General features: G+C 31.3%; 2 protein-coding genes and 1 long non-coding RNA gene across 7 annotated transcripts; 2 read left to right on the plus strand and 1 right to left on the minus strand.

Annotated features, from left to right (window-relative positions):
* Positions 1-304: 304 nt before the first annotated feature.
* On the minus strand, positions 305-65,709 carry LOC126741903 (A-kinase anchor protein 1, mitochondrial). 3 transcript variants are annotated; one of them, XM_050448368.1, is made up of 11 exons: positions 65,543-65,709; positions 35,912-36,180; positions 33,028-33,201; positions 27,815-28,171; positions 20,390-20,593; positions 15,583-15,801; positions 14,465-14,620; positions 10,212-10,389; positions 6,462-6,677; positions 6,094-6,230; positions 305-2,163 (listed from the first exon to the last, which is right to left on the minus strand). In XM_050448368.1, exons 2-11 carry the CDS (start codon positions 36,131-36,133, stop codon positions 2,035-2,037), a joined length of 1,992 nt encoding a protein of 663 aa, XP_050304325.1. In that variant the 5' UTR covers positions 36,134-36,180; positions 65,543-65,709; the 3' UTR covers positions 305-2,034. The 3 variants fall into 3 exon arrangements, with proteins under 3 accessions (XP_050304325.1, XP_050304324.1, XP_050304326.1); XM_050448367.1 differs by lacking the exon at positions 65,543-65,709 and adding an exon at positions 46,742-47,072; XM_050448369.1 differs by lacking the exons at positions 35,912-36,180; positions 65,543-65,709 and adding an exon at positions 33,417-33,568.
* Positions 41,862-42,443, plus strand: LOC126741904 (uncharacterized). Its single transcript, XR_007662430.1, has 2 exons — positions 41,862-41,971; positions 42,177-42,443. It is a non-coding gene; the product is annotated as an uncharacterized LOC126741904 (long non-coding RNA).
* A 10,746-nt stretch (positions 65,710-76,455) lies between the features above and the next one.
* Positions 76,456-111,563, plus strand: LOC126742281 (histone H2A deubiquitinase MYSM1-like). Of its 3 annotated transcripts, none has more exons than XM_050448910.1 (11): positions 76,456-76,633; positions 76,695-76,894; positions 86,864-87,480; positions 87,544-87,882; positions 95,034-95,190; positions 98,370-98,506; positions 99,816-99,968; positions 100,024-100,267; positions 100,326-100,539; positions 103,259-103,415; positions 111,344-111,563. In XM_050448910.1, the coding sequence occupies exons 1-11, from the start codon at positions 76,575-76,577 to the stop codon at positions 111,440-111,442; spliced, it is 2,376 nt and encodes a 791-aa protein (XP_050304867.1). In that variant the 5' UTR covers positions 76,456-76,574; the 3' UTR covers positions 111,443-111,563. The 3 variants fall into 3 exon arrangements, with proteins under 3 accessions (XP_050304867.1, XP_050304868.1, XP_050304869.1); XM_050448911.1 differs by having other exon boundaries at positions 98,373-98,506; XM_050448912.1 differs by lacking the exon at positions 111,344-111,563 and having other exon boundaries at positions 100,326-100,432; positions 100,486-100,539; positions 103,259-103,408.
* The last annotated feature ends 4,921 nt before the right edge of the window (positions 111,564-116,484 follow it).

A 116,484-nucleotide genomic window follows, 5' to 3' on the forward strand; every position in this document is an offset into this window, starting at 1 on the left:
ATTTGTCATAGTTGGATCGAATGGGACTTTTAGTATGTTATTCTAGAGGCCTTTACCTACACATTAAAAAAAAATTAACTTGTCTCTAATTTGTTCTACCTCGACACCTATACTGCCTGTACTAATAGCTGCCGAGATCCCCATGATAGACATCCTTATCTTGGACACACTGTATAGTAGTGTATAGTGTCTCTCTACTAACCACAAACAAAACCCGATACACAGTTCTTAAAGGCGCTGCGAAAAGGATAAAAATCGGATCTAAATATCTACTACCCGAACCATTACAACTAAAATCAAAACCTTCTTGCTTTTTAAAAATACATTTTTATTAATATATCATTAAAGACAAAATCCAAAAGAATATATTACATGAAATTCTTAATATATACAAAACATCTACGATAACATAATATGTAAATCAATTTAACGCAAATACTAACAGAAACTAACCCAAGGAAACGTAAAATTGTATGTTTATTAAAAAACACAGAACGGTTTAAGTTCAAATGATTAGGGCAAAAATCAGTCTCCAATTCGACCTGAGGAAGAGCATATAACCATAATAGTTAAAACGTACGTGAATTTATAAATTTTAATTTCTATTTTATCTTCATACCATTCTGTGTCAATCCATCGAAACGTGTACAACCGTACCCTCCCTGAAATTAATATGTACAAAAATCGATATAGAAAAAAAAACAATTTTTATCCTACGAAACAAAAAAAAAGATGCTGCTTGCCGCAAAAAATATATCTCCGACTATTTACATAATAAAAATAACTTAAAACATTAATTCACAAAGCCATATCAAAGGAAATAAAATTAAAAAAAATCATTCTCATATCAGGCAATGAGTTTGTGTGTACACACGTTGTTCACCAAACCAAATCCTAAACTACAAAAAATTCTTGTCGGTTTAATTGGCAAATGAGCGCGGGTCTATAGACAGAATTTTGAACGAAATACCCTGAACATACTAGAAAAACGTTTTATTTAAAGGGGCCTGAAATGGAATGAAAGGGATTTATTTCAAGATATGAGTGATTTAAAAGCAGATTACTCTAAAAAAAAATACATAGTTCAATAAATTTTATTTGGCTTTATTTAGAAGCAATCCCTTAAAGATATCAAAGAACTTTTATAGATTATTCTAATTTTTATTATTTCAGCCCATTGTACCCTTTAAATGTTACTCTTGAGTGTTTTGCCTCCAACGACAGATTTTCCCATTTAAACCTAAACTTGTCTTATTTACGTTTTAGCCAAAAAGTTTTAATAAATGTCACTACTAAAATGATCATACCCTTATGATCATTTCAAGTTGAAACTAACACAAATATGTACAAAAGGGGTCCCGAGAAAATTCACCAAAAGACGGAACTGGGGTTATTAGAATATTAGTAAGGAGTAGGTTGTATTAAGTTTTTAGTGGGTCATTATTTCGGGTCAGTTATTACGGTTATTAGGTCGGAAGGAATGGATACTTTGAATAGATCCCCTTAGGATATTATGTACCTGAATGTTAAATTTAAATAAATGCCAATTATTGGATATGAGAAAGTTTTCCTTTCGCTTAAACCGTTAAGCATTGCAGGTTATATTATAATAAAACAATTACTAGCTAAAACCGTTAAAAACCGGTTTAAACGCAATTTACAGAGCATCCCAAAGTTAGAACTATTACATATGATTTATGTATATCTCGAACTTTAGGACAGTCTGTGTACCAAACTAATAATATAAATATGCATAATCATCAGTCGTTAAACTAAAACCTAGAGATTATTAAAATATAAAAATGACTCAACGCTAATTATCGATAAAAAACAGTAGAAATACTGCTTAAAATATGCTTTCCTAAGTATATCTCTACAGCCCCTAATAGTGAATTTCGCTCCTTTACTTCAAACACGACCTTAGAACCTCCTAAATTAGACCTTAAGGTCTTAAATCACGATACTATGATTACACAAAAAGCGCAATAAATAACAAAAAAAGGAAAAAAAATCAAAACTTTTACGAAAAGTGGATTACGCGACCATTGTCGACGCGGGTTCTTCCGATTGTTGTGTTTGCGTGGACGTTGTCGGTGTGTCCTCGAAAGGTACCCAATCTGCGTAACCTTCGTCTACTAGTTTTTGGTTTAGGAATATGTAGTCCTGAAAAAAAAAGGCAAATGTAAGAATTTCTCGAGTTTTTTTTTAGTCTGAAAACATAAGTTAGTCTTAAGATATCTCTAGATAGATTATAGTTTTATAGCTGTGCTCTTTAAAACAGTTTTTTGATATAACAGACATACCTAAAATGTAGCCTGTGACGTGTCCTCCTTTGTTTCTGACGATCAGTTATTGGCATTTTTAATATTATTATTTTATTAGATAAAAGCCAAGAATTCACATTCTGTATAGCTCTATGAACTAAGTAGGCATTACAATATATTTCAATAAATCTTCAAATGTCAGCTTTCAAATTTAAACACTAAACAAGTCCAATTTATCCAGACGATTCTTAAAACAGTTTACAGTAGAAGCAGTTATGACATCTACGGGTAACGAATTCCAAACATCAAACACTCTATTAGGTAAAAACATTTGACGTGTTTTTGTTTTATACATTAGTTTTTTTAATTTTAAAGTGTGACCGCGAAGTCTAATTCTCGATTTCTACCAAATAGTTCGTTTAGATCACAGTCCAAATAATTATACAGGATTCTGAATGTAAAAATTAAATCACCACGAAGCTTTCGTTTATCAAAAGTTAGCAAGTTTGCCCGTGAAAGTCTCTCGCTGTAGGTAGGTTTCGGCATACGCAGACCATACATAGATCGTGTAGCCCGTCGCTGCAACAATTCAAGTAAATTTTTGTCGCGCACCAGACGGGACCTGCATATTCAATAATAGGCCGGACAAACGTGGTATACAATTTCATAAAATTGTGGAATGGAATTTTAACAAAAGTCTTTTGTAGCAGATACAACATAGAATTTGCACGTTTCACAATTGAGGCAATATGCTGGAACTAAGAGAGATAGATCCTAAGTTACTATTATTCCGAGATCACAATAAGATTCGACTTTTCGGTTTGCAATTGTTGATGAGAAGTTAGGGGAACTGCATATATTTTTGTGTCGTCAGCAAACATTGATATGGTGCCCCCCACCCTCATACTAAACTTTCTATTTTTTAAAAAGTCTTCAATCCAATTTAACAATTCTCCTTTAATGCCAAGATGTTCTAGCTTATGCAACAATCGTTTCGTGGGAACTCTATCAAATGCCTTAGCAAAGTCGAGGTAGATGACATCTATTGGTTGATTTTTATCTAAGGCTGTTATCCACTGGTTAAGGCATTGAAGAAGGTTAGTAATCGTAGAGCGACCCCTTACAAATCCGTGTTGGATATTGGGTATTACGTAATTTTCAGTAAAGAATGTTTGCACTTCATCTCGAACAATGGACTCCATAATTTTGCAAACAATCGATACTAGGCTTATCGGCCTATAGTTGCCTGTTGATAACTTGTCGCCTTTTTTAAAAATTGGCGTGACCGATGCGACTTTCCGCTGTTCGGGTACAGAGTTTCATCATTGAGTATTTCATAACTTTTGTAAGAGGCGCAGCTATCACTTCACTGCATTTTTTTAGAATAGTTGCCGTTAATTTGTCCAAACCTGCAGACGAATCGTTTTTTAATTTTTTAATTTTTTGTTTAATTTTTTCCTCATTTATATTTATTGTTCTTATTGAGTTTAAGATACGAGGACAGTGTGGGGTAGGTAATACATCTTGTTCAGGCTCTTTAGTGAATGCCTGTTCGAATGTTCTCGCCAACTCTTCCGCGACTTGCACTTCATTTTCACACATGCTGTTGTTGCCCTTTTTTAGTAACGGTATTGAAATCCTTGATTTAATTGAATAGCGAATGTATTTAAATAGTTTTTTGGGGTTTTTGTCGTTTGCTAAATTAATTTCAAAATTTTGGCGGGAATTTTTTATAAGCATTTTCAGGCGTTTGTAAGCATTTTCGAAAAACTACGATGATTCGTCAGGTCAATATTATTTCTTGAACGCTTATATTTTGTCCAGAGATGTTTCTTCCTTTTAACCATGTTAAAAAGATTTTTATTTAAACAAGGTTTCTTTGCTTTCTGTCGCATTGGTTTTTCTTGAGAATTTAAAGTAATAGAGTCGCAAAGAATATTATAAAAAAACTGACCACATTTCAGATGAGGATTCACAGGATATAAACATTTGGTCCCAGTCCAACTTTCCTAGATCATTACAGACACGTTCGAAATTTGTCACCAAGTATTTATTTTGACTAGTGCTCTGTTTTCCATTGTAGGACTTTGTAGAAAATTGAAGTTCTGCATTGATTATATTATGATCTGATTTTCCAGTAGGGTCCTCGATTTTAATATTGCACACAAGAGATTCTTCGTTTGTTAGTAATAAGTCGAGGGTCGATGGTTCCTGGTTTTGTCTGCATCTGGTTGGTTCAGTGATGAGTTGGGACAGATTACTATTTAATATTAAGTCACTGAAATAAGTTTCAGAATTGTATGGTTCAGGAAATAACGTAAGCGGCCATTTTAAACTAGGAAAATTAAAGTCACCGACTATTACTAAAATTTTCACATGTCCTTGACAAGTCTTGTATCTTTTCAAAAAGCTTTTTGTTGTTTTCTAAACTGGTATCATTTGCGGAGGGCCGATAGATACACATAAAAGTAAAAGAAATATTTTGCTATTTTTAATATTAGGGTGCCTATGTTCTCAGAAGAAAATGGTAACTTTTGTGAAGAAAAATCAATTAAAATTTGATTGCTTACATAGGCGCAAACTCCGCCCCCAGGTTTATTTGTTCTATCTGTTGTAAATATAGCATACCCGGGTAAGTCAACCAACGAGTCAGGTATTTTATTTGAAAGCCATGTTTCGGTTATAAAAATAAAATTTGGGTTTGTTAGTTGAATTTTGTAGACAAACTCGCTGTATTTAGCCAATAAACTGCCTAGGTTTGTATATAAGATTTTCCATTGGAGAAAAGATGTATCTAATCGTTTATTGTGTCAACAGACACAATTTGTGGTACCCCTTTTATGTACTTGATGCTAAGGTTATCTTCACCACTAGCATTTTTACGTTTAAGTTCTTCTCGTAATTGGATTAAATAGTTAAGTTGATTTTTGGTTTTGTCATCTGATATTCTCTTATATTTGATATTCTCTCTTATCTGATATATATTACTTTGTTATATTCATATGAAACAAAATATATAATGTAGTATAGTTCTAATTCAAACTTTATTTAACTCTAATTATTCTCTTAATGTAATATGTATTGTATTAAGGCAAAATACGAACGAACTTCATAATACACATTACGGTGACAATAAACCTTTACTTAAATCAAAGTGTTTTGAATAAAAAATTTTCATCTTTCAAAGGTGCCATTTCAATATTATGTTAATCAGAGTGACAGTGCTTTGTGCTTTAAATTATCCATAATGAACTAAACTGTCCTGTTTAGTTCATTAGTTTTTTTTCTCAGTTTTAGTCATAACCTATGGGTTAATTAAAAATTAGACAAGATATGATCATTAAAAAAGCAGGTATGTCAGAATAAAATCAATTAAGATAAGGATAGGCCCTTTTCTACCTTACATATAATATTACATATAATTATTACACTAGTGAAGTTCTTTTGAATTTTTTTTCTAATGTGTATTTAGAATTTGTATGTAAATGTAAAAGAAACAATGCACATTTAAAGAGTGTATGTATATTCACTGGCAGTTAACATCTTAAAACTTTTAGAGCCATTGAGCATTCTATTACCTTAATGTTTAAAAATTCTTCTTGCGAAGGAAAAATGTATTGTTTACTATAACCTTATAATGTAATGCTTGTATTCTCAACTTTCGGCACAGATAAAACCATATTAAAGGCATTTATCTGTTTCCTAGCGGGACTTTCTCATTTGTTTACCCCATTTTCAGTAAATTTCTGGCACTCATAGTAGACATAAAAGTTCAACTAGAGCGTGGCGTCGGGGAACGTGATTATTAATCAATTAATTTTATACTTACGGTAGGACTTGTTATGATAAAACATAAGACTACAGGTACTCCATCTGGGGTATAGTCTGCTACCTGCGTATAGATAATGGAACCTTTGGTTAATTCTGCTATTAGGTTGTATGCGCCCTCGGGCCAACTACCATCCTCTGAAAAGATAAATTCATTAGTAATTGTCGATTTTTAAATATAGGTAGTAATGTATCCTCAACTTTCGGCACAGGTCAAAGCATAAAAAACCGTTAACCTGTTTCCTAGCGGGATTCTCTTCACTATGCCCCTTTTTTCAGTATAATTCTGGCACTCTTAATAAGCATACAGGCATTACTAGAGCGTGGCGTAGGGGAACATTATAACAAAAAACATAAAATAAAACTTACCATTTTTAGATTTCACATTAGCTAAAAAGCACTCGGCTGCTTGGAATGGCAACATAATGAAATCTTGCCTTATCTGTCGTAATTTATCATTTTCGACATAAGCATAACCCCCGTAGTCTAAAAATTTTACGTAGGAGGTCTCAGTTTCTTCATCTGTGGATAATACAATCGCCCTGTACCAGGAGTCTATTGAGTAAGCGACACACACTGTGTTTTCTGCAAAAAGAGAATAATAATTAATTGCTAGCAAAGGATTAAATAGCTTGAGGCTACTTAAGAATGAATAAATATGTATCCACAACTTTCGGCACAGACAAACGTATTAAAGATCATTTATCTGTTTCCTAGCGGGATTTTTTTACTTTTCCCCTGTATATAAATATTTCTGGCACTCTTAGTGGATACAAAAAAACTACTAGAGCGTGGCGTAGGGGAGAAACGGCAAAAGTTTCATTCATTTTTAAAAAGTCAACCTCAAATTAATTATATAAATTAGAATCAATTCAATTATCATTTCTAATCCTAAACTCGACCATAAATAACTGTAATAGAAAATCTCCGAAAGTGTCATCATTTTAGAAAATCTGCTTTCAGGATACTTAATTTTGTTTGAAAATGTCATTCCATTGGATGAATTTAGTAGTCATTTGGAATTATGCATTATAAAGCATTTAGCATCGATGCAAAGATTTATATACAATTCAATGGAATACAAAAAAAAATATTTAAACAATGTTTAATGGATAATTTTAACTTGCTTTAACATTATTTTGGTATAATTCGTACAGGCTGTCCCAACGAAAAGGTGGAACCCCTATTTGTGACTCCTAGCATATTTTCAGATGCTTCTTTAAATTTCCACATGAACACCCATTTTTTTTATTTATAAATTCTTCGCGAAGTTTTCAGTAACGTTTGTTTAATAAAGTGTATACTTATCTCAAAATCGCTTTGAAGATATTTCGGTTAGTATAATTCGACTAATTTAATTTTATACTGATAATATTAAATTGCAAAAATAAATAATCTTAGCCGGCCCCGGCAGCGCGGTGGGTATATACCTGCCTAGCAGTCGTGTGGCCCTGGTTTCTAGTCCCAGACTTGGCATGGTCGTTTGTGATGTCCGATTTAGTTTAAGTACTAAAAAATTATATATAGAGGTTTTTCGTGACTAAATGTGCTCAGCAACAAGGTCAATAAATGAATTAAAAAAAAAAAAAAATAATCTTAGGTACCATTAGTGAAAATTCATTGTGGTGAAAGTCACCCGTGGATCGGCAGACGAGTCGCCGCCGAGATATCCAGACCCATTAGATTGCTTTCTTTAGAGGCATTTAAAAAAAATAAGTTTTTAGTACCAAACCAGAGTCAGAACTTTTTAGTAGTAAAAAAATATATATAATCATTATTTTAATTTTGTAACTCTCAGTTCGATATGGGATCAAAAAAAACTCCAAGCCTCTTTAAATTTGTATGATGCCGACATTTCGGACTATATTAGGAATTAACTAATTTTTGTCGCCCTAAAGAACGTTGAAGAACCATTAGCATCATACGAATTTAAAAAGCATGAGTTTTATTTGAACCCATATTAACCTGAAACTTACAAAAATTAAATTAAGTCATTAAAATAACATATTAAGTAAAATTATTTATTTTGTAATTTTTGAAGGGGGTTTACGCGCTAAACATATCTAAACAGCGCCATAAAAGGATTATAATGTAGATAGTGCATTTCATATTATATAATTAAATTAATATACAGTATTGTGCATAAATATATGTTTTCAAAAATATTATTTGCTCCTTTATTTATTCCATATGATTTCTTTACTTTTAAGTACACGCCTCTGTATTATTTAAAAATATACCGAGATATCATAAGAAAGCCAATGCAGAGTAAGGAACGTCATGTTTGTTTATTTAGACAATGTGCATAAATATAGCAACATTCTTGTTTCGCATTTATTTTATCAGTTAAATATCGATTTACCTGCTGTAAAGTTGTTATTTTTGAATCTCAGAATTAACTTAAATGGGTCGCTCAAAATCCGTCTCTGGTGATGTAAGAAAAATTATTGTGGAGCATTACGAAAATGGTGTTAGGCAGAGTGACATTGCAAGAAGCTTACGGCTTCACAGGTCAGTCGTATCCAGAGTTTGCGAAAAATTTCGCCTTACTGGAACAGCTGCACACAGATGGATAGGCAGCTGCTACGAATTTCCAAAGAAAATCCTTTTTTGTCTTCTTCCCAAATTTTGGCAAAATTAAAAGAAGGTGGAGGAGTAAACCTCAGTTCCAGTACCGTAAGGAGATTACTTGATGCCAACTTACCTGCTCGTCGCCCCGTCAAAAAACCGTTACTCTCAAAGAAGAACGTCAAGGCTCGTTTTCACTTTGCCCAATCTCATGTCCACTGGTCTGTAGCTGATTGGAAGAAAGTCGTATTTAGTGATGAATCTAAATATAATTTATTCAGGACTGATGGAGTGATGTTCGTTAGACGCCCCAGTGAACAAAGATTAAACAAAAAGTACATTTGCCCCACAGTTAAACATGGAGGGGGAAATATTCTTGTATGGGGATGTTTCTCGGCTCGTGGCACGGGACCCATAGTAAGAATAGTGGGCAAAATGGATCGTTTCATGTACAAAGACATTCTGCAAACACATTTAGTGCCATATATGGATGAAGTCATGCCAGTAACATCCATATTTCAGCATGACAGCGATCCAAAACATGCTTCTCAATTTGTTAAGAGGTGGCTATCCGATGAAAAAATAAATGTAATGGTCTGGCCATCTCAATCGCTAGACCTAAACCCTATAGAGAATTTATGGCATTACATTGACACCAAAATCAGGCACCTAACATGCTCTAATACAAATATTCTCTTTGAAATAGTGGAAAAGGCTTAAGTGAACAATGACTATATTATGAAATTAGAGTCCATGCCGAGACCATGTGCAGATGTTAAGGAGAAGGGAAAAATAAATATAAAGAGAAAAATAAATAAATACACGAAATATTGAATTGATTTTAATTTAGTTAGGTTATATTTTTTTTTAGAATCAAGACTATTTTTCCTTGCTATATTTTTGAATAATAAATTTGCATAAAACAATTTGGCGTTTTATTTATTAGGATACAGAAAATATGATAATATGAAAATATAAACAGGCTCTAACTATTCTTGTAAATAATACATAAACCTTACTTATAAAATAGATACTAAAAGATATATAACAGGAAAGTTCAATGTTGCTATCTTTTTGCACAATACTGTATAAATGCACATTTATTCAAATATTAAAAATATTGTAATAATGGAATAAATCAGTGAATAATAAATATTTCTTAATAACGATTTTTGAATAATATCCATTTCATTCAAGGGTATACGTTTTTTCCGACTCAATATAATTTTTATGAACTTTACTATATCATGCTTTCATTTAGCATTTTGGAATTAGAAACTGAAATTTTCTTTTGTATTTACTTTTTTGCAATTTTTTTTAAATTTAAAGAAAACTCATTTAATGAACGTTATGTACTCGAGCTGTTTTTGTAATTATCTAAAGAGAAAAAAGGATCAATATAATGCACAATTTTTAGAATGCTGTATTAGCGATATACACAGTTGTATAATAATGTTGAAGCATCAGAAAAACTTTAATTATTCCATGTTACACAAATGAAGTTAATTTGACTGGACTAAAAACTTAAACCATTTTAAAAATTCTTCTTACCTGGAATAGGTGAGGGTAACAGAGGTGAATTAGTATCGGCATAACATTGATTCATACAATTTTTCAACAAACTCAAACTTGGGAAAGACGGGTGCGTCGGTTGCTGCATAAACAGATGATCCGGGGCCACCATACAGCTTAGGATTGTGTCGTTATTTATGCCGTCTACTAATTTTAACTGTAAAATAGACAAAATTCATTACAGACAATGTCGAAACATTGCGACGACTATATAAAATTGAAGGTTTAAAAATGTACCCTCAACTTTCGGCACAGGCAAATGTATAAAATGACCATTCATCTGTTTCCTAGCGGGGCTATTTGATTTTTCCCCCTTTCAGTCATTTCTGGCACTCGTATTAGACATAAGTACTAACAGAGCGTGGCGTAGGGAATTAAAAATATATACAGGCTGATTCAAAAGTAAGCATAAGCCCTTAAAGAGCTTAATCCATGCATAATATATAATGATCAAGGTATGTATTATAGTGCACTATTAAGTAATAACTGCCACAAAAATAATAAAATATCTAGGAATAATTAATTATAGATATGTTTTGTATCATAATATCATAAGATTAATAATTAACTAAAATCATAGTTGTATTTTTATTATTTCAAATATATCAATTTATAAAAGTAGAATGATAGACTTGCACATTCATTGTTTTGAAGTGATTCAAAAATTGGTACTAAAAATTATATTTACTAAACATAAACTCTTTCCATGAGACAAACTAAATAATGGACATATCTTATGGATATTATGCATCTTTTCAGTAGAAGAATAATTTGAGGATCATTTTAAAAACCTCAAGAAAGTATAACTTCTAGGGAGATAAAATAAAATTAGAGTACCAAAATATTTTTAAAAATATGCGGACAGAATATACCAATATCTTCTTGCCTCAAGATTATATAATATCATTCTAAATGACTAAATGATATTTAATGTCCTAATTATTTTAAAATATAAGAGAAGTGTCAGACCAGCTGTTAGACATTTACTCTCATGACCACATTAATAGTTTCGAATAAAAAGGCAATGTAGATGTTAATTACATGAATGGGTACAGATGCTGATTACTTAAATGTAGCAGCTTATAGACATTTAGTATAAAGAATTACCATTGCTTTCTTATTATCTAATATGGTCTTCTGACCATCATATGAATCTTAATCTTGGTAATCTTGATCCTGCTGTCTAAACTAATGGTTTTTGGTTTTAAATCTATAGCCATTTTTTTCATTTCAACAAACTTAGACATTTTAATTGATAATATCTGACATAAGTTATTGACTTTGCCAAGAATATACGAGATATTTTGAATTAAAACATAAGGTTTTACAAACATTTCAAGTAAGTAACGCAAAATTTATATGCTTTGAAAAGAAATGCTGGCTGAATCCAAATCCATGATGTCTAATTTAAACTGCTGTGATGTAATTTATGGCTATATTCAAGTAAACGGATCAACAAATAAAACAACAAATTTATGAAAACAACTAAAGATCCTTTTTTTATGTAAAAAAATACGAAATTTTATTAATTTGGTACTAAAAACCTAATAAAATAAATCATTAAGAAAATATCATTTAAACTCTTAGCCCTACAAGTAAGAGACGCCCCTTACTTTTATTGGCCTTTATAAAAAATCCAGGGTTATAGTTACATCATAAGGAAAAAAAGATCGAGCCTAAGTTAGCTATAAAATATAAACTTCTTGTAAATATGAAATTGAAGACATAAAACTTATATAATTAGATTAAATACTGTACAATAAATGATCAGAAAGGTTTGCAGTGGATTTCAAGAATGTTACTTTTTTAATTTTTTTTTAATAGCTATGGAAATGCTTAAAATAGAAGACAAACTTTCAACCTCCTATACATACAGTACCGAGCAAAAGTAAAGAAACTTTTTTTTTTATTTTTAAATTTATTTTATTAAAGTTAACTAAAATTTTTTTATCCTATAATACTACACCAAACTAGATAATAAAAATAAAACATAAACAATATAATTCTACTTATTATAAAGCCATATGTAAATTAATTAAAAAAAAACAGGGAGCGAAAATAGAGAAACACATATTTAAAGAAAATATATAATAGCAACAAATTAATATTTAGTTGTATATCCCTTATTTTTAATAACTGCAAGGCATCTCCTTTTCATAGATCCTATCAGATTCCCTAAGGTCTCCTTGGGTACAGAATGCCATCCAGCATCAACTGCTTCAAACAACTCGTCTCCATTTTTAAATTTTTCGGGATGTTCCTTACGAATTTTTTTGTCTACTAAACCCCATAGATTCTCTATGGGATTAAGGTCAGAACTCTGAGCTGGCCACTTAACAAGTTATTTTTTTGTCTCAAAAATTTTTTTTATAATTTTAGCTGTATGCTTCGAATCATTGTCTTGTTGAAACCTCCATTGCAATGGCATGTTTTCCTCTGCATATGGCAACATATTATCAGTTAATATTTCTAAATATTTAAACCGATCCATAATCCCATCAATTTTGACAATGGGGCCCATTTCCATACCAGAGAAACAACCCCACACTTGTCACATTTCCCCCTCCATGCTTAATAGTGCCCAAAGTATACTTTGGATCGACTCTTTTATTTTTAGGACGCCTGACCCATAAAATACTATCAGAAGAAAATAAATTAAACTTACTTTCATCCGAAAATAATACTGTATTCCATCTTGCTTCTTGGATGGTTTTCTTGCCGGCAAGCTACTGTCCCTTAAACGTCAGCGAACTGTATGGACACTAATATTTACATCGTCTAGTTGAGATTTTATATCCACTGCTGTGTTAAATAGATTTTTAAGAGCTAAGGATTTAATCTTCTCGTCAACTCTAGGCGTCGTTTTTCTAGGCCTACCAGTTTTAGGTGGACTTATTAATGAGTTCCTAATGCGGTGTAACTTTATGGTTTTGGAAACGACTGAGCGGTTTAATCCTAACTGCTTAGCAATGATTGCTTGCTTAACACCCGATTGATATTTTGATATTATCAACTGTTTTATATATAATGCCAAAGTAATACCTCGAGGCATATTTACAGGTTATTCTTTATTTATTAACAAAATATTATTGTGTATTGCTTTCAATAAGCAAACATAAACTAAGAACTTTAAAAATGTTTCTCTACTTTTGCTCCTTATAGAATAAAGATAAGCAAATAGATTGTTTTTGTTGCAAGAATTTATAAATACCAAATATGTTTTTGCATTCCTTTGAACCTAAAGAAATAATGTGAGTATTTGTGTATTGGCAATAGTCAATTATTCTAGCTTTATATTTATTAAATAAAATGTTTCTCCACTTTTGCTCGGTACTGTATATATACAATATATAGAGGTTATTTCCTTTTCTTTTCCTCTTTTTTTAAATTCTTTTTCCTTCCTCTCTTCTTGCTTTTTTCCATTCTTACTATTTTTGTTCATCTAATATTGTATTTTAAATTAAATTTTACACTTAATGTCCTTACACTGTATAGATTTTCAACAAGTTTACGTTTTTTAATTGTTTATACATAATATACCATATTGGTTACATTACATTAAATTAAGTTTTTAGGAAAATTTTACCGTAGGAAGCCCTTGGCTATTTTGTTCTGAGAACCCTTTTTTTATTTAGTCATAAAATTATTATCAATATGAAACCAAGCAGTGATCTAACAAATATTCTGAGATCGGTATAATCTTAATGGTTTCGAAAAAAAAATTATTTTATATTAATCCAAGTAATATCTGTAATGTATTGTACTAAATTAAATGATTAAAAGTAATAGTATAAATTTTGATTTAATTACTCTGTTGTAAATTATTGTTTAGCTTTTATTTGAGAATTACATAATCATAAAGATACAAATTTAAAGTCTATTCAAGAAGATATTAACTAGACCAAGATATATATTAGACGAAATTTCCATATTTTTTTGATAATATGTATTTTAAAATATCTATTTTTTATAAAAGTTTTGCAGAAACACCAAATTTGGGTGGCCCCTTTAAAAGTAGCATAGCTCCCTTGGAAAGCAACATTTTGTCTGATTTTGGTGCAAGAGTTACGCTATTGACGCTTACTTTCGAGTCGCCCTACATATATAATAACAAATGTAAATTTGTTTATTCAACAATTTTAAAAACCTAATACAACTAGCTATGGCATATTAAATCATGAAAATTTGAAATTTCTTAGCATATTTTAGGTAAAACAATGCTGTATACTTACATATAAGCTATCTGGAATAAGAGGAACTGTATGCACAAGTGGTGTAAGATGAACCTGCTCCAGGGTAATATCAGAGTATTTTTTCAATGGGAACTTTTCTCTGATCATTTTTAGGGCCTTGTCTATTTCTGCTTGGGTTCCTTCTATACTACATAACTAAAATTAAAAAGAAAAAGATTGCTTTAGATGTGTTTTTCTTTGTAAAATGACTGTTAATAAGTGATGAATGATTGATGGATGTTGAAGAAAAAATGTTTCTTCCCAGTAGTAACACACTTAGTATTTCGTAAGCGTGGGTTGCAAATAAGGAATATTTAATATAGCACTTAACAAGCGTAACTAGAATTCTTAGTAAAAAAATTTCTAGCTTTCGAGTCATGTGCAGGCAGTTTCTGAGTTACAAAAATCATCTGAAAGTATATTTATGTCACAAGTATGTAAAATGATTAAAAATAGAATTTGCTTTATCAACAATTCTCATGAAAAAAAAAACAGATTTTACATATGAGTTACAAAAAAATGTTTACTACCAAAGAAAAAATTTAAATAATTCCAAAAATACTAAATTATTTTAGGCACTTATATATCAAATGTGTTTTCTTTACGCACTACAAATATATTTATCTATTATAAAATTTTTAATCAAATCAAACTAAGATTCAAATAGATGGGATTCAATATTATTCACGTTTAGAACGTTAAGTCGTTTTAGAACTTTCCAATACTTGATATTTTTAAACTGTATATACAGGAAAAAGAAAGAGAACTGAGTTGGATAAAGAAAAGACTTCTTTATCCAACTCAGAAATACAGACTAAGCTCCAACCAGATATTGGTAACATCTCTATAAAGAATTAATGAAGGTATAAACTATATATTTCTACAAGATCTGTGAAAACTACACTACAAAATTTTTTAATTCTCTAAAACTCCGACAACAGAGGTTCCAGCTACCTCCGTCCCGTGAGGCGGCAATAAATGAAATGAAAATCATTTATAAACAATATTATAAAACTGAATTTAGCGTATTATATTACAAAGTTAACATAAACCCTGGAGAGTAAGTACTTTATGCTCGATAGTCGAGAAACGAAATTTTATATCATTTAATAACTTACCTTCAATCTATTATTGCTAGGGTGTCTCCTAATGTAAACTTGAGCGTTGCACCTCTCTTTGATGCTCTGTACAAAAAATCCTTGTCTGCCGATCAACTTTCCCACGAGATTTTGGGGAATCACGAATTCGTAGCTAGTCTGGGCGTTCTCAAGTTGAGGCGTTCTTGAGGGAGGGGGCGTCGCCACGTCACTGCCTCCTTTACCACTATCACTTGAACCCTGAAAAAATAATTAACGTTTAGACGTTGATTCAAAATTAGGTATAGGGATATGTGTATTATTCAAGAAATAGATAATAGTAATAATAATATTAATAAGGTTTACTTCACCTGAGGTTGCAATATATTCTAGAAAAAAAAACCATAACATTTATACAACATAAAATAGAGTTAAAACAAAGATAGAGTAAACTTAAGATCAGTTTTTCAACCTATTTAATATTAACATAAGTGTAAAGCCTATGGTACCAATGTCATTATTGGTGGGTCCCTAGCAAATTGTTAAAAAAATTAATACGCATACACTACCGCTCAAAAGTATTTGCCCACCATGTATTCTTTTTAATATTTTAAATTAGATACAAAAATCTTATCTTTATACCTCTATTTTGATTGTATCTCTTTTGTAAATTGCATATATGCTTAAACAGCATATCTATCAACTATGGTTCGTGGAAAAACACTGAGTATTTAAAAATAGTCTTGCAAATAACAAACAATATAGTGAAAATATGCACTTCTTCTAAAAAACTAATCTGTTTACAGCTCGTTTCCAATGAAATTTGAAACATTTAAAGGTGTTTAGTCTTCAAGAATTGATTTTGTGTAACACTGGTAAATAATTTCGCTTGCTTATTGACGATTGTCACTGTTTCTTTGCTGGTTTTTTAACATTCTTTAAAATGGCTAAAACAAAAGAGTTATCGGTAGAAACAAAAGGTATTATCATAGGACTTCATTAAGTGGGCCCAATCACACAAAGAATGGACCAATGATGACTGGAAGAAAGTTCTCTGGAGTGACGAGTCGAAATTCAAGGCTTTTGGCGAAGAGGCGAGTTTTTGTTCGCCGTTATGCCAATGAAAGGGTCGCTGAGAACTGTACGGTGGCCTCAGTTAAACACGGTGGTGGTTCGGTGATGGTGTGGGGTTGTTTCGGAGGATCTGCCGTCACCGATCTAATTAGAATAGAGGGAATTCTTCGAAAAGAGGGTTACAAAACAATTTTAAGTGACAATGTACTTCCTTCTGGTACTCCTAATAATTGGGGAAAACTTCATCTTTCAATGTGACAATGACCCCAAGCACACGTCGAAATTGTGCAAGTAATATTTAGGTCAATTACAAAGGCAACTTCTTCTGAAAGTTATGGTATGGCCCTCACAATCACCGGACCTCAATCCCATCGAATTACTGTGGGATGAACTGGATAGACAGGTGCGAAAATCATGTACCACATCAAAAGAAGACTTGTGGAGGATCATCCGAGAATAGTGGCACGAGATACCTCAGGAAACTTTGGACAAATTAATTAGAAGACTACCGAAACTCTGTGAAGCTGTTATTAAAAATCGAAGCGGACATGTAGATGAATCCAAAATTTGATTTTCTTAAAGTTAATTAATTGAAAAATGTATTGTTTATATTCATTTTGTTATAAATAAACCATTTCATAAGAATAACTGATGGGTTTATTATTTTTAGTTATAACTTTAAAACAGTCATATGTGGGCAAATACTTTTGAGCGGTAGCGTATAGTAAGAATTTTTCTCAGTGAGATTAAGTTGGTGCATAGGATAATTTAAATGTAGTGTTCTCGTTAGTGGTTTTTGAGCCACAAATATTTTCTGTATATCAATTTGCCTATCCCAGAAAATTATGCCATATCTCAACAAAAACTGAAAATTAGCGTAATACCCAATATTCTCTCCTTTCTGATCCATATACGTACCAACACTCTATAATTCTATCAAACCGAATTCAATTTTTTTAATAATTCATGCATATGATCAGACCAACCCAGAAATTCATCAAACGTACTCCTAAGCACATAATATTATTTATAATGTACTTATCGTTAAGTTTCAAAATGGTAGGATTTTCATTTCTACTGAGTTTCGTATGAAACAATAAAACGTTTTTTTCTTTAATAGGTGCTTATGAGTTGAAATAGCCATACAAATCCAATTTCATAAAAGGTGACTTTAAGCAAACACATGCAAATGCCCAGAGCTACTTCAATTCTTTTGAGGTGAATTAAAATTGGATTGGTAAATTGAAAAATTGCCGTCTCAGCAGATTTCACCTTTATATACCCATGTATTATTTTCAATATTTTCTGAACCTTTCCCAGGACATATTCCCGAGGTCAAAATAAGCCGATTTAAAGCAACTTACCTTAGTCCAAACTTGGTTCGTTTCTAGTTATAGGGTGTTAAATTAAAAAAATTAAAATCGATTTTTTTTAATAAAATTTTTTAAATTTTTTAGAATTAAAAAAAATATATTTTTTTTAAGTTATTAGCTTTAGTAATGAAATTCAGTCAGGAATATGTCCCAGAATTTTGTACAGACCTTTTAGAGACACCCTGTATAATGGTTTTACCAATACAATCTTCAGACGCTACGGAAAATTCCTTGTTTAAATGAGCTCTTAACTAAAATACAGGACATGACTAATACAAAGCATTATTACTTTCAGTTTATTAATGGGTTTATTCAATAAACGATTTAATTACGAATGAAGTAAACGTATTTTCACGACTAAATCTCTATGTGTGAGTGTCATTTGTTTATACATAAAAGCAGAAAAGGATTTGTTTAGTATAAGTCACAAACAATTTCTCTCACTAAGTTTGCAGGTTTTAACTCTCATAAAAATTGGTTCATATTTCGAAATTATAGCCTTTAGAATTTAAGTTCTAGATGTATTACCCAAAGATTTCCTGATATGTTAATTTTATTAAATGTTGACTATTTACTGACTTCACTGCAATTTTTAACTTGTATATTTTGTTGTCATTCATCATTTCATCAAACATCTATTTTGTATATCTTTTATGTATATTATCATCAAATAATGAAAAAATAAAATATATGGCAAAATTTTTTATAGAGAATAACAGTCGAAATTTGTTGCTCAATTAAAATTTGTTGGAGTATGTAAAAACTACGTTGAAATTGTTTTAACTAATTTAGAATGGATAATGTAATGTGACAACAGAATCCTATCATTTACCTTGCCATTAATGATAAACAGTATAATGAATAATATAAATGAATAAAATATTTTCTAAAGAAAAAAAAACATTCTAAATTTTTATTGGATATCTCAGAAAGCACTTAACTTTTTCTTTGGCAAATTATTCAGTCTTAAATTACGTACTTTGTTAACATTTCAAATGCACTCTTTTATAACTACCGGAATCATTAAATTGTTCAAATTTTTTCTTTAAGAATGTGACTGCACTGTAATGCAGGAAAAGCAAGTTTTTTTTTGCGGTTCGAAATCAGATTATAAGAAGATTAATATCGGTATATTGGTGTAAAAATCTACGAAAACGTTCTTTTTTTATTATTAGTGGCAATCAAAAATAAATATGATTGCATAGACAAAATTACAACAATCTAGGTACTAGCAAAGAACATTATTTATCTATGATAAACTTGAAAAGTTTTATAGAGTACTTATAAATCTTGTGAAATCATTATGAAAAAACATGAAATAACAAAGAAATAAAATATTTGGAATTTTTTTTGTTAATTTATTGAATAAGACAAATACCTTTGAAAAATGTTTAATACAGCTAACTATTACTGATTACATACAATCTACCACCTTTATGTGGTGTATTTATAAGTTTAGCTAATTACACTATCACACAAACATAGAGCCAATTTTATTATTAAAAAGAATATTATTTTGTATGTAGACACGATGGGCAACATTGTATTGTTTTGGCATTATTTTATTTGTACAAATGTATTTATTAATGTGAGTTAACAGCTTAGATAAGAACTAGAAATTTAATAACACTGTTTATTTAAATTTGATATCATATTATATATATATATTTAGTATAAAAACAGCATAATTAGATTGGATAATATGGACAAAAAATAGTGGTTTTTCAGAAGAAGTTTATCAAATATTAGAGGTGTAGTAATCGAGTTTAAAAACTAGATATGTAAATCACGTCCCTTTTTTTTTAAATGCCGAAAGCTTTTTACTTTTGTAAACAGAATCGTATATGATATACGTATATTCTACAGTTGATAAAAGAACTAACTATTTTCAGAAATTAGAATCTCTTGCAACAATCATCAATGAATATTTAATTATAAAATGGTCCAACAAAGTTACTTAGTCGGACAGTGTATAATTAACGGGATTTCCTGTCAACAGTGAACTTGAAATGTACCCTCAACTTTCGGCACAGATAAAAGTATATAATGACCGTTTATCTGTTTCCTAGCGGGATTTTTCTAATATTTCCCCCCATTCAGTTATTTCTGGGCACTCTTAGTAGTTATGAGATTACTACTAGAGCGTGGCGTAGGGACACTTATAAGCTAATAATGAATTAGAATAACCAAGTAAGAGACAAAATGAATTGTATGATTAAAATACAAGTACAGGTGAGTTACGAGCGCTGAGACTATTTTATTGCCAAGACAATATAATTTGTCGATACTGCTCCTGGTATATCTAAATTATTATTACAATAGTTCGGAAGCACGTTATTATTGCCCAATATTATCTATGTATGTATATTAATATATAGAGAAAATTTATTTTCTTCACTTACCTCACTATGATTGTCGGACATGCTGCTCAAGCTGGGACTGGCTAACATAACATCTGAAGGACTGTGATTGGCCGAATCGCGTCCCGAATTTTTCCTGTGAATTTCGCGGCGGCTTTTGGGGTCATCTTCTTTGGTCTCAGTTTTTGGGTTCTCTGGTTTGACGGGTGCTGATACCTTTTGAGCAGACTCGGTTTTGTTTGATATCTGAAGGATAGAGAAATGTTTGTTCATTTCAAAAGAGTTTTTAGTGAAAATTGTGCGAAATTTATGTAAAATTAATGTCTCTTCCCAGTAGTAACACACTTAGTCATTCGTAAGCATGAGTTGCAAATAAGGAATATTTAATTTAGCACTAAACTGAGTAAACTAGGATATTTTGGATTCTAGTTAGGGAGTAGTTGAATGCATATAATGACCTTAAATATTTTTTGGCTCATTCGGTCACTTTTTTACCATCTGGTTTTCATGCAAGTGAAAGTGTGGCGAAACTGTATTAAAATCAAATAATCAAAACTATAGAAAAAAACGTTCTTAAACCAATAAACACTAAACTTAAGGCCAAACACCATTACGCACAATGTAATTTTAAAGAACCAAAACAAATCATAAGGGTTATCAAAATATGGCAATAAAATATGTAATGAACATAAGCAAAAAATTAACATTGATAAAATTTACACATCCTTACTAATTTGAATTTCCCATACATACAGTAATGGCCAAAAGTAGATAGACAAATGGTTTTTTAAAAAAATCAAAGGAAATAAAAATTCTATATTAAAGATATTTAAGTATACTATGGGCAACATAAACATGTATAAAAATAATAAAACATTCTTTAGAAACAATCACCTAATTTGGTAAATAATAAGAAATAACTAAATATACACTGGACAAAAGTAGATAGACAAATTTAAAAAATAACCAATACTCTTTTTTTTTCGAAGTATTTTTTTTTTAATTACAAACTAAACCATCTACAATATTAGTATTTTGTAAAATACCCATTATTGTCTATTACAGCCTGACATCTATGTGGCATTGATTCAATAAGATTGTCTATGAGTTTAAAACCAATATTTTTCCATTTCTGTTGCAACCGTTCGAATAATTCACCTTTATTTAAATAGTTTGTATCCCTAATATCACGATCTACAATTTCCCATAAATTTTCAATGGGATTAAGATCGGGTGACTGGGATGACCATTTTAAAACTGGTATTTTTTTTTCTTTGAAAAATTGCTTCATAATTTTGGAGGAATGCTTCGGGTCATTATCTTGCTGGAATTGGAATCTCAATGGTAAATTGTCTTCGACATAGGGCAACATAACATCTCTGAGAATATCCCTCTACATTAACCTGTCCATTATGCCCTCTATGCAATGTAACGTGCCCATTCCATAACCTGAGAAGCAACCCCAAACCATCACTGATCCACCTCCATGCTTAACTGTGGGTTTTGTGTACTTGGGATTTAAACGCTGGCCAGAAGGACGTCTAACATATTGAATTCCATCGGAATTAAACAAATTAAACTTCGATTCGTCGCTCCAGCAAACACGTTTCCATTCATGCTTTGTCCAGTGTATATGCTGACGGGCAAATTCCAATCGGGCTAAGCGATTCTTTTTTGAAAGCAATGGTTTTTTGCTGGCCTACGTGCAAATAGATTCTCTTCTACCAACCTTCGTCTTACAGTCCTTGAGGACACATTACAAATCCCTAGAGCCTGTAATTCTATCTGAATTTGACGAGAAGTCATGAAAGGGTTATTCTGGCTAATTTGTTTTAATTTGCGTACAGCTCTAATGTCCATTTTTTTTGGTCGACCATATTTATTTTTTGGCTCTAATGATCCTGTCCTTTCATGTCTTTTGATAATTGCCCAAACAGCTTTTCTTTTAACATCAAATCTACGAGCAATATCAATTTGACGATCACCCGCGCGATATGCATTAATAATGCGTTGTCTTAAATCAAGAGAGAATCTAAGTCCGCGTGGCATGTTGCACCTTGAGTTAAAGAGAAGCAATACTATACTAATTTTATTAATATCTAGACAAAAAAATAATTCCAAAATTGTTTTTGTCTAGGGGACCTGTGGGTAAATCTTTAAACAATTATATGAAAATAATACTTTGTCGATCTACTTTTGGCCACTACTGTATAAAGAAAATGTGAAGTTTGAAAATTAAGTTGAATTATGGCTCGTGGCAAAATTGTGGAAACTGAAATACATTGCAAAATAGTGGAAATCCAGCAAAATTGTTTATTTGCCGGCAAGCCAAGAAACCACTGTTTTCCAAAAAAAATTAAATTGTCATTGTTCACGTTCAATGGACTATTTAACAGTTGAAAAAATGTTGTTTTTAGCGACGAGTCAGCCTTTAAACTTTTCAGAGTGACGGTATCTATCATGTGAGACGCCCCAAAGGCAAAAGATTAAATGTTAAGTACATCTGTCCAACCGTTAAGCATCGAGGAGGTTGATGTGTGGGGATATTTCTCAGGGTCATGCTATAGGTCCGCTGCACAGACAAATGGATACATTTATCTTATGTATAGGGATCTACTACAAAATACAATAGGGTTCTATTGTGAGGAATTTATGCCTATAATATTCACATTTTAGTACGATAATGACCCAAAACATTCTTCATCAGTTACTCAAAAATTGGTTGCAAAACAATAACATTAACGTTTTGTTCTGGCTCTCGCAGTCACCCGAGCTAAACCTGATTAAAAATCTTTGCAAAACTGTTAATAGAAAAATTTGTGATCAGAATTATAAAAATTTAAATGAATTGTACGATTAGAAGAAGTCGAATGGAATCACAGGAGTTTGGAGAAATATTCCGGATGAAATTATAAACAATTTAATCCAGTCAATGTCAAGCAGATGTCGAGATGTGACAAATTTATTAAAACAAAAAATATCTGTTGCTATAATTTTTTTAAGTTAATTCTTTTTTTTACTTAATTAAAAAATTAAGATTGATCATTTAACTTTGTAGCATAATTTAAAAGGTGTCAATTACATTTACCAGCAGATACCTTTTAAAAAAAAATGAGGTTAAATAAGTTTCCTAGTTCAAAAGTCAAAAACAACTAAGGTACAAATGATAAACTTAATGTAATTTTTTTGAATTTAAACTTAGCATTTCTTCTTCTTTTTAACAAAATTTGCACAGTAAGTTTTTTTATTTGACAAATCTGAAAATTAGCTTTTTTAAAATTATATCATAGAGGGCGCCACCAGAAACATTTTTTTTTAACTCCGTAACTTTTCTAGGCATGTCATAATTTATTTTTTTATTTAAAATATGCATTATGCAAATAGTTTTGCCTAAAAAAGGTATACTTTAAAAATCTCACTACGATTAACTTTTTTTATATTTAAATTTTAAGTTATCAATGCGCTCAAGATAAAATTTTATTTTCCTAGTTATTTAGGCTGTGCCTGACAAGATGAATTTTATAAATTAATTTAATTGTCATTGTTTACTTCCACATATTTAATAACGTTATACATTATCTTTTATTATGTTCTTATTGTTAGTTCTGGTAATAACTCTCAATCAATGAATCAAAATGGTTTATTTGTCAAAATTTACAGTTTTATAGGTCAATAAAAATTACAAGGAAAAAAAATACATTGACAAATAGGACTATTCTCTCGATTATAAAACCGTTTTCCCTAGTAAGCACAAGCAAAGAAGGGATGAAAAAGCCCTTTACAATTTACAAAAACAATTTTACAAAAATAAAAATAACGTTTTTATATAGGAATGCAAAGTAAGATATACAATTAATAATCTAAAATTTTAAGACAGGCAGCGGCAGTGCGACAACGGATGAGCCCAAGGAGAGAGGACAGACGAGGCAAAAAAAGACTCCAAAAAATAACCCCAAGATGCGTGCATCGGTCTAGGCTATCAAAAAATATACGTATGTATGTTACAAAAAAAGAAAGAATAAAACTAAAAACGGAATTTTAAAATATAATCTCCGATCATTCCACTGAAAATTAGCATATGATCAAATTGTACTTTAACCCATTAGATTTTTGCATATGGGGATACACGAAATTAATTGTAGGAATATTAACTGCTACTGAGTCATTTCAAAATGAGCAATTACTTTTTACAAAAAAAAATTTAAATGTACAGTGCCGGCAGTAGGTCTCGTTTGAAGCAGTTCGTTTTCGATTGTGAAGAAGCCTATTTAGTATTAAAATGCCTCGAGGCATAAATTTATCTGAACAAATAAAAAAACTTATAATTGAGAAGCACAATGCGGGAGTGAAACAAGTAACAATCGCTAGATAACTTGTTCTTCATGAAAGTGTCATTTGTAAACAAGTCAAATTGTGGCAAACTAGAGACGCTACTGCCAGCATCTCCCAGGTAGACCCAAAAAAACAACATCTGCAACTGGCAAGCTAATTAGACGATGTTCTATAAGAAATCCATTTTTATCCGACGAAGATATCAAAAAGGCATATTCCAGCATTTCTCTTTCAGTTCGATCTATTCAAAGACGTTTATGTGACGCCAACTTAAAAGCCAGGAGACTGGTAAAAAAACCTTTCATTTCAACGAAAAATAGACAAATTCGTTTAAGATTCGCAAAAGAACACTTACATTGGACCCCTAATGGAACACTTACAATGGAAAAACGTTTTATGGTCAGATGAAAGTAGGTTCAATTTATTTGGGTCAGATGGTATAAGATGGGTTAGACGTCCCGAGAATGAAAAATTCAACCCAAAGTACACTATTCCCATAATCAAAAATGGAGGCGGTAATGTGTTGGTGTGGCGATGTTTTTCCGAGCATGGCGTTGGTCCACTGGTGAGAATAAATAGATGGGATCATGATTAGCCAATATTATCTAAAAATCTTAAGGAATAATATGCTTCCCTACGCCGAGGATAATTTGCCGTTAATTTGGAAATTCCAGCATGATAACGACCCCAAGCACACTTCTAAAATTGTTAAAAATTTCCAAACCTCCCAACAAATTCAAGTTCTGAAGTGGCCAGCTCAAAGTCCAGATTTCAATCCCATCGAGAACTTGTGGGAGCACCTATGTAGACAAAAAAGTTCGACAAAAAAATCCGAATAAGTTTCGAAATAAAGACGAATTATTCTAAGTCCTAAAAGAAGCATGGAGTGAAATTTCCGGAGATATTATACACAATCTTCTTGAATCTATGCCAAGACGGTGTAGTTAAGTTGTGAAGAATAACGGTTAGCCCACAAAGTATTAGTGTGCTTTTATCCACATTTTGTATTATAACATAATTTTATTATGTCATAAAAATAAAAAGTTTTTCTATTTTTGTGCATAGAGAAAATAAATTTTGTTTGCATATTTTGTAATAAATTATTTGTTTCCAATTTTTTTTTCTAATTATTTTCGTCACTACTAGATATAACCGTAAACATTATTTACAATTACTTCAAATAAGTTTAAATAAGAAAAAAATAAAAATATTAAAAGTTTCTCCACTTTTGGCCAGCACTGTATTGAGACAAATGGCAGTCATGTCAATCATTCACTGACAAATATTCAAAATTGTAATTTATCTTTTGTATTTTTTCATTCATTGGAAGTCTAATAAAAGCAATTTAAATAGCTTATGAATGTCATTTTTGTTTGAATGTCATGTTTTTGTTTGAGTGCATTGAAAACTTTAAATGTAAATATTTTGAAAAGGATTAATCGTAGAGATATTTTTGAAGTATACCTTTTTTAAGCACAATTTAATTGCACAATGCACATTTAAAACAAAAAGTTAAACTATGCCAAGGCTCAAATTACGAGACAGTTCTACCACTAACCAAAACTCTTTATTTTTAAAATTAAAACTTTTAAAAGTTTTAATGTTCTCCCGAAGATGCTAACATCGTTAGCAAAACACGTGTCGAACTTAAAAATAAAGGGTTTTCGTTAGTGGTAAAACTGTATCGTAATTGAGCATCACACCAAGGGATTGGTGTGATGCTCAAAGGATTATTAGCCTTGGCATAGTCCTAAGGTTCCAACCATAGGACTATGCCAAGGCTAATAAAGTCACAGACTTCAAAAAAATCAAAATGTTGCTGGTGGCGTCCTCAATGACATAATTTAAAAAAAAAGGTTAATTTTATAATAAAATTTGTCATAATATGGTAAAATAAAATGTATTTTATATTATAAAAAAAATCATTGTCGCAATTTTGTTAAAAAAAAGAATAAAAGCTAAATTTATGGCCCAAATTCACAAAAATGAAAATCACCCTTGTATCACCCTGTATACTTGGGTTGTCTTTGGCTTTCAGACTAGGAAAATTTTAATTATTTCCTTAGCCCCATTTTTTTTTAAAAGCTCTTTAATCATTTACTACATTTTTGTATATTATGTCATTCCTACATGTATCACAACCTAATGTTGTTTTAATGTTAGATTATGTATAAGAAATAAAAAATAAAAATAATTTTGTTACTATAACTTTGTCGAATACTGTAAAATTTTTGAAAAAATAAATTAACAAAAAAAAGTGTTAGTGTTTCAGGATAAAAATTATTTTCTCTCTTTCAGGCAATATCACTAAGTAATAAAAATACAATTCGCGACCTGACAGGAGATAACTATGGGATCGTCATAAGCGAATGTCATTTAAAAAATTTAGATAATATTGAAAAGCAGATTTTAAAGCCGATCTTAAATAAAAACAAAACCTATTATATTCCAGTAGACCTTTTTTTAAGGAACGCAGGTGCCTTAGATTTGAAAAACCTTTATTTTTTAGATTATTGTTTTAAGATTATATTATTATTGGTTTAAAAACGTAATGGAAGCTACTAAGGGAACTAATACTTAAAAACAGAAAAAAGTAATAAAATAGTGACATTAATTATAGGAAAAATAAATAATATTAATTTTACTTCTTTATTCAAATGTTTATATTGCTTCATAGGAAGTTGCAAGAATTTTTATTGCAAGTTGACAAATAAATCCTTTTTTATTTCAACTTCTAGTTTAATTTCTTATATAAGCTATATTTAGACCTATCAGATAAATGAAGAAAAATTACTCCTCAATGAGACCAAAAAATCTTATTACATTTTATTCAAGTATGGTTTTTATTGGAAATGCGTTAATAAAATAGAAATGAACTTACGAAATTTAAAAACAAAACATTTAAAACAATTGTTTAAAAAATGTTATTTTTCTTTCCATGAAAAGGGTGAGAGACGATTATTAACTATCCATTATGACCGTATCGCGGAGATAAAATAGGATAAACAGCAGTTATCTTAATAGAAACAAAAACTTTTTCTTTATGATTATCAGTAAGATAATACTATGTTCAAACAAATGTTAAATAATAACCTAACTATGTATTAAACACCAATAAGAAAAAAATAGTCTTACCTTCATCGCAGACATTTTCTCCTCAACGGTCGCGATATCCTTCTGTGCCATCTTCTTAGCGCTGCTCTCTTTGCCTTTCTCTGGACTGCCTTTATTTTTATTCTTCGCCTTATTCTTCTTGCCACTGCCCTTATCCTTTGGCGTGTCGCTTTTACTGGTACTGCTCACAACCTGGTGTTCGAACTTTTCCTTTTTGAAAGGACTGATCAAGGGGCTAGTGTTACCGCTGTTCTGATCTCGCTGCGGAGACTCGGGGCTGGTGGGTGCGTACCCGTCAGAATTTACAGGCGAGGGTGTTTTCGATAAGTGGGCGGAAATGGCGCTAGGAGAGTTGTAATACTCTTTTGTAGATTTACACTGGAATAACAAAAATTCTCGTTAGTAATTTAAAAGTAGGATAAAAGTGATTTTAATTATTAATACTTCTTAATATTTGTAAAAAATTTACCGAAATAAAAAGAGGTCAAACTTGATTTAGTCACATTCACAACTAACATTGAAGTGAAGCGACGTAAAAGATTAGTTTCGGAAAATACCAAAAATAACCCGTTATCAATACAAAAAGCAGTATTTTTTAGACAAAAGATAATACGTATCGCAGTAGCAAAAAAAGAGTGCACACTAATTTTAAGCCTCAGAAATAAAAATGAAATCTCAAAATATGATAAGTGATTATACTCTTTTATCATATTTTATATACAATAGTGAAAAAATTTTAAAAAAAACTATTGTGGGGTTCAAATGATTTAATGCTAAACTTATCAGGCGCCTTTTAAAATTAGCTAAAATGCATGAACGTCATCCATATACATTGCCGCGATTAGCATTTAACAAGAAATGTTTGTTTTTTGTTACGCGATAACGAATTTGTGGTTAGAAATAAGTAGGGAAACTGGTTTTTTATATTCAGTTTTGGACCTATAGTACAAATATGAATCCTCCCCGGATACTTTTAATGTAATAAAAATAAACAAAAAAAGGTAGGGAAAATCGTTGATAATAAAGTTATGAAATATTTCTTAGGTGGTATGGTAACACAAATATGATAGTTGTGGTGATGTAACAAATGCGCCGATGTCAAGAAGCCGGAGGGTATCAAGAAAAAAAGGATACCGTTCTTTGGAGTGATAAAAATGAAATATTAATACAGAAGAACAGTTGGGCGTAAGATTCGATGTAAAGTATCAAATTCAAGTTAAAGGGTTCATAGAGCAGGAATATAAAGAGATTTTAAAGTCCTGTCTCAGAATAATATTTAGCATTTCAGAACAAAAAATGTATCCTATAAGTTACCCGAATTAGAGTGCTGAAAATTAGAGTTGCTGAGTTTTTCTACAAAATTATTAAATATAAGCGTCCTCGATCGTTTTATCAAATGTTTATGTCAAACTGATATACACCGGATGGCCACTTAAGCAAGGTAAGCCGCTCTATCTCAGAAACTAATAATCGTAGAACCTTCAAACAAAAAATGTTGTTATAAAGGCAGGCAAAAAAATGCTGGAAAATATTTTTAAGTTCATTGGTCGGCCGCTAGACGGCGTTACAGCTACTTCAAAATTTAAAATTCTATTTTTGCCAAAAACTTACAATAATGGGCATCCGTATTTGTATCCGCGGATTTTCGAAGAAAAACTAGTATTTTTAGTTTCTTTCTTTAAACAAATATTCATTTAAACACAAGTTTTCTCAACTCGACTAAGGCAATAGAATTTACAATTTTTGTAATTTTAATTTTTTAATAGTTAAATTTTTTTTAATAACTTTAGTTTGAGTAGGGATATCTTAATTCGATTTTCACCAAACTGTTCAGCTTTGTTCCCTGCTTTTAATAGCATAAAAATATATACCGGGTGACGCAGAAAAAAGGGAATACTAAATAACTTTGTTAATTTTCAAGATAAACAAATGAAATTTGGTATATCGATAGAATAGTTATAAGAGCATCTTTTGACATATTCTATTGTTTTCCATCACTTCCAGTTTAACAGCAAGTGAGACTAACTTTCTTACGAGAAGGAGGTGGTCGTTTCAAACAATACATGTAAAAAGTTTTGTATTAAAATGATTTATAAACTTCATATTTTTTTCTGTTTGTCACCGTTTGTGTGTACCTATGTTATGTTAAGTAAATGTTAAATAAAATATGTAGTATTAAGATATTGAAAAAAATATTATATTGAAAAATTTGTTCTTTTATTCTTAAATAGTAATATGACGTTTGCCAAAATATGATGTGTTAAGTCATTTGAAAAAAAAGTCCTTCCTGTTTGCTCATTTTTGTGAATTAGTTTTTTTTCTTATGAGCTTATTTATCAACCGATTTAAAAAACAATCATATCAAATTATTGGGAGAAAGAAACCGCATTTCAAAAGTATTTGTTCCCAATACTGTGCTATTTAAAAAAATAATGTAAATACCAAAATTAATGATTTGGACATTTTAAATAGGCGTGTAAAAGATTTAGGTCATAAAATGCAATGAAAACTATTTTTTCCGTGATTACTTGATTAAAAATTAAAACTTTCAACGCATGCATGCACCCTATTTTAAAATTTAAAAAAATGATTTTTTTCTATCAGTATAAAACAAAAAGTAGCACATAGAGTACCATTGTTTTCAGAATAGTATTTTCTATCGAAATACGTAATAATATACCAAGTGTCCCATTTAAAATAAGAAAGTTAGTGTCATTTTCTTTTAAACCGGAAGTGATGGAAAACAATAGAATGTCAAAAGATGCTCTTATAACTAACTATTCTATAATATATCAAATTTCATTTGTTTGAAAAGTAAAAAAGTTATTAAGTGTTCCCTCTTTTCTGTGTCACCCAGTATACCTTTATATTTGAGATTTCTTAAATAATTTTTTGAATAAAGTAAATCCCAAGTTAACGCCCCCTATCGGATTTTGGCAAAAGCTCACAGTAATATTTTTTTGATATAAAAATAAAGCAATAAAGAGACTTTTAACCAAAACTTATTTTAAAAGAATTGGCCCACCCAGACCCGACTTTCAGCTGTTTTCTCACTCAAGCTAAAAAGTCCCCGATAGAAATTTTTGTTTTAAACTTTTTCGTATGGAAATGTTTGGAAATTATTACAATAACATTTTAAGATGTCCGTTATTGCAAGATTTTTGAAAAAAATTGAATTTTAAAGTTTGAAGTAGCTGTAACGCCCTCTAGCGGCCGACCAATGAACTTAAAAATATTTTCCAGCATGTTTTTTGCCCGCTTTTAAAACAAAATTTTTTGTTTGAGGCTTCTACGATTATTAGTTTCTGAGATTCAGCCGCTTACCTCGATTGAGTGGCCACCCAGTACATATATTTGGTGACTGAATCTTTTAACAATATAGCCACCAGACATAATTTCTTTTGATCACCTGTCAGAAAACCTGATAAAAAATGTAAACAGTATGTGGCAACATAGTGTGACAAGTAAAAAAGCAGGTGTTTTGACAGGTGTGCACAAAAGATTATGTCTGGCAGCGACTATACCAACTATAAAACAGAAACTTTTAGAAGTAATTTTCGTATCAGATGACATTTGTACTTAATAAATACAGGTTATGCGCTTTTCCGCGACAGTAGGTTAAATTACTAATAACGTTTATAATAATATTTCCGTTATGAAATAAGGTATGTTTACATATTTATTTTCAGCTATTCCAATTGAAAATTCGGTATAATTTTATATGATTAGCAACAACTAGGTAGAACTCAATTTGTAAAATTGAGCGACTGTATCTCAGTTAAAGTTTCCTCTGGTGTCCCGCAGTGGTCTTCATTCAGAACCAATTTTATTCGCATTATTTTTGCTGGCCATTCTGATATCCATTGCGTGTAGCAAATAAATCGCTGATGAAATAAAGTTATTTTGCCCAATAGAATTAGATGGCAATTGTCTACTTTTGCACGCAGATCTAGACAGATTCCAGCAGTGGTGCATCTTAAACAGAATGGATCGGAATGTCTCCAAATGTTTTTTTTCTTTTTACAGCAAATGACTACAGGTTAAATGGCATTTCTCTCTCAAGACCAGACAAAGTTAAGGATCTCGGTATAGCTCTTGATTCCAAACTCTCTTTTACACCACATTTCCACAATATGATTATCGAGGCTATGGCAGCGTTAAGTTTTATTCATGCCTTACAGTGGGTCTTTCAGTAAATACTATAAAGATTTTGTATTGCTCTTTGATTCGCCCTATGGTAAAATATTGTTCTGTAGTGTAGTCACCATCTAATCAAGTGCAAGTCGTGTAGATTTTGTCGTGTAGACATTGTCGTGTAGATTGTCCTGAGATTCTGGGCAACATAAACTTTCATGTTGCGACCAGGCAAAATCGTCACACTTACCTTCAATAAACCCTTCCATTAAACAAATTATAGGCAAAATGAGTCCCTTATAAGAATTATGCATACAGCAAATAACTTTAGAAAATAAGTATTGCCTTTTTGATTCATCCCCTTGCCGTCTTAATTTTATGTAAAAAGATAACTTGTGATGTTTTGCATACTGTTTGATATTTATTATGTATATGTGTATTTATAATTCAGTCTAGATATAAGCTAACTTTTGATAACTTTGTATTGTAAATGGATGAACCGTAAATGAATAAATAAACACAGATAAATATGAGCCTATACTACAATAATTTGCCGAAACAAAAAGTCATCGTCAAAAAAAGTTTTCATACTTTATTCTATATCAATATAGAATTAACAAAGCCAATATTATTTCATTCGAGATAATCTTGATAAGGTATTATTTAATTTTTTTTTACTTTTGAAACAATAGCTTGATTATTTAGTTTATTGCACTTTAAACGCCCGAAAAATGTCGAAGATAATTACTTATACACGACTTTTTTTGTTTTAGTGTTATAGCCAAAAACTTATTGTTTAAAATTATATATTTTTTTGATTCGATTCTCATATATTAAAAGAGATTTAGAAAAAAAGTTATTGAACAAACTTTAATTGATAACAAAAGTAGTTTTTAAAAAATGTATCCTCAACTTTCGGCACAGACAAAAGTATTAAGAAAACCGTTTGTCTGTTTCCTAGCGGGATTTTAGTTTTATTTACCCCTGTATCAGTAAATTTCTGGCACTCTTAGAAGACAAATGTCTGACTAGAGCGTGGCGGAGGGGAAATGTAGTGTATAATACACAATGGAATGAATAACTAACTTATTATAACTTACCTTTTTAATTTCCAATTCCAAAGCTTCGTCCGTAATGATAATCGAACTTGATCTAGAAAGTTTAAGTTCTCTCGGGTAGATTATATCAATTGGAGCAGTTTCTACTCCGCTCAAAGATCGCTTCAATGATTTAGCAGGGGTCACCGTCTTGGATGGAATACTATTCGGTCTAACCTTTAAAAACAAAAAGAAACCTATTTTAGAATGCTACTGAATTAATATTTGAACGTATTGGGTAAAAACAAACAAAAAAGAAGTGAAAAAACTATATTTTTATTGAAATATTATAATATTATTCTTCCTATATTCTCCATGCAGGATAATTAAAAACTTTTAATGAAAATTAATCTTCCAGCTCATTCCTTCAATTTTATTAGAAATCAGCTTACCAATATCCACAGATTAATCCCAAGAAAATGCCATACATGATAAAAGAAACTAATGCAAAACCTCACCAGAAACCTTACCATAGTGACACAATTTAAAATGTTTTATAAATAAAAGCAACAACAATATATTTATACACCTAGTTCCATAAAATTTCTAAAACCCACTGAAAAATACGAAAGTTAAAAAACTAATAACCCATATTTTTATATCGTTTTTTTTTTCCGATAAGGTTTAAAACAACGCAACATTAATATTTTTAAATAACCACGATGTTTTTATCGAGACTTGCGAAAAAACATTTTAAAACCAATTCACATTTTAATAAATACAAGTTTATCGATTTATTACCAAAACCAGTTAATTATTACAAAATTATTATTGTATCCTCAACTTTCGGCACAGACAAGAGCATTTAAAAGGCACTTGGCTGTTTCCTAGTGGGAATTCATTTTGTTTACCCCCGCTTAAGAATTAATCTGGCACTCTTGGTAGACATATAGGCTCTACCAGAGCGTGGCGTAGGGGAAATTAAAAAAAAGCATATAAAGTATGTAATGTAAGTATGTAAATATGTGTAATATTTCTTGTACTATGAATTAATCTGTTTTAGATTCTGTATAAGGTCCTTCTAGGCCTACAAGTCCCACAGGCAAGAAACATGATCTTTCACTCTTCTAGAAAATACCTTAGAATTTTGATTGTATGCATATTTTTGTAATATTTTAATTTTTTCTAAATATTTTTTTTTATATTTAAAGTGCCACTCTTAGATATTGCTATCCAAACGCCAGTGTTCTTATCTCACGTCCACACTTGGTATTTTTAAAACTTTTCCCCTGTTTTTGTGCCTAGAATATTGTTGTTTAGTACAGCTACATCTATCATGTACATATAATGTGCTCAATGGTTATTACTTTTCCGGCATTAGTTAGGGTGAAGGTTTTAAACAAAATCTATATATTTTTGGTATTTTCATGTCTTGAATGGGCAACATAAACCCTCCCGTTTCTAAAAAACATTTGAAGATAATTCTGAAATCTCCTATGATGTTCTTTTGATAGAACAGTTTGTTTCGACCATTTTTATCAAACAGTTACTTCCATAATGTACAGTGCAGAATCTCATGAAGCTTCTCTCTTTTTTGCAAATCTACTACTATGACGTCTATTAGAATTTTAAATATTAATTTGATTTCATCAAATACCTTTTTGCCTATGAAACAATACTGATTACTTTTATCCTATAGTATTCTTCCATAGCAAACCCAACTTAAATTTAAAACAAATACTCCAAAATTACATATAATACATTAAATCTTGATTTAAGAGAAGATATAAAATCAGAGATTATCAAAGGCAGTAAATATAGCGCTATGAAACAAAATTAAGGGAATATAAAATGCATTAAACCCTTTGATACCTACCTTTTTAAAATAGCGAAATCGGATCAGTAGATTTTTTTTTCTAACTAAAATGACACCTGCTCAAAGAAATGAAATTAAAAAAATAAAAAATGTCTCAAGGAAAAACATAAAAGATAAATAAAAAATCTGCAACTCGCCCTGGGCGAGGTTAATATTTACCACAAAAATGTCAAAAAGAGAAAGGAGAATCGACTTAAATCTTATTTTAAAGATCGCTAGTCAATAGCCGGGTTTAAAGTCACTACTATAATTTTCATTCATATAACAGTTTGGCACAACCTTGGAGAAAGTATTAATTCTAATAAATAATTAATCAGTCACAAGAATTGGCTGCTTTAAACTTTAGTTTAGACCTCACAGTTTAGTTAAGAACTGTTTGGCGTTGTAAAGACTGAGTCAAAATAGAACTAAAATATTTTTGAATATTTCACTCCTTACTCTTTCTCTTTTATACAACAGTTAATACGAATTATAAAATTTAACAAACATAGGCAGATGTTTCTTCCGAACATTTGTAAAGGATATTGTTTTCTAGAAATGTGCTATTTGAAATGAGTAATTTTAGTTGGGATTCCTTTCATAACAATAACTGAAAAGTCTAAAAGGGTCTAGAGACTGAATTAAAAAGAGTCAAGAAAAATATTGTTTAGACCATGCATGAAACTTCACAATTAAAAAATAAAATACATACAATAAATGTAAGGATCTCTTAAGAACCAAATGACTTTGACACTTTGTATCTCATAAGATCAATGTAGGAAAAAACATTATAGAACTAATAGACATGATGTTAGACATGACATTTGAAGCAATAAGCATCATTTACTTCGTTATTGAAATAGATACTAAATGGATACTATCCATAATAAATCAGTTCTTTATAAATATAAACATTATTCCTTCATAGGTCATTGAAGTACACATCAGGGTACATGTATACCTCTAAAATCACCTAAGACTTGTTTTTAAAAATTTCATCTATAAATGAATATTTGTCAGAGAACAACTTATATAATAAAAAAAAAACAATAACTAACTAAGTGTACAAAATATCTTAACATTGTATCCTACCCTGTCTGATTTCTTAGATGTCACAATATCAACAGCTTCACTTTTCAAGTCTTTGTCTGCTAAGCAAGTTTGCTGTCGCTCATATGCCTCATCTATGGATTTGATGCCTCCTGTGTCACTTCGAGCTCCAATTCTCCTCTTTTTGTACCACAAATAGCTGAGCAGAACGGCAACGGAAGGCAAGCTCCACACTAATAACTGACGAACTGGAGACGGGGCCATAGCGTGAACGATCCACTTTTATTCGAACCAAAATTACCAATATACTCCTAAAATGAAAGGAATATATTAATTAGTATAAGGGATCTTACGCGTTAAATAAGTTGGTTAAATTAGGATGTGATATTTATATTATGTATTTGGCATCCGCTATGTATATTTCCGTAACACACAGAAATACTGGGTTATGTGTATATTTCCACATGTTGATCTATTTTTATTCGCCATGGATCAAGGACACAACATGCGTATGCCAAAATAATCATATCAATCAATGAAAATGTATCCACAACTTTCGGCACAGAAAAAAGTATTAAATACCCTTAGATCTGTTTCCTAGCTGGACTTTTTTATTTATTTATCCCTGAACAGTGATTTTCTGGCACTCTTGGCAAATATGAAATTATTGCTAGAGCGTGGCGTAGGGAAAATCTCATATATATTATTATACATGCATTATAATTCATTAAAACGACATTATCACAATGCATTGAATATGTAAATAAATCGATGTGGAAAATAGGTTTTTATCGAAAAAAAAAACGAGTTTTTTGCTACGACACTCGATAGGTAAATGAATGTCAAACCTTTACCGGATTTACATAACTAGCATAAAAAGTCAAAAGCCGATCCAAAAAGAGAAAAGAAGGTCGCCTGGTCGAGCTCGAATAAACTATGCGTGAGAAATGTCGTAAAGCAATAATTCTTATAATTGAACATTATTAACTTGTATAAATTCTTGTATGTTATAAAATAAAAGGTTTGGTTCATTTATTAAATTATCGAATAAAATCCTGTATTTTCAAAAACTGCTTGTAAGACCTACATTATAACGTCATCAATAAAAAATTACATAAATCGATAATTAATTCATAATAACGTGTTTGGCAATTGCTAAGTTTTACATAATATCTGCTTAAAATGTCAGTATATAGCATTTTTTCCACGAGGCTATTAAATTAAATAATAGTTTGAAGGTTGTCGAAAATCATTGAGTTATGCAGGCTACGCATTTGCATACAAATTTAGTCATTATGTCTTCTCTTCATGTCTCCTATTTGATTTTTATTATTTCCGCACTACTACTGTTGCTGACGTCGCTTCGTAGTAAAATTCAAGTCAAAATACACTGATACTCCACAACAGCATTTCGAACATCATTACACCAAAAGTCAATCATCAAAATGTGTGAAAAATTCTATTGAAATGTGTATACATAATTATCTTCAATTACTGTTAGCGATGCTAATGGTTATTTATTTAAATATTTAGGTGTAATTTATGAATTCTTAATCAACGTCCCTTAACAGATTAGTTGTGTCTAATGGCCTACGACCTTTTGTAAACATGCTTTAGGTGAAATTTTTAACATAGGAGGGTAGGTCATAAACTTAATGTGTGAAATCATTTAGTTAATAGCACAGGTTCTGGAAATGTCTACTCAATTATGGAGTACATTGATCATTCTGTTAATTTGCCACTAATAAAGCATTAGTGAGCAAAAACTTTTGCATTCTATAGAATTATACCGGTCAAGACTCTAATTGCTCTTGTAATTAGATCTAATAATTATCAATAAAGTGGTATTTTAATGATTATGACTCTTGATATGTTGTATAGTAGCATCCTCTGGATTAGGTATACATAAACAAATATTTCAAGGTATGGTTACTGAAACTAGTTTTTTGGCTCCAAGTGAAACACATGAAATTCTTCTGAAGCAAGGTTTCCAGTAAGTTTCAGCAGCGTTGAAAACATTACCACTTTGAATACTTAAGCTTCTCTTACTCTTCCTCTTCATAAATTAACCTAGGCTACAAAAAGTCATATTTATGCAGCAGATGTCTTTATGATGAATGTTTTTATGAATCACCGATATAAATTACTGGTTTACTGATTTTCCTACATCTCTCCTAAAATATGCTTTTTAAAATTGCAGAAATATATAGTTACAAAGTTATGTTCAAATATTGATTCTTAACGATTTGCAATGAATTCGCAAGGATTCTTAAATGATTCCTACAGTGATTCTCAATATTCTCTATGTATCAACTAATTCCTATGCAATTTCTTAAATAATGTAGATTTATTTAGAGAAATGGCCCAAAAATCAAATGGCCAATGTATAAAAGATGCTGCAGTTAAAAATCCATGTGTTTAGATGGGTTAATTGGTCCAACGGCTGTTCCTCTGGAAATTTCCTGCCTCACCATGACATCAATTAAATAAGGCTTACAGCAAAGTGACAATTTGGGGATGATGATGCAAACCTTTATTGTTTTGGCATAAAAAAATCCGTCGTCTGTTCAATATATTCTCTAATCTTTATGACCCAGTTCCATTCTCCCTCAAAATAAATTTTAAGCCTGAGTGTAAAACATACATATAAAATTATAAAACGGCCCAAAGCTAGAATTAGCCTAAAATTAGAAGAGATATTTCAGATAAATAACCAGAACTAAAAGTGTAGAACAAGCTAAAAACTAAAACTATACAGGGTGTCCGAAGTCTGTTCACGATTTTTTTCCTCCCCTGTATATGGATATGAAAAAAAAGTTAAGATAAGAAAGTCTTTGTTTGAAAATACTAATTTTGTTGACAGTATTGGCAAATGTACTTAGTGTCTAAAAAACGAAGTTTTTATTGCCAAGTAAGATTTTTTAAATAAAACGCCCTGTTTATTTTACCAAATTTTTACGCTTTATTTAATTCTACATCAAAAATGTATGGATACACTATACGTCAAATAATAATTAAATTATTGATTAGATTTCAACGCTGCTGGAAGAAGTTCCTCTAGCAGAACGACTTAATATGTATCAAATGTCCTTGACCATAGATTTGGAAGGTACCGGATAGGAAATAGAAAACCTGCCAAGTGGCCAGCCCGCTCACCTGACTTAACACCGCTAGATTTTTTACTGTGGCGATATTTAAAGAGACAAGTTTACAGTGAAGAGCTAAAGAATTTGGGGGATTTTAAAAACAAAATTACATAATTCCGAAAGAAGTAATAAGAAGCGGCCTGTACCACTGACCTAATAAAAAGGTACGAACTCTGTCAAACCTAGAACGGTCAGCAGTTTAACATTTACTATAAGTTTTTTTTAATTATTCTAGTTTTATAATTATTTTTAATAGTAGATTAAATAAAAAATAAATAATATCATCATAATTAGCAATTATCTCAAAAGCCATCAATATTTGACGTTGGTTACATTAGACATTTATTATGAAGAATTAATAAATAAGTTCCATTTAAGAAAACTTACTTGACCATGAACTCTGCTTTTGAGACATTCTGTACATTTACCAATACTAGCTACGTTTACAACGCGTGTACCAAATATTTAATACTTGGATCAAATGACGTCATGAGGACTATTTTTTCGGTGTAAATGACAGCTCACTAAAATTTGATCCCAAACAGGGTAGATTAAATTTAGTTTTTTTCGGTGTAAACTGACCTATTTTGAAGTACCAAAATGACAAGTTTGACATTTTATTGGATGTTAGATTAGGAGGTTTTTATTTTTGTACACAAAAATAAAGAAGAATAGGAAGAGAAGGACAAGCGTAAGCCTTAAAAAAATTATTAGTTTATTTTTAATATTTTTAGTCAACAATAACACTTTTAAATATTTAGAGGTTATGTCCTTCGTCTAAACTGATAAACTCCTTCAACTGATATTTTGATCCTAGAGATAATCCTGCACTAATTTAACCCTCAAAATCAATCCTTGTAAACAGGGATGTACTAAATAAAAATAGTCTATCATTTGATCCATGGACCTAATAGATCCGCGCGTTGTAAACGTAGCTACTGTCAACAAAATTTGTATTTCCAAACAACCATTTTTATCTTAACTTTTTCTTAAATCATATACGGGGAGGGGAGGGACAAAAAAACGTGAAACGTAAATAGAGTTGGGACACCCCGTAGAGCCGAAAATAAGAACACTTAAGAAACATATAAGACAGCTTTTATACGCCGTAAAACTTCAACTAAACCTTAAACTCCTTTTGGCTTAAAAAAAACAGGTTTCCAAAATATTAACATTTAAGCCGTAATTAGGCCTGCAAAATTAACGTACTGCTGTAATTGGAAGAGAACTGTAAGCGTTCCGTCTGCGAATTCCACACCGGTTTTTCACCCGAACGACCGGCGAGAACACGTTCTTCTTCACCCGGTCCGATGCAGATATACGACTAATTACATCACCATTATTTGTTCAAATTACCGCAGCGGTACCGTTAAGTGACTTACTAGACTGATTGCTTCATGCCACGCAAGACATAATTTTATCAGGTAAATAAGTCCCTAGATAGGCCAATATTGTAACAAGAGCCCAGGAAAATTGTGTATTATCCCATCAATGTTTTTTTTTACGGTCTGATAACTTTTAAACCAAGCCGCACTCTGCTGCATTACAAAACGACAAAGCGTTGAACCAGCTGAATGAAAATACTTCGTAACGCTGAATGAAAAGGATGTTTTTTTGTTGTAAAAGGATATACGTTGCGAACAACATATTTAGTTTCTATAACGACAGTGGTTTTATATACTGTTTACCTTGTAAATAATAATCGGTAAGATGAGAAGTAATTGAAACTATGCTGGCTATTATTTTTTACTACATTAGATTAGTTAATTAAAAGATGCACTTAAAACTGACTTCCGTTGTCGGTTTGTTTCTGAATTGAAACATGAAAAATACTATTTAATAATTGGCTCGAGACAAGGTCACCAATGATTAAAGTGTAAGGTTTTCTGGCCCGGTATTAGGTTCTGTAACCCAAGAACGAATTAAAAAAAATTATATATTCACTCCAATAACACCAAAGGTTTTTTTTTTTTAATTATGTATCTGGTCCGACTTGAAGTACAAAAAGCATTACGGTTTTGTGTGAGAACAGGTTCGGTAAATGTCAGTGGAACTTGACCCTTACTTTTGGTGAATGGGAATGTCTTTTGTGTAAAATCAAGACACATTTCATGTATCCCAGACATATGGGGATTTTCGCACCGCATGGTGATACAAGTTTTAGTAATTGACGAAAAAGTTGCGTCATTTGGATATTATCCACGTGTCTTCGAGAAACTTTTATTGGCTGCTAAGATATATTTCCCAAAATATTCTAAAGCACTACAGGACATCGTTTTTGCGAATTTAATTGGCTGCATAACAAAAGGAATAAAAAAATATGAAAAGAATTTTTCGTTTCTTTATATAAAATACAATGTAAAAAATTTGAAGATACACTTTCTTGAAACTATATTGTATTAATCATCAAGAAACACTTTTTCAACAAAAGCATGACAAAAAAATCGGACATAAAATTTTATTTCCACACAAAATCGTTTTAACTGGAACCAATTTTCGGTATAGGTTAGTATAGTTTAATGCGTTTATATTTTATTCACAGAATTTTTCAGTAATTTTAGTGGTGAATTTTCAGTAGTAAAGAAAAATATTGAGTTATTCCAAGGAACTATAACTATAATACTGATTGCCTGAAATACATTTTTTTAGTTCAAAAAATCAAAGAAGCAATTCGAGAAAAGTTTTAAATGTATCGGTAACTGCCTGATTAAAAACTATTTTAACATTGTTGAAATACTGGAAAGAATCTTGATTTTATTAAACTTTTGAAAAAATATTATAAAGATTAAACATATTTTTTTCCCCCTGTAGCTTTAATTTTTTTCACCATACAGGTTTAAATAGAAGAAATCACGATCAAACAAAAACTACCGATAAAATCCTGGAAGAAAAATGTTTATGGTCAAATTTATGGGTGCAACAAAAAAATACAAATAGGGATTGGAAGCTGATAAAGGTAAGTTTTTTTTTTGGTAAGGGTAAACATATAGTATATTAAATCTAATAGGCTATTATTTTTATACAGCTCTATTATTTTTTTAATTTGAATGAAAATTATAGAACAACATGTCATTACCATCTGTTAAAAAAAATTAATCTAAAGTTGTACAATATGTTACATATTACTTTTTTCCTAGCAGATTTTTCTTTTTAATTTCTAGGACATCAAATAACCAATGACTTTTTTTTGATTGAACATTGAAACACGCACATGGGGAAAGATTGAATAGTTAATAGAATACCATGTGAAAGGGAGAAATATGGGTAGATAGGGGCACGTTCATGTGCCCCCTCTTAGTTTGGATTATGGACATATCAAGGGAATAATAGATTTAAAATCAAACTGTAGAAATACAATTGAGAATACATTTGTGACCATATGCATTTGCCGATACTATACAGCTTTATGAATACAGCTTTATGATAGATCTGTCCATCTTTTGATTATATAAAGCCAAAGTACAGAAGACCACTGCTATTCTGGCACAAAAGGCCAAAATATGCATTTTTCTAAGTGTTACAGTTATCTAGAACAGTTATCTATTCTAAGTGTTACATATCCAAAATAATGAAATAAAATATTAATTTTCACAACTAATAGAAAATAGGCAAAAGGTTTATATAAAAGATATTTTTAACATTTTATTTGAAAGACTTTAAGATAGAACACATCGATTCATTAGAGTTATTCAGAGAATGTATTATCCAAAGACATTCCAGGAATGTTTACTACTATGGGAAATTTTCCCTGAAGACGTTACAGGATATTCCTCAAATGTTCTAAATATATGTAGATTTCCTGGAATGTTGGTTGTGGTTACAATAATGAATCCCACCTTTTCACCCCCAGGGTCAGTACAGCTTTTCCTCAAAATATATATACATAGGTATTAATTACATTTAGAAAATTAAAACTTCTCATGTAAACTGCATTCTGCAAAAATTTAAATCCTAACCAAAAGTAATGATAAACAGCCTGCGTCTAAAGAAAAGATATATTAATTATTTTCTATTTTTATATTTAGCCATTCCGTGAAAATTCCGTGAAATATGTAAGACCTTCCTAATTGCTCATGTATGAGTTTACTACACAATTTGTAAAGTGGGTTAACCCAACAAAAGCGGTCTGTTTATGCCCTAACATATAATTAAATCATTTAAATGTATATATCACGTCAATTGGCGAATTAGCTTTGATTTTGGCTAAGCAAGCCTACAACAATGGGTTAGATGTTTGACGACATTAAAATGGAAAATTTGACCTGTTTTCGACAATGTTGCGCAATAACGAAACATCTCTATTATGAAAGCGACGAATGATTCACCTCTATTATATCGTCACAAACATAATAACTTGATCGTTCTCTTAATAACATCAGTTTTGGTGAAACACAAATAAGCACTGTATTAATGATTTAGGATGTGATGTAAGGAGCTAAATAAAAAATAAAATTTTAATTTTAACGTATGTAACAGGGCTGGATTTATGATTTTCTTAAAAATTGTTAATGTGTACAAGGTTAATATCTCATTAAGTAGTTTTTAAAAAAGTTAAAAGATTTATTACAAGTATTTACTATTTATGATAAATAGGAAAAATTTGTAAACATTTTAAAAATTTAAAGAGTTATAAGTGATAAAAATTAATAAAATAAATGAGGTGATTGAGCAATTTATGACCCAATTTCAAGAGTTTTTGTATGCTTAGGTTAAATCTGTCAAATTAAAACAAACATTTTTGGATGAGCTATTTTTAAACAAAAAAAAAACGAAAATATCGCGGACTAATCTTTTTTATATAGATCTAAAATATTTTCACTTTATTCTTGTATTAAATTAAAAAAAATATAACGATTAAAAACAAAACATTTTTTTAAAGTTGTTAAACAAATTGCCTCCTTTAATTTAATATGACGTTTATAATTAACAGTCAAATTATTGACATTTGACACACAACCTATTCAGGAGAATTAAAGTAATAACTACAGCGTTGCCGGATTGTTTCAATCCTTATATATTATTTTATTACATAAACATTTCAGGTGAGAGGGATAAAATTTTATTTCTATGTCGATTTTTTTATACAAGGGCTTTATAGTAACTTGTGTCACCATCTTACATGAGCCGAAGGCGAATGCGATAAATTGAAATTATGTCATTAATAGGGTAGTGGTTTCAATTTTGATAGGGTTAGACTAGGTTGGTTTAAACACATACCAGTCCTTACACTCTTAAATTTTACATATGAAATGTAAAAAATTAATTTAAAAAATATATATTATGTATGCAAAGAGCTAGTGAACGTTAAACTAGAGTAATTATTTCAATATTTTTATATTAGTAATACAAATAGGCAAATTGCAATTGGACAATTATTTAACTCGTGAATTCGAAATCGGATTCACTCGAATTCGAATCCGAATTCGGGTTTTGCTTCGAATTTCTTTCGAAGCAATTATTATTTCCAGAAGAATTTATTATTTCCATTAATTTTGCTAATTACTGCCAACTTTTACCTGAACTTTACGGACTTTTGTCAAGTATGACAACACTGCCGTATATCCTCATCCAAAATTGACATATTGGAGAGTTTTCGCATAACAATTTTTTGAAAATTACGTCATTTAGTACGAAGAAACATCCAATTCTTTTTGGAAAATCGTTGGGTCTTAAATTGCTCAAGCACCCGCATTTGAACTAAAATCTCTGTTGAGAAAATATATTAATTTAATGTTATCCCCGCAGAAAAATATGGTAATTATTAACAAAACGGTTTTCAGCTTTTTTACCAACGGGATATTTCTGGTTTAGGCACTTTGTGTTGAGTACAAAGTTTATAGATGTGCTGAGGGAAACACGAATTCGTTTTTTTTTGTAAATGAAAGCTTGTTTAAAGCGGCATTTAAAACAAATGGCACTGTTGGGTGGCTTAAAATCAAATTTTTGGGCACTAATTCACTAAATGACGAAATTTTCTCGGTTTTTCCTAAAATGTTAGGTATTACTTTCACAAATACTCTAGAAAAATAAAAAGTTCCAATAAAATCGGCAAAAATGTGTACGTTCGTTCTGTTTCTATCGATCTCTTTTCTTTCTATAATAAAGGTGTAATTACGTATGTCTTAGATTACATGGCTAAATGATTCTAAATACTTCGTTAAAAAGCGCGGCTGCCATGTCTCTTCTGAAAGAATATTTTCTCTAGGTATATAATTAGAGTTGAGCTGATTGTTATCACATTAGAAAAAAATGCTATTAAAAAAACTCAAAATAGTAAAAAATATCTATATCTCGAAATATACAATTGCTGAGTCCTTTTCAAAACAAAAATAATGGCTTGTGCCAGTTGTACTTCTAAAATGAGGGAGTTTTTTCAATCGAGTTCCAATCGCCGAAAACTGGGGCTTAAGCCCTCCCAAGTTTGACAAGACTTTAAGTATCCAGTTTCTCCAGGTCTCTTTTTCAGTTAAAAAAAATATGAAAACAAACAAGAATTTGTAAATGATATTGCCCAATGCGTCCAATAATCCGATTGTGGAAAAATTCCGTTTGGATTTATATTGTATATTTCAATAAAATAGTTATACAAAAATTTAAACAAATATAACACAGTATTTTGCTTATTTGTATGTCAATATATCAACATCACCCTATATCAGTGAATAAGGGGAAAACAAGTTTCATTTGTTGTGGAGTTTTGGCGTTGTATTTTTTGAAAAAAAAGTGCAAGATTTTGTTTTTTTAGGGTTTTTTGGCCTTTATTTTGTTCACAAACACCCTGTAGCTGCTTTTTGTATTTAGGTATGTAGTACAGATGCTGTTTCACTCTATTTTATAGTTAATTTACCCCACCCAGCACCCCTATTCACTCATGGGTCCCGGAATCTTCTAGGGTAAAAAAAAACACTTCTTTTTAAAACAGCGCCGATAGTTTTCTATAAAGACACAAAAAAAGTCCTATATAGAAAAATGTTCTTATAGTAGTAAAATAGCAGAAAACCATTTTGTTGACTATTACCAAAAATATCCAGAGGGTGTATTTAAATAGGAGCCATTACTCGGGCATTTAAGATATAAAATCAAAATACAAATAACATTATTTATGCAATCTATGGATAACTCACTTTAATAAATTAAAATGCAAGAGAATTAAGCCATAACAAGTAATTATAATAGAAAATGGCAGCAAAAAAAAATTGTTATTCAAAAATATTTTCAACAAATGTTGAAGTCAGGATACAACCATCTTTCTTTTTGGTCAAAAATATACGGGATAGGTATTGCATAAAAAAAAACTTTCGGGAAAGTCAAAATAAAATAAACCGAGTACCTATTTAGCGTAAAAAAGCTTCTTTTTTTTATTTGACTGCCCGATAGTCAATTACAGCGTACGACTGACAAAGAATAAAAATAATTTGCTATGGTTTATCGACTTTACGATGCGCATTTGTTCTGTTGTTCTTTGGTTTGTTACAATTTTTTTCAAATTCGAATAGGCATAAAAAAAATAAAAAATAACCGCATACTTCTTTACGTTTTAACGTTCTTAAAAGATAGTGAACCTCTAATCTTGAACCAATCTTATCAAATTTCTAAGGAGGTGATAGGTAACTGCGTAATTCTGTATAGGCTTAATGGAAAGTTAAAATAGGTTTAAATATAAATTTGGAATGTATTAAGACTTATTATAAATAAATATTGTTGTAATATCCCTGTATGTACATACCATCATCAAATCCAACAAAACAACAAACATAAAAATCCCCTAACAGCTGTTGCCAAGTCAACCACGCGGTCCCGAAAATTAAAACAATTAAAATTCAATCGTTGTTTTTAAAACACCGTGTGTTCCAAAAACGTCCTCGTCAAAACTTCCTCCTCGTAAAAAATAATGAAAAACCCCAAGTCTAACCGCGTTATTGCTAAAACAAAAATTATTACGTCGACCACGTTTTTCTCTGCCCCTCGCGGATACAAACGATATAAAACGTGCGATACGATGCCGGTCTCTCGCTCGCTTTTTCGTTTTTCACCACGTGGACGCCGATGGTGCACGTCGATTTGCCCACGACGACAACGTTCTTGAAAGTTCGAAAGAACGCGCATGCGATTACCAGAACCTCAGATCAATGCCGGCCTCTCGACTTATTCATGAGGATTTTATACATAGCCGTACGTACAACATAGGCGGATGTATACAATGTGCAAGTACATAAACATAAAAGGCATATTTATTAGCTTGTTGTTGTTGTCCAGGTGGTAATTGGCGTAAAGTGGGAAGGAATTCCCCAAAATTATTTTTTCAATATTGACAAAACAGTGCGTCATCGAAGATTGAACTTAGCATGAAAGAATAATTATCAATGGAATGATTTAAGTCAACTTTTTTAGTAAATAAATAATAATAATAATATCCTTTATTTGCCAACAAAATCGTATACAAAGCAACGTCATACAAAGGAGGATCTAGCTCCCATAGGATACATTGATTTTTTTTATCTCGAATTCATAAAAGCAATAGCCATATATAAACAAAATAACAAAACTTAAAATAAATATTCTAAACATCTAACATAAGTTACAAGTATTATTTAAAAGTAAAATTATAAAAAGATTTAATCTGCAACCAGTGGTAAACAGCTTTTTTAAACTGGACTGTAGATTCAATGCTCCTAATATCAGCAGGTAGCATTCTATAAGCCCTGATAGCCATATAATGAGAACCCCTTTCTAGTAGGCTGAATTAGGCAATGGAATGCGCAGATCGTTTCTATGTCGTGTAATCATAGTCACATCCTCAGCATTGCCCTATTCCCAACAAACAAATGATTGTCTTTTCAGGAATAACACCAAGGCAGAAAAGTATAAGGACGGAAGGGTGAGTATTTTTAGTCTGCTGTAGTAAGGTCTACAGGAAGTTCTGCAGGTCAGGCCCAATAAACAACGAATGATACGCATTTGCATTCTAAATATGTATATCTACAGCTCCTCTTGCTGATCTCCAGAAACAGATACCATATTGTATTGTAAGATCGACTGTACCTGTCCGAAATAAAATAGGCGAAGACATTACATCCCTTAATCTTCTAATCAACCGCACAAGCTAGCTAATCTGGATAAATAAAAAACTGATATTACTATATTACAAATAATTTTATATGAATTACCATTTATCATCTCATTAACACATCGCGTCTAATAAATATTAGTTGAAGCTTAAAATTTTCGTACTGAGGTTATTACACTTACACTTACCATCCATAAGTTAATCTCGACCACTCTTTAACAAGACATATCTTCTATATCTACAAAATTTATGAATGGTTTATGCAAAACATCAGTTAGTTTATGTGACTATTAATCAGTTAGAATATTGAGTAGACAGGTTTAGAAAAAAATTCCTTACAAAGCCATAAAACTTATGTGATTACTTTTAAGATGTATAAAAAAACATTACCTTAGATACTACATATTATAAACCATATTATGTACATAATAATAATTTCTTTATTATAATTTATAGAGTAAATTATAAATGCCGAAGGTGAAGCATGCTATCTTAACCCTACAACTAACATAATAAGTAATAATTCTTTGCTATACGAATAAAACTATACAGTGCGACTCTTAATTGTCTCCCCTCCTCTTATTTTTTGAATGCGTTTATATAAAGATTTGAGATTTGGCACACATCATTAGCAACCTAAATACTACTTTTCGCTCATTTTGCAAAACTTCAAAATGGAGCGAGTTTGAAAAATAAAATTAAATAGAAAGAGGCGTCATGCGATACATCGTTTGAAAGCTCCCACTAAATGCTTTATCGTCCTTGAATATTAAGTCATTGCTTCTACCTATAGCAAAATGGCAGCATTTCTAAACTTATTTATCTTTATTTTCTTTACTACACCTGTTTGTAAGTGTTTGTAAGTGTGAAGAGTTTGTATTTTTTGTCAATGCCAATGTCACATTATTATGATAAAAGTTACTGTTCTACACAAAAACTTATTTGGTGGAACAAAAAAGGTTCAAATTGTCCTCTACTATAAAGATCAAGCATTTTTTTGTTAGGTTAATATATCGAAATCCATAAAAACTTTTACTTTTTTAGATTCAAGATCGCAATTACGCCCCCTAGCGGTCATTCTAGAAACTTAAAAATATTTTACAAGTTTTTTTCTTGGTCGTTTTTTTTTAAAATAAATAAGTGAATATTGTTAAAAATTACTTAAGACATGTTTTATTTCTGAATAAGTTATTAGAACAATAAAATATAACAAAACACTTTAAAGATAAATTAAATATAAAATGTTAAGTGTAAGTTAAAGTTAATAATTTATTTTATTCATATTAAACTAATTTTAAGTTCTTATTTTTCAAAACAATTAATTAATATATCTGTATTGAAAAAAAACTTTTCTTTCCTAATTTTCATTTTGGAATTGGTAATATGTATATCACAACTTCCTTCACTCTTATTATTGCAATAAATTTACTTGTCAAATAATGCTGAAATAAAGACTTATTTTATCTTGATCAATATGCATGATTCAGTGGCGGCTCGTGAGGGACGGATCCGGGACTCTCCCTCATCCCCCCAAGAATTTTCACATCCTCACACAACATATAATTTTATTATTTGAATTATATTTTTTTAAATAGGTCTACCTAAATATTTCCATGCATATTAACTCGATGCTCCAAAACACAACTATTCGGAGGTAACTCTACTCTAACCAATATTTCCTCGATGAGTGGACGCAGAAAGTAAAAATAAGCCCGATCGGCGGGTGGAACGCGGTGCGGGGAAAACGATGCTGGGGACTAAATGTGATTGAGCCCCCAGCATTGTGTAATTAAAAAAAAACGGTTTTTAGTTATATTAATAAAATTTGATTATATTAATAAAAAATTAATTATATTAATAAAATTTGTGCTTTATAAAATTATTTTAAAACTGACTAAATTCTAAGCCTAAAATCGTTCAAAATAAAATGGAAAAACATGGCTATAATATGTACATTTTAAATTTCAACATTGTTGTATATCCAATTATTATTTTTGCGCCCCCCTAAAACCAAACTCATGAGTCGCCACTGGCATCATTGCATTAATTGCGATATCTAAAGTTAACACCCAATCAAAAAAGTTACTGCTAAAAATTAAACACACTGATTTATTTAATCAGTATTACAAAAACTGAGTTAATATAACTCAGAAATCATATAAATGTGATAAATATAAATGGGCTGTCATTCATGAATGGCTCCATCATTTGCATTGACATAGTTTTTGCATAGTTTCCTAGAAAGCAGCAAAAATAGTTTCTCGTATGTATTAGTTTAAATGCTGATATACACATAGGAAGACAACTCGTCACTGTAATAGGGGCGTATCTCAAAAAAAGCCATTTTTGAGATAAGCCTCGTAAAGATTATATTTTTGAGAGTAGTATTATATGTGTCAATAAATCAGATATGGTAGTGAAAATGGGTACTGAAATAAAAATGTATTGGAAGCCGCATAAGAAATGGTATTTTGGAACAGTGATTGCGATCGAAAATAGCTTCACTAGTAGTGATAGCGACTCTGATGATATTCCATTAAATTTGTTGTCTAAAAACTCATTAGGCGATAGCGAAGAAGATCTTCCGCTTCAGAAGTTAAGAGAGAAGCTTATTGGTGCAAATAGCATTCCACTCAAAATTGCAGCTAGTGTTGAAGTGGAAAAACCTAAAGAAAATACAATACCTCTCAATAATGAGAAAGTTTTTGGTATTAGCAATGAACTGTTCTCCGACTCCGAACCGTGCGAATTTCAAGATGATTCGAATAAAGATCCGACATACATTCAGCACTGTGAAGTTCCACATTGCAGAGAATCAGATGAGGTATTTGCTGCGTGTCCAAATTGCCTGCGCTTATTGTGTTGGACTCATTTCTCCGAGGATGGTACGTGTCAGCGCATGCATGAGCTTCCTGTAGTCAACTTAATAGAAGAGATTTCAGAAGTACCAGAGGACTTCACAGTTGACGGAAATTCTAAGGAAAATGAGACAGATTTGACTGCACACAAGAAGGAAAATAAAAAAAAGTTGCTTCCCATCTTAGAAATCTTGGTGAAGCATATTTTAGTTACAATAGTAAAAAGCAAATACCTGCCATGAAGGTTTTTCGACCCAGGTGTAGTGGTTCTTTTTGTAATAAAGTAGGAAAAAAATGTTTAATAATAACACATGAAGAACGTCACAAAATTCTAAATGACTTTTATGGGACTGGAAACTTACAACTTCAGAGGGAATTTGTAGCTCGGTTTGTAAAGCGTAGAGATACCAAACAGAAAACAACAGAAAAAGGCCATGTTTCTAAACGGGAAAAAAGTAACTATTACTTTTTGCCGGGGAATTACTCAATACCAATACCTGTGTGCAAAACAATGTTTCTAATACTTTAGACATTACTGATAAATTTGTATGTAATACCTTAGCCAAATTAAAAGAAACTGTTATTATTGAAAAAGACAAACGTGGAGGTAGATGCAGTTCAAATTTAAAAAAACATGATAAATATATTCGACAGCTTATATTAGAACATATTAAAAGATTTCCTCATATGGAATCGCACTATTGCCGAAAAAACTCCAAGCGTGAATATCTTTACCCGGATCTTACAATTAAAAAAATGTATAACATGTTTACAAATGAGAATAGTGATAACAACCTTAGATATCAACTGTATCTCCAGGTGTTCAAAAGTCTTAAATTATCTTTCCATCATCTGAAAAAAGACTAGTGCGGATTAGATTTCCTACCGAGAGGGTAACGCCGACAAAAAAAGAGAGTTAGAGCAAGAGTACCAGCAGCACGTAGCCGAAAAAGAGTGTGTTCGAAGTAAGAAGCAGCAAGAAAAAAACGATCCAGACATTTCCAAAGTATGTGCTGTATTCGATCTCCAACAAGTAATTTTTTTACCTATTACCAACGAGAACAGGTTATTTTATAAACGTAGATTAGCGAACTATAACTTCACTATTTACAATATTAAATCTAAAGCGTGTCATTGTTTTTTATGGCATGAGGGGTTGAGTAAGCGGGGTTCTCGTGAAATTTCTACTTGCTTGTATATCTACCTTAACGAACTTGACCAAAAAGGCACAAAAAATGTTTCTTTGTTTCCTGATGGCTGTAGCGGCCAGAACAAAAATTCCATTGAAGCATCTATGTTATTACATATGGTGAGCTCATCAGAAAACATAGAAACCATTTCACTGCGATTTTTTCAGCCATATCCGGGTCAGAGTGAGGGTGGTTCTGCACATAGTGCGATTGATAACGCAATTAAAAAATCTGATGATTTATTTGTACCCTCACAGCTAATACCGATATTAAGATTAGCAAGGCGCCAAAATCCTTATATTGTGCATTCTCTTACATCCGATGATTTTCTAAATTTTAAAGAGCTGTCAAAAAATTTGAAGATTCTTTCAGTAAGAAAAGACGATGACGGAAATCCTATCGACTGGAAAATTATTCGCGAAATAATGTTGAAAAAAGAAACCATTGACAAAATTTATTTTAAAAGCAGTCACCTACAAATTGATTATCAATGTATCACACTAAAACGCACTGCTATGCAAGCTAAATTTGCTCCACCCCGCTTAAATCATCCCTCTGGGCCCAAAATTTCCTCTGAAAAGTTTAACGACTTAATGAGCTTATGCACTACCTCAACGCCAGTGATAAAACTTCCAGAGCATGTAAGGTTTTACAAGGAATTACTACACTAACAAACATTTATTATTAAAAGTTTAAGTCAATACTAACTTGTAAGATTTGTTGTTGTTTTTTTTTATTTTAGAATTCTTTTTATCAGTTTAGATCAATGATCTGTATTCATTCAAAGAAAAAAAAATTGTTTCCATTAACTCCCATATGTATATTATACTTTTTCTGGCATAAATTTACTCTACTAAAAAAAATGGCCTTTATAAAGGCCATTTTTATTAATATATTAATAAAACAAACTTGATGTTAACGAGAAAACATGTATTTATTTTGGGCGTATGTCATATTTTCCTTTTGAACTTAATTCTATAAAATATAACTTAGGGGCATAACTCAAGGCGTATCTCACTTTTTTTTTTAACTTAATTTTATAAAAAGACTTAGGGCGTATCTTTTTTGAAGAGGGTTTTTAACCCTTTCTGAAAAACCCAAGTAATATTCCTTTTAAACCATGAATCTACATACTTTAGTACTATTTTTTATAAGTCAAACATTTTCAACTTTCCATTTTTTTTATTTTAATAATTATTCACACAACATATTATTTTTATAAAAAGTGGCTTAACTCAAAATGCATAATTTTGATATACGCCCCTATGTCTTTACAGTGACGAACTGATCGAATGGGTGTCATTATTAAACCAGCAGGATCATAAAAGATACTTGTGACAAACAAAATAATTAAAACAAAGTGTTCAGAGAATCTAGAGTATAATAGAACAATTAGGAGAAATAACCTAATATACTTATTTATGACAGATAAGGATGTAGAAAAGCACTTCAAATGCATGATAGCAATTGCACCATTGCCTTTGATACCATTACAAAATATCTAAATACAAAAGGGTTTGTTAAGATCTATTAAAATCTTTTAGAAATAATTCATGTTAAAAAAATCAAGAGAGGTACAACTTGGATACAACAGCAGGGCTTAGCTGCCTCACTGAGGTAATACAAGACTTATATTTTGTATGAGTTAATATACATATTATTCTGGTATTAATATAATAAAAGTGCCTGGAATTAGTAAGTAGCAAAGTTTAAGTTATAGTATTTCAGGGCTCAACTTTTACAATGTAAACAAAGAAATCTTAACTTATTACTCACAAAACTGGTATATGGTAAAGAAAACTAATTCTTTTATAAAATTAATTTTTGTCACTTTAGACCAAAAATTTATTTCAGAAACTGGCAGCATTCAATTTATTGGTAATGTGATATGCTGGAATTACACAAGCTTAATTTAATCAAGATATATTGTCTTAAACCAAGTCATATACACAACATTCTTTTGGTCATTCTTGGTGTTTTGATGGACAATAAAAAAACTAGCTCTAAGGCACAAAAAAAGTAATTTGTAAATTATATGATTGAGTTACACGAGTCCGTAATTCTTAATTTTTTTAGACAAAACCACAATATAAAGCTATAAAAGAACCAATATTAAAGGAAAAATGGCAATAAATTTCTAGTATTAATTATTTTATGACTATTTATATGTCAAATATTTTAATTATAGGTTAAACTACAAATTATTAAGGTGACATGTTTCAGTAATGTCGTCCTACAACTTTAAAATCCATTACTTGTTGTAAATTGTTTTTAAATTACTTCGCATATGTATTTGCAACAAAATTTTAATGTTTTGCAAATGGCTTAATAATTTTTAATGTTTACGTTGACAACTTGAATTATTCGCAACATTTTATAAATGTTATGTGTCAATTTTATTCTTAAACTATTAAATCGATTTTGGAATAGAATTTAAGGCATAAATTTATAAATATTTGCCACAATGATTATAATGAAATGATTATACCAATATAATTTTTTTTACCCCGTCAATGAATTTTCTCTCTCATAGCATATAAGATTGGATTGAAAAGTACACAGATAAAAGATGTTATCAAGCCTTAAAAATTAAAATGTAACTAAGCACAACAGTCTCTTATCAACAGCCAATTTTAAAAACTTTTCAAGTATTTCCCCCATTTATTATGGCTGCAAGTGGAAATTGGGTCATATAAAAATCATTAAAAATTGTTATCTAGCAACAGTAAAATTGTTCACATAACTTTCATTAACACAAAATGTTCTCCTTGGATTTGTTATTTATTGAATTTAATTAGATAAAGAATTATCTTAAATAAAGATAAAAATGTAGTAGGGTCCTTGTAAACACTTAAATATATCTATACTTATATAACATATTCATACTTAAACGGATTAACTTGTAACGTTCTTTAAATCGAATTTAAGACAAATTAATAGAAAAGCAACAAAAATACTCAAAAAATAATCAGCACCAACATTTTTCAGCCTGGTTTATAAATTCAGACAAACCGTATAGCCACTATATTTCTTTAAGTAATTTAAAATCTAATGCTTTCACATTGTTCAATAAATAGCCTCGCAAATTCACGAAAGAATTTTCTGATTGGCATAACTAGGTTATTTAATGGCATATTATTTAAAACCTTTCTCAATACCAAATATTCTTGCACAAGGTGCTTTGGAGTTTTAGCGGCACACCCTACCAAGGTATTTAATAAATGATCATTTTGTGATAATTTAAATAAGAACAGTGAACAGCAGAAGACCGCAAACGTAACAGGTCATTTAAACATGCCACACAATTTGGTCAAGTGGCCTTTCTAGATCTTTCTCACTGTAAGTTTAGGGTCGCTTTTTGGAAGGAACCAGTTCACGAAAAAGTGAAAGGTGTTCGTTATAGCCGCTGCGTTCCCGAATGTTCATGCCTCATTGGACAAATATCATGCACAAAATCTATAGGTCATCTAATAGATTCTAAGGTCTAAGGACTTGCATGTTAATTGTCACCAAACAGAGTGAAAAAGTGATTCGAATAATGTGCTGAATACTGTCACAGTGAGTATACATTTGTCCAATTCATTCAACACTTGAACCTCTTCTTAAGAAAAAATACCTTTCTTCAATTTAATTCGTACACATATCTGTTCTTTAAGCTCCAAAGCAAAGAAAATAATCCAAAATCAACTCTAAGCAACTCATATATCAGAGCATGTCAGAAGAGAATGCCTTAAGAAATTCAAGTTTGATGACATCGTTCGGCCGTGGCTTTGGTGATCGTGCACGTCCTTTCTGCATTTCATTACGGTACTATTTAACATTACAAACCCGTATGCCGATTGAAGAGAATTTAAACCCGTGTGCCGGGTATGGGTAATGAAATTCCAGCTGATGACGGTATTACAGGCAGAGGAACCATCTTCAAACTTGAGGAAAATATGATTATTTAAAATGTTAAAGTGTTTACTCGATTAAAGTAAGACCAAAATATACATATAATAATATGATCCCCATGCTCAGATTTACCATGTTTTTAAGTCGAAAAATCCATATAAGCTTTTTAGATTTCTAAAGGTCTTTCAGTAGAAAGGTGTAACACAATAAATCTGACACGGCATAAATGTCTAAGAAACAGCTGTAATGTGATAAAAATATCTTTGAAATAGTAGTCTGTTGACCTCTCCAGATTACTGGAGCTCATAGTTTTTAATTTTCCCCCAACAAAATTAGTTTTCCTGCCAGCGACAGTGCGTATTTTTGCTTCGTCAACCTACCGTGTTTAGCCTCTGTATATAGTTTTGAGAATTTAAGCGAGAAAATTTCCGTTATATGCTGGATCGGTTCCAAAAATTCCTCAAACTGTAGTATTATATGAGGGGGAGACTTCTGTAAGGATCACTTTGTAATATTTAATGTTCATTGGCAAGTTAAGTTATCTATGTAATATGGGCTGTTTTGGATATATTTTGAGAAAACCATAACTGGGTATATTGTTTATATTTTGCATGAAAATTATGTTGAAAGTTGTTACTAATTATTATTTTTTTATCTTTAGGAAAGTGAGTAATATTTAAGGATACATTATAAAGTGGCAAACAAGGCTTTTAAGTTGAGCTCTATAAGGTACACCTTAGATATGATAATATGTGAACGAACCCAGTTAGAGAACCTTTAAAATCTCTCTAATAATATTCTAATTAAATATATTGCCTAATTAGGTGTGTTTAAATAATCAAAGAAAAGGTGCAATACCGTAGTTTTTCTTATTACTTTAGAATTATACCATCCCTTTATATATCAAGGCCTTGATCAAAAAGCTTCAGAAAGCGATAGAGGGGTAAGTATTAAAGAGTAATATCCCAAAATTGAATTGGGAAATTGGGGCTATTGTATTGTATTTTTAAGATGATGATGGTGAAATCAGGTAAAATTATTTCAGTCCAAAGAAAGGGCATATGCCTAACAGATGTGCAACAGAAAAAAGCATTTATCTCATGCACCTAGGGTGCTGTACATAATATGTAACTATATGAAATACGAAACCATATGCAAAGATTGTAAATTTGGAAGAATACCTTGGAATTCTCAAGAAAATCTAAACAAAGCCCTCAAGACCAACAGGACAATTTTATGAGCCAAATAGCTAAAAAAATATATATATATTTTTTATTTATTTATTTATCAATAGAATCCATTTACATTGTAATTATAAAAAATATAATAAATTACATCTAAGCTTGTGAAAAATATCACACTACATATCACTCTATATAAAAACTCAATCTCATACCACTTAAAATCACAGTAAGCAATAAATGCATCCTTTTTATTGGACAAAAAAAATTGCCGAATGAAAATTCATAATTCAAAACAAATATCCAAACTAGTTAAAATCAATACAAATTCAAAATTATATAAACTATAAAAGTTGCAACACTACAAATCATTTAGAGAAGCTGTAAGGTAGATATCACAAAATGTTTTTTAAATTTCTTTTAAAGCTTGTAAGCTTAAATTCATCTGATCAGCCAAACTATTAGCCTTAGAAACCAAACATGAAATGGGCTCATTGACCCCATAGTTAGACCGATGGAATGGAACAAAAAACTTTCCCCTTGTCTATTTCCAGAGGGTCTCTTTAGTTGAACCAGAGCCAACATTGGGGGCAGTCAATGATAGCATTGAGAACCCTATGCAAGAAACACATGTCAATTAGGAAAGTCATCCAAAGAATGTAAATTCAGACTTGATCTAACCCACTCATACTCTATATTCCTCTATCTGATAACCACACCTGAAAGCTACAATTCTTAAAAATTTATTTTGCACTCTCTCTATTTGATGGACGTAACAGTGATATGAAGGAAACCATAAACAGAACAGTATTCCTAAACGTACTAGAGAACAGTATAACCTCCTAAATGTAAATAATGAAAAATCAGTCAAAGACCTTTGGATAAATCCCAATACCTTCATTGCCTTTAAAGTAATTTGGTTTATGTGACTAGAAAAGGTAATCTTAGAATCTATTAGGACGCCAAGATCAGAGGTCTCCATTTTAACATTGAGTGGAGTACCATCCACAGAGTATACAAAGTTAATCAGATTTCTTTGTCTTGAAAATGTGACTTTATGACACTTCCTCCTGAAGGCCAATAGCATCATTAAGGGGCTTAACCTCCCTGAAAAGCTTCACATCATCAGCAAACCATAAAGAACTAATGTTTTTAATTCTCTGACTTCATCAGGAAAATGCAAAAAAGTACAGGACCACAAATAATAAATCCACTTTGCTTCCTTAAGGAAATAAAACCAATACAGGTATCTTAAATTTGTGTTTTTTGTTGAACATAGTGAAAAGAACTGGCCAATATTGTCAATTTCAAAAATGGAAAAACGGTATGTAAGTTTTAATTGATGTAATGATATAATCTAATCTCTGTTAGGTTTATCAGCAATTCCAAAGATTTAACATCTAATTTTTTGCTAAAATAAAATAGGTTAATGGCCCTGAAAAATAAAAAAACATTTTATAAATAGCATTCTGCATTAAAACCAGTCCAAAGTGAACTATCCTATTAAGTTTTTTTTTTGGAATCTCCAAAAGTATGAATAATGATTAGGTTATTGCTTAACGCAGTACCTCTTGGGTTTTACCAAAACCCCAATGGGTAGCATAATGTGTCCAACACTGTGTATACATTTTAAAGAATAAGTAATTTTTACACTCAACAAACAAAAATCTACGGAATACAATTACTTATTAATACTTATTGAAACTACCATCCTCTGTAGTAACTGCAACACAGAACCTAAATGTACATGCAAACAAGCCATTCCTAGAAATATATGAATAACACATTAATGGTACAATGTAACCACAATATAAAATTATGTTAATTTGGAAAACCCACTCTTTATTAATATTTTTTAAATGATAAATATTATATAACTTACTACAGTTTTAAAGTTATGGTCTTAACACTATAACGGCTAGTGAAATGCTACTGAACATAATTAGTGACTGGAGCCAAATGTCTGTTCACCTTTTAAAAAATGGAATTTTTTTCTATAAATGCCTGGCATCCTAACGAATCCAAATATCACTTTTGTAAAGTAGATTTCAACACTTTAAAAGAAAATAAAAATAGATTTTAATATATCAAACACAGTGAGATTTTACTGAATTTTTTAGTTTTGCTTGAAAACAATTTTTAAATAAATTTTCATGTTTCCTATTTAATTTTGTATCATAACACAACATATTTATGTATATGTTAAGCCAAACTCCAATTTTTGAATTCAAGGTATGCAACAACTTTATTACCTACTCAGGTAAAGACAACTCACCTCACCAAGAAAATGCAGTGAATACATCAATTGTGAAAAATAATGAGCTTATTGAAAAGAAGTTTACTTTATTAGATCCCAAAAGGCAAAGGTGTAAGAATATTTAATGCAGGTACAAGAGGTAAAGTATCAATAGAGACTGGTAAAGTGTTGCAAATGAATGCTATTCAACTTAACCAACTTTACATATATCTATAATTTAGACTAACCACATAGCAAAACCAAATCAAAGTTTTTAAATATTAAAAACATTATATAATAAAATAAATATATAATGATGCAAATATCATAATAATTATCTAGTGGTTACTCTTACAAGATAATCTATGGAAAATTGAAGCAGCATGCAGCAATAGTCAAGTATATTGAGTATAAAATAGCTTTGCAGTTCACATACCTACCAGTGCTTGGTTTGTAAATCAAAAAAATGTGTTTTCAGATTAAATTTAATACATAATATTATTTATATTTATAATTCTGCCCATAAAATAAATTAATGATAATGACTATGTTGAAATTACCTCTCATGCCTTAATTTGATTGTAGATAATTTTAATGATTAAATAAATATTAAAAAATAACAAGAGCTCACTTCCTTCCACCGAGAGGAAGCATAACTAAGTAACAACAGAGGCTATATTTATTATTTTGATGTTTAAACAGTAATTATGTTTTTTTAGTGTTGGTTCCTATAATTGGATGATCATAATTCATTTTATTATAAAAACTGAAATTGGAAAATGCAACAATAGCAACTATTTTGATTAATTCCCAAACTAGAAACATTATCTGTTATGCTTATAGTACCACTTCTCTGATAGACAAGAGATAAATAAAGAGAAATGATTAAATGTATATACATAACAGGTTTTTAGTTTAAATTAAATTCAGTCTAAAGGCAAGTATGCAAGTCCAGTTTTAAGTTGTTGATCTCAATACACACCTACATGTCGTTAAGTATAAAGACCAAGGATACTGAACTCTTACTGCTTTCTCATTATATTATACATATTTCACTTGAGAGAAATTATATTGTTGATCTATTAAAGTAATATGTATTTAAAATAGCACACTTATTATTAAATTAGGAATATTTTTGTTTTTTCACAAGTTATACTAATGATTTTAGTAAATATACTTTTTTAATAAATACAAATTTATAGAGAAACTTAAATTTTTTTTTTAATTTATAAAAATAGTAAAAAATAGGTGTGAAAAGAAAATTCTAGGTATACAAAAAATCTTGCTATATAAAAACCTTTTTATATAACAATTTGGACAGAATAAAATTCATACATATTGACTATTTAATATAGTTAACACAATACCTGGAAACTCCAGCAAGTGGTTAGCCTTCTAATGTTCTGTTTAATATTTGGCATATGGACAAATGAGACAAGTTATTACCTACCTTTGTTTAATGTGAAAAAAATGTATTAGGAAAATTGATTAAAAACAAAATATAATTTTCAAATTTTTTCTGTGTTTTACTTGTGCACAATTTTATAATTAGGTTTCAAAATGTGATAACTGGATGATGAATGAATTCAAAATTACATTCAAAACGCTCAGTATACATTCAAAATTTTAGTCATGTTATATTCATTCAGGATGTTTACATTTGTCAATAAAAAAATTTCCACTAATAACACATTATTTCAAACCATATCTCACTTAAGTATATATATCTATAAATAAAAATTAATATAGCCCTCCTGCTTGGTTTAATTAGATTTTAATTACAAAGCAATAAAGCTGTGTGGAGGTTCACACTAATAATAAAATAATATTAAGCACTTATTATGAGGAGAATGGCCAATATTTAAAGTGTGCAATTCAAATTGTCACATGGATTTAAACATTAGGACCACAGCATATGAATTTTTTTTTTTAAATCTTTTTACGTTTATTATCATTTAATTAATACATAATTTGTTTTATAATATAAATGCTATGATAAAAAAAATAACAAATTTCTTAGTAGCACCTAGGTGTACAAACACCTGCGTGTGCTAGAAACAAAATAATTTTTTTTTTATAGTTTATTTATTTTATGCATTGTAAGTGTATGTAATGTTGGTACATGGTATTTAAATACCTTTTTTAATTACAAAGATTATCTTATTTTTCTGTATTTATATATATTTGAAAAATATGTTCTAACCATAGGCGATAACCATTAAATTATAAGTAGATAGATAAAGTTAAATACTAATATGATTAATATCTTAAAATCTGACTAATTTTATACACCTCAGCTAGCTCTCTAGGTTCAGGAAGGGAAAGATAAACAGACAAGACCAAGGAAATGTTCTTTATTATATGCCCACTGTCTGAGACACAATTTCTTGGTGTAACATTGGACACTATATTGCAATAAGGTCCTTATAGACAGTGGCATAACAACTGTGAAATTTGCTGTGTTCGAAAAATCGTACGGGGCCCCCTCCGCCCGCTGTTTTTTCGGTCCTTGCATATCATAAGTGAAAATACAATCATTTTTCAATCTCAAAATAATTTATTGAATAAAAATATTTTTATAATGAAAATTACATAGGTTTTGTTGTATTAATCAAAAATGCCGAAGATGATTGTCTTAACCAATTAAATTTTACAGTAGGTACGCATAAACATATTCATTAAAAATGTTTTTTTTCGTGTTTTGGCTTCTGCAAATGCCTTTATCAACTGACAAATATCAAGGTTTCGTGCAGTTTTATTTTCTATTGACAGTAAACTTAATGAACTTAGTCTTTCTTGTCCCATTGTGGATCTTAGAAACTTGCAAACATTAAAATTATAAAGCATTTATAATTTTAATGTTTTTTTTAAGTTAGTTTTAATGCCCGCTCCGGGGGCCCGTGTTCCGTTCGATGGAACACAGTGGAACACCAGTAGTTATGCCACTGCTTATAGAATAAAAGTAGGTGCAAAGGTTTCTAAGAGTATATTTGCTCTCAGATGACTCTCATAGTCTATTGTATGGAATTTTCACATGAGATCATTCATTAGGGACTCCTAAATTGTTTACATTACAGAGGAGAACTATTAAGGTATTGTCTGTGTTACTCAAACTTTTTTCGTGACGGAACCCTTTAAAAAAACTAAATTTTTAACGGAACCCTAAACTCTAAACTAAAAGCAAAAGCAGTTATATGTGATTTGTTTATTAATAATCATATAAAAAAAGATAGATACAGGTCCACTTTAATACATGCAATCATTTATTATGACTGCTGGCGGAGCCCTACCAGAGCCACACAGAGTTTGAGTAAGATACGCAGTAACACTGGTCTAAGTTATAGGAATGTTTGTAGAAAAGCTTTCATGTACAATTAAATTTAAACACAACCATCTCTGTATATTCTTGAATATTGACTACTGATTAAAAAAATAACTTTTATCTAGCACATGAGAATGTACATCGACAACATAATACTACATACAAAATGCCAAAAGGTTTGAGCTATTAGATATTTAATTTTAAAGAAAAACAAATTAGCTTTAACCAAAAATGATGGCTTCTAAATGCTTTTTAAATATTGTTTTTTTTTCTCTGTATGTCTGGGTATTTAAGATTATTTTTTGCCCAAAACATTCCAGTCATTTGTTCCTTTATCACAAATTAAATTCAGTTGAATTTTTCGTTTTAATTTTCATTCTTATTTTACATTATTACAACCAATTTCTTCTTTATGTATAAAAATATTATAATTCATGTTTTATAATTAAGTATACCCATAGAACGAATTTAAGTAGGTCAACTAGACTCATATTTTTGCTTTTGATGCAATTATATTCAATTTTTTGTAAATATATATATATTCTTTGGAATAGGAATTTTTCTAATTTAGAGTTTAAAGAAATAGTCAATATTTTTCTCAAAGAGAATGGCTTAAATTAAATAAAAATATATTAAACTAATTATATTAAGCCCCTTGATGTCCTTACAAGTCTGATTTATTTTAATGCAATATGGCTAGAAATGATTAATTTATTCTCTTGATGATGATGATCATGGATGAACACTCATATGTATTCAAAAACTGAATTTCTTAATTTTTAATTATCCTGTTGTAATTTGACATTTAATTATGGAATAAATATGCTATTTTACTTTTAGTGTTAAATATTATTATGGCATTGGCACCTTTCTTTTCATGAATATTGAGCAGATTGAAAGGTATCATATAAATCTATTTAATAGTCCTATGGTCGGAACCTTTGGTATGACACTAAAAAAATTGCCAGCGAGTTTTACCACTAAATAAAACTTTATATTTTACTCAAGACACATGTTGAGAATGACTAAAAGCAAACTAAAACTTCTTACAAGTGGCCTTATATACTAAACAGATGTAACCCATAGAGAAAAAAATGCAATGAAGTTCTGAACAACTTTTCAATACTAACTAAACTGTAGTAATTGAGCTACATGAGTAACATGTACCATATGGAAGAGTTGAAAAGTCAAGTTTGACTAAACATATTTTAAATACTGGTCACTTTGGAAAAATAGGAAATTAGATGCATATGACAGCTTAGAAATTTTCAAGAATCAAGACCATTCTTAACAGGGATAAAGGTCCACTCCATTATACACATATTAATGTCAATTGTATAGTTTAGTTAGTGTTTAAGATTTTTCGGCCATGCTTCATTACATTTTTTTCTCTATTGGCTTCATCTAAGTATAAAAGACCATTTATAAGTAATTTTACTTTAGTTTTAATCTTCTCTGGAAGATGCTAACATCATTAGCGAAACACATGTCAAGAGTAAAATAAAGAATTTTGGTTAGTGGTAAAACTGTCTCATGATATAAATCTATGCTAGGCAGCTTTAAACCTAAATCTCCATACAAAGAAGAAAACAACAGGCTGTGGTATACCTATCTCTATTATATTTTAAATAATGTCAAGTATCAGGACTGCAATTTAATAAAAAATTTCAAAGTAATTTAATTAAATACATAATGGACCAAAGATTAAATCTGAGAATTCCTATTAAACAAAGATTATTTGATGTAAATCCCTCTATACTAGAGACTTCTCCTTTTAATGGAATGATAGTTGTTGCAAAGGAGATTACTAGCGAGGTCCAAACAAATATATTCTATATTATTATTAGACTTTAGGGCTGTACTTTATGTGTGTTTGTAGATTAAAGCTCTTTTAGGATTTTATATCTTAATTTTTTAGCTTGTAACTAATACATGTAGGTAATAACTCTCACTGTAAACAGTGTTTGTAAAATATTTGATATTGAACAACCAATCCATTTTGCTCTGTGATTTTTTCTTAAAGTTTCTCAAGGTCTGATGGTAAAAGAAATATCAAATTATATTATTGGTGCAGGAACTATACCTGAACAAACTAAAATATAGCAAACATTTGTTTGTCTAGTTTTAAATGAAAATCGCCATGCTTCCTTATGGAAATTACAAATGTAGGTATAATGATGATTATAAGTAAGCAAAAGCCTTGAACCTCTATTCAAATATATTACAACTATTCAAAAATGCCTACGTTGTGAAGCCAAATCTAAAACACAAATGATTTTTCAAATGATATGGCACCGTATGAGGGTCTCACTGAAAATATTGTAGTATTTTAACTGCATCAAAATAGGCGAGTCACACGGCAAATTCCGTGTGAAATGGGTCAGCGGAACTAAAAATAATTTAGCCGTAGAATAGTTGCAATTAGGCTTTTATGTTATGTTATTAGGAGAAATATCGTAACTTATGGATAAAATCCCAAAATATGATAGGTGAAATTAGGCAGACTACTTTCTCCCACGTCTTAAAAGTTTCGCATGACAGACGCCTAATTATGAAAATAATTTTAAAAATGTATAATAAAAACATTAAAAAAATAGCGGCAAAACCTCCGATAATGAATTGTAACGTTTTCATGCTAATTGTACGAAGAAAACTTAAAAATTATAAGGTAAAATAGGGACGTCTTTAGAGACCGCCACCCTAAAAATAAGATGCCGGCCAGATAGTTACCAGATTGCGATAATTGTCAAACTAAAATTGCAATTTTGCGAGTACTTACGCTTTGTTGCCTTCGGCTAAGTAGTCAGAACGGACCGCGGGTCGGCTCTTCACAAATGTTCACACAATATTCACTTTTTTCTTCCTTATTTCCACGTAAAAAATGGAAAATTTTGGAGATCAGATTCCACGTGCTCAAAATGTTGATCTAAACTTCATCGCATCATGGCGGACGTCGCTCTTGATCAGAGAGAGATAGAAGATGGGAGGCGCGCGCAGCCGTTTACCACGTTTTGTTTTGATATAAAGTAGGGTTGGTCTTGTGTTATTTAAACATTTAGTGTATGTTTTTTGTTAAAGGTACCTTTGATTTTTGAAATTTGGATAAATTTATCAGGAAAATGCCCTAAATGAGTTTTTATTCAAGAATTTAGGTAATAATATTGCATTTTTATCGTAACTTTTAAAATAGTATGCTGGCGCCGCACGCGAAACAACAGAGGACCTGATAACTAATAGGTTGATCAGCTGCCACAGAGATGGCGCTAATATAGATTTTCAAGTATTTCAACTGCTGATGCATGGCAGCATCGTCACATCTAAATACCATTATTTTAACCTAAATTAGGAATGAGAAAGACATATCAATTTTTTCAAGTACTGGTTCGATTCAGGTAAAAAACCACACTGTTGCCATTGTCAATGGTTTTTGGATTTAGCCTTGAGGGGAAAATTCAAAAATTGGCTGTTGTTAGCTGAGGTTATGTTTTAAGTTACCTTCCCTTAATATTTGGTTTTGCTTATATGCAATCATTTATCAAATTCTCTAAATAATGACCGCCATGTTTTCTACTTATTTAAGGGATAGGACCTAGAGCCGCTCGTGCGGAACTGGGTGCACTCAGGGCAAAAAGTGCCACCTTGGTGCCCTAATGGATTACACAAACCTGCACTAATTCAATGATTTGTAAATTTTGCCCTGGTTCCTGGTTCCACACTCGTGCTATATTTTATCCCCAATAGAATTCGCTATAACATAATAAAATGGACCCCACTCAAATTATGGGCAGTATGATCATTTGGCTCTAACATATGAGAGAGAGGTCCGAGAAGAGTAGGAGTTAATTTGGGCAAAAGCAGGTTAACCTTCCGGTACTAACGTGCGGACTGCGAGTTCGCATGGCCGAAAATTGGCCGGTATTTTCCGAAGAATTCCGAGTAGGCGGCTGTACCGCTCAGTACCTGTTGCGATTGAGGGCTCCAATTTAGTGTTAAGTGGTAAACAGAGGGTGCTTCGTGTTGGAGTTAGGCTCTTATGCGGACTCTCACTCCGCACGTTAGTGTTTATGCTAATTTTTTAAGGTAACAATTTTTAATTAATTTCTGCTTTTTGCAAATTAATAAACCTAAATATTGGATTACAGTAGTTAATATGAATTACGAAAGGGAACGACAATATCTTGGCCAACTCTTCGATGAGGTTGCGACTGATGAGGAGCCATTTGATGACGACTCGAGTTTGCAGGATGATGCTGAAGAGACTCAAGATCATAACACGGATGATGAGCAAGATATTGATGACCCAAACAACATCTTGGATCTTCCAGATGAAATAATGGACGAAGTGGCGCACGAAAAAGCTGCATATTACATTGGAAAAGATGGCCAAACCAAGTGGAGAAAGCATCCAGGAAATTCTCAGGTATGGACAAGCGCCCTAAATATTATCAAGTTTCTCCCTGGGGTAAAGGGAAATGCAAAAGGGTTAAAATTTGCCGCAGAGATCTGGAGTCTATTTTTTACAAATCAAATCTTGCAAGTCATTGTTGATAATGATCTACATTGGAATGTGCAATTTAAATCCAAACAACCGATCAGCAAGGCCCACAGACATTATTGAGTTGAAAGCGCTTATAGGATTGCTTTATTTATGTTCGATGTCAAAAAATAGTCGGGTAAATGCCTCCGACTTATTTAGAACAAATGGAACATCCATGGAAATATTTCGTTTGACAATGTCTCAGGAAAGATTCAGATTTTTGTTGCAGTATATTCGTTTTGATAATAAAAATACTAGAATAGAGAGACAAAAATATGACAAATTAGCACCGATCCGGGAGATCTTTGATTCATTCAATTCTAATTTGTCTAAATATTTTTGTGTGTCCGAGCTCACAACAGTGGATGAAATGTTGGTGGCATTCCAAGGGAGATGCAGGTTTCGAGTATATATGCCCAATAAACCTAACTGATATGGTATCAAAATATATTCTTTAGTGGACGCAAAATTGTTTTACACTGCGAATGGAAATATATGTTGGGCAACAACCGATTGGACCTTATAAAGTTCAAACTGATAATGTTTCCCTCCTTTCCCGTCTTTGTCACCCCATCTCAGGAAGCCGTAGAAACATTACCATGGACAATTTCTTTACCAGCATGGCTGTTGCTAACGCCCTTTCAACAAATCATAAACTCACGATTCTTGGTACTATTAGAAAGAATAAAAGAGAACTTCCACTTGAATTTGTCCAACCTGCTAAACGACCCAACCAGACAAGCATGTTTGCATTTCAAGACAATATAGTACTAACTATAGTATCGTATATTCCCAATAAAAATAAAAATGTGCTTATGTTGTCAACTATGCATCATAATGAAGACAAAATAGACCAAGAAACTGGAAAACCATAAATAATAGTTGATTACAACCAAACTAAAGGTGGGGTTGATACAGTGGACAAGATGTGTGCGGCCTATGATTGTGCCAGAGCTACTCGTCGCTGCCCAATGGTTATATTTTTTATGTAACTTAATATAGCTGGAATAAACTCCTTCGTTATTTTCAAGAGCAATTCAAAATATATGGATGATACACCTCGAAGAATATTTCTGGACAATCTTGGTATGCAGTTACTAGACGGACACATACGACAAAGAGCTACTAATAATCGGATACCACGTACCATTAGACTTCGCCTTAGATAAATTTTACATTTACCACTGCAGGAAGAGTTACCCAAACCAGAAATCGCAAACCTATTTGTTTGGAACATGGCAACTACATGTGTAGTGACTGTATGGCTGGTGAAAGTGACGAAGATTAACGATATTATTTTAGTCAGAGTTTAGGTTAAAAGTTTTATTTTTGTTTTTTGAAATGTAATCATCTTTTGTTTATGTTGAAAGTTTGTTAGAAGTTCTGTTTTTGTTTTTGATAATGATATGTTTCGATTCTGTGATTCTTACAATTTAAAAATTGTTATTTTTTATTAAAGATTTTCTGGGCTTTTGGATTTCAATAATTTACCTTTAAAATGTGTAAATCTATTTATATTTGATATGTTTATATATTTCCATCAAGTATATATGGTGTAACAAAAATGTTAAATGCCAAATTTCACTATCGTAATTAAAACTTTTAAAAAGCTTTATACTATTCTATAAAAGCATGCTTTGTAAAAAAAAATAAGGAATATCATATCCTAATAAAAAAGTATTTAATTTGTATCAGAGTATTAAAAGGATTTTCTTTACGAATAGACATTTTCAGTTAGTATTGTATGTATAAAGCTTTTTAATAACTTTTAGCATTTATTTTTCGGCAGCCTATAATAATAAAAAACCATACCTACACATTATATAAAGAAGTTTATAATAAAAACCTGTCGATAATTAAATAATGTGTTTTCTTTATGATACTTTTAATACAGGGTGTCCCGAAAGTAATGGGACATAGAACAACAGTAGATTCTTTACGTCAAAGTAATGTGATTGAGGTCAACTTGCATTATCCTAACTTTAATAGTAACTAAAATACAGGGTGTCGACATCATGATTTTCGGCTACGCGGACTAAAATTTCTTCATCCTGTTCTTGGGAAATTGTTTCGGCGGCCCAGAACAGACATTTTCGGCCGAAATTATCCAGTTTCTCCTAGTCGGCTATAAATTCTTTGGAATAATTTATGGTTTGGTTGTTGTCTATCTCGAAATATTTCCTGATACCTGCGTCTTGCATGCTGTCCATTAAAATTTACTTGCGCGTAAACACAAAGCATATTACGCATCTCCAAATTGACCACCTTTTAAAAATGAAATGTTCGCGTAAAACCTCCCCTACCCGAACATGGTTTATTGGCAAGGATTGCGCTACAGCTTGGGTACTTATGGAAAGAGATTCATCAATTTGTGATAAGATTTCGTCTTCGATGCCTGGTACATGTACTGTGCGTGGTCTTCTCCCCATACTATGGTGAAGAAGACTTTATTAACAAATCATACCCGTAATGATCTGATATTTCGCAGTCTTGATTTTAAACATGCAAATAGGCCTCTTAGTCAATAGACTTGCTAAGCGCCGCTGCGAAAAGCGTTCTTTGTGGATCCGCAACGCGCATCTCCCATTACCATCAGCAGGGCCGTAAACCATATATAGATTTGCTAACTCAGCAAATGTAAAATCCTCGATTTTAAACTTTTAAACAGTCACACTACAATTTAGATTAAGTAAGTTTTACGCATTGCCACGACGCAATAATAAATTACTAGCCTATAAGCCTACGCTATGCGAGTGTCCGGCACGCGGAGATTGGTCTCGAACGTCAAATACATTGTTAAACTTTTTTCTTGTGATATCTATTGGCTATTTGTACAGAAATAAGGCTAATGCGCCTATGAGTTAATAAGTAAAAACGTTTGTTTTAGAGAGATCTACCCACCCTTACATTTTGGCACAATTGTTTCGGAACACTTTATAAGAAAGATATATTTTAAATTAAGGAAAAAATCCATTCTGAAGTGGAGTTACTTTAACATTGAAAAGCTAGTAAGGGAAGTTTATAAATTCTATTTATTTTGTTAATTTTTCTTTTAAACGGGAACAATCAGGCAATACCTTTTTTAGACCTTTTAATTAAGAGAATAAACAACATGAAGTTCGAGTTTTAAATTGATAGAAAGCGAACGCCCACGAATAACGTTATACCTTCTGTTCAAACAATCCAGTTAATCAACAGTTTTCCGCATATTTAACTCATTTTTCCATCGGCTTTTTCATATCCCTCTATCCCAAAAACCTTTTAAAAAGAACTTAATATATTTTTTAAAATTTCTTGGAATAATGGTTATCTTGACAAAATAATAAATTCTCTTTGTTTCAAACATCTTAACAAATGAAAAAAAGCGTAAGGAGAATCGAGACGAGCACGAGAGTTAAAGAACATAGCAAAGTCATTGAAAAGAATATAAACCGATTTATAACCAATACCTCTTCTCCTTTCGCCAATCATATTATTGAGGCTGGAAATAGGTTTGAACCTGACGCGGATACCAAAGTGCCCCACGTTTGTCAGAAGGGTTTAAAGTTGGATCTTTTGGAAATCCTGGAAATAAATAAAGCCATTAAATCACCGGTGTATACTTACGTTAATAAGCAAACTAAATTTTCACTAACACTAACATTTCATTTGACTTATTAACATATTTAAAACACATGAATTTATTTATTTACACCCTATAACACTACAGTTCGATGGTTTTCTCTCACTCGCTCCCAATACTAAGTAGAAATCTGCTAATCCGAGATTGTACAATTTGTTGTAATTTTAACGGTTTCCTAGATGTTTTGCAATGTACCATTCAAGTATTATTTGTTATTGTTTATAGTTTGTGTGTATGTTAAGTAACTGTCTAGTTTTTTGCAATTTTACAATTTTAGTCTGTATTTTTTGAAATCATCTGTCAGAAAGACTTCCCCTACTAACTTTTCAATATATTTTAAATGTATAAAAGGAATTTATACTTTTTTTTATATGGGGTGGTTTTTAGTATTTGGGTTTGATTCTTTCTAGAAGAGGAAATGGTAAAGATTTTTTTATGAAAACTCTTCATTTTTATAATTTTATCATACTGAGAATTAAAACCATAGGTTAGTTTGCCTTAATCACTTGTATTTGGAGGGTTTTTCGAGATATTCGACAATTTATCTGTATTTAACAATAAAATACGATTTATTGTTAAATACACTTACAATTTAACTCTAAAAATGCGATCGTACTTAATAATGGTTTTTATTCATCTCAATATAATATTAATATAAATAATAAATAAACGGACGCTAAGATTTAATGTAAGATATCTCTATGTAACCATCTTACCTAAAACCAAACTATTAAATTAATATTACTAAATATTTACTTATCACAAGCCAAAAACATGAATTATCACTATTGCAGGTTTTCTGCTATAATATAAAGGAATGAAACTAAATGACTTACAATCGCACTAGACCGGTTAAACTGATATGCACTGCTACTACTGTTAAGACGGCCCTTAAATGTAAGGGTAAGCTTCGTGGGATGCCATACAAACTGTCTAATGACCAGACTAAGATGGAACAGGATGCATATAAGGAATCTAAGAAGTCTTTATTAGATAGAAAATCTGCTGGTGAGGAAAACCTGATTATTCAGTATCGTAGAGGTGTTCCAGTGGTTGTAGAGTCCAAACAAAAAAACTTGCTTCAACCCCATTAACTGTGTTTTACCAAAATGTTGGAGGTCTTCGTATGAAGATTCAACCATTACTCAGTAGTATTATGTCCTGTTCTTATGATATAATTATATTGGTGGAGAGCAATTTGAATGACAGTATTGTAGATGCTGAACTGACGTGCAAGGGTTTCAGGGTCTTCAGATGTGACAGAAGCTGTCGAACTAGCAGTAAGTTGAGTGGAGGTGGTATTCTGATATTTGTCAGTGATAGTATACAATCACAGTGCATTTCTATTCAAGAGAACCGTATTGAGCAAATTCTGATTCTATGCCAGTGTAATGGGACTAAGTTCATTATTGGTGGTGTTTATATACCTCCACAATCACCTCGGGATACTTATATCTGCCATTGTCAAACCATGGAATGTGTTACTACTCAATATGCCAACCTAAATGTATATCTGTTTGGAGATTACAACCTACCAAGGGCTGCATGGGGCAATGATGAGCATGGTCTCCTGGTTCAATGCCCAAGAGGTGACCCAGCTTTAGATGTTGCACAAAGATTTGGTTATTTAAAATTTTATCAATGTAACTTGATTCCTAATGATAGAGATGTATTTTTAGATTTGGTTTTTTCTAATGTTAAGGATTTAAATGTTCTTAAAGCTTCTGACCCTCTTTTCGAAGCTAATTTTCATCATATTGGATATGAGTGTCATTTGGATATTTCAACAGCAAATAACTCAATTTCTTCAAATCTAGCTTATGAAGAATTTTTTTATGATTTCCGAAGCGGTAACTACAATGAGCTTAATATCTTTCTCTCCTCAATTAATTGGAACGAGTGTTTATCTCATAGTGATCTTAACTTATCAATCAGCGTTTTTTATGAATATCTCTCTATGGGGATTGCATATTTTATTCCTTTAAAGAAATATAGAACTTCCTCATTTCCTAAGTGGTTCTCCCCTGAACTTAGAAAGTTAACTAGGAACAAAAGGAGTGCTCATTCATTATATATGAGAGATAATACAGACGAAAAGTATATAAAATTTTCTCGCCTTAGGTCTGAATGCAAACGTATGTCTGATTTGTGCTTCCGACAATATATTGAAGGGATAGATTCTGGCTTACAGAATGACCCTAAATCATTTTGGAAGTATATCAATGATAAGAGGTCCAATTATACCCTTCCCAATACGCTCTTTTATGGTGACAAGCAAGCGTCCAGTGGTTTGGATATTGCAAACATGTTTAAAGAATTTTTCCAAACTGTTTATTCTCCTGGTATTGATAATAATCAGCTGCAAAATGCTCCCGCTAATGGTTTAAATTTAAACATTACTAAGATCTTAACATATGATATATTTGAAGGTATTAGCTCACTCCCTAACAAGATTACTGCAGGCCCAGATGGGATTCCGAATTTTCTCTTGAGGAAGTGTGTATGTACTCTTGCCATTCCTTTATCTTTGTTATTTAATGCTTCCTTACAAACATCCACATTTCCAATTGCCTGGAGGGAAAGTTTTATTGTGCCGTTGTTTAAAGCTGGCCGTCGGGATGTCATAGATAATTATAGAAGTATTTGCATTCAATCTTCAATACCTAAACTTTTTGATAGCCTCATAGCTAATCAACTTTCTTGGTTATGCAAAGGCTTAATATCAGATTCACAGCATGGGTTTTGCAAGAATAAGTCTACTGCCACTAACTTGATCTGTTACCAATCTGATCTTATGAGTAAATTAGAGGATCATAAACAAATTGATTCTATATACACCGATTTTAGTAAGGCGTTTGATCGTATTGATCATCAAATTCTTCTGTCAAAACTGATCTCCGTAGGGTTTCATGTTGATTTTGTGAGTTGGATTAAGAATTCTTTAACTGGCCGTATTCAAAGGGTCAGGGTAGGTGGACATTTTTCTGATCCTATCAGCGTAACATCAGGTCTCCCTCAGGGAGGGCATACATCACCCTTATTATTTAATTTATTTATTAATGATATAGTTAACTGTTTCCTGTATAGTCAGTGTTTGATGTTTGCAGACGACTTAAAATTTTGGAGGGTGGTTGGTAGTATTGTGGATCAAGATTTACTACAAGCAGATATGGATCGCCTAAATAATTGGTGTGAACAAAACAATCTTCATTTAAATGCTAGGAAATGTTGTGTTATTAGTTTCACTCGCAGGATCAACCGGTTTCAATCCAACTACTTCATTAATAATGAGCCACTGAATTATGTTGCATCTATTAGGGATTTAGGAGTTATTTTTGATGAGAAACTCACATTTATTGATCATATTAATTCAATTTCTATAAAAGCATCAAAATTGCTAGGGTTTGTTATGAGAAACTGTTCATATTTCTCAGTCTCTTCAACAAGAAGGGTTTATTGCTCCCTAGTAAGAACTATATTGGAGTACTGCTCTGTAGTTTGGTCTCCATACCACCAGATTCATATCGATGCTTTAGAAAGAGTTCAACATAAATTCCTGAGATATTGTGCTCATAGAACTTTAACTGTCATTGAGAACCATGACTATTCTTATATTGAAAGTCAATTATCTATTCCGACACTGTCGCAACGCCGTAATATTTCTGGTGCTAGTTTTATATATAAGATCGTTAATAGGCTTATTGATTGCCCTGATCTGTTGGGTCGCATACGATTTAATGTTCCTCATCACGGGTTGCGCCATAATGTAACCTTTAACATTCCAATCCACAGAACATCCTATGGAATTAACAATCCTATGGATAGGTATATGAATTTGTTAAACAATTCGAATATTGATGTGTTTAACATAAGTTCCTTAATGCATCTAAAGAGGTCACTTACTTCATAATTGTGCATAAAGTTTTGTATTTACATTCTTGCATATAAATTATTAAGGTTGTTTCTAGTATATGTAGTATAGGTGTTTTTTACTTTAGTATTAATTTTTTAAGTAGGTTTAGATTATGAAAGTTGTTTATGTAAATATTATTGCTTTGTAAAATTTACAGTTAATGGGGTTTTCCCGTATTATGAATAAATGAAATAAATGAAATAAATGAAATGAAACTTAGTTTCAAGTAGCTGCATAGAAGAATGGATGTCATTCATAGTCACACTTGTATTTATATTCAAGATGCCGGCGATCGGATGAAGGGCGTATATGATAATAATGTCAAAGACCAGAGATACAACATAGGTGACTTGGTTTGGCTTCAAGACCCTAAGAGATGAAAGGGTTCGTCACCGAAATTTTGAACATCCTGGCCATACAAACTTCTGGAAGGCATGAACGTTGTTCTTTACAGTCTACAAGGCCGCCGCGGAGTAAATCACTAGTCATTACCTTCAACCGACTGGCTCATGATTCTGGCAACCACGAAGACGCTGATTTGAGGCAAATTCAACCAGAGCCGGATTTGAAATTTTACGAGTTAATGGCCTATCATTTTACCAGTCGAAAGAGTCAGTACGGCATAATCTGTGAAGTGTAGCAGAATCTGTTTATTGCTCCAGCTGAGTATGCTTTGGCACATTGTGTGACTAGGGATTTACAAATGTCTGGAGGAATAACTAAGGTTTTCCGCAAAAAATTTGAAAAAAATTCAAAAGGTGCGTCGGTCTCACTCCAGAGTTAGGCAAGATGACTGAGACTGGTAAAAAGATTTTCTAGCTGATTACCAAAAAACCAACCCATAAGGATGTTTCGAAGTACCCATCTGGCATGCGGACTTGATATTTTGGACTTTAACTGGAGGATGATTCGCAGTATGTTAGAAGTGACCTTCAGGTTTACAGGCATGCAAGTTCTGATATGCTGTTTTACTTCTCAGCGAATCTTTTCTTCTCTCGAAAAAAGCGTATATTCTTATTTCTACAACAGGTTCTGCTGCAACAGGGGTACCTTCTGCCGATATCCACAACCAGCTTGCTATGTACAGTATGACACTATTTTCTGAGGTTTTGTCAGAATATTCTCATACTCATACAGTCGATCTTTGAAATGTAAAAACGTCGAGTATTTTTATTCGCGAAAGCACTCTTAGTTTGACTTATTATTATTATTATTACTATTACTATATTCTTTTTGACTGTGGATATGGTTCACAAAAAATATATGGAAGTAATTACTAATACAGGAAGAGTACCATGATTGATGAAGGAGATTGCAGATATATCCAGTCTTCTTGGTGAAGTCTGTGCAAACCAAAAAATTGATTATTTCTGAAAAGATTTTAATCTCTAAAATAAAAAATAAAGGAGAGGAATGCGTTCTTTAATAGAAAGCTTCAAAAAACTGTTATTGTCCAGTGCCCAGTTTTACAATTACTCCAGTAATTAATTTTTATTCGAGTTGATAACAAAACGTACAATGCCGCAGTAAAGTAAGTGCCCCGCTTTAAATAAGATATCGCCGCGGTAAGTAAGTCCCTGCCAAAATAAAAAAAGAATGACATTTGCGGTTATCTTAACCTTCTTAACCTACAAATTCCGTTGTGTGTTGTATTTCTATCTAAATAGTGTTAATTATACTAAAAATTCTTAACTACTATTGTTTATGCCCTTCTGCTTAAATACATACCTACTTGCAGCATGGCCGACGATGACGAAGTTGATGCTTTAGACGATTTTAGCCTCTCAAACAGTGTTATGTACATAAGCTTATTAAATCTTATTAACCAATTTTTTAAAACTTATTACATTTTGTTTCAGTGTGGACAATTCGAACCTAATATCTCAAAACTCTGAATTATTGAATTGTGACTATACAATTCACCCACAGTGGCTTTTAGACCGTCCAAGCACGAACCCAGATAACTGGTATGATGAAAATGCTGGTCCTCGTAATCAGAACAATTCTGACAGTGATGTTGTCCCTGCTTCAAATGAAAACTGCATTACGGATGAAAGTGGTAAGACATACAACTTGATTTCAATGGCAATCTGAAGGATACAATTTGCAGCAAACCTGCAGATTGTGTGGTATTAAAATCAGATACATGGTCCACATGATAAAATTTAGCATTACATTTAAAGAAAAAGAAGTTCACAGATTTTTATTATATGGCTCCATATGTTTTGAAAAAATTAAAACACATACAGAGGGAAAAAAATCTAACATTAATTTAATGAAAATATTGGACAGAAATGAAATGAATGAAATATATCTTTATTAAGTAGGTACATCTAATATACATAAAAACAAAACTATACTAAATAAGTAACTTAACTAGGTGGCAAATAAATAAAAAATAATAATAAGCACAATTTCACCCTCTCGAAAGAAAAACAAACAAATAAATGAATTTCCACCAACCACATTAGTTTATTGCCCTAATTCGCCAATTTCCAAATTAATTTATATTATTCAAACTAATTTATATTATTCATATAATTCTTTAGAACAGTTTTAAACTGATCAAGAGATTGTGATTCCTTTATTTCTCGAGGAAGACTATTATATTTTTGAAAACCCTTAAAAAACAAAGAATTCATGGTACTTCTAAAATTTGTTATTGGAATAAAAATATCATCACTATTTTTTGTAGGGTAATCATGGATATTTCTATTAAAAGTAATGAACTGTTTAAAATAAGGTGGCACTAAATTATTTACAATCCTATATATAAAAATCATAGAAAGAAAGCAAAACCTTCTCTCAACAGAAAACCAATTTAGAGTGTTGAGCATAAAGGATATTGGTGTAAGGCAGTGTGCATTTAATATCACCCTCATGCCCTGATTCTGAAGTTTCTGAAGTCTGTTAGTCTGGTTTATATTAAAAAAATACTGCACTGAGGCATAAAAGTCAAAATGTGGTTGAATGATAATATTATAAACCATTAATTTAGATTGATAAGATAGACTTGTTGATATTCTACTGAAAAAGAACATTTTTTTTGCAATTTTCTTTTTAATGTAGTCGCAATGAGTTTTAAAGTAAAGAAATTGTTCAATAATGGTGCATTAGAAATATTTTAATTTATTTATTTAAGCCTTATTTCCAACAGACATCTGGCTCAATAATAAGAAATTATTTGGATGTTAACTAATAATAAAATAATTAAACTAAACTTAAATTTTTGATACATAATCAACACTTCTTAAAATATTTCAATAATTGCAGAAGAATTTACAGAGCCTTAATTTTAATGACAAGGAACTTTTAATGACAAAGAACACTTAGTTTCAAGAAAGAATTAAAAAATCAAGTAATAGGGCTAAGGAGTCCTGGAGAATCATAAATGCCTTGAGGGGTAAGGCTGGTCATTTTTCTCAGGTTTCAAGTGATTTAAAAGCTGACAATTTAAATTCATTTTACTGTACTATAGCTGATAACCTTTCAGAAAGTAGACCACAGACTAGGAGTCCCTTAAAATATTTGTCACATGTAAGTGTACCTGAATCTTTTTTTCTTGCTCCGACTGACATTTTAGAAGTGAGGAAGATTCTTTCTAGAATTAAAAATAAAATGAGTTCAGGTTGGGATAAGATATCCTTGCATATTTTTCTGGCTCTTCCTACAGAAGTGCTGGAGATACTTGTAGTTGCGATAAACACCTCTTTTGTCAGGGGTGTTCCTCTCATGCTTGAAGAAATCTGTCATTATCCCTCTTCACAAGGGTGGAGATCCTAATGATCCATCAAATTTCTGTCATGTTGCGCTTCTTCCTACATTGGCAAAGGTTCTTGCAAGACTTGTTAAGGTGAGAATTGTTTCATTTTTTAAGAGACATGATATTTTGAGTATTGAGCAGTTTGGATTTTCGACATGATGTTGGCACCAGGGACGCGATTTTCGCATGTCTTCGGGTGCTTTATGATAGGTTAAATGACGGTGATGCTGCTGCAGGGGTGTTTTTGTCAAAAGTGTTTGACTGTGTGAATCATGAAATACTGCTGGGAAAGTTAAGCAAATACGGTTTCAGGGGTGTTTGCTTAGAGTGGCTTAAGTCCTACCTGTCTGGCAGAGTCCAGGGAATACTTTTTAATGATGAAATATCAAGGGACTTGTCTGTCAATGCTGGTGTTCCCCAGGGTTCAGTTTTGGGCCCACTGTTATGTCTTCTATATGTCAATGACCTTCCCCAATTTTTTCCTGAAGGGAAGTTCACTATGTTTACAAACGATACAACTATCTTATGGCATGATGCAGATCCGTCTCAATTAAGCAAGAAAATAACTGCCGGTCTTCACAAAGTAAAAACCTGGTGTGGCTCAAATTTGTTGAGTTTTAATGTTTCAAAGACTAATATTGTCAATTTTAAAGGTTCCATTAATAATATTCTTATGGACTCTTGTTTTGTTGCAATCCAACAGTTTAATACATTTTTGGGTTTATCCATTGATGATACTTTAAAATTTGAGGAACAGATCTCTCGTGTTTGCTGTAAGGTCTTGTCTGGAAGTTATACTCTTAGAGTGATAACAAATAATTTGGATTTTGCAATATCTAAAAATGCATATGCCCTAATTGAGCCGCACCTTCGCTATGGTATCCCATTCTGGGGGTCCTATTCTCAGTATCTTTTTAATGGCTTGTTTGTTTTTCAGAAAAGAGCAGTTTGCTATTTATGTGGGGTAAGGTTTGCTAATCAGTCCTGTAATCATTTATTTGTTAAATGTAAAATTTTGACTTTATGGTGCTTCTTTGTTTTGGAAATGGTAATATTTATTTTTGAGAAATTTAGAAGGGACCTTCAGTTTGAGAGACACTATACGACCCGCCAGGTCTGTTTGCTTGGATTGCCTATTCCTCACTCTATTCTTGTTAGGAATTCATTTGTATTTGAAGGTAGAAAACTTTTTAACCATTTACCCTTAAACATAAGACAACTAAAGCGCACAAAAAAGTTTAAAAGAGCAGCAAGGACACTTTTGGTAAATAAGGGATTTTATAGCTTGGTGGAGTTTTATGCAGATAATTTGATCTGATGCTTCTTTTAATGTTTCTGTTTATCGTCATTGACGAAATTTTAATTTTATTACATTCAGGTTACTTATGTGTTATGTTGTATTAAGTATGTAATTTTAATGTATGGCTGTTCTAATTGTAATTTTTAGTGTTTCATATTTTCTCAGGTTTTTTTGTATTTTTTGTTCCTATTATAAATATTATAATTTATATCTTATATCTACATTTAAATTTTTGTTTTACCAAATAGCTTAGTCAACAACTATGTTATGATAACAAAGCTATCTTTGACTTTGACTAACCTGTCTAAAAATGGAAACAATAGAAAATAAAAAGCTCCAACAATATATTTATTCAAATTTAACTTTTAAATACAACCAACTACAATAAACCCTAATCAGAGTCACAATAATTTCTTGAACGAGCATACCGAGAGGCTTATATGCGATAGCTGCATAAGCACATGAGATATTTAGAAGTAGTTGTAAGTGGAAGGGGGAAAAACATTGCTCCGCGCACATTGAGATATAGCAAACTTTATAATTTAATAATTCTGTTTTTAATTTAAGGTAATAAACATTTTCAGATTGCACAAAGTTAAAAATCGTCAATGAATTTAAAATGGAAAATTAGATTTTTGGATGCTTCCATGGATTTCTTTGTGTAGTGTTACATATATTGACTATAGCACAACCAATTATAGAACATTTATTGGAAAAATTATGAAACACTTATATTGAACATTACATGTAACATGAGTGAGGCCTTGCAAAGAAGGTTTGTTGGTATTTAGTATTAAGCCTAGGGAGGATGAAAAAAATATGAGAAGAATAGGATTGTTTATTAAACCAATTATTATCCCATATAAATACTTGAAATGAAAAAGATACAAGAAGTATCAGATGCAATGGATGTATATTAAAGTGTGCTCATAGTTGGCAGTGGTCAAATTCTCTTACAGGATATACATAATCATCTCTATGGGCTAAGTACTTAGCAAACCTGTACTGAGCAGACTCAATAAAATTAATGTTGTTAAATTGGATAATGGATTCCACACAATGCAGTTATATTCTAATTTTGACCTGATAAAGCAGATAAAAAGTAGTTTAGTAAGATAAATTTTAGTTAAGGATTCTTGTGAAGGGCATTGTCAGTCAGTTGGTATTCTCAGGCAATAATTTTCAAACTGTGACTTTAATGTTCCTGATGCTCTTTGGGAAAATGATGAGTTTGGAACTGTTGTTAGATACCCACCTAACTCAAGTGTGCTAATACTTGGGGAATTTTATTCTTACCTTAACTTTTTTCAAAGGAATTTTCTACCAAATGATAGAAATACTTTTCTTGATTTAACTTTTACAAATAGGAATGATCTGTTTGTAGTGAGTGAAGCTATTGACTGTGTTTTTGATAAATCTGTTTATCATAAGTCATATCATTTGAATTAACTTTTAACAATGGTAAAGAAAAAACTTAATTTTGTACAGTTTTTTTATGACTTTAGAAATGCAAATTATTTGGCTGTCAATAGCTATTTGTGTGGAGTTAATTGAGACCTTAATAGTGATGATGCGGTTTCAGAGTTCTATCATATATTGAATATGGCTATAGATTTGTTTGTGCCTCTTAAGAGGTTTAAAACCTTATCATTTTCCAGTTGGTTTTCAGGGGAATTAAAGTACTTGATCCAGCAAATGAAAATCTCTCATAAGAAATATCAGTCTAGTCATATTGTTGCAGACTACAACGTCTTTTTAGATCTTAGAGCTAGGTGCAAAACTCTAACAGAGGCTTGTTACCAGGACTTTATTTCAAATTTGGACCAATTACTTTATACAAACCACAAAAGTTTTTGGTATAAGTTTAATAACAGGAGAGCAACAAATAGGCTTCCTGATTTGATGACCTATAATAATGGGGAGTTTGCTGGTTGTGAACAAATTGCAGAGGGGTTTGCCCAATTTCTTTCTACTGTCTGTAATGGAGATAATGACTTACCTTCTCGACAAGCTGATGTAAACATGACTATTCCTAAACCTAAATTATCTCTTGGATTAATTTTTGATAAGATCTTTTGATTACCCCTTAAACTTAGTGCTGGTCCTGATGGTATACCCAATTATTTTTTTAGAAAATGTGTATGTCCATCTCTTATCCCCTTGTCTTTATTTTATTCAGTATGTCCTTGGACTTGAAGACAGTTTTTCCATCCCAGTGGAAACTCAGTTTTATTATGCCTATAGTGAAATGATCAATTACAGGAGTTGTAATTTAATTAATTAAAAACTAACGCTATATCAAAAAAACTTTCGAAGACAAACCTTTAATGAAGTAAAAGTTGAGAGCAAATGTGAAAATGCTTTAGTTAGTTAATTAATCCTTGCTCTTTTTTAATATGGGTAAGTGCTAAATGTTTTTTAAAAGCTCCTTTATGGCCTATTATGACACAAACGACAAATTTTCATAAAAAGTGACTTTTTTGACGATAAAACTTTTGTGTGATATATCGTTGTAATTTGTCATTAAATAGGCTTTTAGACACAGGGTGTAGTTTTTTTTCGGTTCATATAAAAAATGAAAGTTGATGATGATAACTCAAAGACGAAACGTCGGATTTAAAATATTTATACATCAAGTGGCAATGAAAAAGTGCTTTCGGTTTTTTGGTATCTGTTAAAATAGAGCTGGTAAAAAATAAAAACAATTTTGCCAAATTTCGTTTTTTTCCCGGATATCTCCGGAAGTATTCGGAATTTTAAAATGGTTGAAACTGTATTTAATTAAGGATCGAATTGAGCAACTTTTCTCTAATTTAACCGACCTCGTATCTTCTACAGCTTCCGAGATCCTCATGCAGTTGATCCTTATCTTGGACACCCTATATATGTATAATATAGCCAAGGTGATAACATATTCTGTATTATTACTTAATTTTATATCCTCATTTTTTTCTCATGTAAAAACGAGTTGCCCTGAGTTATATTTTAATTTTTGCTATAACATTCAGTGATCAGTTATTGTTGACGATATTGGATATTAGTTATGGATTAGACGAATTAATATTAATTCTGGGAATTAATGAAAGGGTGAATAATTTAAGAATTAAATTGGATGAAAAAATTCTTAAACATGTAAATAAAGTTTTGTAGCATCTAACTAATTTAACTGATTTTAATTTTAGTCAATTAACGACTGAGAGGTCAGATGTAAAAAAACTGAAGGACCTCTGTAGTTCTGAGTTTACACCTATTACGATTAGACTCACAATTTAATTTTCAATAAACCCCATTATAAATTCTCCATTTTTCTTTTGTCTTTCTTAAGCCACTTATTTTTTGTTTATTTTTATTGTTTGTATTCTATGCTAAACACCGATGACAACCTTTGCTATGACAATCTGCCAGCCAGACTGTTAAATAAGTATGTAAATAGTTGGTAACCTTTCTGTAATTTTTAACTGTGACATGTAACAATTCAAATAACGATTTAATAAAACTTTTCAAAGAGTTACTAAATGCTTTTTTACTGGGCCATGCTCTTCTATTTTATGATTTATTATACTACTATCATCAACTTGGCACCTAACTTATAAGACATAAAAATATTAATTACCACTTATGAATGAAAATTTGGTTTGAACCAGCCGATAAGATAATCAACAACGTTTTTGCTTTACCATCGTGTCTACTGTCTTAAAAAACAGAAATGAATGACTTATTAAACTTACTCGGTACTCCTTGAAAGATAAAAAAGTAACCTGTTATTAAAAAAAATGTTTTATTCAATGTATAGCAGGCCATAGTCAACTGAAAAAACGTTTACTAAATATTAACTTGGGTAATTCTATATATTTTTACTTTGCCTTTTGTTTAGCATAATCATTACATACATTTCAAGGTATTTGTGACATATTATTATTTTAAAGGTTTACATTTTTTTTATCTCGTCTTTTTCTTGTAATTTGTTTTTATGGAAATTGTAATTTTTTTTTGTATTAGTCTTTAGTCAACTACTGTTTGGTCCTTTTGGAAAATCTTTTACATTTAATATAAAGTATGATTTAACAAAAAGTTTTATTGGTTATAATTATGAGAAAGAAAATTAACAGTTAAAAAATTATAGTAAATTAAATAACTTTCCTTGTGGTTTTACCTGAGTACCTGTAACTAGTGCTGTAAAGGGTAATATTACCGACGTAACATTACCGGTAATTTTGGTAATATTACGTAATATTACTGCAAGACCGGTAACATTGGGTTTTTTTTTCACTCTATATACTCTCATTTATTCGCTATTCGCCCAGCTCTACTTGGCTTTACTGGCGCGAGGCGCAAGGACGAAAGACGATCGTGCCGTACGGAGTGGGCTAACGCTGCGCCGCCGCTTTCTTGATGTATAGATCGGGATCGGGGAATAACCAAAATATGAGTAATAAAAATTCTGTGATTCCCCGTGGGCCGTGGCAAGCGATATTTTGTAAACAGTCTCTCTGTATTGATTATAATTAGTGGCATTATTGGTACCTACAAAAGGGTTGTTTATAGCCATTATAACTATCAGTGCAATTTTTATTAAATAACTGTAATTATTGTAGGTGATATTTAAACTGGTCTGAACATCTTCTCGAAATGCATGATGTTTATTTTGTAGTTGCGATAATATGGTTAAGCCAAAGAGTGATGTTTGGAGATACTACGATCTTAAATATAAAGACAACTATTCCTGTAAATATTGTAAAACCTCCTTTAAAAGAAATGCTGCCAGACAGTTCCAACATTTGCTTAAATGTGTCAAAATACCTGAAAATATAGTACACATTCTTAAAAAAGGGAAATTGCCTGTTAAAAATGTTTTCGGTAGTAACAATAATACCAATACCTCGCGAAGTTCACCCATGGTATTAGAAGATAGTGATACTGAAATTGCTGATTATGAAACCTCTCAGCAGGGACACGCATTTGAGACTTTAGACTCAGAAATAGCTTCACTAGTTCGGCCTGTGCCTTCCTCAGCTAGTTCTTCTTTTTCAAGTACATCTAAAGCATCACAGGGTACAATTTCTTCGTATATTGATAATATATCTTCTCAAGAAAACAACAAGTTGATGAAATACTGGCAAGGGCTATTTATGTCTCAGGAGCCCCATTAGATATGACAACAAAAAAAGTATGGTTGGATGTATTCAAAACAATGAGATGCGCATATAAACCGCCTTCTCGTTACCAGTTGTCAAATCCACTACTCGAATCCGAGTACACTAGAGTACAAGCTGCAGTTTCTTCAAAAATTAGTAAAGCACCTATCTTAAGCTTACAAATGCATGGTTGGTCAAATTGTAGAAATGACTCTATATCCAATTTTGTTATTAATACACCTCTTCCGATATTTTATAAATCAATCCATACCGAAGATAGCAGACATTTAGCAACATTTTTGGCCTTAGAAATTGAAAAAGTATTGGAAGAATTGGGAGCTTCAAATTTTTTGGCTATTGTCGCTGACAACGGAGCTAACATAAAAAAGGCGTGTGAAATAGTTAGCAGCAAGTACAATTACATAACTAATTATGGTTGTATTTGTCACGGTCTAAACCTTCTGGTTGAAGACTTCTTGAAGCTAGACCATTTTGCCAATTTTAAAAAGAACATAATTTCAATTGTATCAGAGTTGAAAAATTCGCAGATTTTACATGCAAGGTTTGAAAAAAATCCAGTTAAACAAAACGGGGCGATACATCTCTTTAAAATTGCCGGTGAAAACAAGATGGTGTTCCTTTGTTTCTTGTTTAAAAAGCTTTTTGGACACTAACCATTCATTTAAAAGTTTAGCAGTTGATGATAACCCAGATATTTCTGATGTTCTTTCAACAAATACAGTAAGATTTCTTCTTCAAAATGAATTTTGGTTACAAATTGACTTGTTCCAGCCAATCTCTAAGTGGATAACGTTTTTTAAAGCTAACGGGCCAACAATCTCAAAAGTGTTTATCAGCTTTTTTGAAATAAGATCTATATTACGTGACAAAGTATCAAATTTATCCGTTACTATGTTGGAATCCCAGAAAATATGTTCAATTCGAAAAACGAGAAAATAAATGTTTAAAAACCGTTCATCTTGCTGCTTACCTATTAGAACTAAACCAACGTGGCAACAATTTAACTGAAGCTGAAATTTTAGTTGCGACGGAGTTCATCTATGAAAGTGCAAGGCGTCATCCAAAATATTCTTCAGAAGTAGGTCTTATTATGGAAGCACTTGCACAGTACAAAATTAGAGGTGGTACTCTTTTTGCTAAGGAATTCGTTATTTTCAGCGAAAAATCTATGTCTGGGAATGTTTGGTGGGCAGGAATTTGCTCCAGTTCTATAATAAGTAGTAGTAGCCGCAACCGAAAGAACGTTTAGTACTTATGGATTTATTCATCGGCAAAGAAGAAACAGGCTTACCGTGGAAAGAGCCGGAAAACTAAGCTATATTGCCCATAATCCATAATTATAATTTACTAAACGAAGGTCATTCAAGAAGAGAAAAAGCTACTGAGGATTCTGAGGAAGAAATTGAAAAAGAAGATCTCGGTTTTGAAATTATAGACTTGACTGAATTAACCAAGGAGAAAGAAGAATCAGATGAAGAGGTTGGGGATGATGAGGATAATTTACCATTATACACTCTATTACGTAGTTCATTCTGACTCGTTTTTTACAGTTTTGATTTAAAAAAACTAAAAAGCTGTTTTTTTTTTAATAAATTACCAATATTACCGTAATATTACATAATATTACCGGTAATATTACCGATTTTTAAATTACCGGTAATTTTAAATCTATACCTGTAACCATTATTTTGTTTTCTTTAATTATTTCTCAATTTAACACGTATTTTAGGATTGTGTGAAAGTCGATACTCTTCATTTTCATTAAACTTTAACAAGTATTAATTATATAACTTTATTATATTTTTCTAGGTTGGACAGAAAAAGAAAAGGCCTTACTACAGAGAGGCATTGAGATATTTGGCAGAAGTAGCATAAGACTAGCGCAATTTGTAGGTTCTAAAACAGCTGCTGAAGTAAAATACTACTTTAAAAATTTTTATGCTGAAAACCTGGGTGCTTATCAACATGTATGTGCTGATAGTGTAGAGAACATAGAGCCGATTCCTGGTAGATCGAGTCTTGATGTACTAAATAGTAGTCAGATTCCTACAAGTGTTGAAGAAGTGATAGCTTCAGTAAGCACTGCTTTTCCGACAGTACGTCAGACTACTAGCACCGAAAGTTCTGGTAACAGACAAACTTCTAGCAGTTCTTCAACAACGTCTAGTGAAAGAATAGACAGAAAAGAGAAATACAAAAAACCAGCAATAAGGAAAAGAAAGGTTCCCAAGAAAAAACTGAAGTTGAAGTTCAATCTTAAAGAGCCCATCTTTAATAAAAAGAAAGTATCAAATTTACATAAACCTGGGACTGAACTTGTTGAAGGGGTTGAGATTGAAACAGAATCTAACGTAGATGCCACCTTCCTCCCAGATATTGATCCAAAAAAGACAGTTGTACTTCCTGTATGTGAAGGAGAAGAAATCGTAAGTAGTTAAAGAAAATATTTTACAATTCCCATGGACACGTCATCATCGCACATTTTTCAGGTAAAAATCGAACATGCTGAAGATGATTCTACAGATATGAGCATTGATATTGAAGACATAGATTACACCTCATCAGATGAACCAAAAGCCACCATTAAGAAACCAGAGGTTTCAGAGGAATCTCACGAAGTGCCTACCAATTCTAGTGAAAGCACACCTGAAAAAGAACTGATAAACAGATCTCAAGTTAGTGAAGAAGTTGCCAAGCAATTGGACAGCATGGAAGTACCATCGGAAGAAGTAGTTGTAAATGAACTCGAGATCAGTGATTTGGAAAAGTACGTGCATTCAGAATTTTTTGAGGGACGACCTACTAAAACTCCTGAAAGATATTTGAAGGTAAAAATGTTTCTATACAATTTGCTTTATAATTCTAATATTCTGAAGCAAATTTCATGTATTACAATCACAGAAAAGATACGTATTAAGTTGTAAAATTTGCTTGTGTGTTTTATAAACATTTATAGATCAATTCAAAAACATAGTTCATTATGACTATGATTTGGGAAATACTACTTTGAGTAGATTTTCTTATGTTTGGGTGGTGATTTTTCTGTTTTTCTGTGAGCTAAAGCCTGTATAGTGGGTGCATATTTACATTTTTCAAATTCAATAACCATTTATTCATCATAAAAACAAAATAACTCAAAATTTCTGTGCTAAATACGGCAGAAAATGAGGGAGTCAATCAGTGGCGTGTCCAGCCCTTAAGAAATGGGGAAGCTGTTTTATTTTTTTGCTCGATTTTTCGAAATTATCAAAAATCAAAATCAACAGAGGACGTAATTTAGCTATGTTCGGTTCAAGTACATACATTTTTTTGATAATAGAATAAAAATACGAAAATTGATATTGTTGTTTCGCATTTATTACCTTATACAGGTAGGAACAAAAAAATTACCTTAAATGTTAAAATTTATTAAGGAATTTATGTCTAAATTTATAAATATTCTCCTAGCCTTACTTAAAATGCAAATCAAAAGCTTCTTCTAAAATTGTTTTATTTTCTTTGAATTTGACAAGCTCTAGAAATTTTAGACTTGTAAAGTTATTAAATCTATCGTCCATGTGAGCCGAATTATTGTCGTTTATTTCGTAGAACAGTTTACGAGCTTCAGTTTTTTTTATCTATTTTCTGATTGTCTCTAGTATCTTCAGTTCATGTTCTTTTTCTTTCTGGTTCTCAAAATTAATTAATTTGTTCCCTTTTAGATAAAACTATTGACTTGAATTCCTGAATTTACTCATTTTGCTCTGTCTAACGTTAAATAAATTATCAGAGAATGGAAATATTTCAGCGAATATAAGTAACAGAAGATTAAAATCAGTTTCTTTTTGTAACATGTTTGTAACATCCAATGCAGTTCATCGTTTTGGAGATTAAAAAAAAAATGCTGCTAGGCGTTAACGTCTGAAAAAATATTTTGCATTGTTTTATTTAATTGAGAGATTGTTGCGTCACCAAATTTAGTCTATGTGCCATACAATGAATAAAAAGGGCTGATGGGTATACTCCTCTATCTTTGGCCTGTAAACCCCCTAATGCACCTGCCATAACTGCTGCTCCATCATAGCTTTAACCTACTAATTTTGAACCACAATCAAGATCTTCAATAGTTAATGCACAATGCCTTTCAGAGCTAAAACTGTTCGTTGCATTGAGGCATTAAAAAACCAAGAAATCTTTCTTTTATTTCGCCTTGTTTTATTACATAGCGGATGATCTTCGATAGTTGACTCGTATTAGCTATGTCAGTAATCTCGCCGAAAATAAGAACAACAAACGATGCTTCGTTTATATCATTTTTAATTTTTTTAATAACTTCCACCACATCTTTGTTGATAATTTAACATGTGCTCAATTCTTGTTTTACCGAAAGTTTTTTCTTTGATGATGGCCTGTATATGCGCTTTGCTACTGCTGTGTCTTTTAATTAATTTATGTAAATTGTTCAGATCGCCAAAAATTTTTATTCTACGAGCTCTTTTCACTAGAAAATAAAATAGACCGCCAGCAAAATAATACAGACTTCTTGTCGCAACCAGTCAACCATTCACACTTGTTATAATTTTCTTTTTGAAGATGTCTTACATATGATTTAGTTTGTTTTATTAAGTCTTTTAAAACGGTTGTTGGTCTACCTCTGAAAGTAATCTGCCTTTTTTCTTCAAAAATGTTGAAATTCTCTACTTACTAAACTACATACGATACAGTCACACGAACCCATCATGGGGAACCTGATGTACCGGCACCGTCAAGCGTGACACTACTCGAATACGCCATAATAATGGAATAATCTTCAATTTCAGTATATATTACGGTAATTAACCAATTTACAAAATAAATATAGTATATAAAATATTCAACAAAATAAGATTTTATATCGCAATAAAGTACTTGAAGTATTAGTACTATCACTAAATATCTAGCATAAATAACAGATAACAGGTAACATCAATAAAATAAAATATAAGGACAACAATGGTTTAAAATAGAGTAACTGCAATAGAAAAGAAGACATACTTTAAGCAAAGTCACGATATAAAATTATATTGCACTTAAGCAGATTTTAAAACTCGTTGAAGTGAACTCAGAGAACAATGAAACAAATCTATACTGACACTTTTTGAGTTAATCATCATTCTACATATTGCACAGTTTTCACCATACAATGTACGATGTTGTTCAAGGTAGAATAATCTAGTCTGTCTGAGCACTGTAGTAGGAGGAACATTTAAATTAAGTTGACACAACAACTCAGGAGACTGTATTACATTGTTAAGAATCTTGTATGTTGTGACAATATCGGAGTTTTTACGTCGAGTCTCTAACTTTTCAATGTTCAGCAATCTATACATTTCACTGTAATTAATATCAATAGAAGGAATATTAAGCTTGTAAGCAATGTATCTTATGATTTTACGTTGAACTTTTTCTAGACACATTATATATTTAGCATAATAAGGTGACCATATACATGAATTTGACTCAAGTTGACTGCGAACCAATGAAAAATACAGAAGTTTGATGGAATCAATACTGCTGAAATCATGAGTGTGCCTCTTAATGTCTGTCGAATTACAGCTTACCGGTTGTCGGTAAATAATCAAATATAAAGCTTTTTTAAGAGATAAAAGCACTAATTATGTCCAAATAAGAAATAATATTTTCCAAATGAAAACTAATAATAGACTAATAACTAAAAAACAAAGAAAAAAGTCTAAATTGCAGGTCCGATAAGACTGACAAGAGACGGGCCGAATTTACTACATTAATTCTAGACACGCGTACTGCAAACAAAGCTTAATCCAAAATTATGTTAGCCCTGTAAGTTCGACAGCGGCAGCGCAGCGTACGTCGTGATCGTGTATGCGCTTATACGGGCAAAAAAGTGCACTCAGCTCGATGCTCGAATTTAATAAACGGCTTGGATGTAGCGGTGTTTGGCAACATAAAATAATAGCGCTCGTATTAAAATGAGAAACTTTGATACACACTAACACAAAGGTTTCTGATAAAGATATTATTTTGAATTTTTATATTGTATATTTATTGCTAGAGAAGCGACACGCCACTGGAGTCAATTATAAAATAAGTAAAGTGTTTATAAAGACTGCAATGAGAGAGCAAACAAGACGCGGACCTACATCAAAGCTTGACTGGAAAAAAGGTCGGCATCTATTCTACTATATATGATACGGCTTAAAATCTAATAATTAAGTTATATTAATTATAACACTTTTATAACAATATGAATTTAAAATCTTATTGGAAAAAATCGCAACAAAAAAAAAGAACAAAATAGACCTGAAAAATACACTCAAAAAAAAAGAAAAAAATCTTCTTGTACATACATTCAAATATTATAAAAAACCTATAAAGGCTTTGGATGTAGGGCTTGTTTTAATGCAAGAATGAAGAAATGCAGTCTGCAGATTCCAATCTCAAAAGTCTTGAAAAATTAGTAGTTTTTCGGTTTCGTCGAATTCGTTCGAATTCGCAGTTTATATGTATGCATGGGGATATCCATGTTTTGAGATTTGAATAAAATTTGAAATTTAACAAGTGTTGACTAAACTGTCTCTTAATATTTGGGGAATTAATTGTGAACGCTTTTGACAAATCGAGATAAACTGTAATACGTTTTTGCCCTCTATCAATATTTATAGTAAAATAACTTACTAATTTCGATATAGCATCTGCTGTATAGCCTAAGCGAGAAGTGAAACCAAACAGATTTTCATGTAGATAAGATGTAATCCTATCTTTAGGACATCTTTCAGAAATGTTTCAAATTTTGATATTATACTTACCGTAAAATGGGGTGAATAGAAACTGCTGGGTGAATAGCAAAAAAAACGGGAAACATCTTTTAAAAAAAATCAACATCGGAATTAAACCTCCCAACGCTTCAAATTTGTTCTCAAACGGTCAACAGATATCGCCATAACTACTTTAACAGGCGAAAGATGTTTTATGTTGGCAGCCCTGATTGCAGTGCCAACCACCCGTCGGAGTGAACACATGTGCTTTTTTCATCACTAGCAAAACTTTCTTCACTGTGGTTAGCTAAAAACAGGTAAGACATTGAGTTTTTGGTTAAAGTAGCTGTAAGGTGTCTGGTTTACATTGCCTATTTCAGAAATTGCTTGTCTTGCTTATTTTTTTTGCTATGATGTAATATAATACATAACGTCACTTTTAAGTAATTTTGGGGTAAATAGAAACACGCTGTTTCTATTCACTCGCTATTTCTATCCACCCCATAATTGTTTTTTCTTTTGCAGGAAAATGCCTCGCGTTTATAAACCAGACCCTCGAGGTAAAACATATGAGAAAATTGATGAAAAAACTCTAAAAATAGCCCTTGCTTCAATTGACAACGGGATGAGTTATAGTAGAGTGGCTCACGAAACATACAACATTTATTATTCTGTTCTTTATCGGCACCACAAAAACCGAAATCTAAAGCGTCATGGAGGACAAACAGCCCTAACCAAACAAGAAGAAGATATTTTAGTCCATCAACTAATAGTTTATTTCGATTGGGGGTATCCACTTGACCATTTAGACGTCAGGATGATGAAAAAAAATTACCTAGACAGTAGAGGTAAAATAATAACGAGATTTAAAGATAATATCCCTGGCAGAGACTTTGTCTATTCTTTTTTAAAACGTCACAAAAATTAATTAAGATCTAGAATCTGCAAAACATCAAGCGCTCAAGAGCTGCTGTTTCTCCTAATACTATCAATGCTTATTTGGACAATTTAGCCACGGAGTTGAAAAATGTACCGCCATGTGTAATAAATTACGACGAAACAAATTTAACTGACGATCCGGGTGGAAAAAAAGTAATCTCGAAAAGGGGCTGTCGCTATCCAGAACGTATTTGCAATACGTCGAAGTCAGCCGTTTCTATTATGTACGCTGCTTCAGCTGATGGAAAATTGTTCCCACCATACGTGGTTTACAAAGCTAAAAATTTGTATACATCTTGGACAGTTGGAGGACCAAAGGACGTCAGATTTAATAGAAGTCCATCAGGTTGGTTTGATGCCATTTCCTTCTCAGATTGGGTAGAGAGAACTGTCATACCTGCAGTAAAAGATCTACCGGGAAAAAAGAACTTAATTGGCGACAATCTGAGTTCACATTTTTCTGCAAGTACGGTATTTCTTTGCGAAGAAAATAATATTTCATTTATCTTCCTCCCGGCTAACTCTACTCATCTGACCCAGCCTCTGAACGTGGCATTTTTCCGGCCTCTTAAAACAGATCCTTGAAAAATGGAAAATGGGGGCTTGTGCAAAGCATTGCACGGTTCCAAAGGACAGATTCCCTTTCTTGCTAAATGACTTGTCAAAGGCTATTGAGCCTAATGCTGGAAAAAACATACAATCTGAGTTTAGAAAGTGTGGAATTTTTCCACTAGATAGGGATTAAGTTTTGGGACGCCTTCCGCAGCAAAATCTTGACGAGACAAATGATGAGAATCAGAACATTGAAGAAGGACTTAATAACTCTTTGGTAAACATTCTAAGAACAATATGAGATATGGCGATGGTCAAAATGTGAAGAGTCGACGTCGTAAAATACAAGTTCCTGCTGGCAAAAGCCTTACAAGTGCAGATTTTGAAAGCACGTTGGATAAAGATAATCAAGAGGATAATGATTTGGAAAGAGGTATTGAAACCTTAGATAAAGATTTAGATCCGGAAATGAATTTGCCCCTTAGTAGTTTCATGCCAATAATGGCAAAAGCTCAAGATCATTCTTCAAGTGAGGACTCTGAAATGGAAAAAGATCAATATCATTCTTCAGATGCAGACTCAGAAATGGACACTTCCACATTCCAACAAAATATCGAAATAAAGAAATAAATATTTTATCGGACAAGTCATTAATATTACAGAAAATGATATTGAAGCCACTTTCTTAAGAAGTCGCCCCACCAAACAATCGTCAAAAAGAGACATTTTAAAATTTAATTTGCATCAAAGTTGTTTAATTTAAATAATATGTTTAGACTTGTTACATTTCTATAAAAATAAATGTTTTTTTTTGTAAAATTGGTGTTTTTGTCAGTTTTTTTTTTGTGTTAAAAAATTAAAATTGATAAAAAAATATAAATATATTTTTTTATCAATTTTAATTTTTTTTCCGGTGTTCCTATTTGCCCTCGTGTGAGTAGAATAGCAAATTTGACCAATTTAAATGGGTGTTTCTATTCACCCCATTTTAAGGGTGAATAGAAAAAGAGCATTTTTATTTTTTTTTGTGGAAAACCCTCTATTTAAAAAAAAATCTATTATGCGCTTTTTGATCTACAAGTCGCGACCTGTAGATTCCTTATTTTTTGTTGTCAAAAAGGTGACTACCATGTTAGCAACAGAGTAGGAAACGTCCGAAACTGTTTCTATTCACCCCATTTTACGGTATTGATCAAAAATTTCTCACGCATAGTTTATATTGGGCTTTTAATGGAGTCTTTAAATTAGCTGGGTATTTTAGTAGTCTTAAATATTTAATTTATGTTATAAAATAAAAATCTGGAAGAAATATGATAAAGTCTTTTTCATTGGAACTAAAATTTATTAATAAGCTAATTTATGTTACCAAAAAGAACAAATGGGACAACAATATAAATTGGGACTATTTGGAATACCAGAGTTAACCATATCTTTGTTATTTTTTTTAACACATCTTCATTAAACATAATACACCTGCTATCCTGTTTAACTCTGTTGTTTATCTTATTTATAACATTTTATTTTCTCTATACATAATAATAATTTTTTATATAAATTAAATCGATAATTTTTATATTTACTCTATTTTTCTGGGCTTAATTTTTTTTAAACTTGTTTTAATTTAGTTCTGGTTTTTATAGGTAATATTAAGCCATGACGTATTAACCTCAATTAACTTAGTATTTTGCGTTTTTGTTAGTTTTATTTAAAATTGTATTAATTAAACTTTTTTGTAGATCAGAAATTATATAATAGAAGTGTGGCACCTATCTAAACCAAATTACGTTTTTAAGACTGCCGTACGAAGTGGGTTGAAGCAGTGTGGTGATGTAAGAGCAATTGGAAGAATACATCACTTTTTAGAACAAACTGGTGTAATCAATTTTGGCTGTGGTAAGTAATAGATTTTCCGCCATTTTGAATAATATACGTTTTGTAAAATACATCATGTCGCAAGGGGGTTTTATTTTGGGATCTTCATTGTACTTTTTAATAATTGACAATATAGGAAATAATGTTAGTTTTACGAAATGACTGTCTTTGCGAATTAATATTAACTGTTTTATACCATAAAAGAAGAGAATCTGATTTTTGTTGTGAATTGGTGTCATAGAAAAGATTAAAACATAGATTTAAAAGTGTGCTCTAATGACTGTTTATTTGCTGTAATAATTTTGCTTATAGAGACAATCGTATTTTAAAAACATCCTGGAATCAAAAAGTGTAATTTTTCATTCAACGGCAGAGATTTAAAAATACATAATTAAATAAAAACTAAATATTCTTTTGTTTTAAGATAATTTCTTTAATTTTGCCTTTAAAGATTGCTACAGAAGAGATAGAATGTATGTGAGGAAGAATGGCACTCTATATTTTGGACCCATTATAACTAAAACAACCCTGAAATTGGCCGATTTATTATGTATTGATATTACAAAGCTGTTACAATTTCGTGTTTATTTTACCATGTACTTTATCATCATTGATACACTTGAAATCATATTAATAAAGTTGATTGTAGTGCAGTAAAATACCAAAATTTAAAATACGAAATAGTATGGAGCAATTATTATTCAAAAAAGTCGCTATGAATGTTTTATTCAGATCCTCAATATGCAAACAAAATAAACGCTAGAAGTGTTTTTATTTGACTTGAAATTTACATTTATTATCTAATATAAAACCGTAAACTATATTTGGACCCTACATTTTGACTTCACAAAGAGGCTTGCAAATCCTAAATTACAATATCCATTTGGCTCTGCAGATAATTTTACCTAACCTTACTACCTTAACCTTAAAATAAAATAGAAAATAGAAATGCAATAAAGTTAAACACGTTATTGAAAATTATGTAATAAGTTGTTAGTAAACTGAATAGTTTCATAAATAAAAACCTTAGTTTATTCTCTCAAATACCAGATTGTTTTAAATTCTGAAATCCATTTTTGGAATTTACGTTTCTGCATTTAATATCTCAGTGGCAGCATATATACATTTTATTAATCAGCTATTTTGTTAGTATTTGGTATTATGAACTACAGTAAAAGCTCTTTATTCGAGGGGTATACGTTCCGTAAATATGCCGCGAATAAAGAAACCGTGAATATGGAATGGTAATTTTTATGGGATTATAGGGGATACGTTCCTAGGTGACAAAATAACAAACAAGTACTTACATACATATATAAAAAAATGAATTTAATGGAAGTTTTTGACTATATTGATTAATTATTACCTTCAGGCTTCGGCAATGGCGTAAAGAAATTTGTAATTTTTTCTTGCTTGGCATTTTTTAAAAGCTCCTTCAACTCATACTGATATTCAGCAGTGGCATTGGCAATTTGCCTCTTAAAACTTAGACTTTTAGACGTTCCATATATGGATCAATTTTGATAAAAAAAATCACAAAGTTCATGTGCCATTCTTAAACCTTCGCTAAGATTTTTTGAATAAAATGTCACGTTTTCAGTGCTTGATGAAGCCTCTTCTTCAATAGGCTGCGAATTTAACATTTCCTCCAAGTCCGTTTCAGTTAAATCTTCATCTTGCGATTCAAGCAACGCCTGAATGTCACTTGATTCTATTTATCTCTCGTATTTTTATCTCGTCCTATTTCATTCGCAATTTCGGCTATGTTTGCAGTCAAAGTTTGAATTTGCACAGATTCTTCGTCATTTCCTGTAGTCAGAGCGGCCTGTGTCAAAGGAATCAATACGGCGGCGATATCATTTAACAATATACTTTGGGTATAGTTGTAATAAGGTCAATTTTACTTTTTTATTAGTCCATTTGACGATGCGTTTATAAAGGATATTCCGTTGAATACCTATTTGAATCCGTTTTAAATATATATGCACCGACGTACTGATTCGATCCGCGAATATAGGAATTGGGCCGCATTTTTTTAATCCGCGAATATTGAAAACGCGAATGAAGGAATCGCGAATAAAGAGCTTTTTCTGTATTAAAGAAAAAAAAAAGAAAAAATAAAATCTCCAAATAGTAGCAATTTCCGCTGTTGAAGATTTGTATTTTTTTATTTTCTTTCCTTAATAATATGACACTGTTACTGTTAGAGCTGACATAGTATTTTTACCATGTCCATAATTTTAACATAGTTAGGATTTTTAAAAACTAACATAACAACAGTTCTTACGAAAATTTCATTAAACTGCAAAACTTTTGCTACTTTACCAGGGGTAAACTGTTAATTTTATTTAACATCTTTTAAAATATGTTTGTTGGTGAAGTATTGGTTGGAGAATAGATTTTATCGCCGCACTACGTACCATAATAAAATAGTTTAATATAGATTTTATTACTTGACTTGATATAAGCTATGCATATACAGCGTGTTAATATAAAATATGTAGACAAAGTTTAACCATCGAATCCTTGGTCAATTTGAAGACGAAATGGTCATATGAACATGGTTCCCTCCCTAACGGCTTTGTTTTGAAATGCAAGTAAGGTACTAAGTACGTCCAGAATAATGAAACGCATTTATTGAACTCTTGATATATCCTATACTCGCTATTGCATATTCTACAAATGAATTGCTGAGGCTCAATATGAAAGTGGATGGAGACAGTCTGTATTTTAGGACAGAAACGATAACAAATGAAAATATAGGATAGTAAAGTTTGTGTACATATTTTATTAACACTCTGTAAAAGTCTGTTTATTCTTGTAGAGACATAATCAACATAAGTTTTCCATTTTAAGTTTTGATCTAAATATACTCCTAAGTATTTATCATCTTTGATAGGATGCATGGGTATGGGGAAATATTACGACAATCATTAGAATGCAACGTAAGTTCAAAGACATTAGTTGATGTTCTGCTATCAATTGCGAAACACACAAAGCTTAACCTGTCTAAGGTTAGTGTCAGCAAGTTTATATTAAGCCATCTTGTTATAATTTACAGGGCCCTTTCAGCAAAATATATAAAGTTGACTTGAGTATATAAGTATATTTCTGTTTCTTTATATCTGGAGTTGGGATTAATGGTGTTGACGTATTAAATAAATAAATTTAAATAGTTTTAAAACCCTTTTGTTTAATAGAAGATACTAAATACGAACGTCCCTTAAGCAAGTCACTCCAGTTCTCTACTAGTTTAGCAAGCGCAAGTAAACGCACCAGATTAGATGAACCAGTTAAACTGGGGAGCAGAAAGAGGTTTAAAAGGAAATTTGATAACGTACGTAAGATAAAAAGCTACACTACCGCTCAAAAGTATTTGCCCACATATGACTGTTTTAAAGTTATAAGTAAAAATAATAAACCCATCAGTTATACTTATGAAACGGTTTATTTGTAACAAAATTAATATAAACAATACATTTTTCAATTAATTAAATTTAAGAAAATCAAATTTTGGATTCATCTACATGTCCGCCTCGATCTTTACTAACAGCTTCACAGAGTTTCGGTAGTCTTCTAATTAATTAATTCGATAGGATTGAGGTCCGGTGATTTTGGGGCCATACCATAATTTTCAGAAGATGTTGCCTTTGTAATTGACCTAAATATTGCTTGCACAATTTCGACGTGTGCTTGGGGTCATTGTCATGTTGAAAGATGAAGTTTTTCCCAATTATTCGAGTACCAGAAGGAAGTACATTGTCACTTAAAATTGTTTTGTAACCCTCTTTTCGAAGAATTCCCTCTATTCTAATTAGATCGCCCACTGCAGATCCTCCGAAACAGTAGCGGTTTTGATACAGCTAAACGTCCTTTAAGACCAGCATTATAAAGTCGCCGTTTTACTGTCGAAACACTGACCGCTTTTTTACGCTTCTTGTTGATTTTTGCTGTGATTTCAGGGGCGGTAAGGCGTCTATTGCGTTTGCTTGTCATTATAATATTTAAATCCTCCTTTGAACTTTTTGCTTTTGGCCTTCCGGATCGAGGTTTGTTGCTAATAGTCCCTTCTCTGGTGAATTTCCTTACATTATAATCGACAGTCCGCCTTGGAATTCCCAAATCCGTCGAAATTTGACGGTTAGTCTTTCCAGCCTTATGAAGTCCAATGATAATTTTTTTTGTTTTTACCGATAACTCTTTTGTTTTAGCCATTTTAAAGAATATTGAAAAACCAGCAAAGAAACGGTGACAATCGTCAATAAGCAAGCGAAATTATCTACCAATGTTACACTTGAAATCAATTCTTGAAGACTAAACACCTTTAAATGTTTCAAATTTCATCGGAAACGAGCTGTAAACAGATTAGCTTTTTGGAAGAAGTGCATATTTTCACTACATTGTTTGTTATTTGCAAGACTATTTTTAAATACTCAGTGTTTTTCAACGAACCATAGTTGATAGGTATGCTGTTTAAGCATATATGCAATTTACCAAAGAGATACAATCCAGATATAGGTATAAAGATAAGATTTTTGTATCTAATTTAAAATATTAAAAAGAATACATGGTGGGCAAATACTTTTGAGCGGTAGTGTAGTTTAAACAAATGGCAATCACAAAACTACAATTAAATAATATTTCAGGATGGAGAAGGTGGATGCACTATGGTACACGGAGAAAAAGGAGAAATTATAGATACAACAATCGTAAATAAAGAGCCGGCAAAACCGAGGTCGTATATAAAGAAACCTTCAGTGAGGCTTATTTATTGTCGGCCATTTTCTACAGAAAAACCAGTACATTTTGCTTTTTTTAACACATGATTAATCGCTAATGTTTCTTAATTTGTAGCAAGAATTCACAGTTAAACTCGATCTTTCAACTCTATTGCTATTGGACCTGCACTCTCATATGTTCCTAACAGAAGTAATGGGTTTAGTTGGAGGTTACTGGGATCCGTCTGAGAAAAACCTGAAAATTTGTTGTTACGAGCCATGTAAAAATATGGCATCTTCCCTTACTCACTGTGATATGTGCCCCATTTCTCAAGCTAAGGCTGCTGACCGAATACACGCAAGAAATATGCGGATATTAGGTAAAAGAATTTTAAATTGTTTAATCAAAATATATAAAACTAAATTAAATATATTTAGGTTGGTTTCATTCCCATCCAACTTTTGCTCCAGAACCGTCACAGCAAGATATGGATACCCAACAGTTTGTCCAGCAATGGATAGGCTATGGGAAACCTTGTATTGGGGTAATAATGTCTCCTTTTAGCGGAAATGGGGCCTTGATTTCCTCACCTTTTAGGTGTTGGATGGTTGATAAAAAGCCTAATTTTGAAGATCAATATGTTCCATATAGGTAAGAAAATGTGTGAAAACATTGGATAATTTGTAACAATATTTCCTTATTTGCCAACAAAACTATTTAAAGAAATGATAGGGAAACGTCAACAAGAAAGTAACTCACTAATTGCCTAAATAAAACATTGAAATCATAATTTCTGCACACAGTGTTCTATACGCAAATTCAAAGGCCCCACAATATACAAATTGTAAAAAACTTTAATTTCCGCACAGAAAATTGTAAATAGCAAAGTTTGTCGTAAGAAATCAACATGTATTAAGCGTGGATATTCATAGGCCGACAGAGGCAGTAATATTTATATTTGTATTTATATATAAAAACGGACTTAGAACATTAAATACACTAGAATAAATATTGGCTGCTTGGGATTCAGCGAAGCATCTACACAGGGGGCAGAAGGGATATTTTGTGATAATCATGCTTAGTATTCCATGTTGCCGGTGATTACTCAATTTTAACAGAGGAAAATAAAGTGAGATAATAAATTATTATAAGTAGCAGAAACTGAATTGTATTACACAGCGGCAACGCTGTAGATTTTGCCCAGAAATATTCTTGCGATAAAGGCATTTGGCAACTGTGCTCATTGTTTTGGATGATGCACCTTTCGTACAGTATTAGTATTAAAGGGGTGTTTTGAGTGGTTTCAGAGCGTTTTTTTAATTATTATTAAGACTAAAAACTCCCTTTTTACTGAAAAAGGATAAAGAAGTCTGAAGTGAGTCACATATATTGGAAAAAGGAAATTCAAATCGTTCCTTTCACAGACGAGTTAGGTGTCATCCTTCTAGGTTATAATATTATAAAAGACGACATATTTGTGAAGTATCTATTAAGTATTGCATACTAAAATATTAATAAAAATGTAATTAAGTATATTATTATAATGTATCAAATTTATTGCTTATTTAAACTTGAAATGCCGCAAAATTAATGTGTGCAAAAATAAAGGTAGTGTATGGTCGATATCCAGCAATCAAAATCGAGAACGCAGCAAATGTCGTTTGTCAGCAATATATTGATAGTCGGCGCCCATTATTATTTCATCAATATAATGCGCGTATCTCCTGGAATTCCAAAGGTGTTTTAGGGATTTTTTTAGCTAGATGTTAACAATGGATAACTAAATTGGTTTATAGTGTGTATAAACCGCAACAAACTAAGGTTTTTTTGTAAAAATTAATTAAAAGGTTAACTTCCAAAGGATTTGAATTAAACTTTTTTCTGTAATATTTAATAAATATCTAACCGGATTTATTAATGGAGTTATTTTTGAGTTAGATGTTATAAACGGCTATAACTGCCAAAGGATATAGATAAAACTTTTCCTTATGACCGTTAGGAGTCATAGCCCTTTATATTTTTTAACATCTAACAATTCAATAATTTTTTACAAAAAAAACTTTTGTTTGTAGAGATTTGCAACCATCTCAAATGCGTTTAGATATTTATTATAGAAAATATTAATTCAAATCCTTTGGGAGCCTTTTTCATTTCTTTAACATTCGACTTTTTAAGTAATTTTCACAAAAAAAACTTTAGTTTGTAGAGGTTTATAACCACTATAAATCGATTTAGTTATTGATTGTTGATATCTGGACAAAAAAATATGAAAATTCCTTGAGAGTTTCAGGAGATACGGGCATTATATCGATTAAATAACAGCGGGCGCGGACTATAAATAGGTTGCTGACAAACGACATATGCTGCGTTCTAGATTTTTGGTTGCTGGATATCAATCGGGCGTTAGCTTTACAGATACGAAAAAATATCTAGAAAAGCATCGAATACGTGCATTGTAAACATAGTGTATTCTACGTTGCCAAGTTGCTGTTTTTTCATTAACTTTTTTGTCAGGTACCTTTTTTTATTCTGAAAAATTTATTGATTACTCTCAAAATATATTTTAATAGTCAACAAATGAATGAAACTTTTAAAGACTACGCATTTTTTAACTGTTACAAAATACATTAAAAAAATATGTACTAGATTAAGAAAATTATATATTAAATGAAAAATTGGAAAGTCGATTTAACATCATTGTCTGAGAGATGGTGAACTCAACCACCTCGTCTATAGTTTGCAGCCAGGCTTATTCTAGGTATTCAATGTTCTAAGAAAACGGATTAAAGTTTAGTATAGTAAATTTGGTTCTACACACTTTGAGGCGTTCGAACATAAATCTTAGAACTTTATGGGGAGGCATAGCCTTTCATGTCTCCTCTGACGAACCTCTATCGAAGAAATGTCTCATAAAGTCAAGAAAAGTAGTGTATTTTCCAATGTACTTTTTGAAACAGAACGACTCAAAGAACAGGGGCAAAAAAAACAACACCGCTTTTAACCTAGGATGCCAAACCCATGTTAAGAAAAAGTAGGACATACAAAATTTGAATTAAAATGTTTTATGTCCTGCAAAAGTAAAAAATTGTAAAACATAAGTAATGATTCTAATAGTTTTGTTAAATTAGTCATTTTTAAAATCGGCAATTAATTTTTAAGAAGTTTAACTTAGTTATTAAGTGTATGGTGTAATCCACTGTTTTAAACATAAAATAATGAGTTAAATGGAAGGAGATGAATTTTTAGCACTCACTGTATGTTTTTTATTAGGTTTATATGTAGAACCTACCATATTATTAAATGCTTTAATTCTATTATTTATCCATTATTATTTAAATCTTTTGATAATCGAATCTGAATATTTTTTTAGGTTTGATGTTGATGTCACGACTGACAATTTTAATCTGACGAGTTTCTTAGGCGCTTCGGAAGATATATTTTACCTAGCGGAAGTACATGAAAATAACAAACGTTTAAATTTTAGTTCACCTTATTTTATGGACCGCAAAATAACACACCTAGAGAAGGTAATGTGGATTATATTAATATAAGAAAGTATTTTTTTTTAAATTTATGTGAGCAATTTAAGATCCAACGATTTTTAGATTTTAATTCTCTTCATGGTATATGGAAACATTACACCCTCCTTATGCAAAAATATTACGATTTAACCCTGCTTATATTTATTGAAAAGTTGATATTTAGTCAGATACAGGTTGACAAAGTTTAAAATGTATGTTTTTTTTTCCTGATAATTTCGAAAAGCTCGGAAATTTTTTTATGAAATAAGAGCGAAAAATCGATTTTTTGTTTTGAAGTGCCGTTTGAGGTATTTTACCCAATTTATTAGGTTACTCTTTTCTTTTAAAAAAAAATGGCGCTTTTTCCCTGGGTATAAATAGGTATACGATATTGAATCATCTTGATCGCGCAGCTTTTCAGCGTTAATGCCCAACAACTAAGTTGTGTTGTTAATCTTACAATATACAAATTGCTCCTATTTATTTTTTATAATTTAAAATTTAAAGGAAAAAACATTGAAAAGCCTTGAGCAAGAGGCATGTGACAATAAAAAACCGTGCTTTTTAGTCGTGAAACTCAATTGGTATTGACGGAGTCTATTAAGAAATGTGGTGAAGCTAGCGTCCGATCAATTGCCAGCAAGCAATTGGGAACGCAGCATATGATTATTGCCAGGGACTTATTTATTTATCTGGGCCCATTGTAGTGGTTTAAGACCTCTATAAATCGATTGATATACAATACATCCTACACACTCAGAAAAAAGGTTTATTAAAATCTAATAGGAGTTTTAGTAGTTAGAGCAGTTTTAATTGTTTCGCAACCGATATGCAAACCTCTTCCTTGTTAATGCATATATATCAGCATTATTTTGTCGCACCTAGAATCTGGAATAAAGTAATGGCTGACATCCTTTATTACTAGTTGGCGCGCTACGCAAGAACTCGCTATTTTATGCGGGGTTTTTGAATAATTTGGGTTTACAACCATTGATTTATTATTTAAAAACTAAAATAATTCCTGAAAAAACACTTCATGTATTAAACAAAGGTATTAAAGTTACATACATTGAAAATCTTAAAATATTAAATAAAGGTTATTACACTGACAAACCTATTATTAATTTAAAAAAATATATCTTCAATTTTAAACGAATTTTAACATCAAAATAATATAATTTTAAAATTTAAGTGACATGCTTAATATAATAAAATATAAAATGTTAATGTTAATATAAATGTTAAATTCTTAATTTGAACTTTAACTTTTATACTTACTATTTGATGCCTCATCAATAGAGTATCTCAATGCAATGTTAGTTATAACACTATTTAGACGTATATTATGGTTTCTTAGGTAATATGGTGTATGTTATCTGATTTAATTTTAAATTCGCTTATACAGGGTGTTTCAAAATTCACTACATATATTTTAAGAGCGTATTCCTGAGGTCAAAATAAGACTTTTTTTTCCTATAAACATGGGTCCTAAAATGCACCCCCTTCAAGCTACGCAAGAAGTGTAAAAAAAATCGATTTTTTTGAAACTGAACCTGTGTCTACAGTTTTGCATCAAATTTAACGAAATTTGGAATACCCCCGTTATTTTAAGCGGTCTATTTACTTTTTATCTTAGAAAAGGCGTAAAACTAATTTTAAGGGGTAAACTGAGGGGGTGCACACTTTTGACGGCCAAAATTTTATATACGCATACATTTTTAAAAAAAATAAGCTACACCAGAATATGGGCCATACAAAAATCTAAATTTTATGTCTCTTGCATTTTTTTGATAATACGAATAGTTTTTAAGAAAATCACCGATTAATAAAAGGCTACCAATACCGTAATAATTAAAATTTAAACAGATAATATTAAGTAGTAGGCTGTGACTATTTGTTTTAGGACATTTTTTAAGCGGCACGACATTTAACAATAAATAGGTAGACTGGTTTTGCTATTGTTGAAACTTTGTTATTGAGGTTTTTTCAATAAATTGATGAACAATTATTTACATTAAAGAATGACGGTTTATAAAAATACAAAAATTGGTTAAAATATTATTTAACATTTATTAACATAATAATTAATTATTTTTTAAATAAACAACTAACTTCTGAGAAACAAATATTTTTTTTTATAAAAAGTGCTCGAAGTGCGCACCCCTCGCTGCAATACAAGCGTCCATTCGTCTTCTCATAGATTGTCTTACTCGCTCTAAAATTCCGGGAGTATTTCTTATTGTTTCAAAGGCATCAATAATTCTTTGCCTTAGGACCTCGAGCGAAGGCGCTTGACCAGGATTATAGACAAGGCTTTTTACATATCCCCAGAAACAAAATCCCCAGAAACAAAATTGCAGTCCGGGGAGTGTGGAGGCCATGGTATTGGGCTCTACCAATCCATCTCTCAGGAAACACAAAGTTCAAATAGTCACGCACTGTTATACGGAAATGAGGGGGGGCACCGTCATGCATAAACCACATGTTCGCTCGCACATTTAATGGTACATTGTCTAGTAAACCATTTAAATGGTGCTGTAGAAAGTCTAAATAAGTGTCGCCAACTAAAATTCTAGGAAAAAAGAAAGGACCAATTAACTCATCTCCCACTAAACCTGCCCATACATTAAGGCTAAAGTGCTCCTGGTGGTGAGATTGCCTAATTTCGTGCGGATTCTCTGCTGCCCAAACATGCACATTGTGAAAATTCACCACCTCTTCCCGCGAAAAATGAGCTTCGTCTGTGAATAGAATACTTGATAAAAAATTATTATCTCTCGCGCATCTCTGAAGTAACCACCTTGCAAACTGTAAGCGCCTTGGGAAATCTTGAGGTAGCAAAGTTTGAACTCTTTGAATATGGTATGGATACAAGCTATTTTCGCGCAAAACCCGCCAGACAGTTGCATGAGAAACATCCAAATTCCGAGCTATTTGTCGGGTGCTTTGGCCAGGATCGTCGTCGATGGCATTCAAAATTTGCTCCTCTGTCACTGGGTTTCGTGCTTGTTGCGGTCTGCCTGCATTGTTCCTGGGGGTCCGAAAACTACCGTATTCCCTAAGATGCCGATGTGACTCTGACAATGTTCGTACATTCGGGATTCGGCGATTAGGAAACCTTAACTGATACAATCTTTGAGATTCATACGCAAGACCATAAACAAAATGGATGTCTGCAAGATGTTCGAATGAATAACGTTCATTTTCCATTTTAGCAATGTTAGCGTTTAGAAATAAAACATGGGAATAAAAACTACACTTTAAATCTAAAACGGGAAGTAAACTACTGGAACTAAACAAAGTTAACAATGACAGTACTACTACTAAAACCTCAAAAATAAAAATGTCAACAATTGCGAAACACAGCCTACTTCCGAAATTTTTTCTTTGATTTTTAATTTACGATATTGCTATCCTTTTATTCACCGGCGATTTTCTCAAAAACTAATAGTCATATGAAAAAAATGCAAGAGACCAAAAATTTAAATTTTTGTATGGTCTATTTTTTGGTGTAGCTTAATTTTTAAAAAAATGTATGTACACATAAAATTTTGGCCGTCAAAAGTGTGCACCCCCTCAGTTTACCCCTTAAAATTAGTTTTACGCCTTTTCTAAGTTAAAGAATAAATAGACCGCCTAAAATAACGGGGGTATTACAGTTTTTGCAAATTTCGTTAAATTTGCAAAAACTGTAGCAAATTTAACAAAAGATGCAAAACTGTAGACACAGTTTTAAAAAATCGATTTTTTTACACTTTTTGCGATGGCTGTAGCTTGAAGGGGGTGCATTTTAGGACCCATGTTTATAGGAAAAAAAAGTCATTGCTAGGTTCAGCTTCTGCTTTTACAGTAATTTCATTGTCTTAAATCTTGGTAAAAAATCTTGTCATAAATCTTCCGTTCTTCCTGATCCACCAGTAATTGTATTTTCTGATTTGCAAATTACCTTAAGTGGTTTCAAGGGAACTAAACAAAAAATTGTAATAAATAGTAAACAGTTGAATATATACGTTATTGGTTTCCCAAAGTTTGCTTACCTGGTAAATTGAGTGAGGGCCAAGCACATTTTTTAAGTATTTTATTGGGACCAAAGTCTTGTGGCAGAAAATGTAAGGAACAAATTCTGCAATTCTTTTTTAATAAATCAATAAATGTTCTCTGATGTCACTTCTAATACTAATCGTTTGTTTCCTGATAAACGTACCCATTTATCAAAAATGGGGTTGCTTTTAGATGGGTTGGGAAAGCGATGTTTGTAATTTAACCCGCAATTAGAATTACGAAATATTAAAAAAAAACATTACAAGCTGAGGTACTTCTTATATCCTTTCGAAACCCACACTCACTTTCTGGGATAATCTTATACTTTTTACCTTTTCAAATATCTTCGACATTACCGGTAAAATACAAATTATTCTTAAGTCATTAAACGTATTACCTTAGATAAAGGTTTATTGGTAAAAGGTACCTCCCACTGGTCGGAGACGTAGTTATGCTATATGCAACAATTAATTATGTGAATATCAATAAAAGGACTGCAAAGCTTCAACATTCTGGCATTAATTTGATCGACCCCTGCAGCATTTGTGTTAAGACCGTGTATTATTTTATCAATTTCAGGGATACTAGTTATTTTAAAATTAAATTGAATATCAGTATTAAATTTATGTTGGCTATAAAAATTAATCTTTAATGAACAATCAGACCTGCTTTATAAATATTCACTAAAAAATTAACTTATATTATTAGGATCTATTAAATGATTGGGAATATTTCATTCATCTCTTGAATGCACATTGAGTTCTGTTAAGGTTTTTAAGGTCTTCCAAGTTTTTTTTTATATTTTTTTCATTACATTATGTTAATTAATAAACACCGATTAAGCTCAGTGCAATCCTTTAAGGAGATAATATCCTAATCTTGAATATTTTTTTACCGGTAAAATACAAATTATTCTTAAGTCATTAAACGTATTACCTTAGGTAAAGGTTTATTGGTAAAAGGTACCTCCCACTGGTCGGAGACGTAGTTATGCTATATGCAACAATTAATTATGTGAATATCAATAAAAGGACTGCAAAGCTTCAACATTCTGGCATTAATTTGATCGACCCCTGCAGCATTTGTGTTAAGACCGTGTATTATTTTATCAATTTCAGGGATACTAGTTATTTTAAAATTAAATTGAATATCAGTATTAAATTTATGTTGGCTATAAAAATTAATCTTTAATGAACAATCAGACCTGCTTTATAAATATTCACTAAAAAATTAACTTATATTATTAGGATCTATTAAATGATTGGGAATATTTCATTCATCTCTTGAATGCACATTGAGTTCTGTTAAGGTTTTTAAGGTCTTCCAAGTTTTTTTTTATATTTTTTTCATTACATTATGTTAATTAATAAACACCGATTAAGCTCAGTGCAATCCTTTAAGGAGATAATATCCTAATCTTGAATATTTTAAGCAAAACGTGTATAGGTCGAAATCCGTTTTTATATTTTTTATTGCAACTTTTGCATTTTTTCAATAAATACCCAAATGAACTTAAGAAAGAAATTGAAAATTTGGATTTTGACCTATACATGCTTGGCTTAAAATGTTCAAAATTTGGTCAGGTATCATCCCCTTAAAGGATTGCACCTACGTTCCGGATACTCTATATTATGTAACAACACCAGGCTAGAGATGTATCGCAGAACTAGTGATGCTTCAATAGCGTATACTACTTTGACTTTGGAGTTTTTGATTTTAAAATTATTCACTCTATTCTTCTAAAGTATTATAACCTGAGTGAGTTTTTTTCTGGGTCGACTATGATAAAAAAAGATGTATCATAATAAGAGATGCAGTTGCTCCAAGTTGTTATTTGGTTATAAATTCTTAGGTAGACTTAACTTTTCTCTCTTTTGTTCTGCTTAAAAATTACGAGACACAAATTTTTTTTAAACACAGAAATGCGGGATATGTGGTGTGCATACCCTAAAATTTTAATGTCGAGGGAAAAATTAATTTGTAAAACATAACCAACATTTTAAAGAATTATTTGTGTTGTAAACAATAGTTCATGCAAATTACTGGAAAATGGTGGCTTTGAGTTACTTTAGTTTTTCAAGTTGTGATCTAATAAATTATAAAAAATACGATGGATAGCGCTTTCTATAGTCTACATCAAGACTTAATAAAAAATCATTTGTTAACTTTAAAAAATTGCCAAAAAAGATTGATTAGAGGTTGAAAGTAAAACAAAAGTGACTTTAAAACTTAATCATGCTGTATCTCAGTTGTTATCAAGCTTTAGATGTCGGTAAGTATGATTAAATCGTCATATTTTTGCTGTATATCTATTACATTAAAACGAAAATTCGATTTGTATATGGACGACAATTACTTATGGTCATAAATATTAAAAGATACTACTCGTATATTAGCAGGACTTTTATATTGTTCTACATTAAATAAATAAAAGAATCACACTTACAGTTGTTTACAAATATGTTTTGTTAAAAAAACATGTTTTTTATGTAATTTCTGTTAGGTAGTATAAGATGATGATTCATGATTTATTCGTGCTATATTATTCTTTTTTATTCCATATTGTTGCAACTGAATGAACTTTATGTATAAATAAATGCAGTGCTATAAAGTATAATTTCAAAAACAGCATTAAATGGATATTTATAAAACAGGGCTGTAAATTGATCCGTTTTTTTTTATATATGGGAATTTCATTGCATGTCAAATTGGAATTTGGCTGCAGACGCCGTAGGCAATGTAATATTTCTCCATAAACAGGGTGGGATTGAGTTGGACCCCGTCAATTTTTTTAAATATTTAATATAACTAGTTAGTAGATATTAAAATATAATAACTGGTTAATGTTTGTTTATATGTATTAGTAATTTTGAACTTTTTTTTTATTTAAGATTGTATAAACAATCGGCAATTTAGTTACGAGGTGATGTGAAAACCAGAGCTTATTATTGATTTGTGTTTATAACTACTGACTTTTATCTAAATCTTTAGAATTTTGTCGGGTATGGCAACATTGCTAAATACCCATGTAGAAAACTGACATATTGGAGAGTTTTCGAAAAAAATTATATACAGTGTGTCCCACTTAGGGTAAGCCACCCCTCTAAAATTTTTGTTTCTTGACCAATTTTCAAAAACTTTTTTTTGTTGGATAGATGGTCAAAAATGGCACTTATGAGCCAAGTTCGACATTTAGAGAAAGCAGGTCGTGGCCTACTGTATTCTAGTTTGAAGTTAACAAACAAACTCATAAAAAAACAAACAAATTGAGCCCAAAATAGTATGATAATATGATCGATTGTTGTTTATTGAAGGATATTTCCAACCTTTGTGTTCTCAAGACGCATGCCAGTTAGCCAAAAATTTAAAAAATATTCGTATTTGATTAAGAATGTTATTGCACCTTTTAAAAATTTGACTCCAGTTTATTTCAACACCCTGTATACTATCATAACCAAATTTGGTACACTTAGGTTTTAAGTGGTCCTGAACAAAATAATCCACTACCATTTTTCAAAAATAAATATCGCTAATACTACTTCTCGATTTTTCGCACTTCAAACTAGAATACAGCAGGCCATGACCTGCTTTCTCTAAATGTCGAACTTGGCTCATAAGTGCCATTTTTGACCATCTATCCAACAAAAAAAAGTTTTTGAAAATTGGTCAAGAAACAAACATTTTAGAGGGGTGGCTAACCCTTAAGTGGGACACACTGTATAAGAACATTTTTAACAATCTTAAAATCTAAGTACAAACTGTGTTTCATCAATTTTTTTTGGATTAAAACGTTCTATAGACGGTAACCTTTTGACTTCATATTTTATTTAAAAATCGTTGGGATTTGAATTGTTCAAGCATCGTTTTTTTTAATCAAAATACTTTTTTTTTAGTTTTTATCCAGTGTGAACATGCATATTGCAAAAGCGGGCACCATAAACAGGTCCAGTTGTGATGAAATCACCGAGGCTATTAAGAATTTATTAAAATAATATTTAGAAATCGATTAATTGATTTACTTGATTGTGTGATCATCTTACGTTATATTTTTATTAGTATTACATCAATTCTTATCATCCTGAAAAATACAAATATAATTTTAATTTATTAAAATTATATTTCTTATTTCCGTAGCAGCTGTATTGGAACAAAGTTATCAATTCGGTAATTTGTTACCATTTGAATTGATTAACAAAACATTTCAGGATTAAGACCTTGTGACAAACAAATAAATTTGTTTTACAATACAAAGGTTCTTTTTTTACAAACAAAAACTTGGTTAAAACATACTACTAAAAACCAATGCAAATACTCTAAAAACAATCATTCTTATTCCAAACCAGCGTAATGTAGGAATATTATATTAATAATTCAATTTCAAATATGCTTTATTTTCTAAGATGAATGTATATCTTATAGATAAAGTCACAAATTATATATAAAATTTAAAGTATTATACTAGGCTCTTTCAATAAGGAATTGCTCGACAGATTTTTTAAATTGAGGTTTACTTCTGATCTCTCCTAATAACCGATTTAAGCCATTAAATATTATTTTGCCATTGTATATTAAACTCCTAAGCTTGTGAAACCTCTTGTAAAAAGGCTTACAAATCAAAATACAGAAATCTCTTGGTTTTGATTTCACAATTAGCCTTTGAAGTAAGAAGAAAAGGATTAAACAGATACTAAGGACGATACCCCGAGAACGTATTTAAAATATTAATATTAATTATTGAAAGAAGTCCATATTCTCAAAGAGACCCTGATATAAATAAATCAAAGGAGAACAACTATGTCAACAAGTCTCGCTATGTATTTTTGGTAAGCCGTACAGTGAGAAAGTTCTAGGGTTCATAGGGTATAGGCTGGCTTTATTGGACTCGAAATACTCTAAAGTTATGAGGCAACGGTCCAGACAGCTCTTAACTTTGTTAAAAAAGCTAGGATTTTAATCATTTTTAATAACATCTTGTAGGCCTCTCGTTTCTTTTCAAGCTATCGCATGAACGGTGTGGCCTAGCGGTCAACGCAGCAAACGGTAACAGTCTTGCTGTAAGGTTGTAGGTTCAAATCTCGATAGTTCCTTTTTACTTTTTTTTGTTTTCTTGTATTCAAGTTCTATGTTATTGTTTTTTTATATATTTGTGACATCAGTTTTTTAAACTTATATTTTACCGTTCAGTGTGTGTGTATATTTGACCCAGTCGGGCGTGTTTTTATCCTTCTTGAGGTATACTTTTTCGTTTTACTTTAAGGTCTTTTTGTAATTTAATTTGGTTTTGTTTAAATTATTTTTTAGGTCTGATGATGCTCTTAGGAGCGAAACACGTGTCATCACTCTAACAAATAAAAGACTTTTTTGAGACCGAGACTTTGTGTTGTTCTCCTTTGATTTATATCTCCTTTAATATTAATTACAATCATATTAAAAATAACATTAATATCGTAAAATATCAAAGTATCATCATATCGTAAAATCAAAAAATTACAAAACTCTTGTATGAGGTTTGCTTATAATAAATATTTCTCAATAATTCTCAAAACAGGTCACGCAGTGTATTTAAAGGATTTATTTAATAGTTTTTGTCATAATTATAATACACGAAACATTGACTATTTTAGAGTACCATGGCATAGGTCAGCTAATTATCAAAAATCATTTGAGTACATTGCAACCAGGTTTTGGAATAACTTGCCAAGAGAGCTCAAGACTTTTAAGCAGCAAAAGTTCTCGTATATTTAAACCATGTTGCTTCATGAGCAATTAGTTAGGGGTATGAATTGAGCTGGGGTATGATTTACCCCACACAGCATAATAATTTGACTACATACAGGGTGTTAATTAAGTGCCGATAATATAGGCTGTGAATTCTTGGGTGATTTTTAAAAGAAATGGTTTATATCAACATATGTCCTAAACTTCTTGCTTTGTAAGCTATAGGGTGTTCAAATTTTAAGAAACAAGTAAGTTTTTATCATAATTTTTTATCGCTCTTAGATATTTTTATGAAATTTGGTACACGTTTTTGTATCATTATGGAGCATTTTTTGAGGTAAGATTTCTTAAAATTTTTACTTATAATATAGAATATAAGAAATAACTTAAATTTTATTATGATTTTTATTTGAGGTAAATTAGATATGATTGATTGTCCTACCTTCTACTACTGTAATAAAAACTCTTTGTAATTAAAAATTATTTTCTACCTTTTAGTTCGATTAGCAATAAAAGCGTGTTTTTTTAAACTATTATTTATTCTGAATAGAAATTATTGTTTTCATTTTGGTCAGTTGCAACGAAGTTACTAAATTTTCTGTAATTCTCTTATTTATCTATAGAATTACTCGGTTCTTTTTCCAACTTAAATTAATAATTTTCAAGATTCATATTGACAACTAAGCTTTGCCCAGTAAAGTTAGGAAAGTTTCTATTTTGTTAATAAACGCGCGATAATTAATAATTTATCACCGCGTTAATACCTCAGCACCGTTCGTGTCCGTACCACCACTACGGTTACCGCGTTTACTAAGTACCCCGCATGCCCGTGCTCTATATAACGCGAGCGGGAGTCCGTTGAGTAGCAGTCCATTCATTCGGCAGTTGCCTTCGAAGAGTCAGAAGCAATTAGAGCAGCAAAAGAAGAATAAAACCCACCCATAACGGCGGACAACAGCGTCAACTCGCCCCCCATAGTCAGTGGGGGGCCAAACCACCGAAGACAGAGACGTCAACCCATCCAAAATGAGCCCTCTAACACCGAACAAACGGAGAAAAGAGAAAAACAAGAAAACCTAGAGCGGGGTAAGTCTCTAGCAGGCAGTCCTTACCCCTTCCAAAAACCTCTTCTTGAAAGAAGACATTCTAAAACCCCATCCCCATCCCACAATCCCGATCAGAATATTGAAACAGGAAAATTCAAAAATACTGAAACGTACAAAACAATCTGCGATGGCCTCCAGTCGGAGATCAGGGTGTTGCGGTCGGAAATTGAAGAGTACAAAAAACTTGAAGATGAAAACTTACAACTAAAAATAAAGTTAAAAAACTAAAAAACTGTAAGTCCAAAGTTAGGATGGAACCGACCTTGACACAGAATTAATCAGAATAGATACTCTCAGCACAGCGAGAGGTAACCAAGGAGTGTATTGACACAATCAAAACGCTATCTAAAGTTCCAGTTTGGTTTTTTTCATTCATTTTCGTTTATGGTACTTTAATCAATAAAACTTTATGTTTTAAAATATTTTGATTACGATAAATTTCTTATTTACTTGCTAAATTTTGTTCCGTAAAATGATTTCGAAATTGTTCTGATTATTTTGTTGTAATTAATAAGAAGCCTTTGTAAATCACGGTTATCATATTACATCTTATATAAAATGCAAACTACACTAAAGATATTTTGGTCTCCGTTGTGCAGAGCCGCGTGCCGAAGCAAGTTTGAAAGAGTAAGTTGTAAACTCAAGAAATCAGGTAAGTGTAATCTGAGAGTGCAGGCATTCGCAGATAGCGCGCTAGCTCTATCTCTCTTAATCTCCTACAGAGGATCTAAAATAGAATTTATTAATCCTGGCAGTTTTAATAAGGATAATGATAAACTGTTATCTAATTATTGCATTAATTATTGCAGTCATCAGTCCTTGATACGTGTGCAAAGTTTGAAGTTGATCGGACTTTTAGAAATCAGTGAAAATTAAGCTAAAAGGTTCCGTTACATACATACATAGATACAACCCGAGCTAATAAAAGCGTGTTAAAAATAATTAGTAAAATAATTATAAAAAAAAGCGTCATAATTATTTCCAGAGCGGAAAAATATGATAAGAAATGGTAAATTTAACAAACAATATAATAGCTAACAGGCAATTTACTTATAAGCATGCAGACGGATACGATATGTATACGAAGCCAGGTGGCTATACCAAGCGCGGTGTCCAGATCGCTTAATACCCAATCCGAGAAGATTTTCTAGGATTCATAGACGTCTTCACAAGACCGGGACTTAAGAAAGGAATTTTACATGAAATTGAAGAGAGTTCTGAAACTAGCACAAGCTAGTCGCCAACAATTTTTCACACGTACTTGTTTGGAGCACACGTACAGGCTTGTTACCTTGAGATTTTCCGTTGCGCATTAATTTCTGTAAATGGTTTCTTCAAAAGCAGCTGGAAAATCTTTTATTTGACAGGCATATTCTTTTTACTGATTAAGCTAAATAGGAAACTCAATGAAATAGATGGATGAAAACCTTCTGCAATTGTTGAATAAAATCATCAAGAACAGATGCAGGGTTTATTGTCTTGTCTCCGTTGACATAGGTGATCTTTTTCCCAGCATACCTAGAAACGAAATATTAGCTATAATAGAAAATGGCTTATATAAACATCAAAATCTAACACTCAGAACTAAGACAGGAATTATTTATTTATTGCGTGAGTGCCTTAATTTAGATGTCTTTAGGTTTAATGATATATATTATAGAATGTTGGATTGTTTACCAATGGGTTCTGGTTCGTCTCCCCTACTGGCTGATATCTTTATGTCGGATTTTGAAAACAATCTTATCAACAAGATTTTAATGTGGATGATAGTTTTTTGATTTAGACAGGCTCCAAAGAGGAATTGCAGGAATTTCACGTTTTTCTCAACTCTTTAAATCCGAAAATTCAATTTACGGTGGAAATTGAGTGCAATAATAAATTAAATTTTTTAGATCTAAGAATTAATAGGATGAGTAAGAGCTTACAATACTCCATATATAGAAAACCAACACAAACCAATAATGTTATTACGGCAAAATCAAACCATTTCTTAAATGGTTTGATTCTTGATGGTTTTCTTAAATCTTAAAATCAAAACAATTTTTGGGCATAAACTGGCAGCTTTTCACGCATTAATTCAGAGACTCTTTATGATCCCTCTTTCACCTTTGGAATTCTTAAAAGAACAGAACACTATCTATCAGATTGCAATTAACAATGATAATTTTATAGATAATTTGATTAGAAAAAAGTTCAATGAAATATTATAT

This window comes from Anthonomus grandis, chromosome 11 (genome assembly GCF_022605725.1).
Source record: "Anthonomus grandis grandis chromosome 11, icAntGran1.3, whole genome shotgun sequence".
Classification (NCBI taxonomy): Eukaryota; Metazoa; Arthropoda; class Insecta; order Coleoptera; family Curculionidae; genus Anthonomus; species Anthonomus grandis.

Coding starts and splice junctions, on each gene's coding strand:
- LOC126741903 (XM_050448368.1), bottom strand. CDS start 36,133: ATGGCCCCGTCTCCAGTTCGTCAGTTATTAGTGTGGAGCTTGCCTTCC. Junction 10,390..14,464: donor TTATTCCAGATAGCTTATAT/GTAAGTATACAG, acceptor TCTATTTTACAG/TTAAAATTAGTAGACGGCAT. Junction 6,231..6,461: donor TAATGTGAAATCTAAAAATG/GTAAGTTTTATT, acceptor TTATCTTTTCAG/AGGATGGTAGTTGGCCCGAG.
- LOC126742281 (XM_050448910.1), top strand. CDS start 76,575: ATGGCCGACGATGACGAAGTTGATGCTTTAGACGATTTTAGCCTCTCA. Junction 76,895..86,863: donor CTGCATTACGGATGAAAGTG/GTAAGACATACA, acceptor ATATTTTTCTAG/GTTGGACAGAAAAAGAAAAG. Junction 100,540..103,258: donor GATCAATATGTTCCATATAG/GTAAGAAAATGT, acceptor ATATTTTTTTAG/GTTTGATGTTGATGTCACGA.